The sequence below is a fragment of the Pongo pygmaeus genome, chromosome X (assembly GCF_028885625.2).
Source record: "Pongo pygmaeus isolate AG05252 chromosome X, NHGRI_mPonPyg2-v2.0_pri, whole genome shotgun sequence".
NCBI lineage: Eukaryota > Metazoa > Chordata > Mammalia > Primates > Hominidae > Pongo > Pongo pygmaeus.
Genome location: NC_072396.2, coordinates 49771390 through 49897014, shown reverse-complemented (window position 1 = coordinate 49897014; position 125625 = coordinate 49771390). Strand labels below are relative to the sequence as shown.

The following is a 125625-nucleotide window of genomic DNA, read 5'->3' as shown; positions in this document are numbered from 1 at the left end:
ATATATATATTTTTAATTTTTATTTTTATTTTGACACAGAGTCTCGCTCTGTTGCCCAGGCTGGAGTGCAGTGGCGCAATCTCAGCTCACTGCAACCTCTACCTCCTGGGTTCAAGCAATTCTGCCTCAGCCTCTCGAGTAGCTGGGATTACAGGCATGTGCCACCACACCCGGCATGGGGTTTCACCGTATTGGCCAGGCTGGTCTTGAACTCCTGACCTCAAGTGATCCACCCGCCTCAGCCTCCCAAAGTGTTGGGATTATAGGCGTGAGCCACAGTGCTCAGCCAAAAAATATATTATTTTTAAAAAGTATAGGCAGGCGTGGTGTCTCATGGCTATAATCCCAGCACTTTGGGAGGCTGAGGCGGGCGGATCACAAGGTCAGGAGATCGAGAACATCCTGGCTAACATGGTGAAACCCCGTCTCTACTAAAAAAAAAATTAAAAAAAAATTAGCCGGGCATGGTGGCAGGCGCCTATAGTCCCAGCTACTCGGGAGGCTGAGGCAGGAGAATGGTGTGAACTTGGGAGGCGGAGCTTGCAGTGAGCCAAGATAGCGCCACTGCACTCCAGCCTGGGTGACAGAGAGAGACTCCGTCTCAAAAAAAAAAAAAATTACCACCTCCAAAATATGTATTAGATATCTTATTCTCATCCCCTCAAGAGGTGGAGCCTAATTCCCCTCCTCCTCTTGAATGTGAGTTGGACTTAGAGACTTGCTTCTAATGAAGAGTATAGGCCAAGCGCAGTGGCTCACGCTTATAATCCCAGCACTTTAGGAGTCCGAGGAGGGCAGATCACTTGAGGTCAGGAGTTCAGGACCGGCCTGGCCAACACAGCAAAACCCCATCTCTACTAAAAACACAAAAGTTAGCTAAGCGTGGTGGCACATGCCTGTAGTCCCAGCTACTTGGGAGGCTGAGGCAGGAGAATTGCTTGAACCTGGGAGGCAGAGGTTGCAGTGAGCCAAGATCGCACCACTGCACTCCAGCCTTGGTGACAGAGCGAGACTCTGTCTCAAAAATAAAAAACAAAAAACTGCCGGGTGCAGTGGCTCACACCTGTAATCCCAGCACTTTGGGAGGCCGAGGTGGGCAGATCACAAGGTCAAGAGATCGAGACCATCCTGGCCAACATGGTAAAACCATGTCTCTAAGAAAAATACAAAAATTAGCTGGTGTGGTGGCATGCGCCTGTAGTCCCAGCTACTCGGGAGGCTGAAGCAGGAGAATCAAGCCAGGATGGTCTCGATCTCCTGACTTCGTGATCCACTGGCTTGGACCTCCCAAAGTGCTGGGATTATAGGCGTGAGCCATTGCGCCAGGCCGCCCAGCTAATTTTTGTATTTTTAGTAAAGATGGGGTTTCACCATGTTGGCCAGGCTGGTCTCGAACTCCTTACCTCAGGTGATACACCCACCTCGGCCTCCCAAAGTTCTAGGATTACAGGCGTGAGCCACCATGCCTGGCACTGAATTCCTTCCTTCCTTCCTTCTTTCCTTCCTTCCTTCCTTCCTTCCTTCCTTCCTTCCTTCCTTTCCTTCTTTTTTTTTTCTTTTTTCTTTTTTTTTTTTTGAGACAGTCTCGCTCTGTTGGCCAGGCTGGAGTGCAGTGGCACAATCTCGGCTCACTGCAACCTCCGTCTCCCAGGCTCAAGCAATTCTCCTGCCTCAGCCTCCCGAGTAGCTGGGATTACAGGCGTGTGCAACCACGCCAGCTAATTTTTCTATTTTTTAGTAGAGACGGGGTTTCACCATGTTTGCCATGGTGGTCTCGAACTCCTGACCTCAAGTAATCTGCCCGCCTCGGCCTCCCAAAGTGCTGGGATTACAGGCATGAACCACCGCGCCCAGCCGGGAGCTCTTTGAGACAAACAAACAAAAAAACTGATAAATAGTTCACTGTTATTACATTCTTTTTATTTAAAAAACTATTTTGTTCTACTTATCTTTCACCAAATTTGTCTGGAAACCTGGTGCATGATTTTCTGCTGTTTGTAATTATTGGTTTTCATTTTTTTTTTTTTTTTTTGAGACAGAGTCTCACTGTGTCACCCAGGCTGGAGTGCAATGGCTTGTTCTCGGCTCACTGCAACCTCCACCTCCTGGGTTCAAGTGATTCTCCCACCTCAGCCTCCTGAGTAGCTGGGATTACAGGCACCCACCATCATGCCCTGCTAATTTTTTATATTTTTGTAGAGATGGGGTTTCACCATGGTGGGCAGGCTGGTCTCAAACTCCTGACCCCAGGAGATCCACCTGCCTTGGCCTCCCAAAGTGCTGGGATTACAGGTGTGAGCCACCGCACCCAGCCCAATTTTCAACCAAGATGGAATAATGGGGACAGAATTTGCCCTCCTGCCTGAAACAAATAAAAATCCAGACGAATAAAATGGAAAAACAAATCTCACGATAGTGGACATCAGATTAGCTGAGTGTGGTGGCTAATCTGGAAGCCTCAGCTATTTGGAAGGCTGAGGCGGTAGGATTGCTTGAGCCCAGGAGGTCAAGGCTGCAGTGACACGTGATTGCGCCACTGCACTCCAGCCTGGGCGAGAGTGAGACCCTGTCTCAAAACAACAAAAAAAAGATATTGGACATTAGACAGTGAAGGAAAGTGATCCCTGAGAGATGGGAAACAAACAAGGTAAGCATGATGGTTGCCCAGTTTACTGCCTGGAGATGGAGAAGGCCAATTCAGGATGAACCTTGAAAATACGCTAAGTGAAATTTGCCAGACACAGGACAAATATTGATTCCACTTATATGTGGTATTTAGAATAGGCAAGTTACTAGAGGAAGAAAGTAGAATAGAGGTTACCAGGGCCTTGGGGATGGGGAAAATGGGGAGTTATTGCTTAATGGGTACAGAGTTTCTGTTTGGGATGATGAAAAAGTTCTGGAAATAGACAGTGGCACTGATTACACAACACTGTGAATGTACTTAATGCTCCTGAATTGTACACTTACAGATGGTTAAAACGATAAATTTTATGTCATGCACATTTTACCGCAATTTTAAAAAAGGATAAAGGAGAATATTACAAACAAATTTATGCCCATACTTCTCACAACAAATTCCTTACAAGACACAAAATACCAATGCCCACTCAGGAAGAAATAGATAACTTGACTAGCCCTATATATATTAAATAAATTGAATTTTTAGTAAAACATATTCCCATGAATGAAATTCCAGGCCCAGATGGCTTCCTTGGGGAACTGTACCATATATATATATATGGAAGAAATAATATGAATTCTGCACAAACTCTTCCAGAAAATTTAAGAGGAGATACTTTCCAACTCATTCTATGAAACTAGCATTACTCTGATATAAAACCACAGAAAGTCATTACAAGAAAAGGAAACTATATGTAACTATCCTTCATGAACACAGATGCAAAAGTTCTTAACATTTTAGTAAATCTTGTTTTTTTGCTTTTTTTTTTCTTCTTTTGGAGACAGAGGCTCACTCTGCTGCCCAGGCTGAAGTGCAGTGGTGCAAACTTGGCTCACTGCAACCTCTGCCTCCTGGGTTCTAGTGATTCTCCTGCCTCAGCCTCCCGAGTAGCTGGGATTGCAGGCACGTGCCACCACGCCCAGCTAATTTTTGTATTTTTAGTAGAGACGGGGTTTCACCATGTTGGCCAGGCTGGTCTTGAACTCCTGATCTCAGGTGATCCACCCGCCTCTACCTCCCAAAGTGCTGGGATTACAGGCATAAGCCATGTGCCCAGCCCATTTTAGTAAATCACATCCAACAATATATACAAAAGAAAAACATCAAGATGAATTTGAATTTATTCCAGGAATGCAAGAAAAACCATCTCAAGAGATGCAAAGAAAAGCATTTGACAAAATCCACCATCCATTCCTGATTTAAAAAAAACTCTCGGCCGGGTGCAGTGGCTCACGCCTGTAATCCCTGCACTTTGGGAGGCCAAGGCGGGTGGGTCACCTGAGGTTAGGAGTTTGAGACCAGCCTATCCAACATGATGAAACCCCACCTCTACTAAAAATACAAAAAATTAGCTGGATGTGGTGGCGTGCACCCGTAATCCCAGCTATTTGGGAGGATGAGGCAGGAGGATCACTTGAACCCGGGAGGTGGAGGTTGCAGTGAGCCTAGATCGGACCACTTCACTCCAGCCTGGGCAAGAGGAGCAAAACTCTGTCTCAGAAAAAAAACCAAAAACCAAAAACCAAAAAAACCTCTCAGAAAACTAGAAATGAAAGAAGGTAATATCTCCTCCATATGATAAAGAGCAGCTACAAATAACCTATAGTAACGTCAAACTCAACGGTGAAAGACTGCCTTTCCTCCTAACATAACATTACAAACAGGCCACCATGTCCTTTTTTTTTTTTTTTTTTTTTTGAGACAGAGTCTCACTCTGTGGCCCAGACTGGAGTGCAATGGTGCGATCTCAGCTCACTGCAACCTCTGCCTCCCAGGTTCAAGTGATTCTCCTGCCTCGGCCTCCCAAATAGCTGGGATTACAGGCGCTCATCACCATGCCCGACTAATTTTTGTATTTTCTTAGTAGAGATGGGGTTTCACCATGTTGGCCAGGCTGGTCTCGAACTCCTGACCTCACGTGATCCACCCATCTCAGCTTCCCAAAGTGCTGGGATAACAGGTGTGAGTCACCGTGCCAGGCTCTTTTTTTCTTTTTGAGACAGGGTCTGGCTCTTGGCTCACTGCAACCTCCGTCTTCTGGGCTCAAGCATTCCTCCCACCTAAGCCTCCCGAGTAGCTGGGACTTACAGGCACATGCAACCATGCCTTGCTAATTTTTGTATATTTTGTAGAGATGGGGTTTCACCATGTTGCCCAGGCTGGTTTCTAACTCCTGGCCTCAAGTGATCCACCTGCCTCAGCCTCCCAAAGTGCTGGGATTACTGGCGCGAGCCACCGCGCCCAGCTAATTGTATTTCTATAAACTAGCAATGACCCATAGGAAATTCAAACCTTAAAATAACATGTATGGGCTGGGCATGGTGGCTCACGCCTGTAATCCCAGCATTTTGGGAGGCCCAGGCAAATGGATCACTTGAGGTCGGGAGTTTGAGACCAGCCTGACCAACGTAGTGAAACCCCCATCTCCACTAAAAATGCAAAAATTAGGCCAGGAGCAGTGGCTCACACCTGTAATCCTAACACTTCGGGAGGCCAAGGCGGGTGGATCACCAGAGGTCAGGAGTTCAAGACCAGCCTGGCCAATATGGTGAAACCCCATCTCGCTTGAACCCCGGAGGAAGAGGTTGCAGTAAGCCAAGATGGCATCACTGCACTCCAGCCAAGGCAACAGAACAAAACTCCATCTAAAAAAAAAAAAAAAAAAAAAAAAAAAAAAAGGCCAAGTGCGGTGGCTCATGCCTGTAATCCTAGCACTTTGGGAGGCTGAGGTGGGAGGATCACGAGATCAGGAGTTGGAGACCAGCCTGGTCAATATAGTGAAACCCTGTCTCTACTAAAAATAAAAAATAACTAGCCCGGTATGGTGGTGTGTGCCTGTAGTCCCAGCTATTCGGGAGGCAGAGGTGAGAGAATCTCTTGAACCTGGGAGGCAGAGGTTTCAGTGAGCTGAGATTGTGCCACTGCACTCTAGCCTGGGCAATAGAGGGAGACTCTGTCTCAAAAAGCAAACAAACCAAAAATTAGCCGGGCGTGGGGGCATGAGCCTGTGGTCCCAGCTACTCAGGAGGCTGAGGCAGGAGAATCCCTTGAATGCGGGAGGCAGAGGCTGCAGTGAGCCGAGATGGTGCCACTGTACTCCAGCCTGGGTGAGAGAGTGAGACTCTGTCTCAAAAAATAAAAGAAAATAAAAAAAAGAAAGAAATTAAATAATTCCTAAATGAATAGATACACCATGTTTATGAAACAGGAGACTCAATATTATTAAGATACCAGTTCTCCTGACATTGATCTATAGAATCAATGTAATCCCAGTCAAATCCCAGTGGATGTTTTTGTAGAACTGACAACCTGATTCTTTTTTTTTTTTTTTTTTTCCGAGACGGAGTTTCGCTCTTGTTGCCCAGGCTGGAGTGCAGTGGCGCGATCTCAGCTTACTGCAACCTCCACCTCCTGGGTTCAAGTGATTCTCCTGCCTCAGCCTCCCCAGTAGCTGGGATTACAGGCACCCGCCAGCACGCCCAGCTAATTTTTGTATTTTTAGTAGAGACAGTGTTTCAGTGTGTTGCCCAGGCTAGTCTTGAATTCCTGACCTCGTAATCTGCCCGCCTTGGACTCCCAAAGTGCTGGGATTACAAGTATGAGCCACCGCGCCCTGCTGATGTAAACATTCTATATTGTGATAGGGGTAGGAGCTACTTGAGTGTATTCTTTTTTTTTCTTTTTTTTAGAGAAGGAGTCTCACTCTGTCACCCAGGCTGGAGTGCAGTGGCGCGATCTGGGCTCACTGCAAGCTCCGCCTCCCGGGTTCAGGCCATTCTCCTGCCTCAGCCTCCCAAGTAGCTGGGACTACAGGCACCCGCCACCACGCCCGGCTAATGTTTTGTATTTTTTTAGTAGAGACGGGGTTTCACCATGTTAGCCAGGATGGTCTCGATCTAACCTCGTGATCCGCCAGCCTCGGCCTCCCAAAGTGCTGGGATTACAGACGCGAACCACCATACCCAGCCAAGTGTATTCTTTTATCAGGCTGCTGTGAATTTTGATTTGTGAATTTTACCGCATGTAAATTTTACCTCAAAAACGTCCGTAAACAGGCTGGGCGCGGTGGCTTACGCCTGTAATCCCAGCACTTTGGGAGGCCGAGGCGGGTGGATGACGAGGTCAGGAGATCGAGACCATCCTGGCCAACACAGTGAAACCCCATCTCTACTAAAGAAAAAATACAAAAAATTAGCCGGGTGTGGTGCAGGCGCCTGTAGTCCCAGCTACTCAGGAGACTGAGGCAGGAGAATGGCGTGAACCCAGGAGGCGGAGCTTGCAGTGAGCGGAGATCGCGCCACTGCACTCCAGCCAGCCTGGGCGACAGAGCAAGACTCTGTCTCAAAAAAAAAAAAGAAAAACGCCTGTAAACAATGGGTTGGGTATGCTGGCTCCCACCTGCAATCTGGGCACTTTGGGAGGCTGAGACCGGAGGATTGCTTCAGGCCAGGAGTTGGAGACAACCCTGGGGAACATAGTAAGGTCCCTGTCTCTACTATATATATGTGTGTGTGTATATATATGTATGTGTGTGTGTATATATATATGTGTATATATAGTGTGTGTGTATATATATATATATATATTTTTTTTTTTTTTTGAGAGTCTGGCTCTTGTTGCCCAGGCTGGAGTGCAATGGCGCAATCTTGGCTCACTGCAACCTCTGCCTCCCGGCTTCAAGCGATTCTCCTGCCTCAGCCTCCTGAGTGGCTGGGATTACAGGCGCCTGCCACCATGCCCAGCTAATTTTTGTATTTTAAGTACAAATTAGAGATGGGGTTTCACCATGTTGGCCAGGCTGGTCTTGAACTCTTGACCTCAGGTGATCCGCCCACCTCAGCCTCCCAAAGTGCTGGGATTACAGGTGTGAGCCACCGTGCCCGGCCTACAAATTTTTTTTTTTTTTGAGATGGAGTCTCACTCTGTCGCCCAGGCTGGAGTGCAGTGGTGCGATCTCGGCTCACTGCAACCTCCACCTCCCAAGTGCAAGCGATTCTCCTGCCTCAGCCTCCCAAGTAGCTGGGACTACAGGCGTGTGTCACCACTCCCAGCTAATTTTTTGTATTTTTAGTAGAGACGGGGTTTCACCGTGTTGGCCAGGATGGTCTCGATCTCCTGACTTCGTGATCCGCCCGCCTCAGCCTCCCAAAGTGCTGGGATTACAGGCGTTAGCCACCACCCCCGGCCACAAAAAAAAATATTTTTTAAAAATTAGCCAGGCATGGTGGCATGTACCTGTAGTCCCCACTACATAAGAGGCTGAGGTGGGAGGATCGCTTGAGCCCAAGAGTTTGAGGCTGCGGTCAGCTGTGATCACACCACTGCACTCTAGCCTGGGTGACAAAGTGAGACCCTGTCTTAAAGAAAAAAAAAAAAAAAAGGTCTGGGAGGCTGAAGCACGAGAATTGCTTGAACCCAGGAGGTGGAAGTTGCAGTGAGCTGAGATCGTGCCACACTGCACTCCACCCTGGGTGATAGAGCAAGATGCTGTCTCTAAAAAAAAAAAAAAAAAAAAAAATCTGTAAACAAATATTGTACTCTGGTAAGTAGATTTGCTTTTGTAGTGGTGTGGGTTAGGCAATTCTGAAAATTCCTTTGTGTAATCTAGGTTTGAGGAAACAAGTAATTAGGAATAATGGGAGTTAGATTACTTACTAAAAAGAGTGACAAATATGGATGGGGAAAACAAAAGTTTACCCTGAAGTGTTGAATTGGAATTGGAGGTATCAGGATGATCTCATGGTTTTATATATAGACAGAGAAAGAGAGTTATGTTATAAAGAGAACTAGCGTGCATGTCTGTGTATGTGTCCCCTGTCTGTTCACTGAGAGGGCCTAGAAACAGATATATCTCTAGAAATGAGCAATAAGTGCATCTAGGGTACAGATTTGGTTTCATTTTCATTTTTCTGTTTTTCTTTTCCTTTTTTTTTTTTTTTTTTTTTCGAGACGAAGTCTCGCTCTGTCACCCAGGCTGGAGTGCAGTGGTGCGATCCCAGCTCACTGCAATCTCTGTCCCCCAGATTCAAGCAATTCTTGCGTCTCAGCGTCCCGAGCAGCTGGGTCTACAGGTGTGCGCTACTGAGCCCAACTAATTTTTGTATCTTTAGTAGAGAGGGGGTTTCACCATGTTGCCCTGGCTGGTCTCAAACTCCTGGTCTCAAGTGATCCACCCACCTCGGCCTCCCAAAGTGTTGGGATTACAGGCGTGAGCCACCGCGCCCAGCCGGTTTTTCCATTTTAAATTATGTCTTGAAATAATTTTGGATTAATAGAATAGTTGCAGCTGGCCCGGTGGCTCATGCCTGTAATTCTAGCACTTTGGGAGGCTGAGGCAGGTTGATTGCTTGAGTTCAGGAGTTCGAGACCAGCCTAGGCAATATGGCAAAAACTCATCTCTACAAAACATACAAAAATTAGTTGGGTGTGGTGGTGGGCGCATCTACAAAACATACAAAAATTAGTTGGGCATGGTGGTAGGTGCCTGTGGTCCCAGTTACTCAGGAGGCTGAGGTGGGAGGATCACTTGAGCCCAGGAGGTCGAGGCTGTAATGAGCCGTGTTTGGGCAACTGCAATCTAGCCTGGGAGACTAGAGTTGAGACCCTATCTCCAAAAAAAAAAAAAAAAAAGAAAAAAAAAAGGCTGAAAGGCTGGATGCAGTGGCTCATGCCTGTAATCCCAGCACTTGGGAGACCGAGGCAGGTGGATCACCTGAGGTCGGGAGTTCAAGACCAGCCCGGCCAACGTGACAAAACCTCATCTCTACTAAAAAAAAAAAAAAAAAAAAATTTAAAAATTAGCCAGGCTTGGTGGCAGGCACCTGTAATCCCAACTACTAGGGAGGCTGAGGCAGGAGAATCACTTGAACCCGGGAGGTGGAGGTTGCAGTGAGCCGAGATCATGCTGTTGCACTCCATCCTGGACGACAAGAGCAAAACTCCATCTCAAAAAAAAAAAAAAAAAAAAATAGCCAGGCGTGGTGGCACATGTCTGTAATCCCGCTACTTGGGAGGCTGAGGCAGGAGAATTGTTTGAACCGGGGAGGTGGAGGTTGCAGTGAGAAGAGATCGCACCATTGCACTCCAGCCTGGGCGACGAGAACCAAACTCCATCTCAAAAATAAATTAATTCATTAAAAGGCTGGGCACAGTGGATCACGCTTGTAATCCAAGCACTTTCGGAGGCTGAGGCAGGTGGATCACCTGAGGTCAGGAGTTCGAGACCAGCCTGACCAACATGGTGAAACCCTGTCTCTACTAAAAATACAAAAATTAGCCAGGCATGATGGTGCATGCCTGTAATCCCAGCTATTTGGGAGGCTGAGGCAGGAGAATTGCTTGAACCTGGGAGGCAGAGGTGGCAGTGAGCTGAGATCTCGCCACTGTACTCCAGGCTGGGCAACATGAGCAAAACTGTCTCAAAAAAAAAAAAAAAAGTTGGCCGGGCCTGGTGGCTCATGCCTGTAATCCCAGCACTTTGGGAGACCGAGGTAGGCAGATCACTTGAGGTCAGGAGTTTGAGACCATCGCCTGGCCAACATTGTGAAACCCCATCTCTATTTAAAATACAATAATTAGCCCAACGTGGTGGCGCCTGCCTGTAATGCCAGCTACTCAGGAGACTGATGAAGAAGAATTGTTTGAACCCAGGAGGCGGAGGTTCCAGTGAGCTGAGGTTGCACCACTGCACTCCAGCCTGGGTGACAGAGTGAGACCCTGTCTCAAAAAAAAAAAAGGACACAGGTGGGATCCAGGAAATCCATGCACAGGCTTCTTTATGCTCTGTACCTCCCTTGAGCAAGAGACTGAAATCCGGAGGACCAGGCACAAGCTTCCAAGAGTCGCCCCGTGGAGTCATACAAGACTCACTTAATTTCTCCAGCAATGAGTTGTGACAACATGTGCAAAGTGTTGTCTACTGGGGAAGCTCATTAGAGACTCAGTGGCCAAGGTTTTTTAGTGGGGACTGGTCACATAGGTACTCTCTACCTAGCACATATCAGAATCCTAGACGCTGAGGGAATGCAGGTGTTCCGCATAAACCACATTGTTTCTACAAACAGTTTAGGCACAATGAACCACTCTTATTTTTTGTTTTTTTGTTTTTTGAGACAGAGTCTCACTCTGTCGCCCAGGCTGGAGTACAGTGGCATAATCTCTGCTGACTGCAACGTCCGCCTCCCGGGTTCAAGCAATTCTCCTGCCTCAGCTTCCCCAGTAGCTGGGATTACAGGACACCGCAACGATGCCCAGCTAATTTTTGTATTTTTAGTAGAGACGGGGTTTCACCATGTTGGTCAGGCTGGTCTCAAACCCCTGACCTCAAGTGATCCACCCGCCTCGGCCCCCCAAAGTGCTGGGATTACAGGCGTGAGCCACCACGCGCAGCCACAATGAACAACTCATATCAGTGTAGCGAACTGTTTACTAGCCAAATTTGCAGATGCTAGTCAAGGGCTAACCTTGCAATCAGATCTTTCTAAGGATAATAGTCTCAGTCTCTTCTGTACAAAGACATTTAAGAGAAAGTCGTTCTCCAAAGACATTTAAGAGAAAGTCATTCTCTTTTTTTTTTTTTTTTTTTTTGAGTCAAAGTCTCGCTCTGCCACCCAGGCTGGAGTGCAGTGTTGCAATCTTGGCTCACTACAACCTCCGCCTCCTGGGTTCATGCAATTCTCCTGCCTCAGCCTCCCAAGTAGCTGGGATTACAGGCACCTGCCACCACGCCTGGCTGATTTTTGTATTTTTGGTAGAGACAGGTTTCGCCATGTTGGCCAGGCTGATCTCAAACTCCTGACTGCAAGTGATCTTTGTTTTTTATGATGTTGATGTCTTGATGAGTTCTTTAGCTGGGGTTTGCCTAATAGCTTCTCATGATTCGATTCAGATTATGAATTTTTGGCAGAAATACCACAGAAGTGATTTGTGTCTTTCTCAGTGCATTACGTCGGAAAGCACATAATACCAATTTGTCCCTGTCCTGGTGATGCTAAAGGTGACTTGGTTAAGGTAGTGTTCTCCATTATAAAGTTACCCTAATCCTTGTTATAATTAAAAAGTAAGCATGGGCAACATAGTGAGATCTCGTCTCTACAAAAAATTTAAAAATTAGCCCTGTGGGCCGGGTGTGGTGGCTCACGTATGTAATTCCAGCACTTTGGGAGGCCGAGGCGGGGCAATCACCTGAGGTCAGGTCAGGGGTTCAAGACCAGCCTGACAAACATAGTGAAACCCCATCTCTACTCAAAATAGAAAAAATTAGCTGGGCATGGTGGCAGGCGCCTGTAATCACAGCTACTCAGGAGGCTGAGGCAGGAGAATCACTTGAACCCACCACACCTGGCTAATTTTTGTATTTTTAGTAGAGACTGGGTTTCACCATGTTGGTCAGGCTGGTCTTGAATCCCTGACCTCAGGTGATCCGTCTGCCTTGGCCTCCCAAAGTGCTGGGATTACAGGTGTGAGCCACAGCACCCGGCCTATTTTTTTTTTTTTTTTTTTTAAATAGAGAGTCTCGCTCTGTTGCCCAGGCTGGAGTGCAGTGGCCCGACCTCGGCTCACTGCAACCTCTGCCTTCCAGGTTCAAGCGATTCTCCTTCTTCAGCCTTCCGAGTAGCTGAGATTACAGGTGCCCACCACCATGCCTGGCTAATTTTTGTATTTTTAGTAGAGATGGGGTTTCACCATGTTGGCCAGGCTGGTCTCGAACTTCTGACCTCAATTGATCCACCTGCCTCGGCCTCCCAAACTGCTGGGGTTACAGGCGTGAGCCACTGCGCCTGGCCAATGATACTTGCCTAAAACAATTATTACAATAGTAGTTGCCAAATAGTTATTTTCTAATTCCATCATTCCTTGTACATTTATTAGTTGGCACACCTTCATTTATTTATTTAGATCACTTTGGACTCCTGTATTCTTTTTTAATTCAAATTATTTCAATGTGTGGTTAAAACAAGATGTTCCAGGCTAATCTTGTACCTTCCTTGCCCCAGCCCTGCAATCAGCTATTTCTCTAAGGGGCCCTGGTTCCTGTTAGTGGAAAACGGTAATTAGGCAAGAGAAATCAATTACAGCCAGTGTGACTGATTGGAAAAGAATAAAGATATCCGTATTTTCAGATGATATGATTTGTACCTGGTAAACCCTAGAGAATCAATAATAAAACACTCTAACAATAAAAGTATTCAGTAAAATGGAAGGATATAAAATTAACATAGAGAAATCAATGGCTTTTGTATATATCAACAATAACCAGTGAGAGGATATAAAGACGCATAGTGGCTCACATGTGTAGTCCCAGCTACTTGGGAAGTTGAAATGGGAGGATCGCTTGAGCCCAGGAGTTCACCACTGTAGTGTGTGATGATCATGCCTATAAATAGCCAGTGCAGTCCAGCTGGGGCAACATAGTGAGATCCCGTCTCTACCAAAAAAAAAAAAAAGAGATACAATGATAGAGAAAACCTCATTTACAATAGCATCCATAGCATCAAAGAAAATAATTAGGAAGAAATCTAACAAAAAATGTGAAAAAAATCTATGTGTGGAACACTTTAAAATGCATCTGTCAAAACCCGTTGATCTTTACGATACAAAAAAAGTTTGTTAATGTACGCAAAATTTTTTAAAAAGCAACCAGGAGGTCAGGGGATCCAGTATGGAAGGGAGACTGTGACAACATAATTTATATATTACAAATGTAGGCAAGGGCTGGGCACAGTGGCTCACGCCTGTAATCCCAGCACTTTGGGAGGCTGAGGTGGGCGGATCCCTTGCGGCCAGGAGTCTGAGACCAACCTGGCCAACATGGTGAAACCTGTCTCTACCAAAAATACAAAAATTAGACGGGCATGGTGTCACGTGCCCGTAATCCCAGCAACTCGGGAGGCTGAGGTAGGAGAATCGCTAGAACCTGGGAGGCAGAGGTTGTAGTAAGCCAAGATCGGGCCACTGAACTCCAGAGCGAGACTTCGTCTCAAAAAATCACACACATACAAAAAAAAAAAAACAAAAGTAGGCCTGGTGTGGTGGCTCACGCCTGAAATCTTAGCACTTTGGAAGGCAGATGTGGGTGGATCACTTGAGCCCAGGAGTTTGAGACCAGCCTGGGCAACATAGTAAGACTTGGTTTCTACAAAAAATTAAAAAAAAATTAGCTGGGCATGGTAGCCTGTGCCTGTAGTCCCAGCTACTCGGGAGGCTGAGGTAGGAGGATTGGTTGAGCCCAGAAGGTCGAGGCTGAAGTGAGCCGAGATTGCACCACTGTACTCCAGTCTGGATGACAGAGTGAGACCCTGTCTCAAAAAAAAAAAAAAAAGAAAAGGAAAAGGCCGTGTGTGGTAGCTTAGCTCATGCCTGTAATCCCACCACTTTGGGAGGCCGAGGCGGGTGGATCACCTGAGGTCAGGAGATCGAGACCAGGCTGGCCAACATGGTGAAACCCCGTTTCTACTAAAAATACAAACGTGGTGGTGGGTGCCTGTAATCCCAACTACTCATGAGGCTGAGGCAGGAGAATCGCTTGAGCCCGGGAGGCAGACGTTGTGGTGAACCAAGATCGCACTATTGCACTCCAGCCTGGGCGACAAGAGCAAAACTCCGTCTACCCCCACCCAAAAAAGTTGTTAATATTCCTAATACACAAAGAGGCCAGGTGCGGTTGCGCACACCTGTAACCCCAGCACTTTGAGAGGCAGAGGCGGGAGGATAACTTGAGGTCAGGAGTTTGAGACCAACCTGGCCAACATGGTGAAACCCCGTCTCTACTAAAAATACAAAAATTAGCTGGGCATGATGGTGGGTGCCTGTAGTCCCAACTACTTGGGAGGCTGAGGCAGGAGAATCTCTTGAACCTGGGAGGCAAAGATTGCAGTGAGCTGAGATTGCACCACTGCACTCCAACCTGGGCAACAGAGGAAGACTCCACCTCAAAAGAAAAATAATAATTAAATTAAAAAAAATAAAATAAGAACAGATATTAAAATGGTTCTTGGTGGCCTATGCCTGTAGTCCCAGCTACTTGGGGGGCTGAGGTGGGAGAATTGCTTGAGCCCAGGAAGTCAAGGCAGCAGTGAGCCCTGATTGTGCCACTACACTCCTGTGTGGGCGGTAGAGCAAGACCCTGTCTCAAAATAAAATAACATAAAGTAACATAAAATAAAATAAAATAAAAAGTTCGGGCATGGTGGCTCATGCCTGTAATCCCAGCACTTTGGGAGGCCGAGGCGGGCGGATCGCCTGAGGTCAGGAGTTCAAGACCAGCCTGACCAATGTGGTAAAACCCTGTCTCTACTAAAAATACAAAAATTAGTCGGGCATGGTGGCAGGCGCCTGTAATCCCAGCTACTTGGGAGGCTGAGGCAGGAGAATTGCTTGAACCTGGGGGGCAGAGGTTGCAGTGAGCGCCAATGCACTCCAGCCTGGGCAACAAGAGTGAAACTCCATCTCAAACAACAACAACAACAACAACAACAACAAACAGAAAGAAAAAAGAAAATAAGAAGAAAAAAACTACACTGAGATACCATTTCTTACTCTCAGATGGGTGAGGGCTATAGTGAATTCTAATACTTAATTGAATGAGCCTGGTGTTTCACCACCCTGGTTTTTGTTTTGTTTTAATGTAGCTTTTTCGTTTGATTCACTGTCACTCTTTCCACTCCGCTATTTTTATTGGTGGCTAAGTCCTTTACCTAACGTGACGTGCAGTATCATGATAACAAAATAAGTGTCAAACCTTAAAAAAAAAAAAAAAAAAGGCCAAAGGCTTTACAAGAGGTGGGATTCCCCTTTGGGGTCTCCCGGAGGAGGGCGGGAACAAGACCAGAGCGAAGCTTCCGCTTTCATTTCTATGGTTATTAAGTTACCCATTCTCATTAAAGGAGTACCGCGGAAGGGTGATTTTCTGTCGGCAAAGACTTCCCTAGCGACGAGTCCACCCATGAAACGGGGATGTAATAATGTCGTATCACAATGGGTGGCCTAGAAGAGTCCAAAAGCCAATGAGATGACTTACATTCGGGTAGAACGTTGTATTACAGTTCACCTGACCCGTCGGTTTCGTTCTCTTCTCTGCGTCTCCAAAATGCTGCCCTTCGGAATTAGGTTCTACCCCCTCTATTCCTGGCCAGTGGTTTGGTCCGACCTTAATACTGACAGGCGGCGCGAGCTGCGTCTGCGCAGAAAGCTGGCGGGGGGGTGGGGGGGAGGAACATGGCGCAAGCTCTGTCTGAGGAGGAGTTTCAGCGGATGCAGGTGCCCCTCGCGGTGGGAAAGACCACCCGGCTAGGCGACCGGGGGCGGGGTAGAGAGAGGTCGTGCTATCAGCTCTGAGAAGGGGTTGGTTGGGATGGACCCTGAGTTTACGGAGTGGGTCTGGAGAAGGGAAACTGAGGCTCGGAGTGGTGGGACTATTGGATTCCGAGATACTCTGCGGCTTTGAAGGTTGGACTCTGTTAGCATTGTGGGCTGGGAGAGCGCCCTTAAGTAGGCGGTACCTTATTCAGACCTGGAGGGGAAGAGACTTTTGGGCCCGTGCAGGGGACAGCGTCGGCGGGTGATGATAATGGGCTTTGAGGGAAGGAGATCCTGAGAAGGCGAAACCATTTTGTCTGGAGAGGAAGGAAGCGGGTGTTGGGTCGTTTGCGTCATGGTGGTGGGAGCCCTTGAGAGGGCAGAACCATTAGCAGGTGGGAGGTGGTAAGTTTTGGGGAGATACCACTGTGCCCGGGGATTGGGGAAAGACCCCAGATGTTGTCATTGTTCCTGGGAGGTGGAGATCCTGTGCCATTGGTGGTTGGTAGTGCATCCTAAGAGGGGGCGGCACCATTGGATGATTAGGTGATCCCATTAGGCCTGGGGTGAAGAAGGCCATGAATGGGTAATACCATTAATCCCATTAACTGAGGGGAGGACCAGAGGAGGTAAAAGATTGATACAAGGAGGGAAGATCACTGGGCTTTAGGGAGGTACCCCCACTTGATTCTTTTGGGGGGACTCTGAGATGCAATGAAAGGCCATAGCATTGCAGTATGAATGGGCCCTTGTTGAGAGGGTTCCTCACTGGGGGGGCTCTGAACAGGGTCCTGCATGGGGAGGGGAGGAACTCTGAGGGAGGACAGGTAATCCAATTGGTCCTTGAATGAGGGAAACTGGCTGTCCCTGTGTGAGGGACACTGAGAATGGAAGGGCGAGTTGATTAACCCATGAATGGGGAAGACCACTGTCATCTGAAGGGGATTCTAAGTGAGTAAGAGTCATCCAACTGGCCTACCCAAGGCCTTGTAGAGGCCTACCCTGAAGGGTGTAGGGCCATTCCCATTGGATCATGACTGGGGAGATCTTGAGGGGCGTGGGAATACCCTTGAATGAGGAACATTGATCCCACTGGGCCATGAATGAGGGAGAACTACTGGGCTTTGTTGGGGGGCAAGTCTCAGGGGATACAAAGGATATTCCAATTGGACCAGTACTTGGAGAGACAGATCACTGGGTCCTGGAGAGGACAGGAGTAGGAAAGATTCTGTGAAGGCCAAGCCCTCTGACCTTGAGCAGACTACCAGAGAATAGCAAGTGGAGGCTGGTGGCGTGGGAGGGAGGGAAAAGTCCTGGTAGGGGAAGGAACAGTAAGTTCCTTAATGGGAAGGAACCGGCCTTGCTGGGTAGAACCAGCCTCAGGGTCCTATAGGGCTGGTAGGGAGGAGGATGCTTAATTCTTTTTCTTTTTCTTTTTTTTTTTTTTTTTTTTTTGAGACAGAGCCTCTCTCTGTCACCCAGGCTGTAGTGTGCAGTGGCACAATCTCAGCTCACTGCAACCTCCACTTTCCGGGTTCAAGCGATTCTCCTATCTCAGCTTCCCTAGTAGCTGGGATTACAGGTGCGTACCACCACGCCCAGCTAATTTTTGTATTTTTAGTAGAGATGAGGTTTCACCATGTTGGCCAGGCTGGTCTTGAACTCCTGACCTCAAGTGATCTGCCCACTTCGGCCTCCGAAAGTGTTTGTATTACAGGTGTGAGCCACTGTGCCTGGCACTTTCCCTTAATTCTTTTTTTTTTTTTTTTTTTTTTGAGACAGAGTCTCACTCTGTCACCCAGGCTGGAGTGCTGTGGCACAATCTCGGCTCACTGCAACCTCCGCCTCCCAGGTTCAAGTGCTTCTCCTGCCTCAGCCTCCTGAGTAGCTGGGACTACAAGTGTGCGCCACCACACGTGGCAAATTTTTTATATTTTTAGTGGAGACAGGGTTTCACCATATTGGCCAGGCTGATTTTGAACTCCTTACCTTGTGACCCACCCGCCTTGGCCTCTCAAAGTGCTGGGATGACAGGTGTGAGCCACCGCACCTGGTCCTCCCTTAATTACTGAAGGGGGCCTGGATGTATTTTGAGAGCCTTGGAGGTGGGGGGACCCTGGAAAGCCTCCTGACTCAAAGTTAGGCAGAATACTTGACCCTCTTCCCTTAGGAAAGAGGGAAGAAGACAGGCCATCAGAGGCCCCCAGGTCTGGTCAGAAATATGGACAACACCCCTGACAGTGTGTGTTCAGTGTGTGGAGAGGTCAGCCAGGATGAGGAGGAGGAACTTTATGCTGTGGGTATGGAGAGCCAGGGAACTCACACAAGCAAGACCCTTATTGGGGCAGTGCTCTGGGATGGCCTGAGTGCAGCGTGGATTGTAGTGTGAGATGGAGGGATGAGGCTGGCTGGGGTTATAAGTGGAGCTGGAAAAGGTGAGCCAAGGTCTGAGGGCCTGGAAGGTCACTTTGGGTGTAGCACATACAGGTCTTAAGGAGTAGCTACAGAGGCACATGGAGGGCGTAAGGTCTATGGGGCTTAGGGGCTTGGTTCCCTCATGGTAGGGGTAGGGGCGCTTTCCTGACCAAGTCTTTTCCCTTCCTGCCTCCCCCAAAGGCTCAGCTCCTGGAACTCCGGACAAACAACTACCAGCTTTCAGATGAACTACGCAAGAATGGTGTTGGTGAGCCAGGAGGGCCTTATTAGATGGGGGTGGCTTTGGGGCATGGTGTCCGAGGTTTTCCCTCAGAGGCCTGGCAGGAAGGCCTTTCAGTTTCTTGCCACTGGCTGAGGCTGAGTTTCCCTGCTTTCCCAACACCAGAACTCACCAGTCTTCGACAGAAGGTCGCCTACTTGGATAAGGAGTTCAGCAAAGCTCAGAAGGTACCTCCCTCCACCCACCCATCCACCTACCCATCCACCCTTGCCTCTACCTATCTGACTCATTCATCCCTCCAGTGAGCACCTACAGTGAACCAGACCTAATGTTGCATGCTGTTTTCATGTAGTCATTTAAAGGATTCTCATGGAATTCTCTTTAGTTGCTAATTTTACTTAATCCTGCTTAATTTATTGATTAATTTTAATTTAAATCATTTCTAATTTCAGTTACTCATTCTCATTCACTGACTTTTAATTAAATATTCAAATCTATCAGTAAATCTACCTCGAATCTGCCTCCTATCCTCTACTCACACTCCTGCCTTGTGCTCCTACTTCCCATCTCTATCCTGGTCCAGTTGGGAAAATGAGAGCAAACCCACTTCTCAGATCCTCTAAAGATGAGATAGGATATAACCTATCGTGGCCCCTCAAGACATTCAAGGTCCTCCTTTGTCACTGCTCTGTCCCCATATCTAGCCATACCTAGCACAATGTTAATACATAATATGTGCTCAATAAATATTTGTTGGATGAATGAATACAGTATGCAGAAAATCCGGCAGTCAGGAAGCTGCACTTCTCTTTGGTAGGATGCTGATTCCCCTAAGCTGGCAATGCTCTTGGCTGCCCAGCAGGGGAGCGACAGTTTCCACACTGCGTGGGAGGGACCCACAGAGACGTGTATGGACAAATGTAGCAATGAAGCCACAGTTTCTGAGCCTGGAGATCCAGCCCATAAATGGTTAAATACCAGGGCATCTCCCTACCTCCCCCATCCCCCCACCAGCCTCAAGAGCTTCCAAGAAAGGATGATTTATGTGTGCTGGGGCCCCAGGGCAAGACTTGCATTCATTCACTCACTCACGCACTCATTCCGTCATTCCTTTGGGCTCCAAATTGTCACACATGTTCTGTGGTTGAAGATGCTCCCATCCTGCAACCCCCATCATCCTTGTCCTCCCAAAACGCTTGGCACAATTGTCTCCATATCCTAGTAAGGCAGTCCATCTCTGTTCACTTTAGCTCTCTTCCCACCCACCCCCACTTTAGGCACTGAGCAAGAGCAAGAAAGCTCAGGTAAGGGGGTCCCTTGTGGGTGAGTGTGACTGGGAGATGTCTTGGTGGGCTATTTCTGTATGCTGAGATTTCCTTGTACTGGCCTTTCTTTCTCTGTGTGCCTTTACATCTGCTACTACCTCACTGCCATGTGTTGCTGTATCTGTCCTTGTTTCCCTGTATTTGTCCTAACTCTGTGTCTCTTTCCTTCTCTCTCTTTCCATTCTTTTCTCTGAGTCTCTTTCTGTCTCTGTCTGTCTTCCTGTTCCTGTCTCTCTGACTCGTTTCTCTTCCCAATCTTCTTTGTCTCTCCCCCTCCTGTTCCTGTCTCTGTGATTTCTCTTTTTTCTGCTTTCTCTCTCTAACTCCTTGTTTCTTCCCGATTCCTCTCTCTTCCTAACTCATTTCTTTTCCTGACCCCTCCTTCTCTTCTCCCTGTTCTGTTCTCTCCCTGTTGATTTCTGTTTGTTCTTCTCTCCGTCTTTTTCACTCTCTCCCTCCCAATCCCTCTCCCCCTTTCCCCATCTCTACCTCCTCTCCCCTATCATTATCTTCCTGTCTTTTCCTCCGCTCTCTTCCTCCCTGTATTCCCTTCTCTCTACCTTCCCATGTCTTTATCTTCCTTTCCCTGTCTCTCGTTTTATCCCTCCCCATGTCTCTTTCTCCTATATCACCTCATTCTCTGTACCCTATGTCCCCTCCCACCCATGTCATTTTCTCCCTCTCTCTGTTTCTTTGCCCTACCTCCTATCCTTTTTGCCCGTGCTGGAGTCCTGGCCCTTGTCTGCCACTGCAGGAAGTCGAGGTATTGCTGAGTGAAAACGAGATGCTGCAGGCAAAGCTGCACAGCCAGGAGGAGGACTTCCGTTTGCAGAACAGCACGCTAATGGCCGAGTTCAGCAAGGTGCTTGTGCCTGGGATAGTCAAAGGGGAAATGAGGGATAGGGATCATGTGGGCTGAAACCTAACAGCAGCAGAGAGTGATTGGACAGGGTCTGGCCCTGGAGCACTGTCCGTGGTGCTGAAACAGGTCCTGGATTGCTGCTGGGGGGCAGTAATTTGACAGATGGGGCCACTCACTCTGCTGGGATTAGAAGGCTTTGAGCCCTGAGGTCACCTGGTTCCCGGCCAAGTCACTCCTTTTATTTCAGCTTAAAGTCTCCGTGTGTATAATGTGGGGTTGATGCTGTGGTGCTCCAAGGTGTTGGGGGATTTTAGACAGAGTTCTTATGCTTAATATAGGATGGAAAAGTGTTCGAGCTTCTTCCCTTTTCTCTTTCTTCTCTTCATCTGACATGAGCCTGGCGTTCTACCTCTTCCAGATAATTCATCCTGGAGCTACTAATTCTATAATCTCCATTGATTTTAGTGTCCTGTCTGTTTCTAAATCTACTGAGCAGTTGGAGACATTGTCTTTTGTTCCCTCATCTGTCTTCTGTATCCACAGTTAATAATTGTCTATGTTTTTAGTGTGTTTTAAGGAAAAAAGTCTCATGGCAGCAAATTTTTTTGAGATGGAGTTTCACTCTCGTTGTCCAGGCTGGAGTGCAATGGCGTGATCTTGGCTCACTGCAACCTCTGCCTCCTGGGTTCAAGCGATTCTCCTGCCTCAGCCTCCCGAGTAGCTGGGAGTACAGGCATATGCCACCATGCCTGGCTAATTTTGTATTTTTAGTAGAGATGGGAGAAAATGACATGGGTGGGAGAGGACATTTAGTAGAGAAAATGACCATGTTGGTCAGGCTGGTCTTGAACTCCCGACTTCAGGTGATCCACCTGCCTTGGCCTCCCAAAGAGTTGGGATTAAAGGCGTGAGCCACCGCGCCCGGCCCAAAAATGGTATTTCTAAGGCTTCATCTGAGAATATGGTGCCTATGACCTTAAAAAAACAAAACCGAAAATAACCTTTAAGCAGGTACAATACCAGGAGAGGCAGTTGAGCAAGTAGTAGTTACCAGCAGGGACTCTGGAACCAGAAGGCCTAGATTAAAATCTTGGCTCTACCTTTTACTGACTGTAACCTTGAGGAAGTTACTTAACTTGCCTGGTTCTTGGTTCCCAAATGTTTAAAATGGAAATCATGATAATAACAGTACCTGCCTCTTCACAGGGCTTTTGTGAGGATTAAATGAATAAGTGTATGTAAATCACTTAGAACAGAGCCTTGCACATAGTATCAGGTATGGAAGCATTAGTTATAATATTATCCTTCTATTAACTCATCTTCCCTCTAAAATATTTGACTTTTTAAAAGTTTTATGGCCGGGTGTGGTGGCTCAGGCCTGTAATCCCAGCACTTTGGGAGGCCAAGGCGGGCGGATCATGAGGTCAGGAGATCGAGACCATCCTGGCTAACGTGGTAAAACCCCGTCTCTACTAAAAATACAAAAAATTAGCCAGGTGTGGTGGCACGCGCCTGTAGTCCCAGCTACTCGGGAGGCTGAGGCAGGAGAATCACTTGAACCCCGGAGGCGGAGGTTGTAGTGAGCCGAGATTGCACCACTGCACTCCAGCCTGGGCGACAGAGCAAGATTCTGTCTCAATTAAAAAAAAAAAAGTTTTATATCCACCCTGTGGCCCTGCTTTGCCTTAGCCTCTACCACTTATCATCTGCTGTTTCTACAGCCGCCTCCCTGGTCTCTTCACTTCTAGTTTCTTCTACTTAGTTCACACCACAGAGGCTGTTCTGACCTGCAGATCTTATGACATCACTCCTTTACATAATACATTCCAGTGCCCCGGTCCTGCTCCTAGTTCAGAGCCCCTGGTATTCATATAACTGCTGGCTTCACTGACTGACTCCTCACTGCTTCCTGCCCCCAGCCTCCATGGTATCATGATTCTTGCAGAGTGAGGCAGGGGCAGACATTCTTCCATAAATCCAGCTTGTTTCCCTGCATCTGCCCTGGGCCAGCACTGGGCTAGTCGTAGAGACTTCCTACATAGTCCCCTTCCTCCTCCAACTCCTCCCAGGAACTGGAAGTGCTTGCAGAGAGAGCTACGTTAAACCTGCCACCACCCCTTATTCACCAAGACATTTCAGCTTAATTGTTCCTTCAACAAATAGTTATTGAGTACCCACCACATGCTCTATGTTCTGGAAATACAGTTGTAAGCAGCACAGAATGATCTCCACTCTTGGGTAGCTTACATTCTGGGGGTGGGATGAGGAGAAAGATGATAACAGTAAACAAATAATACTAGTAGTGATAGCTGACATTTATATGGTGCTTACTGTGTGCCAAGTCCTGTTTGAAGTACTCTACATTATTCACTCATTTAATCTTTGAAATAAGCCTATGAGATATTAGTATCCCTATTTGACAGATGAGGAAAACTGAGTTCCAGGTAGATTAAGTAATTTGTCACACAGCTAGTAAATGGCAGAGCAGAAATTCACATTCCAGCAGTCTGGTTTCAGAATCTCTGCTTGTTAAAAAAGAAAATTGTGATTAGTACTAGGTAAGAAAGAAATGAACAGTGCTGTGACAGAGAGTACTGGAATTTTCTGTGTTGAGGGATACTACTTTAAAGGTGACATCTGAGCAGAGCACTGAGGGATGCAAAGAAGCCAGTTAGGTGAAGAACTGGATGAGAGGATTGGTGTTCTGGGTAGAAAATATTGCAAGCAGGCTGGGTGCGGTGGCTCACGCCTGTAATCCCAGCACTTTGGGAGGCCGAGGCGGGTGGATTGCCTGAGGTCAGGAGTTCGAGACCAGCCTGGCCAACATGGCGAAACCCCCTCTCCAATAAGAATACAAAAATTAGCCGGGCATGGTGGCGCATGCCTGTAGTCCCAGCTACTCAGGAGGCTGAGGCAGGAGAATAGCTTGAACCGGGTGGCGGAGGTTGCAGTGAGCTGAAATCGTTCCACTGTACTCCAGGCTGGGTGACAGAGCGAGACTCCATCTCAAAAAAAAAAAAAAAAAAAAAAAAAAGAAAGAAAGAAAATATTGTAGGCAATAAAATAAAAATTCTCTGTAGGCCTCGATATTCTCATCTGAAAATGGGGACAAGGGATTTTCTCAGGACTGCTTTGAGAAGTGTACTTCAGCCAGGAGTTGGGCAGGGGGCTGGCTTAGTTGTATTGGCATTGTATACCTCTCCAAGACTAACGGCTGGCAATGCAGGAGCTGTCATCAGTGTTGGCCCTGGAATGCCTTGCAAGCTCTTTGTGGTGCTTAGGATGAGAGGGAGCTATCTCTGGGCCCAGGATCCAGCCCTCCACCGAAGAGGGGTTGCAGTGAGGCTGTCTGTAGCACTAACAACTTCCAGAGGAGCCTGAGGTCTTGGATTGCATCTCTGAGGTTAGGAGTAGAAAGAGGAAAATGGTTTTTGGTGTCCTCATACTTGGTATGCTCTTGGTATTCTCTGACTCTGCCACTTAAAAGATGTGTGAATTTGAAATTGTTTAACATCTCTGTGCCTCAATGTCCTTATTTGTAAAGTGGGAGGGCACTTATATCATAGGGTCATTATGGGAATTAAGTGAATTGTAAAGTACATGGACAAATGCTATGTAGGTTTCAGCAAATACTGCTCTGATTCTCTGCTTCTCTGCCCCTTCTCTTCCTCTGTTCAGCTCTGCAGCCAGATGGAACAGCTGGAGCAAGAGAACCAGCAACTGAAGGAGGGGGCTGCAGGAGCAGGGGTTGCCCAAGCTGGGCCCCTCGTGGATGGGGAGCTGCTGAGGCTACAGGCTGAAAACACAGCCTTGCAGAAGAATGTGGCAGGTGCATAGAGGCCCTCCTGGGGATGCGGGGACGTTGGGGCTTGAGTAGGGCAAGGAAGGCCGTCATCCTCTCAGGGGAAGGAGAAAGGCTTCAGAAATAGGGTTGGCCCATGCCCTGTGTGGCTTTGGACAAGCCATTTCACCTCTCTGAGCCAAAGCCTTATCATGTACACAGTGCATGTAGTGATGTCTGTCACCCAGAAGACTGTAGTAGAGATAAAAGGTGATATCATTCTGCATTAGTTCAGTATCTGGTACCTAGCAGATGTTACAGATTAGCAGCTTGAATGTCAAAAAGGAGATATTTGCGGCCGGGCACGGTGGCTCACGCCTGTAATCTCAGCACTTTGGGAGGCCGAGGCGGGCAGATCACGAGGTCAGCAGATCAAGACCATCCTGGCTAACATGGTGAAACCCCGTCTCTACTAGAAATACAGAAAATTGGCCGGGCACGGTGGCGGGCGCCTGTAGTCCCAGCTACTCTGGAGGCTGAGGCAGGAGAATGGTGTGAACCTGGGAGGCAGAGCTTGCAGTGAGCCAAGATCACACCACTGCACTCCAGCCTGGGCGACAGAGCGAGACTCCATCTCAAAAAAAAAAAAGGAGATATTTGCTAAGTGAAAAAGTGAATGGAGTGTTGGGAAGATTCTGAGCCCAGATTGTAAGTGGGGTCTGGGATGAAAGCTGAAAGAAAGCTTGATAGAGTGTGGGAGCATATGGTGTGTGGAACTTTGGAGAGCAGCTGGGACTTCTGTGGTGATGGATGCTGGTTCCATGACCAGGAGGGAGACTTAGTAGAATGTGAGTAGGAATTAGGAGGCTCTAGGAGGGATTCAGCTGTAAGTCAGTGGTGGCATATGGTGGGCATGGCCTTCAAGGGCTATGGGTGGGGCTTGAAGGATTGAGAATGGGATTTGTGAAACCAGCTTGGGCTAATTTAATAGTAAACAGAATCTTAGTGGTTGATAGGGCTTAAAATATTTGTGAGAGCCTGGGCACAGTGGCTCATACCTTGATTCCAGCACTCTGGGAGGCCAAGGCAGAAGGACCTCCTGAGGCTAGGAGTTCAAGACCAGCCTAGGCAGCATAGCAGGAACTTGTGTGTACTAAAAATAAAATAATTAGGCCAGGCACGGTGTTTCAAACCTGTAATCCTAGCACTTTGGGAGGCCAAGGTGGGCAGATCGCCTGAGGTCAGGAGTTCAAGACCAGCCTGGCCAACATGGCAAAACCCCATTTCTATTAAAAATACAATAATTAGCCAGGTTTGGTGGCAAATGCCTGTAATTCCAGCTACTTGGGAGGCTGAGGCAGGAGAATCACTTGAATCTAGGAGGCAGAGGTTGCAGTGAGCCGAGATCACACCACTGTACTCCAGCCTGGGTGACAGAGAGAGACTCAGTCTCAAGAAAATAAACAAATAAATAAATAATAAAATGAACTGGGCATGGTGTGCACTTGTAGTCCCAGCTACTTGAGAGGATCGCTTGAGCCCAGGAGTTTGAGGTTGCAGTGAGCTATGATTGCACCACTGCACACCAGCCTAGGCAACAGAGCAAGACTATCTAGGGAAAAAGATTTTTTTAAGACAGAGTCTCGCTCTGTCACCCAGGCTGGAGTGCAATGGCTCGATCGCAGCTCACTGCAACCTCCGCCTCCTGGGTTCAAACGATTCTCCTGCCTCAGCCCCAGGAGTAGCTGGGATTACAAGCGAGTGCGCCACCACGCCCGGCTAATTCTTGTATTTTTAGTAGAGACAGGGTTTCACCATGTTGGTCAGGCTGGTCTTGAACTCCTGACCTCATGATCCACCTGCCTTGGCCTCCCAAAGTGCTGGGATTACAGGCGTGAGCCACCGTGCCCAGCCAGGGAAAAAGATTTTTGGGGGAGGCTGAGGCAGGAGGATTGCTTGAGCTCAGGAGTTCAAGACCAGTCTGGGCAATGTAGCGAGACCTTGTCTCTACAAAAAAATTAAAAAATTAGCCCGGCATGATGGCACACGCCTCTGATCCCAGCTACTTGGGAGAGTGAGGTGGGAGAATCACTTGAGCCCAGGAGGTCAAGGTTGCAGTGAACTGTGATCATTCCACTGCACTCCAGCCTGGGTGACAGAGCAAGTCCCTGTCTCAAAAAAAAAAAAAAAAAAAGTGAGAGGCATGGATAGAGCTGAACTTTCGTCTTTTAGGCATGTGGTCATTTGGCACAGGGACTCTGCCACCAGAGGGGTTGAAGGCCAGTTCTCCCTCTATTCGAGGCATGGCAAGGGACTTCAGAGACTACCTCATCCATCATATATCCCTGTTCTACTCACCAGCCCTGCAGGAGCGCTATGGGAAAGAAGCCGGGAAGTTCTCAGCTGTCAGTGAGGGCCAGGGGGACCCCCCAGGGGGCCCTGCCCCCACCGTCCTGGCCCCCATGCCGTTGGCAGAGGTGGAGCTGAAATGGGAAATGGAGAAAGAGGAGAAGAGATTGCTCTGGGAACAGCTGCAAGACTTAGAGGTGAATCTGAGTCTGTTGGAGCTGGAATGCCAGAAGGCAGGGCAGATGTTCTACCTCTGTCTATAGTCCCACGGAGATGGCTGTGACATCACCATCTTGTGGGCTGATGGGGTGAGGGAGGCAGGAGGGCAGGGGAAGGCTTCTCCTTGTCCTTGCTAACAATAACCCTCCCATCCCTCATCCTTCCCTGCAGAGCTCAAAGCAGGCTGAAACATCCAGGCTGCAAGAGGAACTTGCTAAGGTGCGGCTGCTTGGCTCTTTCCCATTCTGCTCCCAATCTGCTGGATTCTTTCCCATTCCATTCCCAATCCTAGGGCAGAAGGGGCATTGTACCCCATCAAAGCCTAGGTTTCATCATCTGTGAAATGGAGAGACTCACACCTATGTCTCAGAGTTACTTTCAGTATGGAATGAGCTAATGTGGTCCCACTATATCTTGTGCATGATAAGTTTCATCCCATCCATCTCCTCTCAGCTTTGCCCATTCACTCATTCATTCATTCGTGCAAGCATTTACAGACTCCTGGCTCTTATCTTAGGACCTGGAGACCCAGGGGTGCGGCACCCAGTCATGATATCCGGCTTTCCAGGCCTCCCAGCCTAGCCATTCTATAACATGGCCATTGGCCACTATGTTGGGAGCATAAATACTGGGCTTTGGAGCCTGAAGGATCTGGGTGGAGATAATATTCTTGTTGCTGACCTGCTGAGCAACCAAATTACTTAACCTTTCCAAGACTCAGTTTCCCCATTTGTAAAACTGGTACTACTCACTTGTCAGGGCTATTTTGAGGATTCCACAAGACAACATAAGTAAATCCTGGCTTCCAAAAATGACTCAATAAGAAGTATCTATATTTATTAATTTTAGGTTTGTCTTTATATTATTCTCAATGTTATCACTTGTCTGTACCCCTCTCCCCAGCTCTCCGAGAAACTGAAAAAGAAACAAGAAAGGTAAATTTCTTTTTCCCAAGGGTACTGGGGGCCGAGGGGGGAATTAACTTACAGAACTGACCCATTTACATCTGTCCTTCCATGCCCAGTTTTTGCCGTCTGCAGACAGAAAAGGAGACTCTATTTAATGACAGCAGGTAACTGCCAGATTTGCGGGCATTGGTGGACAATTGGGACAGTGCCCAGTGAAGACTACAGGGGCAGAGCTAGGAGACTGGGCCTCAAGCCATGCCCAACACACCCCCTCCCCATCACTCCTAGGAACAAGATTGAGGAATTACAACAACGGAAGGAAGCTGATCACAAAGCCCAGTTGGCTCGAACCCAGAAGCTGCAGCAGGAACTTGAGGCTGCCAATCAGGTGACGGTGGCTGGGTTCTGAGATCCCTGGGGTAGGGGCCAGGATTGGGAGCCTGCAGAGGTCTGAGGTCCATGGAGGCTGGCTGGGGAGTCTGAGATTTCCTGTGTTGGAAATGGGTTCTAGGGCCCCCCAGGAGCTAGGAAAATGGGAACTGGAGAGCCCTAGGAATTGTTATAGGAGTCTTCATGAGTGTAAGATCTCAGGGGGCTAAGGACTTAGGGGGCTGTGTGCTATAAGTTTATGTAAATCTGAAACTCCTGGAGGTTTGAGACCACAGTCTGGATGAATCTGTGGTCACTAGGGCCTAGGACCAGGAATTGGGGTAAGTCTGAACTCCCTGGGTGCTGGGTGACTTTGAAATCTTTAGGGGCTGGGATGTCAATAAATTTGGGACTCCCAAGGTCTGAGGACATGGCTGGGTAGATATACAACTTTCAAAGGTGAGACAGTTGGGGCTGAAGGCTGAGTGCATTTGAGACCCTCAGGATCTGGGCGCTGGCTTGGGCCTAAGACACCTAGGAAGTGGGATCATATGGGCTAGGTAGTCCTGAGATCCTTGAGGGCTGTGAACAAAAAGCTGGTCAGTCTGAGACCCCCAGGGCCTGGAGCAAAAGTTTAGGTGGGTCTGAGGCTCCTGAGGACTTGGGGCTGGATGATTCTGAAGCCTCTGGGTTTCCTTCTAGAAAAGGTGAGTCTGAGGTCCCTTGGAATGGAAGATATGGTGGCTTGTGGTTCTGAAGTCCCTAGAAACTGGGAACATGGGGTCTGAGACAGAAGTCTGGGTAAAGCTGAGACCCCCCAGGAACTGGTGGTTAGCTGGGTCTGAAGATTCCAAGAGACTGGGGAGCAGAGTGACAGGTGAAGGGGTCAGTCTGAGAGTTCACCAGGACCTGGAAACTAGGAGGTTGTGAGTTTGAGACCTCTAGGATCTGGGACTATGAGTTTGGGTGGATCTCACCTGGGAGGTAGGGACGTGGGAGATGAGTGTGTCTGAAACCCCTGGTGGTGGGACTGGGAGGCTGGGAGAAACTGTCATCCTTGGGTGCTGACTACATCTGAGATCTGTGGGGCTGACTGTGTCTGAGAATCCTGGAGCTCCCAAGCTAGAATCTGGGTGAGTATGAGACCTCTTATGGATGGGAGCTGAGTGAGTTTGAACCGTGTAGCAGCTAGGGCCAGGAGCCTAGCTGTGCCTGAGATCTTGGACACTGGGATAGAGGGGCTGACTGTGTCTGAGGCCCCTGAGGGTAGTGACCTGGCATCTGGGTGAACCTGAGATTGCTGCTGGCTGGATAGTCTGAGACCCACAGGTGCTGGGAACATGCTGTTGGGTGGTCCAACAGAGAGTCTGTACGGTTGTATGCACCCCAGGAGAGGCTGAGGTGTAAAATGGGCTCCCCTGGTCTCCACAGAGCTTGGCAGAGCTGAGAGATCAGTGGCAGGGGGAGCGCCTGGAACATGCAGCCGCTTTGCGGGCCCTACAAGATCAGGTATGTTGTATTGGGTGGGCTCAGGGAGCTGAGGTTCAGGATGGGGGCAGCCTGAGTGGGTACCACATAGGCAGGCAAGGTCCCAGGGGTCTTGCTTCCCCCAGGCGTGTGTGTGTGTGTGTGTGTGTGTGTGTGTGTGTGTGTGTGTGTGTGTGTGTGTGTGTGTGTGTGTGTGTGTGTGTGTGTGTGTGTGTGTGTGTGTGTGTGTGTGTGTGTGTGTGTGTGTGTGTCCTTTCTTGGTGGTGTGTGTGTGTGTGTGTGTGTCCTTTCTTTCTTGGTGGTGTGTGTGTGTGTGTGTCCTTTCTTTCTTGGTGGTGTGTGTGTGTGTGTGTGTGTGTGTCCTTTCTTTCTTGGTGGTGTGTGTGTGTGTGTGTGTGTGTGTGTGTGTGTCCTTTCTTTCTTGGTGGTGGGTAGGTCCTGTCCCCCTGTTCTGGACCCACTCTCACCTGCTATGGGCGTGGGGCCAGGTATCCATCCAGAGTGCAGATGCACAGGAGCAAGTGGAAGGGCTTTTGGCTGAGAATAATGCCTTGAGGACTAGCCTGGCTGCCCTGGAGCAGGTAAAGAACACCTGGGGGCCCTTGCTGATCCCTCTCTGGTTCCCCCATCTCCATCTGCTTCTGGTCCACATCAGGGTAGGGTGGTCTGGACCCCATGCTGTTCTCCTGTCTTTGTTTCTGTTGCTCCTTTCGGTTGACGTCCAGCCCTCTTCTCTCTGGCCATCCATCCCTACTTTTTTTTTTTTTTTTAACTTTTAAAAATTTTATTGGGGAGGCTGAGGCAGGAGGATTGCTTGAACCAGGACCCAGGAGGCAGAGGTTGCAGTGAGCCGAGATCGCACCACTGTACTCCAGCCTGGGCGACAGAGCAATACTCTGTCTCAAAAAAAAAAAAAAAAAAAAAAAGGCATGGTGGCTCATGCCTGTAATCCTAGCACTTTGGGAGGCCAAGGTGTGTGGATGGCCTGAGCTCAGGAGTTCAAGACCAGCCTGGGCAACACGGTGAAACCCCATCTCTACTAAAATACAAAAAATTAGCTGGGCGTGGCGGTGTGGCCTGTAATCCCAGCTACTCGGGAGGCTGAGACAGGAGAATCTCTTGAACTCAGGAGCTGGAGGTTGCAGTAAGCCGAGATCGTGCCATTGCACTCCAGCCTGGGCAACAGAGCGAGACTCTGTCTCAAAAAAAAAAAAAAAAAAAAAAAAAAAAAAAGCCGGGCATGGTGGCTCAATTCTGTAATCCTAGCACTTTGGGAGGCCGAGGGGGGCGGATCACCTGAGGTCAGGAGTTCGAGACCAGCCTGACCAACATAGAGAAACCCCGTCGTCTCTACTAAAAACACAAAATTAGCTGGGTGTGGTGGTGGGCACCTGTAATCCAAGCTACTCGGGAGGCTGAGATGGGAGAATTGCTTGAGCCCAGGAGGTGGAGGGTGCGGTGAGCCAAGATTGTGCCATTGCACTCAAGCCTGGGCAACAAGAGTGAAACTCTGTCTCAAAAACAAAACAAAACAAAACAAAAAACAAACTTATTGGCCGGGCGTGATGGCTCACACCTGTAATCCCAGCACTTTGGGAGGCAGAGGTGGGTGGATCACCTGACATCAGGTGTTCGAGACCAGCCTAGCCAACATGGCAAAACCTTGTCTTTACTAAAAATACAAAAATTAGGCCGGGCACAGTGGCTCACGCCTGTAGTCCCAGCACTTTGGAAGGCTGAGACGGGCGGATCACCTGGGGTTCGGAGTTCAAGACCAGCCTGGCCAATATGGTGAAGCCCCGTCTCTACTAAAAATACAAAAAAAATTAGCTGGGCATGGTGGCGCACGCCTGAAATCCCAGCTATTCGGGAGGCTGAGGCAGGAGAATTGCTTGAACCTGGGAGGCGGAGGTTGTAGTGAGCCGAGATCGCGCCACTGCACTCCAGCCTGGGTGACAGAGCAAGACTCCATCTCAAAAAAGAGAAAAAAAAATTATTTTGTAGAGACAGGGTCTCACTATGTTACCCAGACTGGCTTAAACTTCTGGCCTCAAGCTATCTTCCCACCTCGGCCTCCCAAAGTGCTGGGATTATAGGTGTGAGCCACTGTGCTTGGCCTATCTCTGCTTTTCTTTTTTTTTTTTTTTTCGTAGACGGAGTCTCGGTCTTGTCGTCCAGGCTGGAGTGCTATGGCACGATCTCGGCCCACTGCAACCTCCGCCTCCCGGGTTCAAGCGATTCTCCTGCCTCAGCCTCCCAAGTAGCTGGGACTACAGCCGTGTGCCACCATGCCCAGCTAATTTTTGTATTTTTAGTAGAGACGGGGTTTCACCATCTTGGCCAGGCTGGTCTCGAACTCCTGACCTCATGATCCACCCGCCTAGGCCTCCCAAAGTGCTGGGATTACAGGCATGAGCCACCGCGCCCGGCTTCTGCTTTTCTTTCTTTCTAGTTTCTCTCTAGTGAAGTGCATGAAATGTACTAATCTTAAGTGTACACTCAGTGAATCCTCTCTTCCTCTCTCTCTCTCTCCGTCTCTCTCTTTTCTCTCTCTCTCTCTCCCCGCCACCATAGCCACCACCCAGATCAAAGTATAAAGCACTTTTAGTACCCCAGAAGGTCCCCTTTACCCCTTCAAAGTCAGTACTCCCCCAGAAGTAACCATTATTCTGATCTCTAGCAACATAAGATTCATTTCGCTTGTTCTTTAACTTCATATAAATGGAATCAGCTGCTCTTTGTCTCTGACTTCTTTCTGGCAGCACTATGTAAGTTTATCCACGTGCAGCACACGTCTGTTCTCTTATTGTTGTGTGGTATTCCATTGTATGAACCTACCACATTTACCCATTCTCTTCATTGTTTTTCTGTTTGAAATTTCCTCTCTCTTCTGGTTCTCTTCCCACCTGTCCCTGGCCCCTGGGGTCCCTTTCACTCTACTTCTCATCACCACTACTTTCTCCAGATCCAAACAGCAAAGACCCAAGAACTGAATATGCTCCGGGAACAGACCACTGGGCTGGCAGCTGAGTTGCAGCAGCGGCAGGCTGAGTACGAGGACCTTATGGGACAGAAAGATGACCTCAACTCCCAGCTCCAGGTAACACCTTTGGCTCTGGCCTATCGCTTCCTAGTTCCCTAGTAATGGCCCAGTGAAGTCCCCAGTAAGGTAGAGTGGGAAGACTGGAGTCAGGAGGACCTAGGTTCCAGTCTGGCTCCCTAACTTATTAGCACCTGTGTGTTCTGGGACAAGTCATTTCACTTCTCTGAAACTAAGCCTTTCAGTTAGTTAGGATATCAATTCTTTTTCATTTTTTTAATTTTTATTTTATTTTTTTTGAGATGGAGTCTCGCTCTGTCACCCAGTCTGGAGTGCAGTGGCGTGATCTCAGCTCACTGCAAGCTCCGCCTCCCGGGTTCTCGCCATTCTCCTGCCTCAGCCTCCCGAGTAGCTGGGACTACAGGCGCCTGCCACCACGCCCACCTAATTTTTTGTATTTTTAGTAGAGACGGGCTTTCGCCGTGTTAGCCAGGATGGTTTCGATCTCCTGACCTTGTGATCTGCCCGCCTCAGCCTCCCAAAGTGCTGGTTTTTCAGGCGTGAGCCACCATGCCCGGCCTCCTTTTTTTTTTTTTTTTTTTTTTTGAGATGGAGTCTCACTCTGTTGCCCAGGCTGGAGTGCAGTAGTGCGATCTCAGCTCACTGCAACCTCCGCCTCCTGGGTTCAAGCGATTCTCCTGCCTCAGCCTCCCGAGTAACTGGGATTACAGGCGCCTGGCACCACGCCCAGCTAATTTGGTATTTTTAGTAGAGACAGGGTTTCACCATGTTGGTCAGGCTGGTCTCGAACTCCTGACCTCAGGAGATCCACCCGGCTCAGCCTCCCAAGGGATATCCATTCTGATTCCATAATAGAAACCAGAATAATAGTAGATTAAATAAGATACAAATTAAGTTCTCTCTCATTAAAAGTCCAGGTAGGTTGTTCAGGGATGGAATGATGGCTTTCCAGTCATCTGTGACCCAGGTTCTTTCTCCATTGCTGTTCCTCCACCTTCAACACAAGACTTTTATCTTGGCATCCAAGACGGTTGCTGAAGCTCCCCGACCATCATGTTTGTATTCTATCTGGAAGGAAGGAGGAAAGGGGCAGGGAAGAGTGTGCCCCTTTCCTTTAAGAGCATAACCTAAATTACACTCACCACTTCCACATACAGAAATAAATCACATGGCCACACCTAACCATAAGAGAGGAGGGGAAACATCTGCTAGACAGCTGTATGCCCGATGATAAATTTTATTGCTAGGGAAGTAAGGGAGAATGAATACTGGGGAGCAACTAGCAGTCTCTGCTATATTTCTTATCCAGAAATTGAGATCACAATACCAACTTTACCAGGGAGAAGGGAGATGGTCTACCAGATGGTCCTGGGTGACTAGCACCTACTGGATGCTCTTTATCAAACTCTTTCCCTTTGGTGTCTGCATTAGGAGTCATTACGGGCCAATAGTCGGCTGCTGGAACAACTTCAAGAAATAGGGCAGGAGAAGGAGCAGTTGACCCAGGAATTACAGGAGGCTCGGAAGGTAGGGGAACATGAGGGTTGAGGGGAGGGGATGGGGGGTAGGAATTGGCTCAGTCCATGGAGATGGGAGGAGGTGATATAACAAAATATGTGGGGATAGGAGGGAAAGGAAAATTGACTGGTTTGTGGTTGACCAGTTTCTTGGCCAAATCCATGAGAGTGGGAGGGGAAAGAAAGAAAGTGACCAGTTCTATAAGGATAGGTGAGTGCCTTAGCCAGTTCAATGGGGATGGGAGGGTGTGGAGTTTGGCTAGTTCCTTGGGCATGGGAAGAGGGTTGGAGGCCTTTTTTCGATGTTGTGGAAGGAAGTTGACTGCCATCGTCCTGGCCCCCAGAGTGCTGAGAAGCGGAAGGCCATGCTGGATGAGCTAGCAATGGAAACGCTGCAAGAGAAGTCCCAGCACAAGGAAGAGCTGGGAGCAGTTCGTCTACGGCATGAGAAGGAGGTGCTGGGGGTGCGTGCCCGCTATGAGCGTGAGCTCCGAGAGCTGCATGAAGACAAGAAGCGTCAGGAGGAGGAGCTCCGTGGGCAGATCCGGGAGGAGAAGGTGGGTGGGTAGATGACGATGCCCTTCTTCCTCTAAAACCTGGGAACCACAGCGTTGCTGATAGACCAGTGGGTAGCATGCATCAGGTGCCCGCTCCTCTGCCTGCCTGGCCCATGACAGTCTGCCCCATCCCAGGCCCGGACACGGGAGCTGGAGACTCTTCAGCAGACAGTGGAAGAACTTCAAGCTCAGGTACACTCCATGGATGGAGCCAAGGGCTGGTTTGAACGGCGCTTGAAGGAAGCCGAGGTGAGTTGGTGATGCCTGGTGAGGAACAGAGGCTGATTGGGGCCCTCATGTCAAACCATAGAAGCAGGAGTGGTCAGGCCCTGGAACTTCCCGAGATTTTCTGGACTTAGGGATATCCCCACAGTCCCCTGGCTCAATAGTAGCCCTCTGGAGTAGATCAGGGGATGGCCATCAGATAGGACAGACTGTCACGTGTTAAGCCTGCCCTGCCTTTGGGCAAATTTGGAAACGCACCTCTTTCTCCTGAAACTGTACTTCTGTCAGGAAATTAATGAAATACACTGATGTTATTTGAACAAGAACCTGCTGGGTGCGGTGGCTCACGCCTGTAATCCCAGCACTTTGGGAGGCCGAGGTGGGCAGATCACTTGAGGTCAGGAGTTCGAGACCAGCCTGGCCAACATGGTGAAACCCTGTCTCTACTAAAAATACAAAAATTAGCCGGGCGTGGTGGCTGGCGCCTGTAATTCCAGCTACTCAGGAAGCTGAGGCAGAAGAATCACTTGAACCCAGGAGGCAGAGGTTGCAGTGAGCTGAGATCGTGTGCTGCACTCCAGCCTAGGTGATGGAGCGAGACTCTGTCTCGGAAAAAGAACCTTTGTTGCTATTTTCTGGAAATCTCATAATACATTGAAAAGCATTGTTATGTAGCAGTGAAGAGCACAGGCTGGAGCCAGTTGTTTGTCTAGGTTTGAATCCTGGCTGGGCCATTTCCTAGCTGTGTGACCTTGGGCAAGTTATCTGACCTCTCTGTGGCCTGTTTTCATCAATGGTAGAAAGGGGATAACAATAATATCTACCATCTAGGTATTACGGGAGGATTATAGAAAATGAGTTAATATATGTAAAACCCTTAGAACATTCTTGGCATGTAGTAAGCGCTGTGTTATGTTTTGTTAAATAAAATAAAATGTAAATGCAAATCTAAGTCAACCATGTGAATGGTGCAACTTTAGATGTGACACTTCTGCATATTGCCTAAGGGCGTGTGGGGTTCCCTGCAGGAGGGTCATTTCTGCATACCTCTGGGCCCCCATTGCAGTCCCTCATACCCCTAACTGGGCATGATAGCTTCTGGGGGGCTGTGGCCAGACCTGGGACTTGTCTTGTAGGAATCCCTGCAGCAGCAGCAGCAGGAACAAGAGGAAGCCCTCAAGCAGTGTCGGGAGCAGCACGCTGCCGAGCTGAAGGTGCCTCTTGCATGATGGTGTTCCTCTCTCCAGACAGTGACGGGCCCTCCTGGGAGGACAGAGGCTTCCCAAGCCAATGCCTAAGCTGCTTTCTGCTTTGCAGGGCAAGGAGGAGGAGCTACAGGATGTGCGGGATCAGCTCCAGCAGGCCCAGGAGGAGCGGGACTGCCACCTGAAGACCATTAGCAGCCTGAAGCAGGTCAGTGGTCCCTGCACAGCCCCAGACACACCCCTGATCCTCAGTGTGCAGGAGGGGCAGGGAGGGAGCATGCTTCAGGCAGCCCTTCTGGCACCCACCAACCATGCCTGCTTTCTCCCACAGGAGGTGAAGGACACAGTGGATGGGCAGAGGATCCTGGAGAAGAAGGGCAGTGCTGCGGTAAGACGGAGGGGTGCCCAAGGACGGCTCCCTCCTACCTGTAGCCTCCCTCCTATGGGCCCACTGGGTCTCAGTCCTCATCTTACCCCTGTCCCCCACAGCTCAAGGACCTCAAGCGGCAACTGCATTTGGAGCGGAAACGAGCAGATAAGCTGCAGGAGCGGCTGCAGGACATCCTCACTAACAGCAAGAGCCGCTCAGGTGAGGGACTAGGACAGGGAGAGGAGGCTGAGGCATGGGGGAGGCAGGGCCTGGGCCTGCAGGCTGCAGGTTAGTCCTGCATCTTCCTCAGCTGTGCTTTCCTGCTTCTGTTGCTCTGGAACTCCATCTGTCTTTTACCTTTTCTCTGTCTCTCCTCTGATTCTTTCTCTGCATTCTCTCTTTATTTCTATCTTTCTGTCTCGTTTTTGCCGTCTCTTCTCTGTTTCTGTCTCTGCCTCTGTCTCAGTTTGTTCTCTCTCTTTCCTCTATATTTGCCTTTATCTCCTTGCTTTCTTTCTCTAGTTTTCTCCTTTTCTTTTTTTTTTTTTTTTTTTTGAGACAGAGTTTCACTCTTGTTGCCCAGGCTGGAGTGCAATGGTGTGATCTCGGCTCACTGCAACCTCTGCCTCCCAGGTTCAAGCAATTCTCCTGCCTCAGCCTCCTGAATAGCTGGGATTACAGGCATGCACCACCACGCCCAGCTAATTTTGTATTTTTAGTAGAGACGGGGTTTCTCCATGTTGGTCAGGCTGGTCCCGAACTCCTGACCTCAGGTAATCCGCCCGCCTCAGCCTCCCAAAGTGTTGGGATTATAGGCATGAGCCACTGGGCCCGGCCCCCGCCCTTTCTTTTCTCTGTCCCTTTATCTCTTCCCGCCACTCTGTCTCCTCTTCGTCTCTCTTCTGTTTATATCTCTGTCTGTCTCCTCACTGTATATACTACATTACACACTCCCACACCTCACTTGGCGTTTCTAAATCTATTGTATACAATCTCTCATTCTATAAATCTCCATGCTCAAGTACAGGGTCCCTGATATAAAACTCCCTGAGTCTCTGCCCTCCAGAAGCCCCTAGTTGAGCTATGGAGACAGACTTATACACAGTCAGCAACACTGTGGTGTTTTCATTATACAGCTAATCCAATCTGTTATTTCTGCCACTTCAAGCAGAAGACACACACACACACACACACACACACACACACACACACACCCAACTTTAATTGCTTCAGCCTTTTTTTAGACGGGGATGGCCTATAAATACATTTAAGTAAGTAAAATGCAGTGATGGCTCTGGTGCATCTCTTAGATTACAGACTCAGAGAAAACTTGGTCCCTTGTTCCCCCACTCGTGATACCTATGGATCCCCACTCAGTCACCCTACCCTTGCCAGAGATCCTTGAGGGCTTTAAGTGATGTGGCAAAACAGATGTGTATCTCTCACCAAATCAATTTCTCGCTGAGGCACTCGGTCTCCTGAAGTAACCTGTCTTTAAAAAGGAGTTTTGTTTCTGTTTTATCACAGATGAATGTAAGAATCTTGGGAAAGGTGTAATCCCAGCACTTTGGGAGGCCAAGGTGGGTGGATCTCCTGAGGTCAGGAGTTCAAGACCAGCCTGGCCAACACGGTGAAACCCCGTCTCAACTAAAAATACAAAAAAATTCGCTGGATGTGGTGGCGGGCGCCTGTAATCCCAGCTACTTCGGGAGGCTGAGTCAGGAGAATTGCCTGAACCCAGGAGGCAGGGGTTGCAGTGAGCCAAGACTGCGCCATTGCACTCCAGCCTGGGTGACAAGACTGAAACTCTGTCTTAAAAAAAAAAAAGAATCTTGGGAAAAGTTACAATTGTATACCATACATTCAATACATTCACCTTGTCCATTAGATTAAACTGAGATTTAGGTGCGTGGGTAAGAGAGCCTGCTTGCATCTTTTTTTTTTTTTTTTGAGACAGAGTCTCGCTCTGTCGCCCAGGCTGGAGTGCAGTGGCGCGATCTTGGCTCACTGCAACCTCCGCCTCCCGGGTTCACACCATTCTCCTGCCTCAGCCTCCTGAGTAGCTGGGACTACAGGCACCCGCCACCACGCCCACCTCATTTTTTGTATTTTTAGTAGAGACGGGGTTTCACCGTTTTAGCCAGGATGGTCTCGAACTCCTGACCTCGTGATCCGCCTGCCTCGGCCTCCCAAAGTGCTGGGATTACAGGCGTGAGCCACCGCGCCCGGCATCTTTTTTTCTCTCTGTCTCTGTCTCTGCTCTGGCTCATTTCTTTCTCCAGGGTCTCTGTTAGTTTCTGTCATCTGCTCTGGCTTTCCATCTCTGGCATTTTCTTTCTGCAAGAGGATGTGCCCTGTGCCCTCTCTAGCTGTCTTCCTTTCTCTGAACCCTGTGTCCAAGTGTGTCTGCCACTTGAGACCCATGTGTACCCACATCGTTGTCTTTCTCCAACCTCTTCCATTTTCTCCCTCTCATTTTGTATGTGTTTCTCCAGAAAGGCAGTTCTTTCTTTTCTTTTCTTTCTTTCTTTTTTTTTTTTTTGAGACAGAGTCTCACTCTGTCACCCAGGCTGGAGTTCAATGGTGCGATCTCAGCTCACTGTAACCTCCGCCTCCCGGGTTCAAGCGATTCTCCTGCCTCAGCCTCCTGAATCGCTGGAATTACAGGCACACACAACCACACCTGGCTAATTTTTGTATTTTTAGTAGAGACGGGGTTTCTTCCTGTTGGCCAGGCTGTTCTCGAATTCCTGACATCAAGTAATCAGCCCACCTCAGCCTCCCAAAGTGCTGGGATTACAGGTGTGAGCCAGTGCGCCCAGCCTCAGCTCTTTTTTCTGTCTCTGTCTCTCCCTGTCCTCCTGTCTGCTTCTGCCTTTCCCCATGCCCAGGTGTCTCTCTTTCCATGTCTGTTAAATCTATTTCTGCCTCTTCCTGCTGGTTGCTGCCCTGGGACTCAGGGGTATTGGGACTCAAGTTTCTCTTCCCTCCACCGCCCAGGCCTTGAGGAGCTGGTTCTCTCAGAGATGAACTCACCAAGCCGGACCCAGACAGGAGACAGCAGTAGCATCTCCTCCTTCAGCTACCGGGAGATCTTGCGGGAAAAGGAGAGCTCGGCTGTTCCAGCCAGGGTAAGGGGAAAGGAAGAACCTACAGCTCCAGCTTCTCTCAACCCAAAAATCTGAGAACCCCTCCCCTTTTCTCCTCACCTAAATCTATCTCCTACTTTGGGCGCAGCACACATATTTTCTTGTCAACTTTTCCCCAAGCCCACCAACTTGGATTCAGATTGCTACATGCAGGACGGGCCAATCATTCTCTCTCTCTCTCTGACTTTCTGTTTCATCATCTGTGGGCTAATTCCCCCTTCTCTGGTGCCATAAAGTATGTGGCTCATAGTAGGTACACCATCCAAGGAGAAGGTCCCTTTTTCCAACTTGTAATGATCACTAATTATTATTGCCGGCTGTCATGTCAGCCTCCTTACCAGCCACTTTCCTTTGGAAATAACTTTTTTATTGTTCCACAAATAGTTTGTGCGCATTGTAGTACATTTTTTAAAAACCACAAATGAGCAAAGATTTTTTTAAAACCTTAAATGTCTGGCCGGGTGTGGTGGCTCATCCCTATAATCCTAGCACTTTGGGAGGCCAAGGTGGGCGGATCACTTGAGCTCAGGAGTTTAAGACCAGCCTGGGAAACATGGTGAAACTCTGACTCTATTTAAAACAAAAACAAAAACAAAAAAACCTTAAATGTCAAAAAAATAATATTTTCACCATCCAAAAGTCACCATTATAAATTCTTAGTTCAGGGCTGGGCGCGGTGGCTCATGCCTGTAACCCCAGCACTTTGGGAGGCTGAGGTGGGCAGATCACTTGAGGTTAGGAGTTTAAGAACTGGCCTGGCCAACATAGCAAAACCTCGTCTCTACTAAAATACAAAAATTAGCCAGGCGTGGTGGTGCGTGCCTGTAGTCCCAGCTACTTGAAAGGTTGAGGCAAGAGAATCGCTTGAACCTGGGAGGTAGAGGTTGCAATGAGCCGAGATCACACCACTGCACTCTAGCCTGGGCAACAGTGAGACTCCATCTCAAAAAATAAATAAATAAAATAAATTCTTAGTTCATACCCTTCCAGAATTCTCTCTCTTTTTAAAACCTAGATGAGATTAACCTGTTTTTATTCAACTGTTTTCTCTACCTTCCCAATTTGATACATTTTCATGTCATTGACTGAGTGCGGTGGCTCCTGCCTATAATCCCAGTACTTTGGGAGGCCGAGGCGGGCAGATCACTTGAGGTCAGGAGTTCAAGACCAGCCTGGCCAACATGGTGAAACCCCGTCTCTACTAAAAATACAAAAATTAGCTGGGCGTAGTGGCGCGTGCCTGTAATTCCAGCTACTCGGGAGGCTGAGGCAGGAGAATCACTTGATCCCGGGAGTTGGAGGTTGCAGTGAGCCAAGATCTTGCCATTGCACTCCAGCCTGGGCAACAAGAGCGAAATTCTGTCTCAAAAAATAAATAAATAAATAAATAAATAAAATAAATTCATGTTGTCTAATACTTTGACCTTAACCAGATTTCTCTAGTTGGCCCCAGAATGTCCTTTCTTGCTGGTTTTATGAAAACTAGCATTCAGATTCAGAGCACATGTTACATCTGGTTGTTTTATGGCCCTTAAATCTCTTTAGTGCGGTCCCTTTTTTCCTGAGACCAACTTGTTGAAGAGGCCAGCGCTGTCACCCCACAGGAAGTATGCTACCTTTTGGGTTTTTCTGCTGGCTTCCTGGTGGTATGATTTAACATGTCCCTCTCTTCCAGTTTTCCTGTCAGCTGGAAGTTAGATCTCATTTGCTTTGGGATCTTCCTTTAATCCTCTCCACAAGGCTCTGATGTGGTTATTCTCTACCCCCATTTAGGCAGAGGAGAAAACAGTGTCTGAGGGTACCAAGATGGGCCTACAGTCCCAGCTTCAGGGCCCACGTTCTCTCACCCACCTCTGGCCTGGTTCTCCTCCCCAGTCCCTGACACCTGTCTGGGGTTGGTGGTGCTGAGCCCGGGGCTGGCCTCTCCCATTCTCTTTCCTGCAGTCCTTATCCAGCAGCCCTCAAGCCCAGCCCCCTCGGCCAGCAGAGCTGTCAGATGAGGAAGTGGCTGAGCTCTTTCAGCGGCTGGCAGAGACACAGCAGGAGAAATGGATGCTGGAGGAGAAGGTGCTGCCTGCCTGCTCTGCCTGCCCATCCCCACTTGAAGTGCCCTTGGGGGTGTGGGGTCTGCCCGGGCCTGCCTCATGTGTGAACATGTACAGTAGAGGGGTCTCAGGTGGGCTGGGCCATCTTGCAGGTGAAGCACCTGGAGGTGAGCAGTGCTTCCATGGCAGAGGACCTCTGCCGGAAGAGCGCCATCATTGAGACCTACGTCATGGACAGCCGGATCGGTCAGTGTCCCCTCCCCAGCCCTCAGCCCTGGTCCAGCCTTCACCTGGCTCTCCCTCTCCATTCTGTGCTGCGGCTTCTCTCCTCTCCTCTCGGAACTCAGCAAAGCTACTGACAAGACCATGGCCTGTGGAGGGGAGAACAGGAAATCTCTTGATCTCGCCTCCTCCCTCTTCTCTCTTTCTCTGTCATCTCTCCACTCTCCATTGTGTCTCTCTGTCCACTTTCTCCTTTCCTCTCCCTGTGCCTCATCTTCCTCTCCTCTCTCTCTCCCTTCTCTCTTCTCCGTTTCTCTTTTTCACCCCACTCCTTCATCTTGTCTTGCTGTCTATATAGTTTTCCTCCTCTGTATCTTCATTGCTTTTGTTTTCTTTCAAACCTTCTCCTTCACAGATTTTTCTTTATTAATCAGAATCATACTGACCAACATGTGCTGAGGACTTTCTGTGTGTTCTGTGCTTCACATGCAGTCATGTGCATCTTTCCAGTTCCACAAGTTAGTTATCCTCATTTCTCGGGGCCATAGAGCTAGTGAGTGACAGAGCTAGATTTTGTATGTCAAAGCCTCTGTCCTACATGACATGGCTTTTCCTGCTCCCTTCTCCCCTGGTATTCGTCTCCCTCTTTTCTCCTCTGGCTCTGCCTGGCTCTCCTCTGGCTCTGCCGAGGGGGTGGTTTTCAGCCTGGGCCCTTGCAGATGTGTCTGTGGCAGCAGGCCACACAGACCGCAGCGGGCTGGGCAGCGTCCTGAGAGACCTAGTGAAGCCAGGCGACGAGAACCTTCGGGAGATGAACAAGAAGCTGCAGAACATGCTGGAGGAGCAGCTCACCAAGAATATGCACTTGCACAAGGCGAGTGTGGCCTGCCAGCCTACCCATCTGTTCACCCAGCCACCTGCCTACCCAGCCACATAGCCCCTGGGTCATCCGCCAGTCCCCTTGCCCACCCACCCAGCCTGTCCTCCCAGCTATGCTCCTACCCACTCATCAACTACTCCATCATACTCTCATCTTCCACCCTCTCATCAACTTATTATCTATTCGTTCCTTCCATGTATCCGCTCATCCATTTATCTACACATTCACCCAACCATTTGCCCATCTGTCCATCTACCCAATCTACTACTTACTCATCTCATTGTTTACCCCATGTCCTGCTACCCATTTCTTGACATATCATTCTCTTATCTAGTCATCAATTGCCCCTTGTGTTACCTTTCACCCACCCAGTTACCTGCCTGCCCACCTGTTGATCTCCATCTGTCCTCTGGACAATTCATTCGTCCACCAATTTGTCTACCATAGATCCCCCATGCCCATGGGTCCACACACACAGCTTTCTGCCCAACCTGCCACCCAAAGACTTTCCCCATCTCTGAGAGTCAGAAAGGGGTCAGACCCAGCTCCTGCCTTTGAGAAGCAAGCTCACACTTAGTAGAAGAGCAGGTGGCCAGAGTGGTAGTGTATCCTGCAGCAGCACCATGCCACAGGAGGCATCCCACTCCCATTATCTGTAGCTCCCCACCCATCCTCATGACTTTTCTGAGCCCAGCCCACTGTTGGGGGTGCTGTGAGCTTCTCCAAGTACCTTCCCATCCCAGGCCAGACACAGCTGAGCATTGATTAATGAAAGGGTGTGAGGGAAATCACAGATGATACCCTACGTTTGGCAAGGGAGCAGACTGTCCCCTTCTCTGGCCCCTGATGGTTCATTTGTTTCTTAGGATATGGAAGTTCTGTCCCAGGAAATTGTGCGGCTCAGCAAGGAGTGCGTGGGGCCTCCTGACCCAGACCTAGAGCCAGGAGAAACCAGCTAAAGACCTGCAGGCTGCACCCACGTCCTCCCCTTCCTACCCCCTAGGATGCCATTCCCTTGGGCTGTGGTGGAAAAATGAGGGCTGGAGCCAAAATCAAATAGCTTGGGAGACTGGACATTAAAGGGGCTAGAGGCCTGATGGTTAGTGTTAATGATCCTGTCTTAGGGCAGAGGCCACCAGGGAGAGGGGATCCGGAGGGAAGGGGCAGGGATTTCTCCTTCTTCTTGGTCCTGGCTCCCAAGGGCTTCTGTCTTCATCTCTGCATGAGCTCTCCTTCCCAGAGACCAACTCTTTTTTATTTTATTTTATTTTATTTTTTAATTTATGTCTGGAGCCTGGCTACTCTGCATTTGGGATTGGGGATGTTGGGTGGGTGTGTGGTCCATGTTCAGCGTTCTAGCAACACGTGTGTGTGTGTGTAAAGGCTGTGCAGCCAAAATACCATCTGGCCAGACGGGCCCACCCACTGACTGTCTCGTCTCGTTCTTCTCAACCAGGAGGGATGTGCTGGGGGCGGGGAGGTTCACACCATTGGAATAGGGAGGGAGGTCTCTGGCTGCAACGTTACTCTCTTTTCCCCACCCTCATCCAGCCTGTCTCCATTTACTGCTGACCAGCCCCTCAAACTGAGTGGAGCTGAAATACCTGCAGATATGTACATGGGTAGATATGTATGGGATTGTGGGTATAGATAAGTAGACAGACGGGAGGATGGATAAGTGGTTGGATGGACCGATGGATGAATAAGTGGACGGTTGCATGGACTGATGATGGATAGATTGGGAAATAAATGGATGGATGGATAGGTGGTTGGATGAATAAATGGGTAGATAGATTGGTAGGTGGATAGAGGATGGATAGTAGAGATGTAAATGGACAGATGGATAATAGGTCTATGGACAAATGGATGGGTGGATGATTTAGGTAGATAGGTGGATGGATGGGTTTATGGACAGGTTAGGAGTAAATGGACCAATGGTTAGGGGAATGGATGGATGGGTAGATGAGCTAATGAATGGGAAGGGTAAAGAGTGGGAGAAGAAATGACGAGTGGAGCTATGTATGGACAGAGATGGGCAGAGGATGTCACCCTGTGTGTGTTCCGGGTAGGAAGAGATGGGCAGAGGATGGATACATACAGATAGATTGGCACATAGCCAAATGGGGTGAACTTACAAATGGATGAATGAGTGGGTGGGTAGATTAACGACTAAGTGGACAGATGGGTGGGTGGAGGGATGGATAGAGGAATTGGTTGTGTGGGTGGGAGAATGGATGTAGAAATGGACAAATCAGGAGTGTGCCAAATGGGCAATTGGAAGATCACATGGGTGGGTAAATTGGGTGAAAGGCTAGGCCTGGCCCTGCATTACGGTGCCTCTGTCATCACACTCCTTTAATTAAGATTAAGCATCCCTGGTGTGTGCTGTGTCCAGTGCTATCACCTTTCATTCATGTAATGCTCCAAATGACGCTATCAAGTTGGGATAAGTCTCTCTATCTGACAACTGAGGAAACAATGCAAGTCACTTGCTCAAGGATGCAGCAAGTCAGTGGCAAAGCTGGGGTTTGAACCCACCCATGGCCAGCCAGAGGCATTCCATAATTAGTGCTCCTGCCATCCAGAAGCAGAGCCCTCTAGCGGAGGAGGTGATTTGAGGCCACTGGATATGGACAGATAAGAGAGACTACCCCCTCGGAGTGGGGCCTGCCTGAGATGGTAGGGGGGTGGGACCTGGATTGTCCCCCTCTACATTCCCTTTACCCTCATTTCATATATAAAAACAGGAAGTCCCGTGCTCCAGTCCCATAGCTGAAGACTTAGAGCTGGGGCTGTAACCCATGCTGCGCCCCTGAAGGGGGCGGCTTCGGAAGCTTGACCATCTAGAGAAACACTCCCCAGCAATTACCCCCGACTCCTGGCTGTCCTGCCTTTCCACAGTCTGGGGGGCAGGGAGGGGACAGCGCTGCATCATTCCCTGTGGCACTCTGCTCTGGGGCCATTAACAGACGCCTTCCCATCGATCGAATCTGCTAAGTGCTGCTGATTCAGGCGAGTGGGGGTGGGGGCCCCTGGGGGCAGAGCGGGTAGGAGCTGGGCAGGAAGAGAGGGGAGTCCAGGAAGGAGGTGGAGAGAATTGGCAAAGTTCCCTGCCACCCCCATTTTCCAGATGACGCGACTGAGGCCCAACCAGCTTTGTAGGAGGCGGAGTCTCCCCAGGGTCCCTCTCTGGCTGTCCTAGGGGAGGGGGCTCAGGGAGCCACGAGGCCCCTCCCTGCCTCTCTCTCCATCTCCCGGCAAGCTCGGAGGGGCGGGGAGAGAGAGCCAGAGGAGGAGGAGAACTCAGGCAGCTCTGCAGAGGGGGCCAGGAGCTCGGGTGTTTGGTACCCCCAGCCCCACCGCTGTTGCTGCTGCTGCAGCGGGGACACAGGTGAGGACGGCCCGAGAGAGAGGGGGAGGGGGACCACCACCAGCGCTGTCCTGATCCTTCCCTGGTCCAGCCCCCACGCCCCAGCCCATCCTGGGATAGTCCCCAGGGGTCCCACTGGACCTTGCCCTTCCCAGGCCTCCTTCCAGGGACCCCGCGCCCTCCCCCTGCCTATGCCACCTTCTCTCCTACGCCTGGCTGTGGTTGCTTCTCTTCCTCCTGCTGCCGCTGCCGCTACTGCCACTGCCCAGCACACACCACCAGCCCCTCGGGGTGTGGTTTCCCCAGACCTGCCCCCAACGGTGGGACCCAGCCTTCTCCCAGCCTCTCCTGCCAGCTTCCTGCAAAGCCCAGGAGCCCCCCTCCCTGGAGACACACCCAACTCCCTTTCAACACCCCACCCCGCTCTTAATCCCATTTTGGGGGTAACCCCTTCCTCTTATTTAGTCTTCACAGATCCCCTGGGTGCTCTGGGACTGTGCCCAACTTCCTAACATTTGAGTCCCGGCCCCTTGGAATTCCCCAGGCCCCTTTTCCCTCCCTGTAGAACTCCTGAGAGTGTCGACCAGGCTTTCTTGGCCCCTCTAGATACCCACCTCCCCCAGATAACTCTCAGCCTCTCAAAAAATAACCCAGCCCCCTGTCTACCCCTTTAGATAACCCCTTCCCCTCTCCAGCTCTACTAGGAGGCCCTGGCCTCTCCTTTCTTCCCCAGAACTCCTGTAGAGTATAGACACCCCCCCCACCCCGGGCTATTCTTGGCTACTCTAGGCAGTCCCAAGACACCTTTCAGCCTCTTTACAACCTCCTGGATCCACAGCCACCCCTCGAGATGCACCAGCTCCCTTTCCAGATCCATGAGGGGGGTCTAACCCTCTCATGCTTCCCCTAGAAGTCTTGAGGGTGTGGACAACCCCCCTCACCTGTCTCGGCCTCTCTAGAACCCCCACTTCCAGGCACTCTCAGTCTCTTTCAAGCACCTCTGGTCCCATTTCTACCCCTCTGGATGCCCCAGTCTCCTCTCCACCCCCGCAAAGGAGTTCCAGGCTCTTCTGCCTTCCCTGAGACTCTTGAGAGTGTAGAGAACTCCCCACGTGTTTCTTGGCCCCTCTAGACACCCCCAGACACCTCTCAGGCACAGGCTGACTCCTTTAGAATCATCTCAGTCTCTCTAAATCCTCCCTCAGCTCTTTCTTGGCCCCATCCCCACACCCCTTTTCTGCTTTCTCCATGTCCCCAAGGCCCTTCTCAGTCCCTCAGAACATTGCCCAGGCCCCTCCTAGGCTCTGTAAATGTCCCCCAAACTCCTTCCCATCTCTTTAGTTCTTCCTCCTGGTTCCTCTTGGCCTCTCTAGACACCCCCAGTTTCCTTGTTCGGGTGGCTCAAGGTGTCTCCAAGCCCCCACCATCCTGGAGACAGCCACATTCTCCTAAACGCCACCCTCACTAAGTCTCCCTGGGCTTGGGGAGTGGCACGATGGCGGCAGGCCTGGCCACGTGGCTGCCTTTTGCCCGGGCGGCAGCGGTGGGCTGGCTGCCCCTGGCCCAGCAGCCCCTGCCCCCGGCACCGGGGGTGAAGGCATCTCGAGGAGATGAGGTTCTGGTGGTGAACGTGAGCGGACGGCGCTTTGAGACTTGGAAGAATACGCTGGACCGCTACCCAGATACCTTGCTGGGCAGCTCGGAGAAGGAATTCTTCTACGATGCTGACTCAGGCGAGTACTTCTTCGATCGCGACCCTGACATGTTCCGCCACGTGCTGAACTTCTACCGAACGGGGCGGCTGCACTGCCCACGGCAGGAGTGCATCCAGGCCTTTGACGAAGAGCTGGCTTTCTATGGCCTGGTTCCCGAGCTAGTCGGTGATTGCTGCCTTGAAGAGTATCGGGACCGAAAGAAGGAGAATGCCGAGCGCCTGGCAGAGGACGAGGAGGCCGAGCAGGCCGGGGACGGCCCAGCCCTGCCAGCAGGCAGCTCCCTGCGGCAGCGGCTCTGGCGGGCCTTCGAGAATCCACACACAAGCACCTCAGCCCTCGTTTTCTACTATGTGACCGGCTTCTTCATCGCCGTGTCAGTCATCGCCAATGTGGTGGAGACCATCCCATGCCGCGGCTCTGCACGCAGGTCCTCAAGGGAGCAGCCCTGTGGCGAACGCTTCCCACAGGCCTTTTTCTGCATGGACACAGCCTGTGTACTCATATTCACAGGTGAATACCTCCTGCGGCTGTTTGCCGCCCCCAGCCGTTGCCGCTTCCTGCGGAGTGTCATGAGCCTCATCGACGTGGTGGCCATCCTGCCCTACTACATTGGGCTTTTGGTGCCCAAGAACGACGATGTCTCAGGCGCCTTTGTCACCCTGCGTGTGTTCCGGGTGTTTCGCATCTTCAAGTTCTCCAGGCACTCACAGGGCTTGAGGATTCTGGGCTACACACTCAAGAGCTGTGCCTCTGAGCTGGGCTTTCTCCTCTTTTCCCTAACCATGGCCATCATCATCTTTGCCACTGTCATGTTTTATGCCGAGAAAGGCACAAACAAGACCAACTTTACAAGCATCCCTGCGGCCTTCTGGTATACCATTGTCACCATGACCACGCTTGGGTGAGTGCAGACTCTGCGTTGGGGGCTGCCCGATTACACTCACCGTTTCTGTAAAATTAGGAAGTTTAAAGGAATGATCTCTTTCTTTCTTTCTTTCTTTCTTTTTTTTTAAACGGAGTCTTACTCTGTCGCCCAGGCTGGAGTGCAGTGGCAAGATCTCAGCTCACTGCAACCTCTGCTTCCTGGGTTCAAGTGATTCTCCCGCCTCAGACTCCCAAGTAGCTGGGATTCCAGGTACATGCCACCATGCCCAGCTAATTTTTGTATTTTTAGTAGAGACGGGGTTTCACCGTGTTGGCCAGGCTGGTCTCAAACTCCTGACCTCAGGTGATCCGCCTGCCTTGGCCTCCCAAAGTGCTGGGATTACAGGCGTGAGCCACCGCGCCTGGCCTCTTTCTCTTTTTGAGCTTCAGTTTGCTCATCTGTACAAACTGAGGGAGCTGGACTTAATTCTTCAGATCCCTCCAAGCTCTGACAATGCCTTGATTTTCTAGGTCAGGAGACTTGGGTTCAAGGATTGTCTTAGCTGCTCTCTTTCTGTTGATGTCGTTTTCTCATGGCCTCAGTTTTCCCCTCTGTAAAGTGGGAAATGCTGATCCCTTCACCATCTAGAGAGGATTCAATGACATCATAGTTGTGAAAGTTCTCTGAATGTTTCTGGTGCAGGATACATAGGTGTTGGCTTTCTAGCACCTTTTTCTGTTTTGGGGACCCATGTCTCCCAACCTTCTAGAATTGTCTGCTGTGTAGGGCACTACTTCTGTGCCTTTGTGATTCCTTGATGTTTCCCAGAACAAGATGTTTTCAGCATCTTTTTTTTTTTTTGTCGATCCCTGCAGAAGAAACAGAGTTGGGATAAAAGTATCAAATGGAATCATTGAACTCATGAGCTTTCTAAAGATACTGTCTAGGGCAGATGCTGTGATCCTTCTCTAAGTTTCCATCACTGGGATTGGGTATACAGTTGGTGCTCAGTATCTGTTGAAGGAATGACTGAATGAATTGGGTTTGCTCAGTTTCTTCATAGAGGTACAAAAAAAAAGTTGATTTGGGGTTTCTAAAGCGTAGAAACCCCAATTCTGGTTGGAGGTCCAGGATCAGACTGGCAAACAAATACTGAGCGCTGACAGTGGGCTTGAACTGAGTATTTTGATGGCTTTTACTCTATTCAAGTCCTCACAACAACTCTGTGAGGGTGGATGGCTGCCCATGTCTCACAGTTGAGGACACGGTCTGAGATGACACATCACAGAGCCAGCAATGGCCAAGTTGGAAAGACTTTTGAGCAGAGTCCTGAATGCTTAAAATGAGTGAAAATACAGAAATAAGGAACAGCCATCCTAGGGCACAGCCTGAGAAAAGGCTTAGAGGCTGAAGACTGCAGAGGCTGTGTTTCTGTGGAGGAGTTCTGATTGGTTCTGCGATCAGAACAAAAGTATGCAGTGGAATCTTGGGCGAGTCAGTTACAGAATCTCCCTGATCTTCAGGGGAGCTCTCTGTGAACAAGTTAGTAAGGTTGGCTCTGCTCTATCTCTGTGGGAGGTGGGTGGCATGGAGAAAGGCAGGGGGGTTTCAAGGCTCCTCCCTGTTTTGTCATATGTGGACAGTTTTCAAGGATTCCCCTATAGGGGAATGAAAAGGGGTCCTACCTAGAGCAGGTAAGACAGAGGCAGCCAAAACCAACAAAACACTCCTCCCGGGACTTGAAGCCCTTCGGCTGGCCTGTGGTGCTGGGACTCTCTCCCCAGGAAGCTGTGTTCACTGCCTGTGACTTCCTCATGCTCCCCTCTGCTTGGTTTTCATAGATTTCTAGCTGACTCAGGTGGTTAGTATGTAGCTTGGACAGGGGCAGCAGATGGTAGGGGTTGAGGGCCAGGCCCATTTCTCACTTGACCCCCCAACATTTTACAGAGCAAGAAACTGAGGGACTCAGAAGGTTTGAGTGCCTGGCCAGGGTCACAGAGCTAGTCCGGGTTAGATGGGATGGAGTGGGGGACTGAAAGGTAGGTGGGCACTTTTCCTGACCTTGGCTTACCTCCCCTCGCTCCAGCTACGGAGACATGGTGCCCAGCACCATTGCTGGCAAGATTTTTGGGTCCATCTGCTCACTCAGTGGCGTCTTGGTCATTGCCCTGCCTGTGCCAGTCATTGTGTCCAACTTTAGCCGCATCTACCACCAGAACCAGCGTGCTGACAAGCGCCGAGCACAGCAGGTAACCGCACTTTCCATCCGAGCACCTCCTACTCCCCACACCCCAAGCCAGTCTACTTTGGGGCTTACCCACCTGACCTTTTATCTCCTCTCTCTGCAGAAGGTGCGCTTGGCAAGGATCCGATTGGCAAAGAGTGGTACCACCAATGCCTTCCTGCAGTACAAGCAGAATGGGGGCCTTGAGGTGGGTCAGGGCCTGGATAGGGTTGGGGTGAGCCATAACAGGGGGAGGAAGGTGCTACCCTTATCGCTCTGCTCCATCCACTCCAGGACAGCGGCAGTGGCGAGGAACAGGCTCTTTGTGTCAGAAACCGTTCTGCTTTTGAACAGCAACATCACCACTTGCTGCACTGTCTAGAGAAGACAACGGTGAGGCCTAATGTGAGGTGATATAGCAGAATAGAGGGGGTCCCTCTGTGGCCATGCCAGCTCTCTCCCTTGGATGGGAGGCTCACTACAAATTGTGGAAATCACACAGAGCTTCCTGGAAGAGGCTACAGGAGAGCCAAGCCTTGAAGAATGGGCAAGGGAAGGGAAGAGGGAGCAATTTCCAGAAAGGAGAAAACAGCCTGAGCAAAGGCTTGAGGGTGGGATCAGCTCCCATGGGATGCCCCGTGACCCTGCCTCCCTTCTGCCCATAGTGCCATGAGTTCACAGACGAGCTCACCTTCAGCGAAGCCCTGGGAGCCGTCTCGCCAGGTGGCCGCACCAGCCGCAGCACCTCTGTGTCTTCCCAGCCAGTGGGACCCGGAAGCCTGCTGTCTTCTTGCTGCCCTCGCAGGGCCAAGCGCCGCGCCATCCGCCTTGCCAACTCCACTGCCTCAGTCAGCCGTGGCAGCATGCAGGAGCTGGACATGCTGGCAGGGCTGCGCAGGAGCCATGCCCCTCAGAGGTAAGCAGCCCTCCTACCTGCTAGCCACACCTGGGGAAGCTCAGAGCTTAGACCAGCAGCTCTGAGATTTCATAACTCCAGGCCTAGCAAGTCAAGCTCGAACCCAAACCCCTCCATGCTGGAAGCTTGGGCTTATCTTGTCTGGAACTCATTCTTCATCCATTCTTTTTTTTTTTTGAGACGGAGTCTCACTGTCACCCAGGCTAGAGTGCAATGGCGGGATCTCAGCTCGCTGCAGCCTCCACCTCCTGGGTTCAAGCGATTCTGCCTCAGCCTCACAAGTAGCTGGTATTACAGGCACACTCCACCACGCCCAGCTAATTGTTGTATTTTTAGTAGAGATGAGGTTTTGCCATGTTACCCAGGCTAGTCTCGAACTCCTGACCTCAAGTGATCCACCTGCCTCAGCCTCCCAGAGTGCTGGGATTACAGACATGAGCCACCTCGCCTGGCCTCTTCATCCATTCTTTCACCAAATATTTATTGAGCACCTACTGTGTGGCAGGCACAGTTGTTGGCAACTTGGATGTGGCAGTGAATGAACAGACAGAAGCCCCTGTATCCCAGTCCTCTGGAACTTCTATTCTAGTGGGATAAGACAATTAATAAACAAATACACAGATTATATAGCGTATCAAACAGCTGTAAACACCAAGGAGAAAAGTCAGTCAGGGATGGGGGCTAGAAAGCATAGAGCAGGCCAGGCGCAGTGGCTCATGCCTATTATCCCACCACTTTGGGAGGCCGAAGTGAGCGGATAACAGGTCAGGAGTTTGAGACCAGTGTGGCTAACGTGGTGAAACCCTGTTTCTATTAAAAATACAAAAAACTAGCTGGGTGTGGTGGCGCACACCTGTAATCCCAGCTACTTGGGAGACTGAGGCAGGAGAATCGCCTAAACCCGGGAGGTGGAGGTTCCAGTGAACTGAGATCACATCATTGCACTCTAGCTTGGGCAACAAGAGCGAAACCCTGTCTTAAAAAAAAAAAAGCATACAGCAGGGTGGTGATGCAGTTTGTTTTTTTTTAGACAGAGTCTTGTTGCTAGGCTGCAGTGCAGTGGCGCGATCTTGGCCCACTGCAACCTCCGCCTCCCGAGTTCAAGCGATTCTCCTGCCTCAGCCTCCCAAGTAGCTGGGACTACAGGCACGTGCCACCATACCCGGCTAATTTTTGTATTTTTAGTAGAGACGGGGTTTCACCATGTTGGCCAGGATGGTATCGATCTCCTGACCTCATGATCCACCTGCCTCAGCCTCCCAAAGTGCTGGGATTACAGGCATGAGCCACCGCACCCGGCTGCATTTTTTTTTTTTTTTTTGAGACGAAGTTTTGCTCTTGTTGCCCAGGCTAGAGTGCAGTGGTGCGATCTCGGCTCACTGCAACCTCTGCCTCCCTGGTTCAGATGATTCTCCTGCCTCAGTCTCCTGAGTGGCTGGGATTACAGGTGCCCGCCACCATACCCAACTAGTTTTTTATATTTTTATTTTTTTATGTTTATTTTTATTTATTTATTTATTTATTTATTTATTTATTTATTTTTGAGACAGTCCTGCTCTGTCGCCCAGACTGGAGTGCGGTGGTGCGATCTTGGCTCACTGCAACCTCCGCCTCCTGGGTTCAAGCAATTCTCTGCCTTAGCCTCCCAAGTAGCTGGGACTACAGGTGCACGCCACCACGCCCAGCTAATTTTTGTATTTTTAGTAGAGACGGGGTTTCGCCATGTTGGCCAGGATGGTCTCAATCTCTTGACCTTGTGATCTGCCCACTTTGACCTCCCAAAGTGCTGGGATTACAGGCATGAGCCACCGCACCTGGCCAATTTTTTTTTATTTTTAGTAGAGATGGGGTTTTACCATGTTGGCCAGGCTGGCCTCAAACTCCTGACCTTCAGGTGGTCCACCTGCCTCAGCCTCCCAGAGTGCTGGGATTACAGGCATGAGCCACCACTCTTGGCTGGTGATGCAGTTTTAATAGTGTGGTCAGAGAAGGCTTTACTGAGGTGACAACTGAGCCAAGACCTGAAGGAGGCAAAGGAGTGGGCCATGCAGATAACTAGAGGAAGAGCTTTCTAAGTAGAGTGAACAGCCTGTGCAAAGGCCTTGAGGCAGATGTGGGTCCACATTAGAGACATAGCAAGGAAGTTATCATGGGTGGAGGAGAGTGAGCTGGGGGAGAATGGTAAGAGGCAAACTCAGAAAGGAGTGAGGGTCCCACCTTAGATCCTACTATGGACAGTTTGTAAGGACTTGGACACTGTTAGGAGTAACCATGAGCGATAACATTTTCATATGTATGCTCATTGTGTCCCAGACACTGCTCTGAGCACTTCGTATCATTTTTAATCTCATTTAATCTCCACAGCAACCCTAGGAGGTGGGAGATAGTGTTCGTCCCATGCTACAGATGAGAGAAGAGAGAGGTTTGGAGTGGTTAAAGTAGGACCAGGATTTGAACCCAGGACTATCTGACTCCAGAGTCCTCACTCTTTACCACCATAATTGGGGATGCAGGAGAAGAACTTAAGTACTTAGCACAGTGCCAGGGACCCAGTAGGTGCTCAATAAATACCATGATTGCTATGGCAAGTATTAATTTTTTTTTTTTTTTTTTGAGACGGAGTCTCACTCTATCGCCCAGAGTGGAGTGCAGTGGCGCAATCTCAGCTCACTGCAAGCTCCGCCTCCTGGGTTCATGCCATTCTCCTGCCTCAGCCTCCCGAGTAGCTGGAACTACAGGTGCCCGCCACCACGCCTGGCTAATTTTTTGTATTTTTAGTAGAGATGGGGTTTCACCGTGTTAGCCGGGATGGTCTCAATCTCCTGATCTCGTGATCCACCTGCCTCGGCCTCCCAAAGTGCTGGGATTACAGGCATGAGCCACGGCACCCGTCTGATAACTTTTGTTGTTGTTGTTGTTGAGACAGAGTCTCATTCCGTCACCCAGGCTGGAGTGCAGTGGTGCAATCTCAGCTCACTGCAACCTCTGCCTCCCGGGTTCAAGCAATTCTCCCGCCTCAGCTTCCTGAGTAGCTGGGATTACAGGCATGTGCCACCATGCCCAGCTAATTTTTTGTATTTAGTAGAGATGGGGTTTCATCATGTTGGACAGGCTGGTCTTGAACTCTTGACCTCAGATGATCCACTCACCTCAGCCTCCCAAAGTGCTGGGATTACAGGCATGAGCCACCGCATCCGGCCTAAGATAACTTTTTAAGAGCCTTCCATCTTCACCCTTGTCCACAGCCGCTCCAGCCTCAATGCCAAGCCCCATGACAGCCTTGACCTGAACTGCGACAGCCGGGACTTCGTTGCTGCCATTATCAGTATCCCTACCCCTCCTGCCAACACCCCAGATGAGAGCCAACCTTCCTCCCCTGGCGGCGGCGGCAGGGCTGGCAGCACCCTCAGGAACTCCAGCCTGGGTACCCCTTGCCTCTTCCCCGAGACTGTCAAGATCTCGTCCCTGTGACGGGTAGGCCTGCCGATTCAGAGGGTCCTCTTCATTTTTGGGAACTCCTTTCCAAAGCCATATTTTTGGGAGGCAGAGAGGGGCAGGCTTGGGCACCCCTTCTGCCCCCGCCACTGAGAACTATGCAATGGAGTTTCATGAAATGGTCCACATAGTGGGGAAGTAGCCAGGAAATGGGAAACTTCCTCCCACCCCAGACATTTTTCCTGGTGGGAGCTGAAGCACTGGGCTTCCACAGGCCACTGGCCTCCTTGCCCCAGCACACTGGGACTGGCCCCACTCTCCCAGCTGGACTCCTGCATGCTCCTCCCCTTGGGCTCTCAGATGAAGGTAAAGCTTTGATCCAACATCTGAGCTCTAGCCTAAGAAGGAGAGTTGAGATTTCCTCCTCCCTCTGGCTGGGATATGGAGCTTTGGAGGTTCAGAGAAGAGAACCCTCACCTCTGATCTGGCCTCTACGTGAGGTCCTCACCTCCATCTGGCCCAACAATTCCCAGATTCTGAAGCTTGGAATGCAAACACAGGCTTCATGGGCTGTGGCCTCTGCAGCGACCTGCCATCCCCAGGCCTTGCCTAAGAGGTCAGGCTGCCTCTCCCAACACACACTCAGATAGCACAAATTCTACCATCCCTTTCCCTGGCTGCTGGAAATGGACCCCGCAACCCTGTCCTCTGCTGGGCCCCCAGCAAACTCTAGCAATAGCAGCTGCTGCCGTGTCATTATGCAAAGCCTCTGACCAGTTTGCTGCAGCATTTACATCTGCCCTAATCAGAGGGGCCACCTCTAACTACTCTTCCTCCTCTCTTCTCCTCTGGTTTGCCTCCTTCCTGGGTTGGGCTGGAGTCTGGACTGGCTGAGATAAGAGCCTGGCAACCAGCAAGAGCTGGGCTGTATTTGGAGATCATGGGCTGATTCCATGTTCTTGGGCAAGAGTCCAGAAGCATCAGGGGCTCCGGCCTGGGATGTTTCTGAACTTTGGGAGTTATAGGGGACAGGAGGAACTTCTCCTCCTCCACTTCCCCTACAATTCCTTTTCACATATTCCTTTCTTCCCCCTCTTGGGTCACCTTCCAGAACTCTGCTCTCAGGCTGAAATCTGGCATCATCTCAGGTTCCCTGTCCCCAGCACTGTCCCCATGGAGCTGGCAGCTGACAAAGATGTAGTTTCCATCAGTCAATAAAACCTGAGAGGAGAGATGAGGACTGAGAGTATCTCCTGGCTCTGTGGGTTTGGGGGCTAGGTTGGGCTTGGGGGTTGAAAACACTCTGATTTCAATCCCTTTTGGCTAGGAGAAGGGCTGGTATGGGTCAAGGTATGGGAGATGGATGGTTGGTGATGTATTCTGGAAGATAGGGATCCAGGAGAAATGAAAGAGTGTGGTTTGAGGAGTTCATCTACAGCCACTGAGACAGGCCAGGGGGTCCTGAGACATTCCTCCTTGGATATCATCTGCGCCAGCTTCCTGATTCACAGATCAGGAAACTGAGACCCAGAGAAACACATAGTTAGTTAGAGGAGGCTTAAACCCAGGCTTCCTGACAGCAAACAACCCTGAATTTAACCCTAATAAGAGCATCACTTGGTTTGGTGAATTTCCCTTCCTTGTGGACGCCCCCTACATTCTCTCTTCTGGGCTACTGGCTACACTAGGCTAGTGTGTGGCTGAGTTCTATAGAGCACTGAGCAGACAGACCATGGATTCAGGTTGATCTGGGTTCCAATCCCTGGATGAGAGAATCATTTACCTTCTCTTGCCTCAGGTTGCTAGTCTGTGAAATAGGGATAATTCACTTAGTCACCAAATATTTATTAACTTCCATCATGTGCCAGCTGTAGGGATACAAAGGTGGGCAAAGTAGACATTGTCTCTGATGTATAGTTGAGCATGGAAGGCAGACAAGTAATTACAACATGGTGTGGCAGAATTAAGATCCATGGGTTATAGAAGCATGCCGATGGCAGGAGAACTTAACCTGGCCAACACACAGGGAATGAGTTGGAGTTAGCCAGGCAGCAAATGAAAGGATGCAATGTTCTGGGCAGAGGGAACAGCATGTGCAATGACCTGGAGGTTAGAGAGTGAGCTCAGGCCTTTGGGGAACTGAAAGTAGTTCAGTCCAGCTGGGGAGGAGAGTGTGAGGCTGTGAGGAGAGGAAGGATGGAGAGGTAGGCTAGACAACAAAACGCTTGGAAGCTGTGATGCGAATTTTGAACTTCATCCTAAAGATAGTGGGGACCTCTAAAGACTTTTAAACAGAAAAGTCATGATGAAGTTTGTGTTTCAGAATGATCATTCTGGCTGTGGAGAGTGGATGTAGAGAAACAGTACTGGAAGGAAGAAAAGTAGGGAGGAGGCTTTTATAATAGTCCAGGTGGTAGGGGACAGTGGCTTGGACCAGAGTAGTGGCAGTAGAATTGGAGAGTCTAGAAATTTGGGAGGCAGAATTGGCAGGACTTGGGATTGACAGGCATGTGGGAGTTGAGGAAGAGGGAGCAGTCAAGGTTGGACTCCCAGTTTCTGGCTTGGACAACGGCTGGATGGGAGTGCTATTCCCTGGTAAAGGGAACATCAAAGCTGTTAGCACTCAGTGCTAGGTACATAGTAAGTACTTGGTGAAGGGTAGCCATCATTGCTATCGTGAGTTCAGTTTTAGATGTGTAGTGAGTGAAATATATGGGGCTGGAGTGAGATGATCATGAGAAGATTCAATGTGATAATGTGTATAGGCATTTGGCACAGAGCCCTGAACACAACAGGCCCGGTAAATGTGAAAGTCCCCTCCCATTAAGTCTCATAAGCAGAAAACACTACTTAGAGCCCATTTATTACTTACACCTTTCAGGGAAGAATTTCAACTAGGGTTAGTATCTGAAGGGAGGCAAGGCTATACTCAAAACAGCTTTCCCATGGTCTCTTTCAGTCAACCTGTTGTATGGTTTGTCTCCTAAGACTGGAAGTGAACTCCAAATACCTTCTTGGTTCATCAGCTCATCTGAACCTCATAACCATTCCCTGAGGTAGTCTGGGCAGGCATTATCATTCCTGTTTTACACATGGGTAATCTCAAAAGCGACACAATGACTTGCTCAAGGTCATACAGTTGGTAATGGTCCATCTGTGCCTGGAACTGAGGTCTTTCTGGCTCCAAAGCCTGGGATCCTTCCACTGCACCACCATGCAGACTACTTTATTGAACACTTCCTATGTGCTGGGCACAGCACCAGGCCCTTCACAAGCATTAATCTCTGATCCTCAGATTGGAATTATCATTGCCAATTTATAGAATAGAAATTGAGGATGGGTGCTCACTTCGCACCACATTTACTAAAATTAGAACGATACAGAGAAGATTAGCATGGCACTATGCAAAAGGATGACACGCAAATACGTGAAGCGTTCTATAAAAAAGTAAACAACAACAAAAATTGAGGACGGGGTGGGTTTTAAATGACTGACAAAGATCACTCAGACAGGAAGGGCAGAGCTAGGATTAGCGTGTACCTCTCCAGCTACTCAATAGCAGGGATTCTGCCAACCCCATTTCGAGACGCTGACTGGTGACAGAGCTTTCATAAACCTCGATCGACCCAAGCAAACTCAGTTTTAGAAAAAGGCTGGGCTTGGCCAGGCGCGGTGACTAACGCCTGTAATCCCAGCACTCTGGGAAGCCGAGGCGGGAGGATCGCTTGAGCCCAGGAGCTGGAGATCAGCCTGGGCAACATAGTGAGACTTCGTCCCTACAAAAAAGTGAAAAAAAAAATTAGCCGGTCATAGTGGTGCGCGTCTGTGGTCCCAGCTATTCGGGAGGCTGAGGCGGGAGGATCGCTTGAACCTGGGAGTTGGAGTTTGCAGTGAGCTATGATCGCGCCACTGCATTCCAACCTGGGCGACAGAGTGAGACCCCTGTCTCAATTGGGGGGGGGGGGGGAAAGGCTGGGCCGCGCCTGCGCACTAGCCATAGGGGCCGGGAGGTCAACGCGAGGCCGAGAGTGCTGTGGTGCCAGAGAAGGCGTGTCTGTTTCCCAAACAACCACTGTCCCCACGGTGCCTGTCTGTCCCAACGTTGGTCGGTATGCCGCGAGTGACGGCGTGTCTTAACCAATCACAGCAGAACTCAGGCTGTTGCCGGGGCGAAGCGGTGTCCGCCTCCCCCGGAAGGGTATTTGCAGGTGGGTGGGACCGGAAGTGACGCTACAGGGGAATGCTATGCTCCGGGAGTGTTGATGTTTTCCAGTCATTCCGGCTGACAGCGTTTAAGTTGGAAGCCTGGAGGGGAGGTATTTTTCCTATCGTACGTGGGACAGGCCACGCTGTCCGTCCGCAGTACCGAGGCCTGCGAGTCAGAGCTTCGGGGAGAAAAGTGAAGAGCAAGACGGGACCGACGGGGAGAAAGGCTGGGAACCAGGGTGTCGACTTTGACTGAAATTTGAGACGGAGGGCACCGGAGGGCGATCACTCGCCTGTGATTGGCCCGTGGGCGTCGTCGAGGACCCACGCAGCTGCTCAATTGGTTGGTGTTTGCAATTGTTGTGGCGGCGGCGGCGATTTTGCCCACGTACTTCCGAGCAAGGGGCGGGGCTGTGCCCTGGCGCGCGTGCGCAGCGCTCCGGGGCCCCACCCGGTAGTGCAAGAACCTGCGAGGGGGCGGAGCGAAGAGGTGCTTGTTTTGGTTCTGTTTCCTTTGAAGCAGAAGGCCGGAACAAGCGTAGCAATAAACTTGCTGGACTTGGAGAGAAGGCTAAGACAAACTCGCCGCACTGCCTTCATCTTGGACTTTACATCCGGGTTCTCCTCCCGGCGTGACCCGCGCGCCGCCGCCGCCTCCGCCGCCGAGGGTTCTCGAACCGGTGCCGCGATCCCTTTATCCGGGTCTCGCCGTTCCCGTCGTGCCTCGCGCACTACACTAGCCCCCTCATCCGGGTTCTCTCCCGGCGTGCCCCGCGCCGGGTTTGTTGGGGGGTACTCGGCAGTGCAGCCATGACTATACTCCCCAAAAAGAAGCCGCCGCCTCCCGACGCCGACCCCGCCAACGAGCCGCCGCCGCCCGGGCCGCTGCCCCCGGCGCCGCGGCGCGGCGGGGGTGTGGGCGTGGGCGGCGGCGGCACGGGCGTGGGCGGCGGCGATCGCGACCGTGACTCCGGCGTCGTGGGGGCCCGTCCGCGAGCTTCGCCACCGCCTCAAGGCCCGCTACCAGGACCGCCGGGCGCTCTTCATCGCTGGGCGCTGGCCGTGCCGCCTGGTGCAGTGGCGGGTCCCCGGCCCCAACAGGCTTCTCCACCTCCTTGCGGGGGCCCAGGTGGTCCCGGCGGCGGTCCCGGCGACGCGCTGGGCGCAGCGGCGGCGGGTGTGGGTGCCGCGGGCGTGGTGGTGGGTGTGGGTGGTGCCGTAGGCGTGGGCGGCTGCTGCTCCGGGCCTGGGCACAGCAAGCGGCGACGTCAAGCTCCTGGGGTTGGCGCGGTTGGCGGGGGCAGTCCCGAGCGTGAGGAGGTCGGCGCAGGCTACAACAGTGAGGACGAGTATGAGGCGGCTGCAGCACGCATCGAGGCTATGGACCCTGCCACTGTCGAGCAGGTAAGAGCTGTGGGGTGAGGGGTGAGCGGCCACGGCAGATGGGACCCCCAGACTGTGAAGGGACTCAAGGAAGGCTGTTTGAGATCGCCCCAAGGGATCTAGGCGTTTTCACTGGGCCTGACAGTCTTCTCTGGCGGTAGGGGTGTGAGACACCTTCTTTCCTCCTTTCCAGGGATTTGGGGCTAGAAGCATACGATAAGGTGGCAGACTTAAAGATCCGAGGCCTCTTTTAGGGTCTATAGTCGTCATTCCAGTCCCTGGGACCTCATCTTATAGGGCCAATAGGTGGGAATTCTCTAAGAGACACAGGATCGCGCCCCTCTTGAGCAGGAGTCTCAGGTCTCCCAAGAGACCTAGGTATGTGTTCAGTGGCTTAAGAGCTCTTTTCCTCTGGGATAGAAGTTTGAGATTCCCCTTCCAGGAAAGTCAAATAAGGTGGAGACCTCGGAGATCGGTGCTGAACATCCCCAAGGAGCCTAAGCCCTTTCAAGAGTCTGAGACACTCTGCATATAGGACAGTCCTCTCCCGCTTCGCTGGGTAACACTGCACAGGACCACTGAATAGCCAGACCTGAGACCTCAAGTGTCCTAAGTCTGTCTTCAGGGGCCTGAGAGTCCTGCTTCTAGAATCAAGGTCCTGACACACACACACACACGCCCCCTTTAAGGATAGGGATCTTCTAAGCTTTTTCCAGGGATGTAAGACTTTTCACAGGGAGATATGATTCCCTTGCCCTTGGGGACAGGGACCAAAACCAACACCCAATGACCAGCAGCTTTACTTGAGTACAAGAGACTCATCTCCTTTCTGAGTGACAAAGGTCTGCATTTCCTATCAGTGGCCTGAGACCTACCTCTTGGGAGACAAGGGCCTGAACCTCTTCAGGATCTTAACCTTCTTGTAAGAAGAGATGGGCCCTCAGCACCCCCACCGGGGGCCTGAACCTTTCTTCAGGAAAATGAGACTCACAGCGTTGGATCCTAGGGCCGAAGATCCACCTGCTTATGGACTGAGGTTTTTAGAGACCGAGTCTGAGGACTCCTCAGGGGCCTAGTGTCCCGCTGCAAAGGTCTCAGACAAGGTGAAGTCTTTAGGAGATCCTTCTTCTCAAGACTGGTGTCTGAGTGGTTTTGGGGGTCTGAGACTCCCCACCCCACGAGCATATGTGACCCTTTTACCCCAATTATAAGGGACTGAAACATACCTTGGGGATACAGTATCCCATTTTCCCCTCTGTAACAGGGGTTTGAGGCCCTCCCACCTTGGGCCTAAGCTTTTTGTCAGGGACATACGACACATGCCTTGGGAACTTGAGCCTGAGGCTACTCCTCAGGGGACATGGGCAACATGGGATCCCAGAGATGATGTCTGGGGCCTCCCTACAGATCTTTGCCTACTTTTAAGGGCCTGAGACCCACTCTGCCAAGGACACTTGAGCTTTCTTTCAGGGACAGGAGACTCATACATACCTTGGTGACTTGTGTGTCTAGAGGTAAGGTCTGAGCTTCCTCCTCAAGGAACTTAAGGTGTACACCTGAGAAACAGGAGGACTCCTCCCCCCAGACCTGAGCCCTGAGACCCTTCCCTTGGGGCATGGATAAAGGATCCCTGTGGAACAGGGTCCTGAGTCTACCTCCAAGGGTTTGAATCCTACCTCAGGTGTGCGAAGGCCTGTTCCCCACCTTAGGACCTGATTTCTGAACCTGCCCTGAGGGTACTGTCACCTCACCTCAGACAACTTACATACACCCTAGTCTTAGGGGTCATTTAGGGACATAAGATTTCCTGCCTCGGGGACTTGGGCCTTAGACTCCCAACTCCTTTTGGGGACATGAATAGGGTAGGATTCTGAGGAAAAGAGTCTGGGCCCGAGCTTTCTCTCTGGGACAAGATACCATTTGCCTTAGGGACTGGGGACCTGGCTCCCACTTGGGCATGAGGGTCTCCTCCTACCATACCAGGCAATCCTTTCTGTCCAGGGAGAGGAACGTGAGGTCATCCTCTCCCGTTGGACAGAAGGACCTGGATGCTCTTCAGAGTCATATGAACCCCTTATCCTGAGCTCCCTCGTGGCCAGGGCCAAGAAGGTCCTCCTGCTTTCTATGAGAAGATTGTCAGGTCCTGGGGACATGGAGTCTGGAGCCTCCCTTCTGAAACCAGGAGCGATTCCGAGTCTCTCCCTGACCTAGCTATGCTTGCTTCTCACCTCTAGGTCATATAATAAGGTTTGAACTGCTTTTGACAAGCTTTTTTCTTCCCAGGGACAGGAAAGGGGTTTGGGACATCGCCACTCTGGGGAAATTCTCCTCCCACATTCCTTTTCCCCTTGGCTCAGGTAAATCTTTCTGTACTTCACAGGGGCCCCAAGCCTTGTCTTGAGCTCCTTGTTCTTGGTCCCTTCCTCCCATCATTAATTCTGGCACAATAAGCCATTTGTACTCAAGGGTCAGGATCAGTTATTTCTTCTCTCCCTGGTTGGGTAGTTTCTTTCCTCCTCTAGAAGCAGGGAGCCATACATCACTGGTCCTAGGGACAGAGGAAAAACATCCTATGCAGCCATGATAACTCAAAAACACCTCCTTACTTCCCTCCCTTGCGATACATCCCTGGTCCCAGGGACAGAGAGAAAGAACATCCTATGCTGCCATGGTAACTCAAAAACACCTCCTTATGCCCCTTGCAGTCCCTCCCTTATACTTGTCCCCATGGGACATGTCCCCAAGAGCATGGGAGTAAGCCGGGCATAGTGGTGCGTGCCTGTAGTCCCAGCTACTCGGGAGGCTGAGGTGGGAGGATCACTTGAGCCCTGCAGTTCAAGACCTGCTTAGCAACATAGCGAGACTTCATCTTTATTAATAAAAAAAAAAAAAGAATATGAAAATCAAGTTCTGTGGGTTCATGAAACCTGCCCTTCCCAATGACAGGAGAGGCTTTCTGTCCCCACACTTCTTAGGACAAAGAAGGTGATCCTCTTCTCCCTGCCTCACCTGGTCCAACTTGAGAGCTTTTGGGGATGAGAAGAGGGAAGATTCCTCCTGCCACCCCAGTCTTGGTCCTAAACTGTCAGTAGGGGTGGTTGTAGCCTGGAGGTCAGTTGGATCCTTTGGGAAGAGAGGTGGCGTTGAGAGGGAGTCTGGATGGCTATTCTGGGGTTCTGACTACTTGGGCTTCCTCTTTGTCCTGATTCTCTTGTATCCCTACTTCCTTTAGGAGTCTTTTTGGCACTCTGGGGTCCAGGTGCTGGGTGGGTGGTGATGTCAGGGGTTCCCAGGCGTGGCTGTCTTGCTGAGAGTCTGCTCTATGAAAAGGTTGGCCTGTAAGCATTCTGAGTTTGGAGACCCCACAGAGCTCTTTGAGAAGGGGCATGTGAACTGAGGTGGTGGAAAAAGCTGGGCGTGGCACCGTAGTTGGTGCCTGGGTTCCAACTCTGGGTCTTTCAGGGCTTTGCTGGATGAACCAGGGTAGGTTCTACCTATGCTCTCTGGGCCTCAGTTTCCTCACTAGCCAGGCAAAATGCTGGTGAGGTGTTGTTTAGCTTTTGGATTTTAGGGAACTCAGTCCAAAGCTCTCTGGACCTGGAGGTGGCAAAGAATGGTGGATGTCTTTTGAGGAGGAACTGGGTTTCTCCCCTCTCTTCCTGGCTCCTCTGTTGCCTCTCAGCCATCCAAGCTTGGTGGGCGGGACAAGCAGCCTGTTTTGTGTGAGGCTCAGGGTTGATGAACAGCCATTTTTTGTGGGCAGTCATGTTGTAATGAACAAGCTCAATGGGATTTCCTGTCAGGAGGCCTGTTGGATAGTGGTGTAGAGAGGTAGAGTTGTGTGTGGAGTTTGAGTTTTGGAGCAAGGCAAGCTTTGAGCCATCATCCCTCAATTCTCTCATCACCTTCCAGACCTCAGCATCTCCTCCTTACCTGCTTTATAGCTTTAGGCAAACTATTTCCCCCCTCAGCTGCCCATTTTGCAAAAGTTTGTCCATGCCCAGTTGTATCTGACCTTGCTCACCTTGGACCTTGGCTGGTTCTTCCTCTTGCCCAGAATGGGCAGTTTGCCCCAGGGTCATCTTGGTTCTTCCTAGGAGCCTTTGTCCACTCCTAGTAACCTATCTTTGGTAGCAAAGGCCCTTCATTTGGCATCTAGGAACCTGCTGATTTCTTGGGCTCTTCTTACCCCAACTGGAATTGGGTAGCTAGCTGGTGGGGAAGCAGGAAGGGATCTCTGCCCAGGCAACGTGGATTTGAGTCCTGTTTTTGCAGTAAGCTTTTGTGTGGTCTTCAGGCAGTTCCCTTTTCTGGTTCTTGGTTTCTCCCTCCATGAAATGGGTAGTGGTCAGGAGGGAGGTTGGACTTATTGCTCTGAAGCAAGTTATAGTCTCTTCCCTGCTCCCACTCCCCTCACCTTTCATGAAAGTTTTAAGTGGGAACCCTTGGCCTTTGGGGATTGTGCTAGGACATTTCAAGCAGTGTTCAACATCCTTCTTGGCTGGTGCTGAGCCCTTGGGTGTGTTTCTTTTGACAACTTTAATGAGATGTAATTCATGTACCATACTATTCACCTATTTGAAGTGTACAGTTCAGTGGCTTTTAGTATATTCACAGAGGTGTGCGTCCATCACATCACTACAGTCAATTTTAGAACATTTTCATCACCTTAAAGAGAAATCCAGCACTCTTTAGCTATGATCCCCCAATTTCCTCATCTCTTTCCAGCCTCTGGCAACCACTAATCTACTTTCTGGCTTGATTGATTTGTCTGTTCTGGATGTTTCATGTAAATGGAATAATAGAATATGCAGTTGTTTGTTACTTGGCTTTTTTCACTTAGCATAATATGTTCAAGGCTTATCCATGTTGTAGCATGTATCAGTACTTCATTCCTTTTTGTTACTGAATAACAGGACCTTGGGTTTTTTTGTTTTTTGTTTTTTGTTTTTGTTTTTGTTTTTTTTTAAGGTGGAGTCTCGCTCTGCTGCCCAGGCTGGAGTGCAGTGGTGCAATCTCGGGTCGCTGCAACCTCCGGCTTCCGGGTTCAAGTGATTCTCCTGCCTCAGCCTCCCGAGTAGCTGGGGCTACAGGCGTCTGCCACCACGCCCAGCTAATTTTTGTATATTTAATAGAGATGGGGTTTCACCATGTTGGCAAAGCTGATCTCCTGAACTCCTGACCTCAGGTGATCCGCCTGCCTTGGCCTCCCAAAGTGCTGGGATTACAGGTGTGAGTCACCGCACCCTGCCGATCTTAGAGGTTTTTAATCCCCCTGCCCTCAGTGGCCTAGCCAAATGTTGGGGCCTTGCTCTTCTCCCCTTCTGCCCTGGAGGGCTTGTATTGGTCCTTAGAGAGTAGTGTGTCTATGTTTCTCGTTGGATGGGTTGCCTTGCCTGTGTTTTTTTTGTTTTTTTTTTTTTTGTTTTTTTTTTGAGATGGAGTCTCACTCTGTCCCCCAGGCTGGAGTGTAGTGGCGCGATCTTGGCTCACTGCAAACCTCCGCCTCCCAGGTTCACACCATTCTCCTGCCTCAGCCTCCCGAGTAGCTGGAACTACAGGTGCCTACCACCTCGCTCGGCTAATATTTTTGTATTTTTAGTAGAGACGGGGATTCACCGTGTTAGCCAGGATGATCTCGATCTCCTGACTTCGTGATCCGCCCACCTCGGCCTCCCAAAGTGCTGGGATTACAGGTGTGAGCCACCGCGCCCGGCCCCCTGTGTTTTGTCCATGGAACCAGGCTAGTGTTCCTGGGTGCTTTGCTGGAGGGGGTGGTCTTGGCACCAGGGCTGCTGGGACAGAGCTGTGAGTCACAGAATGCTAAACACCTCTTGGCCATGGGCTCTGGGAAGACATCTGTCCATGAACTGCCACTGCTGCTGCCATCTTTTGCCCCCCCACCCCCCCGCCCCCCACTTCAGTGGCAGCTCATCCATCCATAGGCAGGGTCAGTAGTTTCCCAGGCTGAGAAGGGAGATTCCAGGCCCCTGCTGCCTTAATTCTAACCTCCCACCCTGGAGGATGGTAGGCAGGTGGACCTTGCAGAGTGGGATCCATGCCATATTGTCTCACACCTGTGAGGCACTAGGGAACAGACACCAAGGAGTGCTACCAAGGGGGGTGTGTTAGTTTCCTGTGGCTGTCGTGACAAATGTTACCACAGACTGGGTGGTTTAAAACAACAGAAATTGGCCGGGTGCAGTGGCTCACCCCTGTAATCCCAGCACTTTGGGAGGCCGAGGCGGGTGGATCACGAGGTCAGGAGTTCAAGACCAGCCTGGCCAAGATAGTGAAACCCCATCTCTACTAAAAATACAAAAATTAGCTGGGTGTGGTGGCGGGTGCCTGTAATCCCAGCTACTCGGGAGGCTGAGGCAGAGAATTGCTTGAACCCAGGAGACGGATTGGAGGTTGCAGTGAGGTGGAGGTTGCAGTAAGCTGAGATTGCGCCACTACTCCAGCCTGGGCAACAGAGCGAGACTCCATCTCAAAAAAAAAAAAAAAAAAGTTTATTCTCTCACAGTTCTGGAGGCCAGAAGTCCACAATCAGTTTCACTGCATCCAAATCAAAGTGTTGGCAGGGCCACACTCCTTCTGGAAGCTCTCAGGGAGAATTTAGACCTTTTCTAGCCTCTCATGGCTGCCAACATTCCTTGGTTTATGGCTGCATCATTCTAATCTCTGCCTCCATCTTCACCATCGCTTTCTCTGTATATGTGGTTTCCTTTTCTGTCTGTATCAAATTTCCCTCTGTCTCTCTTTTATAAGGACACTTGTGATTGCATTTAGGTCCTACCTGATACTCCAAGATAACCCCCCATCTCCAGATTTAATAATGTAAGTTAATTACATCTGCAAACACTTTTTTTCTTTTCTTTTTTTTTGAGATGGAATCTCGCTCTGTCACCCAGGCGCAGTCTCGGCTCACTGCAACCTCCGCCTCCCGGGTTCAAGCTATTCTCCTGCCTCACCCTCTTGAGTAGCTGGGATTACAGGCTCCCACTACCATGCCTGGCTAATTTTTGTATTTTTAGTAGAGATGGGGTTTTGCCATGTTGGCCAGGCTGGTTTCAAACTCCTGACCTCAGGTGATCCACCCGCCTCGGCCTCCCAAAGTGCTGGGATTACAGGCATGAGCCACTGTGCCCAGGCTTTCTTTTCGGATAGCGCTGGCCTCTGTCACCCAGGCTGGAGTGCAGTGGCGTAATCTTGGCTCATTGCACCCTCCACTTCCTGGACTCAAGTGATCCTCCAGCCTCAGCCTCCCTAGTAGCTGGGACCACAGGTGCAAGCCACCATGCTTGGTTAATTTTTGGTGTTTATTTGTTTGTTTTTGAGACGGAGTCTCGCTGTGTCACCCAGGCTGGAGTGCAGTGGTGCAATCTCGGCTCACTGCAACCTTCGCCTCACAGGTTCCAGCGATTCTCCTGCCTCGGCCTCCTGAGTAGTTGGGATTACAGGCGCCTGCTACCATGACCAGCTAATTTTTGTATTTTTAGTAGAGATAGGGTTTCACCATGTTGTCCAGGCTGGTCTCGAACTCCTGACCTCAGGTGATCCACCCGCCTCGGCCTCCCAGAGTGCTGCGATTACAGGCGTGAATCACCGTGCCTGGCCTGTATTTTTTGTAGAGTTGAGATTTTACCATGTTGCCCAGGCTAGTCTTGAACTCTTGAGCTCAAAGCGATCTGCCTGCCTTAGCCTCCCAAAGTGCTGGGATTGCAGGCATGAGCCACGACTCCTGGCCCTACCTTTTTCATTATAAGGTAACATTTACAAGTTCCAGGGGGGTTAGGGTTTGATATCTTTGCGTGGCTATTAATCAGCCTACTAGAGAGACTTTTTTCCCTCCTGGGGAAGGGAAGGGAATGGAACTCATTAAGTGGTCTCTTACTGGGCAAAGCCCTGTAATATTTGAGTCTGCCCAGCATCCCTATTATTGGGAAGCTTGGTATCCCCATTCACAGATTGGAAAACTGTGGCTCAGAGCAGTTCATCATCACATGGCTGCTAATTGGTGGAGCTAGATTGGAACCTAAGTCAGTTGGGTTCCACAGCCTGCTCCAACTTCACTTGGGCCTTTAGACCACTAGGTTACAGAATCTTGCCTCAGCTCCTGGGATCCTCTGGTGTTAGGGAGCTTTACTCAGCCTTTTTGTGGAGGCTCAAAGATACGGAGGGATTTTCCCACAGGCTCAGCAATGAGTTTGCAAGGTTCACAGCCTCCTCAGGCGAGGGCATTGTTGGAGCTTAAACTTATCTATGGCTGAGCTATCGCCTACCCCCCCCCCCCACTAGCCCTTCCTGAGCAACATTTTCTCCCCAAAAGGAGAAAGAGAAGGGCCAGAGCCCAAACTCTTCAGGCTGCTGATGACAAAGCTGGTAGGTGGCTAGCAGTCCAGCCTCTAGATCCAAGCCTGGATGCCAGTTTGACTGCCCCAGGACCCAAACCCTGCAGTGCAAGGGGCCTATTCAGGTCTCTTTCATGTTTAGAGACAAACCAGGATATTCTGTGGATGGGCTGCAAGGTATGTCCTCAATGCTGTGGCTCATGGGGGCCTTCCCCGTTGCCTCTACACTAGGCTTTGCTGGTATCCAAACTCCAGCTCCTTTCTCTTTCTGCCTTTGTTTTTTTGTTTTTTGTTTTGTTTTGTTTTGTTTTTTTTTGAGACATAGTCTTGCTCTGTTGCCCAGGCTGGCTGGGGTGCAATGGTGCCATCTCGGCTCACTGCAACCTCCACCTCCCGAGTTCAAGCGATTCTCCTGCCTCACCCTCCCAAGTAACTGGGATTGCAGGCACACGCCACCATGCCCTGCTAATTTTTTGTATTTTCAGTAGAGACAAGGCTTCGCCATGTCGGCCAGGCTGGTCTTAAACTCCTAACCTCAGGTGATCCTTCCGCCTTGGCCTCCCAAAGTGCTGGGATTACAGGCGTGAGCCACCGTGTCTGGCCTCCTTTCTGCCTTTGTAAAGTGAGGGTAATGTTTCCTGCCACCTGGGCTGTGGTCAGGACAATTAAATGAGGTCACCCTTCGCATCTGGCATGGGGCAGGTATTCAGTTAATATGAGTTCATCTTTCTTCCTGGCCCTCCCTGCTTACCTGCCTACTACTACCCAGAACTTTAGCTCTATTGAATTCATTGCTGGGCTCCAGGCATTCCTGGTACTTCGTGGCAGAAGTGACTTCATTTCTCATCCAGTTAACAAGCATTTTTGGAGGTCTTGGTGTTTTAATCCTTTGGTCAGGTGGCACCTCCTTTCAGGTGCTAGCCTTAATGACTGTGTTTTTTTTTTTTTTTCTTGAGACAGAGTTTTGCTCTTATTGCCCAGGCTGGAGTGCAATGGTGCGATCTCAGCTCACCGCAACCTCCACCTCCCGGGTTCAAGCGATTCTCCTGCCTCAGCCTCCTGAGTAGCTGGGATTACAGGCATGCACCACCACGCCCAGCTAATTTTGTATTTTTCAGTAGAGACGGGGTTTCTCCATGTTGGTCAGGCTGGTCTCAAACTCCCGACCTCAGGTGATCCGCCCACCTCAGCCTCCCAAAGTTCTGGGATTACAGGTGTGAACCACCGCGCCTGGCCCAATGACTGTGTTTCTTTTCTTTTCTTCTTTTTTTTGAGAGTCTCACTCTGTCGCCTAGGCTAGAGTGCAGTGGTGTGATCCCGGCTCACTGCAACCTCTGCCTCCCAGGTTCAAGCGATTCTTCTCCCTCAGCCTCTTGATTTAGCTGGGATTACAGGCGTGCACCACCATGCTCAGCTAATTTTGTTTGTATTTTTTAGTAGAAACGAGGTTTCACCATGTTGGCCAGGCTGGTCTTGAACTCTTGATCTCAAGTGATCCACCTGCCTCGGCCTCCCAAAGTGCTGGGATTACAGGCAAGAGCCACCGCGCCCAGCCTCTTTCTGTTTCATAACACCTGGCATTTACATTTTTCACAGCCTTGTTCATACCTTGTGGTGGTTACCTGTTTCCCTGCCCCTCTGCTAAGTAGTTTGTGAGCTTATCAAGAGTGGAGACTAAGTCTAATTCATTTCACTGTCCTCACTGCCCAGCCCAGTATCTTACTTAGTAACTACCTGGTAAGTCTTTCTTGAATGGATAAGTAGGAACCCCTCTCCTGTTTGATCTCCTTTTCTCCTCTCTTTTTCCCCTCTCTCCAAAGCCAGGAAGTCGCTGCGTTCCCTTCTTTTTAAGAACCCATTGTTGTGTCAGGTTTGGGACTATAGTTGTGGTTGCACCATCCCTGCTGGAGACCCCTGGCTGGGGCAGGCCCATGACTCTGGGAGATGGCTGACCCTGTGTGGCCAGGATGGGCTTGGGCGTAACTGGCTGGAGTGTGTTAATCCACAGGCTTGGGGGCAAGGAGGGGCACCTGGACCACTGGAATGTTGTTCACAAACAGGAGTCCTTGTGCTGCGCATGGAAGCTCATTAAGGGCTTCCAGGTGTCTTTGCCATCTCTAGAAATCCAGCCACATCTTCCTGCGGTGTGGGCCCTGATGATGGGGCTGGCTGGGTATTCCCTTGTCACCTCTTCCTCCCCTCCTGTCCTGCTACTCACCTAGGACTTTCTGGGGGTCTCTCAGTTGTACATAATCTCTGTGCTGATCTCTTCTCCTTCTGTGATTGGCGACAACTTCCCCCAGTATATGGTATGTTATTTACAAAGCTTCTTTAGGTCCTGAAACTCCTCTGAACCTCTGGACAGCTCTGTCCGGTAGATCAACATATCCCCCATTCCATGGGAAACTGAGACTGATACCGGACAGCAAGTGTGTGGCAAAGCTGGGGTTGGAACCCAGAGCTCTTGCCTTCCAAACCTTGTGCTTACAACTTGGTCAGAGATGCTTCTCCTCTGGCTTTCTTAGGGGATGGGTTCCACCCCTTGCCTGAGCTGGGGAAAAATGGCCTTACAGATAGGTGGGCCCCTATGTCTGGTCTCTAATACCCCAGATCCTATAAATCCCTGGGCAGGCCTGTGTCCACAAGGAGCAGGCTTGGGATCCTGTAGTTTGCAGCCCTGTTGCTGGGTCAGGCTGGCTGCTTCTGGTAGCCAGCAGAGGGCGTGAGGGGCCCAGGAAAGGTCTGCTGCTTCTGGTTGGTTTTGTTTTGAAATGAAAGTTATGTTTTAAGAGGTTATGTGGTCATTATTTTTTTTAGTAAAAAAATACGCATTTGTACAGGTTCATTTAAGTTGAACCTTCGTGGTGCCAGGTGTGCTTTGGAATTTAGGAAAAATACAGAATTTATAAAACTTAGTGTATACTTTGTATTACATAACACCTCCAGCAGGGTCTGAGGCAGCACCTCATAATCAAACACCTGAATGTTTTCTGCATTGAAATATTTGAATATTCACCCCAAGTGGGATAAATAGATTCTTGTCAGTTCTGGTCAGGTTATGATGCCAAATGAATTAGATAAAGACTTTTGGGCTGGGCGCAGTGGCTCATGCCTGTAATCCCAGCACTTTGTGAGGCCGAGGCAGGCAGATCACGAGGTCAGGAGATCGAGACCATCCTGGCTAACATGGTGAAACCCCGTCTCTACTAAAAATACAAAAAATTAACCAGGCATGATGGCGGGCACCTGTAGTCCCAGCTACTCGGGAGGCTGAGGCAGGAGAATGGCGTGAACTCGGGAGGCTGAGATTGCAGTGAGCCGAGATAGCGCCACTGCACTCTGGCCTGGGCGAAAGAGCGAGACTCTGTCTCAAAAAAAAAAAAAAAAAAAAAAAGACTTGATTTTCAAAGCTTTTTGGGTTTAGTATAACTTTATAAAAGGGAAAGTGCAATAAAATCACTGATAACACCAGGACTTAGGGATAATATTTTGCTGTCTAGCCTTCCCAATTTTGTGTACGTGTGTTTGTATACATACATATGTATATGTGTGTAGATATCTATCTGTTAAATGTGTTGAGTCACAGATGAGAGCATTGTTTGCACACTTTTGCCTTCTAGAGTATATCTCTTTTTTTTTTTTTTTTTTTTTGAGACGGTGTTTCGCTCTTGTTGCCCAGGCTGGAGCACAATGGCGTCATCTCAACTCACCGCAACCTCTTGCCTCCCGGGTTCAAACGATTCTCCTGCCTAAGCCTCCCGAGTAGCTGGGATTACAGGCATGCACCACCATGCCCGACTACTTTTGTATTTTTATTAGAGACGGGGTTTCTCCATGTTGGTCAGGCTGGTCTCGAACTCCCGACCTCAGGTGATCCACCCACCTTGGCCTCCCAAAGTGCTGGGATTACAGGCATGAGCCACCACGCCCGGCCTATAGCATATCTTGGAATCCTCTAGCCCTTTGTCAGGTTCAGGATCTAGGCTCTTGCTAGTTACCCCCTCTTCACCACCTTTCCTAGATGAAACTCCTTGAGGTAGAGCCACATTCTCCACCCACACACTTGCTGGGTCTGAGTCTCTGGCTGCCTAGGGCAGTGTGGCTCCCTGGGCCAGGCCCTGCAAGGTCAACAGAAGTCATAAGGCATATGGGGCCACTGTTCTCAGGGCACCTAGGACCCTTTTGGAAGTAAGTCTTAGTTTCACTCAGCAACTAATTCCCTAAAAGAGTCTCCTACTTCACATGCATGGAGTGGTCAAACAGGGCTGAGAACTTTACCTTGGCCAGCGTCCTCTCTGTCAATGATCTAGGTCTCTCGGGAGCTTGAGGTTGGGGCCCTGGGGAGGGAGTACAAGTTTTCCCTGTTGCTGACCCCCACCTCTTCCCTCCAGCAGGAGCATTGGTTTGAAAAGGCCCTACGAGACAAGAAGGGCTTCATCATCAAGCAGATGAAGGAGGATGGTGCCTGTCTCTTCCGGGCTGTAGGTGAGTCTCTGCCTTAGTCCTTAAGGGCCTAGGGCTGCCCCTAAGCTGTGTCCCAGTTATCAGGAATAGCCCCTGAGACAGGGTTGAGGCAGAGTTAGCTAATCTTTTAGGGACTCTAGGCTCCAGCCTCAAGTTGGTATCTGACCTCTAGCCGTGGGTCTTGAGACGTTGTAGTGGTGCAAGATTAATATGAATAATAACAGCAAGAAGAGTGATAAAGAAAATAATATCCTTTGGGACACATTGTTCTGTCAGGGGCTACAGGAAACCTCTTTGATTCCCCTCTAAGCTAGGTGAGTTTAGGGACTATTGTTGCTTCCATTTGTCAGATGAGAAAAGTGGCTCAGAGATGGTGGGTGACTTGTCTGGAGTAAAATAATAAGTGGTAGAGTTCTGGAGTAAAATAATAAGTGGTAGAGTTAGGATTCAGTGTCTGGGTTAGATTAGTCTGAGGCCCATGCTCTTAACCATAGCACACTGCTGCCACCCTGGGCTGTATGACCCCTAGGTTTATACCCAGATCCCATCTCTGGTGTGTTGCAGGTCTCTGTTCCTCAGTCTGTGTGTATGGGGGCTATCAGACTAGATCTTTACAAATTTCTTATATCATAGAATTTTTTTTTCAACTTATATAAAAGTAGAGAGAATGATGAACCCTCATGTACCCATCATCCAGCTTCAAAATAGTCAATATGTGGCCAGCCTTGTTTCATCACTATCCCGCCCACTCTTTCTCACTCCCCTGAAAGAAGAATATTTTTAAAGCAAAACCCCGACATTGGATCATTTCATTCGTAAATATTTCTGTATGTTTCTCTGACAGATACAGACTTTCTTCTTTTTAACATAATTAAAATGCCATTACTGCACCTAACAGAATTAATAATGCCTTAATACCATCTGTTATCCAGTCTGAGTTAGATCTTTGAGGCCATTTTGGCTCTGAGTCTGTGACCCAACAAGTAGTTGTGAGGTCCTGTGCTAGAGTGAAGGGGAAGCTGGGAATGTGACCTGATCCTCCCTCTGGTGCTCTGATATCTACCAAGGAAAAGTGCCCTCTGATAGGAGCTTTGAGCTGGGAGTCAGAAGACCTACCTTCTAGTTCTGGCCCTGACTCATAACTGCTGTGACACTTGGCCTTGGTCTTTCCGTCTGTGAAATGGTGTTGATTCTCAATGCCTCTTTGAGTTCTTTCTTGGTCTGCTATTCTCTCCGTCTGTGGGTACCCCCCATGTCTACTGGTGGGCTGGAGTGTTTTAGGCTCCATCCCTGGCTGCACAACTGATTCTTGGTATGACCTTAGGCAAGCAGCTCTTCTTTCCTGAGGCTGTTTCCTCATCTGTAAAATGGGGCTAAAAGATCCTAATGCTGTAACAATTTAATGAAGTTGCTTTGGCAAATGCCTTTAGTGCCTGACACATATAGTAGACCCTCATGGAACAGTAGCATTTGTAAAACCCAGATGCCATTTTCACTGGTGCCTCAGAGTCACATGTGTTTGTTGAAAGGGTGGAGTGAATGGTCTCCTCTCTATTCTGCCAAGCAGAAGAGGCTCAGGCAATGGGCTCTATTGGATGGGAAAAAAACTTACCCCTCCTACCCCTCTGGCTCAAGTTTGTGTTTTCCCTGGGATGTTTCCCAGAGGAAGAGCTGGGTTTCGGGGCATCTTGGACAAAAGAAAGGCAAAGAAAGAGTAGGTGGGGGCCTGTTAGGTGCTAGGCCCTGTGTTGAGACCTCAGGCTGGATGTGGGGTAAGCAGGGCTTCTGGTGGAGTTAGGATTAGAAAATGCAGCGGGCATCTGAGTCTTGGGCAGTCATTGAGGGTAAGCCTCGGGGCTGGCTAGTGAGGACCTGGCTTGTGTAGTAACTCATATCAAGAGCAGTGTGTGTGTGTGTATGTATGTATGTATCTAGCTAGCTGTTCTCCCCAAATACCCCCGACCCTTGGGGTTAGCTAGTGAGGACCTGGCTTGTTGTAGTAACTCGTATCAAGAGCAGTGTGTGTGCGTGCGTGCGTGCGTGCGTGCGTGCGTGTGTATCTAGCTGTTCTCCCCAAATACCCCCGACCCTTCCTCCCACTGGGGCTTTCAGTAAAGGGCCTCTACTTAGAGGAAGAGCTGACCAGGGCACGTTGAAGGCCTTTCCTTATCGGCACTATGGCTACACATTTCCCCTGACTGGGCTGCCTTTAGCTTTTCTCTGTAAAACCTCAGAAGTCCTGTGGCCTCTCCCCCGAAGTACATGGCCCTTGGTCTCTAGACCTTATCTGGAGGTTTCCTTGGTGCAAAGTGCATAATACATGTGCCTGCGAAGGGGACTTTGTCCCTGGGTTTCTTGCTGCCCCTCTGTCTCCAGCCTCGCCTTGATGGGGACAGATGGCAGTCAGCTTAGACTATAGTGTGAAGCCCTACAGGCTGACTTCCTGCCATGTGTTGAATAGTGGAAGGAACATGGAGCAGAGAGTTGGAGTTGGGGGGGGGGCGGGGTGCAAACATAGAGGTCACTGTTTCCTTGACGCCTGCTGTGTGCTAGGCATTCAGCTGGGTGCTTCAGGCTCACTGCAAAACTTGGATCGTTATCCCATGAGACAGGTGAAAAGATTGAAGCATAGAAAGGGAAATGACATGCTCAGGGCCATTAGCCAGAGCTGGCCTGGGAAGTTCCCAGAGGTGTCCAAAGGACACACATTCTTTTTTTTTTTTTTTTTTTGAGTTGGAGTCTCCCTCTGTCGCCCAGGCTGGAGTGTGCAGTGGCGTGATCTTGGCTCACTGCAACCTCTGCCTCCCGGGTTCAAGCGATTCTTCTGCCTCAGCCTCCTGAGTAGCTAGGATTACAGGCGTGCACCACCACACCTGGTTAATTTTTGTGTTTTTAGCAGAGACGGGGTTTCACCATGTTGGTCAGGCTGGTCTCAAACTCCTGACTTCGTGATCCACCCGCTTTGGCCTCCCAAAGTGTTGGGATTATAGGCATGAGCCACCACACCCGGCCAGGACACATTCTTTTTATGATCCTAGGATCCTTAGCTTCTTAGCTTGGTTGTCAACTGGCTGGATGACCTTGGCTGTGTTCCTTGACTTCTCGGGACCTTACCTCCTCCAAGTAGGAGCACGTGGACCTCTGTTGTTGGGAGTCTTGAGGCAGGTGGCTTTCTGCCTTCTGTTCCCCTGGATTATCTTCCTATAGGGTCCTACCATTTGCTTTAGAGACTTCTGAGAATTGCCTACTCTCCAGGTAGCTGCCTGCCTGCCATTGGTTCCCCTGAGTTAAGCAATATCCATTGCTTGCGCTCAGTTCTCTCCCACCTCCTCTTATTGGGGATTGATGAGCATCAGTGAAGGCTTGGGTGGAGTGGAGGTGGGAACCTGAGCCTCAGAGGTATCCTGTGGCCCACCCTGTCCCTGTTATGCTCAGATAACCTCCTCCTGGAAACATGACTCTGCATCTCTCCCTTGCTCCCTCCCTCCATGTGGCTTTGACTCAGCAGAAACCTCTAACCCTGACCAGGGTCCTGGTGCTAGCTTCTGTGGGCAGAGTGGAGGCCACATGGTTGTTTCTACATGGGCCATGGGGGAGTGGCAAGGGCTGTGCATGTTACCACGATGAGGCCCAGAAACATTAGCTAGGCCCACTCTTCTGGGCCTTTTGATCTTGGAACATGAACCATCAGCACTAGGAGGGATGGATCTGAGATCAATTTTGATTGTTTTATAAATGGGGAAACTGAGGCCTCAAGAGACAGCCAAGACCCTACCCTATCTAGGTCATACAACCAGTGTCAGAACATTGGTATTTGAGGTTGAACCAGGCCACAGAAAGAAGTTTCCCATGGGCCATTTCCTGTACACCAGCTTCCTTCAGCCTCTCTCTCCCCTGTATCCTTCAAGTTTCTCATCCTTGCAGTGGGAATCTTTGAGCAGAGGAGCACACATCTCAGGAACCAGACTATCCAGGGGGATGAGTTCTGTCTCTCCCACTGAGTGTATGCTAGTTGGGGTAGTTGGGACCACAGACCAGGTCACACCACAGCTGCTTGACAGGCAAGTGAGACCTTTGTCCTGGCTCATCTCCTCAGGAGATTGGTTCTCAGTGGGGCCAGGGTTCCCACTGGACCAGGAAGGTAGTGGGGAGCAGACCAAGTCCCTGTCTCCCTCTGCAGCTGTGTGTACGCACGTTTGTGTGGTTTGTTTTTAGGTTCCCTGTAGACACCTAGCTTCCTTTTTTGCCCTTAGTGGAACTTGCTATGGCTCTTCTGGGAGGCAGGCAGCTACCTGGGGAGTAAGTAGGCAGTTCTCAGATGTCTCTAAAGCAAATGGTAGAACCCTATAGGAAGATAATCCAGGCTCTCATGTCTTGCTTCTTAACATAAATCTGGGTATATTATTGGTTACATTACATTAGTTACATAAGGACTTCCCCCGGGCAACAGAGGAGAGAGGTTGAGGCTAGTCTGTTAGAGCTCTTGGTTATTTCCCCTGCCCTCCACCTACCCTGCCAGAGGCCAGGAAGGAGGTTGGAGGAGTAGGGGGTCCCTTAGTTTATACAGCCTCACATCTTCAGTCTTTTCTGAAGTGGCAAGGGCATCTACTCATTGAATGTGATAGTTCTCTGTTGTGGGATTTGTTGGGTGAGCATTTGGCCTCAGGGAGCATCTTTGGCAGGCTCTGCTGTATGTGTATACACATGTGCATTTCTATACTGGTGTCTCTGTGTGTCCAGAAAAAGGAAAGAAGTGGGGTGTGTATGGGGAAGGTAAGGTTCATATTGGCCTTTGTGGCCCTAGGGAGAGATACAGCCCCTGATATCTATAATCTCTGCCCTCTCCCATGCCTTTCCTGGGTTCTAGCTGATTCCTGCTTGTGCTGGTGTGGAAACTGAGGCACACAAGATCAGGTCCTGCCCCAGGGAGTAAGGTGACTAAGATGGTGGCTAGATTGGGGTGAGGGTGGTAATATCAGCTGGGGCCAGCAGTTACCCTTTGAGAGCCTGGCCTCCCCTTCACCCCCCTAAATCTGTGATCCCAGGCAAGCTTTGCCACATTTCTGTGTCTCCTGAGTAAGTAAGAGTGTTTTGGTAAGGATAGAATGAGTTGGAGTGTGAAAAGTCTTTGGTGTGGGACCAATTGTAGTATTGTACTGAAAATTTCTGAGCCCTGTTGGAGATGGGAACAGAGGTAGAATGGTGGGGGACCCCCTTCCAGCTGGCCTCTGGGAGGGGAGAACAGGTGCAGATTGCCCACAAGTGCAGCGTCAGCAAGAGGAGGAGTTTCAGTTTCTATCAAAACAAGTTCTCTGAATTCCCCTACCTCTGCAGGTCATCCCCCCAACCTCAGACCCCTCCACAGGGAAGTCAAGCCTGGCCCCCAGCCCTGTGTGCCAGCCTTCTGGGAAGAGGTGGGCTTTCTGGAGGACAGAGGTGGAGCTAGGAAAGTCAGAAAAACGAATTCTTTTTTTTTTTTTTTTTTTTTTGAGACAGAGTTTCACTCTTGTTGCCGGCTGTAGTGCAGTGGTGTGATCTTGGCTCATTGCAACCTCCACCTCCCGGGTTCAAGCGATTCTTCTGCCTCAACCTCCCAAATAGCTGGAATTACAGGCGTCCACCACCCCGCCTGGCTAATTTTTTGTATTTTTAGTAGAGATGGGGTTTCACCATGTTGGCTAGGCTGGTCTCGAACTCCTGACCTCAGGTGATCCACCTGCGTCGGCCTCCCAAATTGCTGGGATTACAGGCATGAGCCACCACACCTGGCTAAAAATGAATTCTTGTTGAGTACTTCCTATGTGTTTAGCTCTGTGCTTAGATGCTTTTTCTGCCTTATATTATTGAAGAAATCCTTCTATTCTCCCTTGTTGGGGTGGTACTATTGCTGTTTTCCTTGGTTTGGAGATGTATATTTTCTTCCACATTAATGATTCCAAACTTAGGGTATACCTTATAATCAGTGTGGTGTGTTTCCCTCCTCAAAAGCTGTGATTAGGTACATGTTAACCATATCACCTATCAGTGCCATCATAGGATTGAGGAGAGAAGGTGGTATTTTACGTTTTACAGATAAGTAAAGAAGTGTCATAACTCGTCCATACTTTAGGACCCTGTTTTATGAAGCCTGTATTGTTAATTTGATATTAATTTAACTGCTGAAGTTTTGTTAGAACTAAGGGCCTAGAGGTAGACTTCTGGACCTTTGGTTTCACTAAAGGTAGAGAGCCAGGAGAGGACATGCATCCTAGGTCTGCATTTGGGGCTCTCCTCTGGCTGAGGAATTGCAACAGAAATGAGGAAGGGCTTCATGAGTGGTTATGGCAACATTCTGGCTGACTCGTGGGTAACTAGCATATGAAGGAATGATTGTCGTCATGACAAATTGTGTTCCTGTTTCTTGACCACCTACTATGCCTTAGGTGCTTGGCAAACCTCCTGTGTAGTTTTGACAACACCCAGCAGATGGAAGAGGAGTTACTGTCTCCACCTTATGCATGAGGACATTTCAGCTTAGAGAGGTTAAAGGCCTTATCCATTGCTACACAGCTAGGAGGCAGCAGAGCCTTTTTGCCAGGCAAAGGGGTCAGTGGCAGAGAAATGGGACCCTCAGGGGGTTTTCCCCCAGATCCCTTCCCTGTTCCACAGTCTCCTCTCTTTCCGCCATTTTCCTGCATCTGGCATCTAGCTCTTGAAGATAGAACTCCCAGGCCTGGAAATGACAGTTGACCTTTCCATATGAGATGGGCTTTCTCCAGCACCTCAGCCTATCTCTCTGAGCCTGGCCAATCAACCCCTATTTAACCCCTTCACTCTCATCTTTGTTCCTGTTTACTGCAGCTGCCAACAGCACTGCCTCCCAGTACCCCAAGCTCTGCCTACAGAAATAGCTCTTCAAGTAGCTCACTGTGCGGACTCTGTGGTCCTGGCTTCTAAGAAAGGCAGCAGCAGGGGGCCCCCAGCCTGTGTGCAGGACATGTGACTTGCTGGAAATGCCGCTGGGGAGGGCGGGGGAGAGTGTGGCCGCAGAACCCACATCCTTGTTTACATTGGTGAAGGGGCTACCCCCTTCCCGCCTTCACAACCTCCGCACCCCCCACACCCCCTTACCCTTCAGGTCTCTTTACCTCCAAGAGGACTGGAGACAAACATGGGCCCTATTTTCTATCTCAGAGTAGCCTTTCTCACAGAACCCTCCAGGGTAGGAAGGGGAAGGCAGGGAAGGCTTTCTTCTGACAGTTCTTCAGAGAGGTAGACTGACAGGGAAGAACTCAGGAGTGTTCTGTGTGACCTGACCCATCCCTGTGCCCCAGGGAGATCCCATCAGAGCAGTGGTCCTCTGGGGAAACAAAGGGAAATTCCCAAAACCAGTGGAAATCAGACTTGCATGATCTTCAGGCCCACTTTAATTTCACAGGGAGAAGAGCTCCCTGGCTTACCCAGCCTATCCGTTTGCTCAGTAAACTTTTCCTGATTTCCTTTACCGTATTGGGCCCTGAGCTGGGGGTGGACTTTGGTGTGAACTGCCCTTTGCCTTCTGTGGGAGCCCAGTGTGGTCGGGCAGAAGTCTATGCACACCTTTGATAAATCTGGTGATAGAGGTGTCCTGGGTAGTGGGGAACTGTATTAAAGAACATGTTGGGCCAGGCGCGGTGGCTCACACCTGTAATCCAGGCACTTTGGGAGTCTGAGGCGAGAGGATCGCTTGAGCCCAGGAGGTCAAGGCTGCAGTGAACTATGATCGCGCCACTGCACTCCAGCCTGGGCAACAGAGCGAGACCTTGTCTCAAATAAATAAATAAATAAATAAATAAATAAAGAACACATTGGTGTTTGAGAAGTAGGCAGCTGACGAGGATGGAAGGAGCGTCCTGAAGAGAAGGAACGGCATGTGTGAAGATCCTCAAGCGAAGCAGAGGGAGTGTGTTTCCTTCTCGCCTTAGTTTGACCAAATCTCACGACGCCTGGACTATTCGGGCCACAGGCTGCCCATCCTGAGTTAAGCTAAAGTTAGTTGCATGTGTGTCTTATCTCTTTTACTAGACTGTGTGCTCCCCGAAGGTAGGGGCAGGATTTTACTCACCTCTGTCACCTTCACAGTACCCCACATTCAGGCCTCCCTATGGAGGAAGGAATTCTGATTTACTCTGTGGCTACTCTGTCCCAAGCCCAGTGGTAGTTATTTTATACCCATTATCTCATTTAATCCCCACAAAAGGCCTGCCATGTGGTTATCCCTCTCTTTTTTTTGTTGTTGTTTTTTTGTTTTTTTGAGACAGAGTCTCACTCTGTCGCCCAGGCTGGAGTGCAGTGGCATGATCTTGGCTCACTGCAACCTCTGCCTCCTGGGTTCAAGCGATTCTCCTGCTTCAGCCTCCTGAGTAGCCGAGATTACAGGCGCCCGCCACCATGCCCGGCTAATTTTTTATTTTTGGTAGAGACGGGGTTTCACCATGTTGGCCAGGCTGGTCTCGAACTCCTGACCTCAAGTGATCTGCCCGCCTTGGCCTCCCAAAGTGCTGGGATTACAGGTGTGAGCCTCCACCCCTGGCCTGTTATCCCTTTCTTTCCCATTTTACAGATGAGGTATATGAGGCTCAGAACACTTGGGTCACTTGCCTCTGGTCACTCAACTCTCCAGTATCTGGCAGAACTGGGCTTGGAGCCCATTTTTTTTTTCTTTCCTTTTTTTTGTCTTTGTTCCCTTTTTTTTTCAACCTACAAAGGCCATGTTGACTCGTGGGAGTCAGGAAAACTGAATTCAGAGTTGACTCTGTCACAAAGTGACTCTTTGTGACCTTGGACAAACCACAAACTCCCCCTGAACCTCTGTTTCCTCATGTGGAAAGTGAAGAGGGGGTGTGGGAATCAATAGGGTTTGAGGCCAACCTGTGGAACTTAGAATGTTGTTGATTTCTCTGAGTGGCCACGTGTACCCTAGACAAAGTCATCTGCCCAAGAGGCCTGTGGCTGTGTTCCTCTCACCTGCACTCTCTTGTTCTTCAAGTCTGGCCCTGCCTGCCTTATTTTTCCATGACCCCGTTCTAGCCTTACAAGGGCAAGAACTCTCCAGGCCTTGGGGTAGAAAAGGGAATTTCCCTGGTCCCCCAGTTCCTCCTCCCCAAAGGATGTTCTGTGATTCAGAGCTCTTCTCTGGCATCTCTGACCCTAGCTGCTGCTTTCTTCTGCCCCCACAGCTGACCAGGTGTATGGAGACCAGGACATGCATGAGGTTGTGCGAAAGCATTGCATGGACTATCTGGTGAGAAAATAGGGGAGGCCTTTGGGGGAGGGGCAGGGTGGGAGGATTTCTTCTCCACACAGACCTTAACCTTCCAATCTATTCTGCAGATGAAGAATGCCGACTACTTCTCCAACTATGTCACAGAGGACTTTACCACCTACATTAACAGGAAGCGGAAAAACAATTGCCATGGCAACCACATTGAGATGCAGGCCATGGCAGAGATGTACAACCGTCCTGTGGAGGTGTACCAGTACAGCACAGGTACTTCTGCAGTGGGTAGGTGAGGGAAAGATGGCGCCTCGTTCGAGCCTGCCCAACCTGGCCTGCTGTGGATGCTCCCTCCTTCTCTTTCTCTGCAGAACCCATCAACACATTCCATGGGATACATCAAAACGAGGATGAACCCATTCGTGTTAGCTACCATCGGAATATCCACTATAATTCAGTGGTGAATCCTAACAAGGCCACCATTGGTGTGGGGCTGGGCCTGCCATCATTCAAACCAGGGGTGAGTGAGTCCCTGTGCCCAGAATGGCTGCTGAATATAGAGGTCAGAAACCTCTGTTGGAGTCTGTTTTGCCCCTAACTCACAAAAATATCCTGTCGCCTCTCTCCCCTGAGGTCTCACCCTTATAAAAAAAAAAAAATAGGGAGTTACTTAAGGTGATCTATCACGGCTTGTTCTTTGGTCTTGGTTTGCCTGTCTGAGTTGGCTTACCTATCTTTTGTGCCCGTTGAGGGCTGGCATTTTAGGATGTGGAATCCTATTTGGGAGCAGTGAGCCAGGGCTTGCTCTGGGCATCTTGGCATGGATCTTTCTCCCGGGATCATAGTGGTTACAGACAGCCATGGTCACAGAGACATGGGGTACAGGCCTGGCCCCACCACTCACTGGCTGTGTGATCTAGGCAGATTCTGTAAGTATTCCAGGCTGGCAGCTTGGCTGATACAGAAAGCACCTCCCACTGGGCCTGGGTCCTAGTAGGTGTTCAGAAGGTGGCAGTGCATTTTCCCAGCACATACTGATAGATTCTCATTCATTTCTCTCTCTCTCTCTCATAGTCATCTGCTGAGGATTTTGGTATCTTCTATTCAGGTTTCACTTCTACAAACACAAAGTACTCCTGCTTCATTTTCGGAAACACATAGCCTAACACCAACACACCCTCCAACATAGGGTTCTTTTTTGTTTTGTTTTTAAATAAACTTAATTTTAGAGCAGCTTTAGATTTACAGAATTACTGCAAAGAGGCTGGGCACGGTGGCCCACACCTGTAATCCCAGCATTTTGGGAAGCCGAGGCTGGCAGATCACCTGAGGTCAGGGGTTCAAGACCAGCCTGGCTAACATGATGAAACCCTGTCTCTACTAAAAATACAAAAATTAGCTGGGCGTGGCAGTGGGTGCCTGTAATCTCAGCTACTCGGGAGGCTGAGGCAGGAGAATCACTTGAACCTGGGAGGCGGAGGTTGCAGTGAGCCAAGATTGTGCCACTGCACTCCAGCTTGGGCGACAGAATGAGACTCTGTCTCAAAAAAAAAAAGTTGCAAATATATTACAGAGTTCCCATATGCCTCACTATGATTAATGTATTAACATAGTACATTTGTCATAGTTATGAACCAATATCGACATATTATTAACTGAAGACCATACTTGACTCAGATTACCTCAGTTTTTCCCTCATGACCTTTATCTGTTCCAGGATCCCATCCAGGATGCCATATTATATTTAGTTGTTGTGTCCCCTTTATCTCCTCTTGGCTGTGACAGTTTCTCAGAATTTTCTTGTTTTTGTTTTCGATCTGTTTACTGACTCTCGTTTTGCCTTTTCTAGAATGTCATATAATTGGAAATGTACAGTATGTAGCTTTTTCAGACTGGCTTTTTTCACTTAACACTATGCATTTAAGATTCATCTGTGACTTGTCCTGGTTTAATGGCTCATTTTCTTTTTTGGTGGGCAGGTGGAGAGACAAGGTCTCGCTCTGTCACCCAGGCTGGAGTGCAGTGGGGCAATCTAGGCTCATTGTAGCTAGCCTCACTTCCCAGGCTCAAGCAAGCCTCTCACCTCAGCCTTCCCGAGTAGCTGGGAGACTGCAGGTGCTCGCCATCATGCCTGGCCAGTGTTTTTAAAAAATTTTTTGTAAAAAAATGAAAAAATTTTTTTTTTTGTAGAGACAAGGTCTCACTATATTGCCGAGGCTGACCTTGAACTCTTGGGCTCAAGTGATCCTTGCACCTTGGCCTCCCAAAGTGCTAGAATTACAGGCATGAGCCACTGCACCTAGCTTCCTCTTTTTCTTTCTTCAAAAATATGAATGTTCTGGCCAGGTGCGGTGGCTCACGCCTGTAATCCCAACACTGGGAAGCTGAGGTGGGAGGATCTGAGGTCAGGAGTTCGAGACCAGCCTGGCCAACATGGTGAAACCCTGTTTCTACTAAAAATACAAAAAAAATTAGCCGGGTGTGGTGGCACACACCTGTAATCCAAGCTACTTGGGAGGCTGAGGCAGGAGAATTGCTTGAACCTAGGAGGCGGAGGTTGCAGTGAGCTGAGATTTCACCCCTGCACTCCAGCCTGGATGACGGAGCGAGACTCTGTCTGAAAGAAAAAATAAAAATGAATGTTTTAAGTTTTTGTATTTAATAGACTTAATTGTTTAGAGCAGTTTTAGATTTACAGAACAACTGAGGAGATAATACAGAATTCCCACATATCCTTCTTTTCCCAAACACAGTTCTGCTATTATTATTATTATTATTATTTTATTATTATCTTTTTTTTGAGACGAAGTTTCTCTCTCGTCACCTAGGCTGGAGTGCAATGGTGCAATCTTGGCTCACTGCAACCTCTGCCTCCCGGGTTCAAGCAATTCTCTTGCCTCAGCCTCCCGAGTAGCTGGGATTACAGGCACCCGCCACCACGCCCAGCTAATTTTTGTGTTTTTAGTAGAGATGGGGTTTCACCATGTTGAAGGCTGGTCTCGATCTCCTGACCTCAGGTGATCGCCCATCTCGGCCTCCCAAAATGCTGGGATTACAGGCGTGGGCCAACGCGCCTGGCCCAGTTCTGCTATTATTAACAGCTCAGATGATTATGGTACATTTGTTACAATGTGCGAACCAATATTAAAACTTTTTTTTTTTTTTTTTTTTTAAGACAGAGTTTCTCTCTGTTGCCCAGGCTGGAGTGCCATGAGGTGATCTCGGCTCACTGCAACCTCCGCCTTCTGGGTTCAAGTGATTTTTCTGCCTCAGCCTCCCGAGTAGCTGGGATTACAGGTGCCCACCACTACACCTGGCTAATTTTTCTATTTTTGGTAGAGACGAGGTTTCACCACATTGGCCAGGCTGGTCTCAAACTCCTGACCTCAGGTGATCCACCCGCCTCGGCCTCCCAAAGTGCTGGGATTACAGGCGTGAGCCACCATGCCTGGCCTAATACGTTACTATTAAATGATGTCTGCATGTCTCCTTAGGCCCCTTTATCTTTGATAGTTTCTTAGTTTTGTTTTGATGACCTTGACAGTTTTAAGGAGTACTGATCAAATATTTTGTAGGAAATGTCTCTTTTGGACTTTTTCTCATGTTTAAACTAGGGTTGTGGGTCTTAGGGAGGAAGATCACAGAGGTAAAGCGCCATTCTCATTACATCATTTCAAGAGTTTATACTATGAGTGTCATTTATGCCTGTTGGTGTTACCCTTGATCAACTGGCAGAAGTAGTGTTTGTTAGGTTTCTCCACCCAAGGTTACTCTTTCCCACCTTTTCCATACTGTACTGTGTGGAAGGAAGTCACTATGTGCAGCCCACACCTAAGAAATCGTTATGCCCCATCCCCTTGAGAGTAGAGTATCTACATAGATTATTTGGAATTGTTCAAGGAGGATCTGTGTCTCGTCCTTAACTCATCCTTAATTTATTAATTTTTCCAGTTATTTATTTACATCAATATGGTCTTTTTTTTTTTTTTTTTGAGAGGGAGTTTCACTCTTGTTGCCCAGGCTGGAGTGCAAGGGCGCCATCTCAGCTCACTGCAACCTCTGCCTCCCAGGTTCAAGCGATTCTCCTGCCTCAGCCTCCCGAGTAGCTGGGATTACAGGCATGCGCCACCACACCCGGCTAATTTTTGTGTTGTTTAGTAGAGATGGGGTTTCACCATGTTGGGCAGGCTGAAGTCTCGAACTCCTGACCTCAGGTGATCCACCCTCCTCGGTCTCCCAAAGTGCGGGGATTACAGGTGTGAGCTACCACGCCCAGCTGAATCAGCCATTTCTTTAGAGAGTCCTGGAATGTATTGGAGACTGTTAACAGAAATCAAGACCTAGGTGTTGAATGTGCTCTTCAGTATCAGGTTGTCCATGCTTCTAGGCCCTCTCAGCTGATAGAGCAAGGAGCTACATGTATGTATAGTGGCCTTTGTACACATATCTATAAATATTTCTACCTGTAACCATCTGTATTTATATTAAACATGAATCCTTACTGATGTCTCCAACTCAGATCCATGATCACATGCTTCATTCTAGCCTTCTCCCCTTGTTCATCTGCAAATTTCCACTCCAACAGTAGATATGCCATCAGATGTATATGCACTGGTTCCTACTGTCCATTTATGTAACTGCTCACTTCCATATACACAGGTAGCAGAATCACACTTGTTCACCCGTACTCCCGTGGGAAACAACTTTATCACTATAGCACAATGCTACATATAGTTCTTTTTTGCCTTTGGTGTTACAGACTCCATTCATTTTGAAAGTGACTTACTTGTACCGCCACCCCCTTCAAATGAGGGTGTTTATTTTATTTTATTTTTTTTTTATTATTTTTTTTGGAGACAGAGTCTTGCTCTGTCTCCCAGGCTGGAGTGCAGTGGCGTGATCTCGGCTCACAGCAAGCTCCGCCTCCCGGGTTCATGCCATTCTCCTGCCTCAGCCTCCCGAGAAGCTGGGAGTACAGGCGCCTGCCACCACACCCTGCTAATTTTTTGTATTTTTAGTAGAGACGGGGTTTCACCGTGTTAGCCAGGATGGTCTCAATCTCCTGACCTCATGATCCGCCTGCCTCGGCCTCCCAAAGTGCTGGGATTACAGGCGTGAGCCACCGCACCCGGCCAAGGTTGTTTCATATGTTTGTAATACATTTGTATTATTTTGTCACATTTTTGCATTCTATGCTGGGATCTCAGATCTCCTAATTTTTTATTTATTTATTTTTGAGACAGAGTCTCACTGTCGCCTAGGCTGGAGTGCAGTGGTGCGATGATCTCAGCTCACCGCAACCTCTGCCTCCTGAGTTCAAGCAATTCTCGTGCCTCAGCCTCCCGAGTAGCTGGAATTACAGGCATGCACTACCACACCTGGCTAATTTTTGTATTTTTAGTGGAGACGGGGTTTCACCATGTTGCCCAGGCTGGTCTCGAACCCTGACTTCAGGTGATTTGCCCGCCTCGGCCTCCCAAAGTACTGGGATTACAGGCGTGAGCCACCGCGCTGGCCATAGATCTCCTAATTTTTATTTTATTTTATTTTTTATTTTTGAGACAGTGTCTTGCTCTGTCACCCAGGCTGGAGTACAGTGGTGCGATCTCGGCTCACTGCAACATCAGCCTCCGTTGTTCAAGTGCTTCTCTTGCCTCTGCCTCCTGAGTAGCTGGGATTACAGGCACGCGCCACCATGCCCAGCTAATTTTTTGTATTTTTAGTAGAGACAGGTTTCATCATATCGGCCAGGCTGGTCTCGAACTCCTGACCTCAGGAGATCCACCCGCCTTGGCCTCCCAAAGTGCTGGGATTACAGGCATGAGCCACCGTGCCCAGCCTTCCTGATTTTTTTTTAAATAGCATATATTAAGGTCCACTCTTTGTGTTGTACATTCTATGGGTTTTGACAAATGTATAATGTCATGTATCTACTATTACAGTATTATTCAGAATAGTTTGAGCACCCTTAAAATTCCTCATACTCCATATGCTTACCCCTCTCTTCCTCCCTCTTCCTGCAAACACTAATCTATTGTCTTTGTGGTTTGCCTTTTTCAGAATGTCATATAATTGTAATCATACAGTATGTAGCCTTTTCATACTGCTTTTTTTTTTCTTTTTTTTTTGAGACAGTGTATCACTGTTGCCCAGGCTGGAGTGCAGTGGCACAATATCACTGCAGCCTTGACCTCCTGGGTTTAAGCAATCCTCCCACCTCAGCCTCCCAAGTAGCTGGGACCAAAGGCACACACCACCATGCCTGGCTAACTTTTAAAATATTTTTATTTTGTAGAGACAGGGTCTCACTGTGTTGCTCAGGCCGATCTCAAATTCCTGGGGACAAGTGATCCTCCCGCCTTGGCCTCTCAAAGTGCTGGTATTGCAGGGGTGAGCCACCTGCAGGCAATTTGCTTTTTTTCCCCCTGAATTTAAAATGGTCAACGTGACAGACTGCTTCTTTTCACTTAGCAGTATGCATTAAGGTTTCTCCATGTTTTTTCATGGCTTGTTAGCTGGTTTCTTTCTTATCACTTAATGTTCCTTTTATGGAGGTACCAGTTTAATTATTCACCTATTAAAAGACATTCTTGGTTGCTTCCAGTTTTTGATTATTATGAATAAAGCTTCTGTAATGTGCATGCAGGTTTTTTTGTGGACCTAAGTTTTTAGATCAGTTGTATACATACCTGGGAGCAAGATTGCTGGATTGCGTTGTAAGATTATGTTTTGATTTATGAGGAACTGAGAAACTGTCTTCCAAAGTGGCTGTATTATTTGCATGCCCACCATAATGATTTGGAAGTTCCTGTTGCTCAGCATTACCAGCAATTGATACTGTCATTGTGTTGGATTTTAGCCATTCTCTTAGGTGTGTAGTGGTATCTCATTATTTTAACTTGGAATTGCCTATTGGCAAATGCTGTTGAGCATCTTTTCATATGCTTATTTGCCATCTGTATAGCTTCTTTGGTGAATTGTGTTTGTGACTTCCTGACATACAATTCCTAAAATCCTTAGAATCTCCAAAGTGATGCCTTTTTGTATGCTAATGAGGTGACTGATGGCTGGCAGCCTCTAGGTAGCTTCAGGATGGGGGCTGGTGACCTGAAAGACCAAGGCAGGATTAGAGGTTTGCAACTTTAAGCCCATCCCCCAGCCTTTGGGGAGGGGAGAGAGGCTGAAGATTAGCTTGATCACCAGTGTCCAATGGCATAATCAATAATGCCTGCAGAAAGAAGCTTCCAAAGAATCCCAAAAGGATTGGGTTCTGGGAGCTTCTGGGTAGTTGAATACATGGAATTTTCTAGAGGGTGGCACCCCAGGGAGGGCATGGAAGCTCCACATCCCTTCCCCCATATCTCACTCTGTGCATCTCATCTGTATCCTTTGTAATTTTCTCTATAATAAACTGGCAGACGTGTTTCCTGGGTTTTGTGAGCTGCTCTAGCAAGTTAGTTGAACCCCCAAAAAAGTATTGTGGGAATCCCAATTTATAGCTGGTCAGTCAGAAATTCTGGAGGCCCAGACTTTCGACTGGTGTTCGAAGGGGGTTGGGGGGAGTCTTGTGGGACTGAGCCCTCAACCTGTGGGATCCCAGGCTGTCTCTGGGTATTGAATTGCATTGGAGGACGGACACCAGGTGTCCGCTGCTTGCTGTGTGGGAAAACACCCTCCCCCTAGCCCGCACACTTGGTCACAGAAGTCTCCTGTGTTGATTGTTGTTGAGTGAGTGAGTAGAAAAAACACTTGGAGTGTGTTTAACACTGCCAGAGTGGTTAGATTTTTTGACTATTTTTTTAATTGGCTTGTTCTAACATAGTTTTACGAATTGTGTTAAACTATTCACAGTAAAAAATTACATTTTATCTGAATGCAAGGTCTGCAGGAAAAAGAAAAGAATACATTTTACATGATTACTTAGCATATATGCATTTGTGTGTGATGTGTATATGTGCATTAAAATAATGTTAACTAAAGCTTCATGAAACAACATTTGCACTTATTCCCTGGGATATATTCTGATATTTTCTATTTTTAAAAAATGCTGTTGGATCTCAGCCTGAAAAACAGTACTCTTATGTAGTGTCCTGTAACTCATAGCACCCCACACCATGTTGATACTGCCCCCTTATTCCCTCACACACCCACTACTTCCCCCAACCCCTCACATGCTTGAATACTCCCTCCACCCTGTGCACACAGAGCTAATTTTTGTATGTGTCTCATCTGCTCACATGTGTGAGAAAGTCCTCAGCATTATGAAACAGTCATCACTGGATGGGGCTTCTTTAAATTAAGGCCCAGGGCCAGGCGCAGTGGCTCACGCCTATAATCCCAGCACTTTGGGAGGCCGAGTCAGGTGGATCACCTGAGGTCAGGAGTTCAAGACCAGCCTGGCCAACATGGTAAAACCCCATTTCTACTACAAATACAAAAAAATTAGCCGGGGGTGGTGGCGCTCACCTGTAATCCCAGCTACTTGGGAGGCTGAGGTTGGAGAATCACTTGAACCTGGGAGGCGGAGGTTGCAGTGAGCCGAGATTACGCCACCGCACTCCAGCCTGGGCGACAGAGCGATACTTCGTCTCAGAAAAAAAAAAAAAAAAAAAGTCCCAGGTTGGAAGGCACCTGACTGCTCCAGTCTCAGTGCCTCAGTTGAGGTGGTTTGGGGGTTGGAATCAGGTCTTACAAGCATAGAAGTTTGGAATGACAGGTCCCACATCCCAAGCCTGCTTTCCCCTGGTCCCCAATCAAGAGGTAGTCTGCGGAGTGTTGTTCTGTGGGAGTGCCTGCTTTCCTGTCTCCTTTTTTTTTCTGGGGCCTGTGGGCCTACCTCGCTGAGCCTGTTCTGGCTCTTGGGCAGGTTCAGTGTGTTATTGCACATCCCTGTTCCTCTCCCTCCTTGCAGTTTGCAGAGCAGTCTCTGATGAAGAATGCCATAAAAACATCGGAGGAGTCATGGATCGAACAGCAGATGCTAGAAGACAAGAAACGGGCCACGGACTGGGAGGCCACAAATGAGGCCATCGAGGAGCAGGTGGCTCGGGAATCCTACCTGCAGTGGTTGCGGGATCAGGAGAAACAAGCTCGCCAGGTCCGAGGCCCCAGCCAGGTGGGTCATGGACTCTGTCACAGGCTTGGCCAAAAACTCATTACTTCTCATGCTTTGCCCTCAAGCGAGCAGAAAAAAAATAAGCAGTTTTGACATCTGGGAGGGAAGGAAGCATCCAGCACCATCTGTAACTCATCTTGGTCTTAGTTTTGGCATTGTACCTTGGAACTTTAAATACTTGTGCAGAACAGGCACTTAAGGAGTGAGAGGAGGGCAGCTATGCCGCTGGTGACACAAGGGAATAATGGATAGCTTCAGAGACACAAGCTTTTGTTGACTGCCCTTGTGTGCCAGGTCTCTACTGAGAATGTAACATCAGATCTGGACTACTCTGCCCTCAACGATCTCGTCTGTTGGCGGAGACAACTCATTGGTGGGGTCCTTGACCCTGGCTGGGAAATCAGTGGAGGTGGGGGCTCCGGTTAGTCTTCACAGAGGAAGGTTGAATTGTTAGGGGAGTGGGGCGGGGCGGGGCAGACAAGCATCTGAGGAATTGTAAAATCACAAGGAGTTTGGAGTGATTGTAGATGTTGGCTGGCAGGAGCTGAGTTGTGTTTTTTTGGAGACAGAGTCTTGCTCTGTCGCCCAGGCTGGAGTGCAGTGGCGCAGTCTCGGCTCACTGCAAGCTCCGCCTCCCAGGTTGACGCCATTCTCCTGCCTCAGCCTCCCGAGTAGCTGGGACTACAGGCGCCCGCCACCACACTCGGCTAATTTTTTGTATTTTTAGTAGAGACAGGGTTTCACCGTGTTAGCCAGGATGGTCTCCATCTTCTGACCTCGTGATCCGACCACCTTGGCCTCCCAAAGTGCTGGGATTACAGGCGTGAGCCACCGCACCCGGCTGAAGGAGCTGAGTTTTATTCCACAAATACCTACTACCAGTCTGTGGCAGGCCCTGTTTTCAGTATATGGGGATACATAGGTGAGCCCAGCAGATCAAGATCCCCGTCCTTGTGATGCTCACAGTTTTGCAGAGTGAAATAAAATAATAAATATAATGAATAAATTAGTTGGGAAGTGCTGTGGATGGAAAGTGTAGAGCCAGGATAAAGGGGCTGAGCAGGAATGTGCGTTCACAGTATGAAATAGCGCAGTCAGGGTAGGCCTCAGAGCAGGTGAGATTTGAGCCTTGCAGAAGGTGAGAGTTAGCTGAGCGCACATGGAGGGGAGGACAGCAGGCCCACACACCTGGTACAACTCAGGCACAGCCCAGAGGGAGGCCGGTGTATCCGAACAGAATGTAGTAGTAGATGAAGTCAGAGAGGTTGTGAGTCCGATTGGGTAGGGCTTGTGGGCTGTGGCGAGGATTTTGGCATTTGCTCTGAGAGAGGCAGAAACCATGGGAGGATTGTGAGCAGAGGACGGACAGCATGTGGTTGGGGATTTAATAAGATTGCCTTGCCTGCTAGTCATCCAGTGGAGTCTGGTGAGTGAGGGCAGAAGCAGGGGCCAGTGAGGAGGAGGCTACTGCAGTAGGCCAGGTGACTGGTGGCCTGTGCTGGCAGTGGAGGTGGTGAGAAGGGGTTTGATTTGGGATCTATTTTCAAGATAGAGGTAATGACTTCCTGTCAGATTGGCTGTAGGGGTGTGAGAGAAAGGGTAAGGAGCTCCACCTCTGTCCTGTGAGGAGCCTTGTGGTCCACCGTGTGGGGATGATGTTGACCTATGTAGAAGCTGTATCATAGCCAAAGTCCTGGGAAGGGAGCCAGCATTCAGAGATGGGTCACAGGAAGGTCATGGCTGCTGGTGGTCCTTAACGCATTTTCCTTCCCCACTGCAGCCCCGGAAAGCCAGCGCCACATGCAGTTCGGCCACAGCAGCAGCCTCCAGTGGCCTGGAGGAGTGGACTAGCCGGTCTCCGCGGCAGCGGAGTTCAGCCTCGTCACCTGAGCACCCTGAGCTGCATGCTGAATTGGGCATGAAGCCCCCTTCCCCAGGCACTGTTTTAGCTCTTGCCAAACCTCCTTCGCCCTGTGCGCCAGGTCAGTGACTTGCCCACAGGGAATGTGCTGGGAATTAGCAGGCACTGCCTGGGTCTTGGGTCCTGGATCCTGGGTCCCTACCTTTGACTGTCCGTCTGCTTCAGGTACAAGCAGTCAGTTCTCGGCAGGGGCCGACCGGGCAACTTCCCCCCTTGTGTCCCTCTACCCTGCTTTGGAGTGCCGGGCCCTCATTCAGCAGATGTCCCCCTCTGCCTTTGGTAAGCCTCCTTTGTCTGGGGGGATGGAGGCTGCTAGGAGCTGGGAGAGACTGGAAGAAGTGGCAAGTCCTGAGAGGGGGTTTCTGGAGCCTCTGGCCATCTCCCCAAGAAAAGGGAGAGGCACTGGAGGGGATTTTTCAGATCCAAGGAATTTGCCCCAGAAGGGTCTGGGGTCTAAGTGGGGTTTCACAGGCCTTAGCAGATCCTTCTGTTTTGAGAAAGGAGTGAGGAGGGGCCCTATGGGATTTCTCCAGAGCCCCAGATGTCGGCACAGGGTGGGGAGAAGGCAGGCTGAGAGCACTCCATCATCCTTTTCCTCTTCCTCTCGCCCAGCAGGTCTGAATGACTGGGATGATGATGAGATCCTAGCGTCGGTGCTGGCAGTGTCCCAACAGGAATACCTAGACAGTATGAAGAAAAACAAAGTGCACAGAGACCCGCCCCCAGACAAGAGTTGATGGAGACCCAGGGATTGGACACCATCTCCCAACCCCAGTACTCCTGCTCTCCGGTGCCACCTCACCTTCTTTGGCTTCTTCCCTCTTGCCTCCTTCTGTTCTTTCTGCTCTCCCCTCTTTTCCCTCCTCCTCACTTCCCTCTGGCTAGCCCACCCCTGCGCTCTCTCTCATTGCCGCTGCCACTATCACCTGTCTCTCTGCCAGCTGACGTGCCCTGTTGCCCCCCCACCCCCACCCCGCACAGAACCATCCCTGCATTCCACAGGGGACTCGGGCAAGGGTGCCGAAGATAGACAAGAGGCACACAGAGACAGACCAACTGGCAGCCAGGCAGCCCCAGAGGAGAGAGACATTCAGACAGAGGAAAGTCTCCCTGCCCCCATTCCTTCCAAGATGAGAAAAACTTGCCACCCTCCCCCCCCGACACTGATGCCAGGGAGGTGGGAGGAAGAAGTGGGAAATTTCCCTTCCCAGTACCCCAAGAACGTCTGAGCCTTCAATGTTGAATTTTTTCTTTATTAAAATGTACTTTTATCTTATAAAATCAACTAATCAAAAATGATATAGACGACAGCACTGGCTCTGTGAAGGTGGCATCTTTCTGGGCAGGCAGGCCATGGGGCATGGAGGAGGGCGCAAAGATATGGGTTGCTGTCTTCTGGCCTCCAGCTGCATGGAGGCCGGCCCAGGGTCTAGGGTGTGCACTGGGCAAGGGCAGGGCGGCAGGTGTCAGGCCGGCTTGGACAATGAAACCCTGACCTTGCTGCATTCCTTTTGCTTCCACCACCACTAGCCTCTTTGGAATCTTGGGGTGGGGGTCATCTTTGGGGATTATGGCTGCCACCCGGGATTTAAGTGTAGGGAGTGTGGGAGCAGCCTTGGCAGATGGGGCACCCGTGCCCTGCAGGTGTTGACAAGATCCGCCATCTGTAATGTCCTTGGCACAATAAAACCAAATGTCAGTTTCCCTGAGCGGCTCTGTTCTTTGTGGGGCAGGGGTTGGGTGGGCCTCTGGGCAGAGGATGCAATGGCACGGACCTTGGCTTGACCTCAGAGGTGTGAATGCTCTCCGGCAGGGTCTGTCTGGGGGCCTGGAGTTTGTATTTGATTTGCTGCTTATTAAACCTCCTTCTGGACCTATTACCACTGGAAAAGCTGCGTCTTTGCCTGCTGACCCCACCCCTGCCTACCCTGTTTCCTGGGGGGGGTGATGGTAGCAGAGGACTGTGAGCTTGAACTTCTTGCCTCAATTCCAGCTTCTCCGCCTGCCTCTCACCATGAATGCTGCTATTTCCTTATCATGATCTGATGAAGAAAAGCCTTGGAAAAGTGCAACTGATACTTTGTAGCAACATGAGTTTAGTGGAAGTAACCAGAGGGGCCTCACCCACTAGGTTTTAGAAGATGAAGGATGGCTAAACCCTTTTCTGTTCTTGTCCCCCAGGCTGACACCTCTTTCCCTGCCCTCCCTAGGGGTAAATCCAAGGTAAAGAAGGCTGGCTGGCCCCCAGGTTTTCTCAAGTAGCATTTTCACAATGCCATGATAATGGAGACCCCCTGACAGGATGTGTGTCTGGTTCTGCAGTTGAGGGCATGGCTAGCTGAGTGGCTGTCTGCGTAGTGTGTCTGGAACCCAATGGCCAAGCATCTATTTGTTGTAGAGTTGCTTTGAAACCTTCCTGGCCCTGGTCAATTGCTTCTCTGTTTCAAGTGTCTCATCTGTACAAGAGGTGATTAGGCTGGGTGCAGTGACTCACACCTATAAACGCAGCACTTTGGGAGGCTGAGGTGGGTGAATCACCTGAGATCAGAAGTTCGAGACCAGCCTGGCCAACATGGAGAAACCCCATCTCTACTAAAAATACAAAAATTAGCCGTGCATGGTTGTACGTGCCTGAAATCCCAGCTACTTGGGAGGCTGAGGCATGAGAATCGCTTGAACCCAGGAGGTGGAGGTTGCGGTGAGCTGAGATTGCGCCACCACACTCCAGCCTGGGCGACAGAGCGAGACTCCGTCTTAAAAAAAAAAAAAAAAAGTGATATCTACTCCCTCATGCTTCTGCTGTGATCATCTAGAGGGAATATGTATGATCAAAGTAACGTACTACTGGGCACAGTGCCTGGCACATTGAGAGAGCACAAATGTTAGTAGTAGTCTTTGTAGAAGTTTCTGCACCATTTGGCCCCTGCCAATCTCTTGCTGCTCTGTCCAGTGTTCTTGGCCTTTGCCTGCAATTTGCCCTCCCCTGTCCTGAGCCACCAACCTTCTTTGTCTTTCAAGACAGAGGGTCACCTGCTGAGAAGCCCATTCACATTCTCACTTCTATCTAAAAGTCTCCCCAGTAACTGTACTACAGATAAACTTCATGGCACAGGTTTGATGCCTGACTTAACCTGTACATCTCTGATACCAACATCCCCACCAAGGCCTGGCAGGCTTATAGCAAACCACCCCCTAATAATGTTGGGTAAACAAAGGAGAGTACATGTGTGCTTTTTTGGTGTTGTCTGTGTGTGTGTGACTGTGGTGAGTCCAAGTCTTCATGTGTAGCTCACAGTGTCCCCAGTTGTGTGTGTGATGAAGGGCTTGTTTCCAGGTGTGTCAGATGGTGACTGAGTGTGGGACTCTTATCTCTGACAGTTTGTGTCTAAATCCAAGATGCGTGCATGCCTGCGTGGGTCTGTCTGTGACAGTGCATCTGTGGTTTCTGTCTGATGGGGTGGATGTCCGTTTGTGTTCCTGCAACAGATTCTGGGTAGCTATTTCTGGACAGTTTGTTCCATTGATAAACTGCATGTGTCATGGTGTATGTGTGTCTGTGTCTGAACAGGTCTATCCATGTCTGTTTTTGTGACACTGCCACAAAATGTGACTCTATCACATCAGTACATGTCTGCCTTCAGAGCAGTGCATGTGTGTCCCTGGAGCATCTGTGCATCTTCCTGTGACAGACTCTGCGGCTCTCATTTCTGGGACAGTACAAGTCTTGCTGTGACAGTGCATGTCTGATGGTGACAGTGTGTTTGTGACAAGTTCTGCCAGTGTGTTTGACGGGACATTTCTGTGTCATCACATGGCAAATGTAGGTCTGCGTGAGTGCCTTTCTGTAACAGTGTATCTCTGGGTGTCATTCTAGGACATAACTATTTTTCTGACAGTGTGCCTGCCTGCCTGAAAGTGTATGTCAGTCTCTGGCTGCGTGTGTATCTAGGTCGTTTCTGTGAATGTGTCTGACAGTATGTGTTTGTGTATATGTTGGCATTCATGTGTCTTTGGAGTACATTTTTCTTCCTGGGGTGTGGCGCCTTTTCTGGCTGTTTTTCACAAATTTGTGTCAGAGTTGCCACTTCTCTAGCCGCCTCTATCAAGTCTCTCAGTCCTTGCCTCTCTCAACTCCAAGTGCAGCCTCATGCCACCACCACTCTGGGCTCACCCCCATCCCCCAAGAACCACCCCCTGCTGTTCTAGATTCTCGACCTGCTGACTGGGCCCAGGGCTCAAGGTTAAAAGCTCCAATAAACACCAGGCAATGCTGCCTTTGACCAATGCACACCCGTGGCGTTGATGGTAGGGGTTCCCCCTCCCTGGCTACCACATATTTCCAGGGCCCTGGCCTCAGCTTTCCAGTGAAGGCCGCCAGTCGCCTGGAGGACTCCGGTGAAGGAGTCCGACAAGCACCTTTCGAGACGGGGTCTCGGATAGCTACAGGCACGAATTCTTAGAAGCCCGGCCTGGCGCTATCTCTGCTAATATCCAGGCAGCTGCGGCAAACCAACTTCCCAGGAAAGGATACTGCGCAGTTATTTTTTAAGTGTAAATACACACACACACACACCGCCACCACTACCAACAACAACCCCGCGCAACAACCAAAACAAGCGCGGTGCTGCAAAGGGATTCCCAGAACCGGTTTCCTCTTGGTGTGAGCCCCACCTCAAGCCCCCTCATTTACATGCAGGCCCCGCCTCCTCGGAAGAACCGAGCGTGTATTTGCATAAGGGGGCCCTTGAAACGATGAGGGTGGTATGCAAATAAGAACTGGCTCCGATTGGCTGTGGTACAGCAGGTGCCGCGTCCGGATTGATCAAAGCCAGGTGGGCGGGGCTGTCGCCCAGGGTGACTCTCCCGGGAGGCGCGTGCCCAGGCTCAGTAGCATTGGGGCTGGCGCGCGCGGCTAATCTTAACGCTGCGCCTTCTGCGGGCGCTTCCGGGCCACCAGTTTCTCTGCCTTCCACCCTGGCGCCCCCCAGCCCTGGCTCCCCAGCTGCGCTGCCCCGGGCGTCCACGCCCTGCGGGCTTAGCGGGTTCAGTGGGCTCAACCTGCGCAGCGCCACCTCCATGTTGACCAAGCCTCTACAGGGGCCTCCTGTGCCCGCCGTGACCCCCACGCCGCCGCCAGGTGAGTACATCCTCCCCTACTGCAACCAGACGGGGTGGGCTGGAATGATGGGTTGCAGCGCGGGGGGAGGGAGTCGTGGCTGGGCTCAGCACGCCGCCACCCTGACTTCCTCGCCTCCGCCTGCGTAGGAGGCAAGGATCGGGAAGCGTTCGAGGCCGAGTATCGACTCGGCCCCCTCCTGGGTAAGGGGGGCTTTGGCACCGTCTTCGCAGGACACCGCCTCACAGATCGACTCCAGGTATCCGTCACAATGGTCTTGGGAGGGTCAGGTGCGTGTGGCGGGGGCGGGGGTCCTGGCCCTGGAATGCTGGTTGACCGAGGAGTGAGCCTGCAGAGTGTGTAGAGGACCAGGTGTGTGTGTGTGTGTCCGAGGAGTGAGCCTGCAGTGTGTGTAGAGGGCCAGGTGTGTGTGCGTGCGCGTGTGTGTGTCGGTCTAGGAGGTTATGGGGGGGGCAGGGGGCTTCAGATTCCAGAGGTCCTCAACCCCGGGGTCCAGGCTGTGTATGTGTGGGAAAGCGGGGACCTAGATGTGAGATTTGTGCGACTTTTGGAGGTAGGTGTCCAGTGTGGAGTCATGCGGACCAGGACCCTGGTACAGAGTTGGGGTGTCGTAGAGCTCAATAGGAAGATTGTGGGCCTGGGGTATCAGGAAATCTAGAACTCAGGACTTGGAGTGATGAGTCCTGATGCCTGAGAACGGAGAGCCCAGGGCTAAGGAAGATGGGAGAGATAAACTTGGTTCCGAGGACCTGGAGGGCAGGGGAGACGCCCTGGTATGCGTTCTGTGGGGTGCTGTGGTTGGGGACCAGAAAGACTAGAGTGCTGGTAGATGGAGGAATACTGGAGGTAGGCAGAAGGTCTAGACTGGGAGGGGCCTGGGGATCACCTGCTGGCCTCCTTATCACGGCCCTCCTCTCTAGGTGGCCATCAAAGTGATTCCCCGTAATCGTGTGCTGGGCTGGTCCCCCTTGGTGAGTACCTTCGGAGCCCTTCCTGACCTACCTACTCCATCACTGATGAATTCACCTCCTTGCTTTTCCAGGGGATGTATGACTCCCTGGGCCCTGTAACAGTGAGAATACTGCCAGCCCATTTATACTCCCTTGGGGTGACATACAGTTCTGATTCACCCCAATTCCCCTAGAGCCCTGGATTCTCCCCTCCAACAAACCTTTCCCATCCTCCCTCCAAACACTGCTGGGGGACTGCCCGCAGGGCATGCTGGTGGTGAACAAGGGGCAGAGGTCACTGGTTGCCATGGTGACGGTGGCTGCTTCTGTCTTGCCGTTATAACGCTAACGGACATCAGGGCGGGTCTGGGCAAGTTGTAGAGTTGGGAGCGCCCCCTGGCGGGCTCTAGGGGAAACTGCGCCTGCGCAGTCCGTGGGACTCAAAGGGAGAGGGTGCGCCTGCGCAATGTCGGAATTTTTGCATCTCGGTGAGAAAACGTCTGCTGCTGTGCAAGTCAGCAGCCTGGCCAGGAGAGGGCTCTACCTCAGCCCAGAAGGTTGCTGCTCGAAGTGTACCTGCGCAGGGCTTGGGGAGGCAGTGGGGGGCGGATTTTGTGGCTAGTAGCGTTTATACTTTTTTTTTTTTGGAGACACAGTCTCCCTCTGTTGCCCAGGCTGGAGTGAGGTGACGCGATCTCGGCTCACTGCAACCTCTGTCTCCTCGGTTCAAGCGATTCTCCTGCCTCAGGCTCCTGAGTAGCTGGAATTACAGGCACCCACTGCCACACCTGGCTAATTTTTATATTTTTAGTAGAGACTGTGTTTCACCATGTTGGCCAGGCTGGTCTCGAACTCCTGACCTAGTGATCTGCCCGCCTTGGGCCTCCCAAAGTGCTGGGATTACAGGCGTGAGCCACCGCGCCCGGCCTCTAATTTTGTATTTTTAGTAGAGACGGGGTTTCTCCATGTTGGTCAGGCTGGTCTCGAACTCCCGACCTCAGGTGATCTGCCCGTCTCGGCTTCCCAAAGTGCTGGGATTACGGGCATGAGCCACTGCGCAGGGCCACATTTAGGCTTTTTATTGGCTGGTTCTAGGTGCTTGGTGATGCCGACAAAACACATGATAATACTAAGTCCTTTTGTGCTAGGTCCTTTGCAATAAATCACTCAGCTGTTTAACAAATTAGGTATATTGACCATCTACTATATGACAGACATAATTCTACACACTCAGCAAAGTATTACATAAGTATTGAGAGCTCATTTTGTGCTAGGTCCGTTTTTACTAATTGTTTTCACCTGTTTAACAAATATTTATTCAGCCCTACTCTGTTAGCAGCCACTGTTTTAGTGCTTCATATACGTCTGTGAACAAAACAAACCATTACACAATAACAGTGTTTATCGAGTGCTAACTGCTTGTCAGAGCCCATGCTATTAAGTGCTGTCATCTGTTTAACATTATTGATCACCTACTGTGTAAGGTACTATTCTAATCTGGGATATGTCAGGGAACAAAACAAAACACCACATAATGGTGGTGCTGCTTCTGCTGAAAGCCTTCAGTTAATAACCAGATTTTTCTTTCTATTTTTGCTTGTTTGTTTTGAGACAGCTGGAGTGCAGTGGTGTGATCTCCACTGCAACCTCTGCCTTCTTGGCTCAAGCGACCCTCCCACCTCAGCCTCCCAAGTAGCTGGGACTACAGGTGCATGCCACCAAGCCTGGCTAATTTTTGTGTTTTTGTAGAGACGGGGTCTTGCCATTTTGCCCAGGCTGATCTTGAACTCTTGGGCTCAAGCAATCCACCCACATCAGCCTCCTAAAGTGCTGGGATAACAGGGATGAGCCACTGTGCCCGGCCGAACTTCTTTCGTTTATTCAAATGTTTATTGATCTACTACATGTGAGATTTGTGCAGGCTCTTTGCTGGTTTCACCCTCTCAATCGCTGTGTGAGTTTGTGTCTTTAGGGAAAGTGAGGCCCAGGAAGGGAAGTGAGTTGCTCAACGACACACTGTCAGGAAAAGGGGCCCTGAGTTGAGCTTATGTAAAAAGCCTCAGAGCTGTTGCCTTGACATCTGTCTTTTTTCTCTCCCTGCTTCCTACCCCACCTGTGCCCCCAGTCGGACTCAGTCACATGCCCACTCGAAGTGGCACTGCTATGGAAAGTGGGTGCAGGCGGTGGGCACCCTGGCGTGATCCGCCTGCTTGACTGGTTTGAGACACAGGAGGGCTTCATGCTGGTCCTCGAGCGGCCTTTGCCCGCCCAGGATCTCTTTGACTATATCACAGAGAAGGGCCCGCTGGGTGAAGGCCCAAGCCGCTGCTTCTTTGGCCAAGTAGTGGCAGCCATCCAGCACTGCCATTCCCGTGGAGTTGTCCATCGTGACATCAAGGATGAGAACATCCTGATAGACCTACGCCGTGGCTGTGCCAAACTCATTGATTTTGGTTCTGGTGCCCTGCTTCATGATGAACCTTACACTGACTTTGATGGTAAGGCTTCTCTAAATCTCCCTAGAGGTATTGTTTTTACTTGATGGCCTTGTGACCTTTGGCCACCAGTGGTGGGGTGTCCTGTAATCCTTGACCCATACTGCATTATATAAGATTATCGATTGCTAATACTGGGGATTCTCAGCCTTGCCCTCTGATAAAGTCCATCTTTTAACGGTGTGCTAACCTTATTCTGGGCTCCTATTCTGGTGAGGGGATCCTGTTACCATCCTGAGTATTCTTTCTCTGGTAAGGGGATCCTGTTACTTCTCAGTGCTTTTATTCTGTTGAGGGGACTCTGTTATTTTAGCTGCTCTTTATCTAGTGATGGGACTCTGCTTTTATCTTGAGTGTCCTTAATTGTGGTGAGGCCATCCTTCCTGGGGAGTTTGGGGTTGGAGAAGCGCATCATGAGATTGAGTGGTCTAACCCCTGGCTTGTGTGCAGGGACAAGGGTGTACAGCCCCCCGGAGTGGATCTCTCGACACCAGTACCATGCACTCCCTGCCACTGTCTGGTCACTGGGCATCCTCCTCTATGACATGGTGTGTGGGGACATTCCGTTCGAGAGGGACCAGGAGATTCTGGAAGCTGAGCTCCACTTCCCTGCCCATGTCTCCCCAGGTGAGGCCTCACTGACCCCAGCCCAGAAAAAGGACTCCATCCCTCTCAGGGACCAGTACCCCCTACTGACTGCTAATCTTCCCTCTCTGCTTCTTGGCCCACAGACTGCTGTGCCCTAATCCGCCGGTGCCTGGCCCCCAAACCTTCTTCCCGACCCTCACTGGAAGAGATCCTGCTGGACCCCTGGATGCAAACACCAGCCGAGGATGCACCCCTCAACCCCTCCAAAGGAGGCCCCGCCCCTTTGGCCTGGTCCTTGCTACCCTAAGCCTGGCCTGGCCCCCAATGGTCGGAAGAGCCATCCCATGGCCATGTAACAGGGATAGATGGACATTTGTTGACTTGGTTTTACAGGTCATTACCGGTCATTAAAGTCCAGTATTACTAAGGTAAGGGATTGAGGATCAGGGGTTAGAAGACATAAACCAAGTCTGCCCAGTTCCCTTCCCAATCCTACAAAGGAGCCTTCCTCCCAGAACCTGTGGTCCCTGATTCTGGAGGGGGAGCTTCTTGCTTCTCATTTTGCTAAGGAAGTTTATTTTGGTGAAGTTGTTCCCATTCTGAGCCCCGGGACTCTTATTCTGATGATGTGTCACCCCTACATTGGCAACTCCTACTACCACCACACAAACTTAGTTCATATGCTCTTACTTGGGCAAGGGTGCTTTCCTTCCAATAATACCCCAGTAGCTTTTATTTTAGTAAAGGGACCCTTTCCCCTAGCCTAGGGTCCCATATTGGGTCAAGCTGCTTACCTGCCTCAGCCCAGGATTCTTTATTCTGGGGGAGGTAATGCCCTGTTGTTACCCCAAGGCTTTTTTTTTTTTTTTTTTTTTTTTTTTTTGGGTGAGGGGACCCTACTCTGTTATCCCAAGTGCTCTTATTCTGGTGAGAAGAACCTTACTTCCATAATTTGGGAAGGAATGGAAGATGGACACCACCGGACACCACCAGACACTAGGATGGGATGGATGGTTTTTTGGGGGATGGGCTAGGGGAAATAAGGCTTGCTGTTTGTTCTCCGGGGGCGCCCCCTCCAACTTTTGCAGATTCTTGCAACCTCCTCCTGAGCCGGGATTGTCCAATTGCTAAAATGTAAATAATCACGTATTGTGGGGAGGGGAGTTCCAAGTGTGCCCTCCTCTCTTCTCCTCCTGCCTGGATTATTTAAAAAGCCATGTGTGGAAACCCACTATTTAATAAAAGTAATAGAATCAGAAGTGGCTGGCCATTTGTAGGTGTGAGGCTTTTATGGAGCATCTACTGTACACTGAGACAGTCAGTCCCTCTGCTTTGTCCTCAGGAAGCCACAGTCTTACGTTGCATCCTGAAGAGCTTTAAGGATTCTTGAAGCTCCACCACAAAAAAAAAAATCTTGATTCCCCCTGCCCCTGATCTTATGCAGTGCCCAGTATGTGCAGAAGGGTTCTCTGTTGGAGATACTGTGCATATTGAAGGTGTTTAGGGCACATCCCCAATCAAGATGGCCATCTCAGAAGCAGAAAAACTACCTTCCCTGGCACCCCAGGGGAATGAAGAAGCCCCTTCCCTGTTGGAGAAGAAAAGCCCTATCAGGGTACTGGCCAGGGCGGGGCTGGGGTTGGGGGCTGACTGGAATCTGTCCAGGGTGTAGTCATCTGCTTTGCTCTTAACTTTAGCCTCTCCCCTATCTTTACCCTTACATACCCATCCCTCTAATTTCTCCTTCAACACTTGACTTACTTGGTCTGCCCTATTCCATGTTGGTTCCGACCTCAGCTGTCCCCTCTCTTGCCCTGCTTATTTGTCTCGGTTCAGTGCAACCTCCGCCTTCCGGGTTCCAGCGGTTCTCCTGCCTCAGCCTCCAGAGTAGCTGGGTACAGGTGCATACCACTAAGCCTGGGTAATTTTTTTTTTTTTTTTTTCAATTTGAGACGGGGTTTTGTCATTTTGCCTAGGCTGGAACTCCTGAGTTCAGGTGATCCGCCCGGCTCAGCCTTCCAAAGTGCTGGGATTACAGGCGTGAGCCACCGTCTCTGGCCCGGACTCTTGCCCTGCTTCCAAATGCTGGCTAACCTGTGAGCCTTTCGCCTGTCCCCTTTGCCATCCTCAGTGGTGACTCACTTGTCTTCCCTTCTGTGCGTCAACTTTCCTTTGCATTTTCACTTGTTTATCCTCAGCTGCTCTGCTTTTATCTGCTAGCTCACATTCCTGACTCGCACCTGATGCCAGTACGCCCTCAACCGACCCCGCCAGGTCAGTTTATTCGTCCCCAGATACCCGTGTGCTCTCCAGGGGGCGGGGCCTCGCTGGAAGACGGGAAAGCGGAACTTCAGTCCAACCATGAAGCACCTGGTAGTTTTCTGATACGGAAAGGGCGGTGCCTTATGGAGAAGCTGCCAATAAAGAGCCGAGATGAAAGGGGTGGCTGAACCAACGAGGCTAGGAGACTGGATCGGGGGGTGATCTGGAAGCGCGATCGGTGAAGCGGACAAACGGCAGGACAAGGCGGGTCTAGTGACAGGAATGGGCCGATGAAGCTCTGTAGGGACGGTGGGTAGGCCGATCGGGCCGTGTCCCCGGCCTCCCGATCTAACGGAATTTGGAAATCCCGGAGCTATTCATACATTGAGCTTTTAGGAGCGGAGGAGAAAAGCCACCACCCTGACGATCCCGGCTCTCGCCCCACCTTCACCCAAGTGGCCCGGCAGCGGAAGTGACGAACACGGAAGTGGTTTTCTGTTGCCGAGGGGACGGGCCGGGCAGATGCCAACATGGCAGCGGTTGGGGCTGGTGGTTCCACCGCGGCGCCCGGGCCAGGGGCGGTTTCCGCGGGTGCATTGGAGCCGGGGACCGCCAGTGCGGGTGAGACAGTCTGTGCCCGAGCAGTCGCATGGGAGGCGGAGTCGGGATCGCTGGGAGTCGGGAATGTTCCTCACTAAAGTGAGAGGGAGCATCCCGTGTGGACCGACGTGTGTGTGTGTGTGTGTGTCTGTGTGTGCACATTGTCAGTGTGTTGGGGGCGGTGAAGAGAACATTCAGAGAGTGACTGTGGGATCCTTCCGCATATGGAGAGTAGAGACCATTGTAAGTGTGGTGGGTAATTCTTTTTGGGAAAGCTAAGGCCACCGAAACCATTCTGAATATGTGGAGTCCTTCCGTGTGGAAGAGACCATTCTGCGGGTGTGGGAGTTCCTCACTGAAGACTATTCTGAGGATGGTGGTTCCTTCCTTATAAAGGGAGAGAGACTATTGTGAGTTAGGGTGGGGCGAGTCCTTTATGTGACTAGAGAGGGTCCATTTTGAGGATGGGGGTGTCCTTCATTATGTTCGGAGGAGACCGTTCTGGGGGCTCCCTTCCTAATGGAGGTAGAGTTCATTGTACATTCGGGTGGGAGGGCTCATCGTTATATGGTGGAGAAAGAACGTTCTGAGAGTGCCGGGTCCTTCCTTATAACAGAGAGAGCTCATTGTGAGTGTGGGTAGAGCAAGGAAAAATTCATTAGCTAGAGGGTCGGTGTGCAGTGGTGGGAGGGCAGACCATGTGGAATGCAGGGAAATATTTCCTCATCTGGTTGAGGGAGCCAGACCTTTCTTGGTGGGATAACCATTCCTGATACAGGATTCAGTCCCTGGGAGCATGTGGGAATCATTTCTTGTATTTAGTAGACTATTCTGGTTCGAGAAGAACCAGTTGTCACAGGCGTGAGGGGTTGGAGAGACCATTCTGGGTATGAGGAGGATCATTCCATATGGGATGTAGGCCATTCTCAGTGTGACGGAATCGAATCATTTCTTAGATGGGAGAAAGACCGTTCTTAGGGGGTGAACATACCTCATACAGTGGCCTCATTCCCTGCATTGATGTATTATTCTTTACATGAGACAGTCCCTCATTAAACAGGAGCATCATTTCATATAAATTCTCAGTTTGCTCATCCATAAATGGGAATCCTCGCAGTTCTTTTGGAGATGACAGTGATATGAGTCTATTGAGGTAATCCATAGAAATCCCTTAACCCAGTGATAGGCATACAGTAAACATTCAATAAACGTGGAGAATGTAGTTGTCGGTATTCTGTCTGGGGAAGAGTTGTTTCTCACTTGGGAGGAAGCCGAGGCACGTGGCCAGGGTTTGCCTCAGCCATTACCTGACACCTCGGTAAGGATTCCAGGTATGGACTGGACAGGGTGGGGCCCATTTCTCCCTTCTGGCTCTTCCTGCTCGTGGCTGAGGCAGTAAGCCAGTAGGAGTCAGCCCCTTATTGGGTGAGGGCAGGCAGGCTGAGGGAGCAAGTAGCCGTGGCTAGGAGGCTCCTGGGTGAGAAAGAAAGGGGGTGGGTGGTGGTGTGGCTATGCCCCAGCGGCTTCTGACCCCGTCCTTCCCCCTTGCCCCTTCCGTTCCCCACAGCTCACAGGCGCCTGAAGTACATATCCCTAGCTGTGCTGGTGGTCCAGAATGCCTCCCTCATCCTCAGCATCCGCTACGCCCGCACGTTGCCAGGGGACCGCTTCTTTGCCACCACTGCTGTGGTCATGGCGGAAGTGCTCAAAGGTCTCACCTGCCTGCTGCTGCTCTTCGCACAGAAGAGGGGTACGAGCCAGGGACGGGGCTGCACTGGGGTCGGTGGGTGAGACTCCACATGTATGTGTGTGTGTTCACACAGACGGTTTGCTTCAGGAGTGTCTCCAAATCTCAACCTACCTGGGGCGCCACTCCAGCTATGCGTAGCGGCATCTTACACTTTTCTAGCCCTAACAGCCGGGGAGCCGGCCTGTGTGGGCTGTAGGAGTGAGATTGTCTATGCTTATAAAGTAGCAGGGGTCTCTCACATGTGATTTAGCTTCATATTATGGAGAATTCCGAATACATGCAAAATCAGAGAGAATAATCAAATAGTAAAATATCCATGTACCCATCCCCCAGAGTCAGCAATTAGCAACTCATGGCCGCTTTAAACAACATCAGTGATTGTTCACTCACTGCCAATCTATATGTCTACCTACGTCCTTATCCCCTTATTATTTTTAAGTAAATCCCACACAAAGTAATATTGTATGGAAGTAAATTCCCCCGAATTATCTTGAATAAATGTAGCTGGGATTACAGGCACATGCCACCACGCCCGGCTAATTTTTTTTGTATTTTTAGTAGAGATGGGGTTTCACCATGTTAGCCAGGATGGTCTTGATCTCCTGACCTCGTGATCCGCCCACCTTGGCCTCCCAAAGTGCTGGGATTACAGGCGTGAGCCGCCACGCTGGCCTTGTTTGGTATCTTCTAAATCTGTTAATCTGTAGGGGTTTTTTGGTCTTTGCAATTAATTTGTTGGAGAAAACAGGTCATTTGTCTTGTAGACTTTGGGTAGTCTGGATTTTGCTGACTGCCTCCCTGAGGCAAATATTCTCAAAAATTTAACAAGTATTCTGTCTTCTACATCTCTTGTAAATTAGGAGTTGGGTTTATCTACTAATTTCAACATCTCCCTGAAGGCCTTCTACTTTGAAGTGTTGCCCAATTGTTTCTCTAAAAAGGTCTTGCATAAGTTAAAGGGATGGAGATGAATTATGCACCTTTGCCCTTTGTTTACATTGAAGAGAACATTCTCACCCACCTGTTAACTCCAGGTTAACAAGAGACCTGCTCTTACCTTTGTTAACTCTGTGAACAGTGTAGGTGTGAACACTGCCTCAGGCCGTGGGGGTAGATGGGTTAGCAATGCAGAGGAGCAGCTTGTCCTCATTGCTGATGGAAGATGGAAATAACAGATAGCCACAGACTTAATCACAGGCCTTCATCTCTTAGCCACAATTTCAGCACCCCTCCCTCCCCCGCCCGGAATTTTTTTCCCCTGAATTCGAGTTTGGAGACCAGGAGTGGACAGGGTTTGGTGAATGAACATCAGTAGGAGTTCCTGGGACAACCTTGTTCAGTGTTTGAAGAAGTTTTGCCTGTGGAGTGACACCCAGCTGTGACTTAAAAGATGAACTGCTGGCTGGGCGTGGTTGCTCACGTCTGTAATTCCAGCACTTTGGGAGGCCGAGAGGCAGGTGGATCACGAGGTCAGGAGTTAGAGACCAGCCTGGCCAAGAAGTGAAACCCCGTCTCTACTAAAAATACAAAAATTATCCAGGCGCGGTGGCGGGTGCCTGTAATCCCAGCTACTTGGGAGGCTGAGGCAGGAGAATTGCTTGAACCTGGGAGGCAGAGGTTGCAGTGAGCCAAGATCACGCCACTGCACTCCAGCCTGGGTGACAGAGCAAGACTCCTCACCCACCCACCCCGCCCCGCCAAAAAAAAAGATGAACTGCCAAAAAGTGGGGCGAGCTTTGCAAAGGCCTTGTTACATAGGAAATGATTCTCATGTTTTTTGTTTGTTTGTTTTGAAACGGAGTTTTGCCCTTGTTGCCTAAGCTGGAGTGCAATGGCACGATCTTGGCTCACTACAACCTCCGCCTCCTGGGTTCAAAAGATTCTCCTGCCTCAGCCTCCTGAGTAGCTGGGATTATAGGCACCCGCCACCACACCCGGCTAATTTTTGTATTTTTAGTAGAGACGGGGTTTCACCACGTTGGCCAGCCTGGTCTCGAACTCCTGACCTCAGGTGATCCACCTGCCTTAACCTCCCAAAGTGTTGGGATTACAGGCATGAGCCACTGTGCCCAGCCCGATTATCATGTTTTCACTGGAGCAGATCCCAAGCGGACTTCTGCTTAATGGTCAAGCCTGCATTCATCCATGTGGCAGAGGCAACTCTGTGTCTAGGGCTGACAGAAAGATGCAACAAGGGGGAGATGGTCCCTGCCCTCAGACGGCACATGGGTCAGTGAGGAGCTAGGATAAGTCTAAAAGTCTAGACTATGCCTGGTGTGGTGGCTCACATCTGTAATCCCAGAACTTTGGGAGGCCGAGGTAGGCGGATCACGAGGTCAGGAGATCAAGACCATTGTGGCTAACACGGTGAAGCCCCGTCTCTACTAAAGATACAAAAAATTAGCTGGGAGTGGTGGCACGCGCCTGTAGTCCCAGCTACTTGGGAGGCTGAGGCAGGAGAATCGCTTGAACCTGGGAGGTGGAGGTTGCAGTGAGCCGAGATGGTGCCGCTGTGCTAAAAAAAAAAAAAAAAAAAGTCTAGACTAAACTCTTCTGTGTGGGAGACAGCCCTCCACCCCAGCTCCTAGGGCTTCTATTTCATAAGCTCCAAGTTAATGATGGTTATTTCTTTTTTTTTCTTTTTTTTTTTTTTTTTTTTTGAGATGGAGTCTCACTCTGTTGCCCAGGCTGGAGTGCAATGGCATGGTCTCAGCTTACTGCAACCTCCGCCTCCCAGGTTCAAGCAATTCTCCTGCCTCAGCCTCCCAAGTAGCTGGGATTACAGTCGCGTGCCACCACACCTGGCTAATTTTTGTATTTTTAGTAGAGATGGGGTTTCAGTGTTGTTGGCCCAGCTGGTCTTGAACTCCTGACCTCGTGAGCCACCTTGGCCTCCCAAAGTGCTGGGATTACAGGCGTGAGCCATGGCACCTGGCCTGATGATGGTTATTTCACTGTACACAAATGTATTGAGTATTGAGTGCTTTCCCTGAATGGGGCTCTCTGCCGGGGAGGTAGGCTCTAACATGAGTGACATGCTCTGTGATTAGCAGACACGGATGGCTGATTCTTTTGCTGCCATTAAACTGAGTCTTAGAAAAGCTTGCTGGAAACATGGTTGTACTCTAGGGAAAACCGAGATCACATACTTCATTCCAGCCCCCCGGGATTGGACAGCAGGGTGGATGGGGGAGTCACAGGAGCAAGGCCTGTTCCCAGCCTTCAGGGGTTCCCCATGTATGGCTGTCAGTGCTAAGAAGGGCTCTCCTCCTCCCACCTAGGTAACGTGAAGCACCTGGTTCTCTTCCTCCATGAGGCCGTCCTGGTGCAGTATGTGGACACACTCAAGCTCGCAGTGCCCTCTCTCATCTACACCTTGCAGAATAACCTCCAGTATGTTGCCATCTCTAACCTACCAGCTGCCACTTTCCAGGTGAGCCCCAAGCCCAGCATGGCCCCAGAGGAACTAACTGGGTTGGGGACTGGAGTATGGGAATAGCGTGTTGGGGGGTTGTTGCAGAGGACAGGGTCTATGTCACCTTCAGAATGTCCTTGGAACTCCTTCAACCTCCCTTTTCTCGTCTGTGAAAATTGGGGGTGGAAATAGTAATGCCTGTTCACTGAGATGCTAGGATACTTAAAAGAAATAATACCTGTGAAGAGCCCTTGATTGGCGACAGATAAGCTTTAGGCTATTTGTGGGCAGCTTTGTGAAATGGTTAAAGAGCCTGGATCCTGGGGCCAGGCTGTCTGTCTGGGTTCAAATCTCAGCTCTGCTACCTTCCAACTGTGTGATTTTGGGGCATGTCACCTAACCTCTCTGTGCCTTAGTTTTCTCACCTTTAAATTGGGGCTTAGAGTGGTGCTCACTTCAGAATGGTGTTGTGAGAATTAAATGAATGAATTCACGTGCAGTGCCTAGAACCACACTAATACATTGTAAGCACTATGTAAGTATTTGCTGACATTGTTGTGGCTATTGATTCATTTGTATCAAGTCCCTCATCACAAAGATATTTCCATACCTCAGCCATCTTTTATAGATGATGATGCCAGGGCTCAGACAGGGCAAGTGCTTTGTCCCCAGTCACACAGCCAGGAAATGGGATTGGGATGTGGACTTCTTGGCACAGCCATCCTTTTGTGCACTTGCTGGGAGAGACCTCAGAACTGTTTTGCTGCAGCTCAGCCAGTGGCCAGTGGCTGGCTCCTTTTGCTGTTTTTGTTGTCATAACCCCCACCCTGTCCCTCCGTTGTGCCTGGGGGCCCACAGTGGGTGCTGCCCCCCAGGTGCACCTGTTGGGGGCCAGGGTCAGCCCTCAGTGCCTTCCACGTGCCACTCGCAGGTGACATACCAGCTGAAGATCCTGACCACAGCGCTGTTCTCCGTGCTCATGCTGAATCGCAGCCTTTCCCGGCTGCAGTGGGCCTCCCTGCTGCTCCTCTTCACTGGCGTCGCCATTGTCCAGGCACAGCAAGCTGGTGGGGGAGGCCCACGGCCACTGGATCAGAACCCTGGGGCAGGCCTGGCAGCCGTCGTGGCTTCCTGTCTCTCCTCCGGCTTCGCAGGTGTCTACTTTGAGAAGATCCTCAAAGGCAGCTCAGGCTCCGTGTGGCTGCGCAACCTACAACTGGGCCTCTTTGGCACAGCACTGGGCCTGGTGGGGCTCTGGTGGGCTGAGGGTACCGCCGTGGCCACCCGTGGTTTCTTTTTTGGGTACACACCTGCTGTCTGGGGCGTGGTGCTCAACCAGGCCTTCGGCGGGCTACTGGTGGCTGTGGTTGTCAAGTACGCTGACAATATCCTCAAGGGCTTTGCCACCTCCCTGTCCATTGTGCTGTCCACTGTTGCCTCCATTCGCCTCTTTGGCTTCCACGTGGACCCATTATTTGCCCTTGGCGCTGGACTCGTCATTGGTGCTGTCTACCTCTACAGCCTTCCCCGAGGTGCAGCCAAAGCCATAGCCTCTGCCTCTGCCTCCGCCTCCGGGCCCTGCGTTCACCAGCAGCCTCCCGGGCAGCCACCGCCACCGCAGCTGTCTTCCCACCGTGGAGACCTCATCACGGAGCCCTTTCTGCCAAAGTCAGTGCTGGTGAAGTGAGGGCTGGTAGCAATGGGGGGACACAAGGGAGGGGGACTGGGGTGGAGGGTGTTGGGCATCTGCAGGACCCAAGTCGCCGCCCTCCGGGGCCTGGCTCCTCTGGGTTTGGGAGATGGTCTTTTCTCCCAGGTCACTGAGACTTCTGGAGGGGTGTGGGACTAGAGCTGGGTGTCACGTGAACCCTTCCTGGTAGGCTGACCCCCTTCCCCTGGAGGGGGTTTTAGAGCTGCCGCCTCTGCTCCCTCTAACCTCTTTGGAGGCAGGGTTGGGGGTATTGTCATTCAAGGCCTTTTTTTTGTCTGCCCCCTCCCCGACCCTGTGCCCTCTTCTGGAGGTGTCTCGTCTGGGAGAGTCCCTCCCAGCAGTCCCTCCACCTCCATAAGGACACACTGGACAAAACTCCCGCAGCTCTTCAGGAATGACCGATGCCTACCTGTGGGGTTCAGTTGCCTATAGTTTGAGGCCTTCTCTCCTCCCTTACCACCGCTCTGGATCATGTTACCAGTTCCGTCTTTTGTGTGGCCTTGGGCCAGCTTCCTTGACACCTTGAAGATGGGCTTCTTGTGAGTCCCCAGGGAGAAAGGGACAAAAGCTAAGATTTTTGCATCAGCCCTTCTGGCAGAAAGTGTGGTAGGGGCCATTTGTTTTTTTTAGTGGACTTGGGATTTGTGGTGTAATCATATCATTAATGATCCAGGGTGTGGGAAAAATGGAGGTCCTTGAAGTGGCTGAATCTCATTGTATTTAAGACACTGTCAGTTGCCAGATGTAGGGTTATTTTTGGAGACGTCTAGGAGAGGAAAAATAAAGCTGCCAATCATACTCTTGATATCCGTCTGGCTGTGTGAGGCACCCCTACCTCATGGGGGTGTCTTGGGATTGATGAACTGTGGAACCTGCCTCCTGCGCTCCCCAAAGCTTATTAACCCCTTAACTGTATTGGGGCGGGGTGTGTGTGTGCATGGAAGATGCCTGGGCTGTCTTTGCTATATGTAAATAGAGCCATTGGATCTTTATTTTTGATTAATTTGTTCTGATTTTTTGGTTTGTTTTTTAAGGAACTGTAATGAACAAATGTCAGGATATCCAATGCCAAATAAAGATGTTGTATTTATTTAGTCCACGTGTAGCTTTCTGACCAGGTGGGCACCATTACTAACCCCAGGACTACCAGCTTCACCACTGCCGCCCTCACTTGCTCAGGAAACCCGCCTGCCGGCCTAGCCCAGCTTTGTGTTTTTCTTTCCTCCCCATTCCTACCACAGGTTGCTCACCAAGGTGAAGGGTTCCTAGCCGCTGGGATTGAAGACATTGGCCTGGCCTCGTTCTCTCTTCTTGCCCTGGCCCAGCTGGGACCAAACTCTGATCAGTATTAGGGGTAGGGTGAGGTAGACACTGGACTCCCTGTCCCCACTACCCCCACCCCACACAGGGCCGACATGACTAAGCTCTCTCATGACCCACCTCAGCTCAGCCCTCCAGCCTCTGCCAGCTCCACACTATCTCTTAGCTGAGTTTTTGCAAATAAAATGTGTTGTGCATCTTGCTGACTTGGGTTGGGCAGCCTCAAAGGAAGCACTCAGGTATGGTGGGCAGGATCACCAGAAAGCTTTTATTTTAACCCAGGGCCAGGGAGGCCGAAGCTTCAATCCTGCTGCTTGGTTCGGGAGGCCTCTGCATTGGCCCGGAGCACAGCCCCTGGGGATGGATACGGCCGCTGCTGGAAGAGGGGCCCAGCTGCTGTGGTGTCAGCGCCAGTCTTGGCCTCATTCCGCTTGGGGAGTCCTGTTGACCACGTGCCCCTGCCGGTGAAAGAGTCAGGGGATGGAGATGGGTGATGTGGCGGACACAGCCCACCTGGTCCCAATGAGGAATGGAGGAAAGAGGCTGGAGGATGGTGTCCACGTACTGAGTCAAGAGGAGTTGTCACTTACCGGGGGGCGTCTGAGTATGAGCTAGGGTCCATGGGGTCTAACTCTTCATCCTTTCGGCTTACTGCTGTGGAAGTGGCAGGGCAAAGTCTTCAATAGAGGCACCAGGAGCCCCTGATCACTGAGCCCCACCCCACAAGAAGAAATGAAGCCCCTGGCTGCCATGTACCATAGCACCCTCCTCTAGGCCCCAGGTCCAGGCATCTTTTTGAGGGAAGGCTTCCTCACGCAGTGCGCCCTGCACCTTGCTGGTCTCACAGAGCCCCATTCTGCCCAGCTTACCCTTCTTGCTCTTGGGGTAGGGAGCCAGCTCCTCCCGGCGATGGTGGCGCCGTTCTTTGCCCTCTTCCCGGTCTGCCTTGTCATACCCGCGGTCCCGATCCCGTTCCCTGTCTCGCTCTCTCTCTCTGTCTACCTTGTCATAGCCACGCTCTCGATCCCTGTCAGACTTGTCGTGGCCCCGGTCTGACTTGTCGTGGCCCCTGTCTGGTTTCTCATGGCTGCGGTCCGACTTGTCATGGCCCCTGTCCGACTTGTCATGGCTCCGGTCCAACTTTTCTTCAGCATCTGGGGACACAAGTCTTGAAGTGACCCCTTGCCACCCCAGGACCCAGCAGCCTCTGCCTTCAACAATCTCCCTTGCCTGAGGCGGGGCCCGCCTGGTCTCACCTGTCCCTCTGATCCACTATCATTCTACTTGGCCTCTCTGTGAGAACTGCTAAGATCACTCAAGGCACCTTGTACCTGCCAACTCACCTGCATTACTGCTTCTGAGCTTCTTGGCCGATTTGGTAACCACAGAGTTGGGGTCATGTGGGGAGAGCCAGGATACGAGGTCTGTGTCTGCATTCCAGTAGTAAGGGAGCCCGCTGTGGGGCCGCAGGAAAGAAGTGTCAGCACAGATGTCCTTGCCTTGGATCCTCAACTCTTGTCTCCCCATTCTCTGCCTATACTTGCCCCATGTCAGGACCCCACAGGCAGGATCCCCAGAATCTCTTCTCCTGAAGAGAAAACACTGTCAGCTGGGCGTGGTGGCTCATGCCTATAATCCCAGCACTTTGAGAGGCCGAGGCAGGTGGATCACCTGAGGTCAGAAGTTCGGGACCAGCCTGACCAATATGATGAAACCCCATCTCTACAAAAAATACAAAAATTAGCCGGGTGTGGTGGTGTGCACCTGTAATCCCAGCTACTTGGGAGGCTGAGACAGGACAATCACCTGAACCCGGGAGGCGGAGGTTGCAGTGAGCCGAGATCACACCATTACACTCCAGCCTAGGCAACAAGAGTGAAACTCCGTCTCAAAAGAGAGAAAAGACAGTCTTCCAACCCCAGAGGAGCCAGGCCCCAGTGGGCAGCAACTTGAGTCCTGCAGATACCTAACACCAACACCCTCCACCCCAGGCTCCCTCCCTTGTGTCCCCCTAAACCTCACAACCAAGGTCAGCACAGGAAGGGTGAAGTCAGAAGTTAGCCCCCCCTCACCCAGGCTCACCAGGAAGGGTCGAACACCTTGTACCAGCTTGGTGGTAGGCCCTCCAACCTGGTGGCCTCGTAGTCCACAGGATCATCGTCATAGTCCTCGGCAATGATCTCTTCCTCTGGTTCTGGCAGAACAAGGTGGGGACGAGGAGAGCAGATAAGGACCAGGGGACCTCATCCTACATGTAGAGCCTAGAGACACGCACTCACATTCACACAAGCCACACGTAAAAGACACGTGTGTGTGTGTGCCAGGGAGCATATGAAGTATCTTTCACATTCCAAATCCAACTCTCTGTATTAGGAGATTTACAAAAAAAGGTCACCTAAATCCATTTCTGGGTTCAGATGATGAGTTCTACTGTTAGCCAAAGCTATCTGGTTTCAGAGTTGATAGGGATTCATCAAAAAATTTACTCATCTTGGCCAGGTGTGGTGGCTCATGCCTGTAATCCCAGCACTTTAGGAGGCCAAGGTGGGTGGATCACGAGGTCAGGAGTTCAAGACCAGCCTGGCCAAGATGGTGAAAACCCGTCTATGAGACTAGCCCGGTCAACATAGTGAGACCCCCTGTCTCTACAAAAAAATACAAAAAAAAAAAAAAAAAATTAGCTGGGCACAGTGGCACACGTCTGTCGTCCCAACTACTCAGGAGGCTGAGGCAGGAGGCTCATTTGAGCCCAGGACTTTGAGCTTGCAGTGAGCTATTATCATGCCACTGCACTCCAGCCTGGGCAAGAGTGAGACCCTATTTCTAAACAAATAATAAATAATATATATACCATAGGCACAGGTCACTCAATAGGCTTAAAAGAAAATCTAGCCTGGCCAACATGGTGAAACCCCATCTCTACTAAAAAATGCAAAAATTAGCCAGGCACAGTGGAGCACGCCTGTGGTCCTAGCTACTCGGGAGGCTGAGGCAGAAGAATCGCTTGAACCCGGGAGGCGGAGGTTGCAGTGGGCCAAGATCGCGCCACTGCACTCCAGCCTAGGTGACGGAGCGAGACTGTCTCAAAAAAAAAAAAAAAAAAAAAAAGTAAATCAATGATCATTGCCAGTTTTATTTTATTTTATTTTTTTGAGATGGAGTCTCGCTCTTTCGCCCAGGCTGGAGTGCAGTGGCGTGATCTCAGCTCGCTGCAAGCTCTGCCTTCCGGGTTCACACCATTCTCCTGCCTCAGCCTCCCGAGTAGCTGGGACTATAGGCACCTGGCACCATGCCCAGCTAATTTTTTTGTATTTTTATTAGAGATGGGGTTTCACCCTGTTAGCCAGGATGGTCTCGGATCTCCTGACCTTGTGATCCATCCACCTCCGCCTCCCAAAGCGCTGAAATTACAGGCGTGAGCCACCCTGCCAGGCCTGGGATCATTGACAATTTTATTAACCACAAGGTCTATACCTTGCACACACAGTAGGCTTGTAATAGATGTCAGTTATCAATAAGGAGAAGATGTATTTTCCAGTGCCTGGCACACTATAGCCCCAAATAGATGCCAGTTTTTAGTATTACTGACAATAAGGTGTGATTTGCAGCCAGAGCACAGTAGGCCTAAATGATAGATCCTCACTGCAACTACACTTGGCACACAGGAGACAGCAGTAGAGGTTAGCAGTACTTCCTATTAGATACTATGTCATCACCCCCATAGAGTAATCCATGGATTTAACCTGGCATACAGTAGGCCCCAAATAGGCATTAGGTGGTCAGTATTATTTTCTGTTTTTTTTTGGATTTTTTTGAGACAGGGTCTCCATGTGTCGGCCAGGCTGGAGTGCAGTGGCACAATCTCGGCTCACTGCACCCTCGACATCCCAGGCTCAAGCGATCCTCTCACCTCAGCCTCCCAAGTAGCTGGGACTACAGGCATGCACCACAACACACGGCTAATTTTTGTATTTTTTGTAGAGACGGAGTTTCGCCATGTTGCTCAGGCTAATCTCTTAATCCCTAAACTCAAGCAATCTACCTGCCTCAGCCTCCTAAAGTGCTGGGAATACCGGCTTGAGCCGCCACGCCCAGCCAGTCAGTATTGTTAAGAATGAAATATCAGCCGGGCACAGTGGCTTATGCCTGTAATCCCAACCCTTTGGAAAGCCAAGGGTGGGGGGGTGGATCACCTGAGGTCAGGAGTTAGAGGCCAGCCTAGCCAACATGGTGAAACCCGTCTCTACTAAAAATACAAAAATCAGCCAGGTGTGGTAGCACGTGCCTGTAATCCCAGCTACTTGGGAGGCTGAGGCAGGAAAATCGCTTGAACCCGGGAGGCAGAGGTTGCAGTGAGACGAGATCACGCCACAGCACTCCAGCCTGGGCGACAGAGCGAGACTCTGTCTCAAAAAAAAAAAAAAAAAAAAAAAAATCGCCGGGTGTGGTGGGGCGGGGCGTGCCTGTAGTCCCAACTACTCGGGAGACTAAGGCAGGAGAATCGCTTCAACCCAGAAGGAGGAGGTTTTAGTGAGCCGAGATCGCGCCACTGCACTCCAGCCTGGGTGCACAATGAGACTCTGCCTCAAAAAAAAAAAAGAAAGAATGAAATATCTATTCCCCCAAACCCCTCCACTTGACACGCGGTAGGGATGGATGTCAGGAATCCATACTATTAACAACGAAAAATGCCTGCCACCCCATTGCTTGGTGCACAGTTGGCCCATGCTAGGTATCAAGCGTCAGTATCAACAACAAAAGTGCCTGTCGAGGCTGGCACGTGTTAGGACCATCTGCTTTTAGCCGTCTCACCAGGCTCCAGATGTTTGAGGATGCCTCTCTTGGCCAAGCGGGTCTGCAGCGCAACGGGCAGCGGCATAGCTGATAGCAGACAGACCTAGGGACAGATGAACAAACTGACAAGCAGCTCAGATAAAGATTCATATCTGGATCCCGTAACCAAGCGCCTCCCGTAAACATGTACTCATCTGACTCCCATCTACTCAAATGAACCAGTAGCTGGGTGGACAGAACATACGCACTAAAAGATGTAAGAGGTAGGTGGCAATATCATCGTAACTCCCACCAACCCTACTGTCCCCGAAACCAGGTGCTCCAGGGCCCTGTTCCTCTCCCAGGCCCAGGCTCCGCCCACCGCCTAAAAAGCCCGGCCCCTCCGCACTTCAGAAATGGGCTCATCCAGCGTCCCCCAATGACTGCCGGGTGGGAGAAACCAAAGCGCTGGGATGGGGGAGCAGAGGGCAGCACTTCCTCCAGCTCCGAAAGAGTGCACCCACCCCAACGTTACCAATACACTCGTGCAGGTAGTGGAAGGCTGTCACACCGGCCGTCTCTCTCGTGTCGCCGCTACGATACCTGGGCCCACACGACTCTCTTCCCAAAACACAGAATGAGACCTTCTCTCAATGAGGCCTTCACTCCCCGAGCCTGAAAGTAACTGGACTACGCTCAGGAGGCAATGAACAAATGGCAGAAACTCGATTAGCCAATGAGAGTGCGTCCTTGGCGTGACATGCGGTATAGCGACCCAATCGCTGCCCGGTAATAGGCGGAAAGCTCCGACGCCGGTGTGCGTCTACGCTGGGGGCGTGGCCTGACTGCGCGGCCAGACGCCAGCGCCATGGAGGAGTACGCTCGGGAGCCTTGGTACGGCGATGGGCACTGGCATCCGGACTGTTGCTGCGACGCCAAGGCTAGCCGTGGGGGTCGGGCGGGGGAGGCATCGGCCGCACAGAGCCATGTACCAGACTCGGGGGACTCTTAACGTATCTCCCGCTACCCCCACTCGGTTCCTGTCACTCGGGCTCCATTATGAGGGGCCACAACCGTCTCCCCTCAGAAGGTGCGGCGAAGGCCGAACCACGCCATGTTTCACCTGACTTCGTAATCTCCTAGTCCCTGTTAACGAAAAAAGACACGCTGGACGATCCATCCCGGCTAGGGGTGGTACGGTGTTGACCGGAAATCCCCAGAGTTGCCGCGGGTGGTTTTTCCCAGGTCGCCTTTGTCAGTGGGGGCGGGGCACGGATGAGCCTGTTGAGGGCCGGCGGGGACGGTGGATGCTTCCCGCGGTCGCTCTTGGTTTTTCCCAGTTGTGCCTGATTGAAAAGGGGCGGGGCATGGTTGGACGGGCTCACCGTCGGAGAAGGGGTGCGACGCGGTCCTGCTTTGCTGACAGTCTGTCTTGGCTAGTTAACACGCCTATGTCGCTTATTGAAACGTCAACTGCGTGTGCCAATTCATTTAATCTTTGATCACAGTAAAACGGCTGATTCTTTGGTTGGTAGACAGGGCGAAGACTAATATTTCTCCCCCTTTGCCCCATTTCTCGCTTTAATGGGGGGGTGTGTGGAAAAAGCGTGACAGAACTAGCTCCTTATTATCTGAAGTGTTTGTTCCTACTTAGGAACTTCCCATTCTGGTGACTTGGTTTCTCCCAGTTAGAAAAGAGTTCGTGTGACAGGACCTGGGGGAGGGCTCACATTAACCCCGTCCTTCCCTTCCTGCTTGCAGCCCATGGCGAATTGTGGATGATTGCGGTGGAGCCTTCACTATGGGTGTCATCGGTGGCGGAGTCTTCCAGGCCATCAAGGGTTTCCGCAATGCCCCTGTTGTGAGTCCAGGCCTTCCCTGGGTTGGTGTGGGGTCAGCTGTCTTGCCCACAAGGGAGGCTGCTCTGAAAACTGCTTGGAGCTGCCAGTCACGTGCACTTATTCATTCTGGTGCCCACTCACCTACTATGTGCCGAGCCTGGCTCCTGTATCTGGGATTTTGTAGGGATTGCAAACACGGCCTCTGTCTTCCACCCTCCACCCCACTCAGCTGGAGCTCCTCTGTGGAAATGCTGTGTCGTTCAAAGAGTCATCACCAAATTTTAAATGTATGTGCAAAGCCAGACAGATTTTTTTTTTTTTGAGACAGAGTCTTGCTCTGTTGCCCAGGCTAGAGTGCAGTGGCACGATCTCGGCTCAGTGCAACCTCTGCCTCCTGGGTTCAGGCAATTCTCCTGTCTCAGCCTCCCAAGTAGCTGGGACTACAGGCATGTGTCACCAGACCTGGCGAATTTTTGTATTTTTAGTAGAAATGGGGTTTCACTATGTTGGCCAGGCTGGCCTCGAACTCTGGACCTCAGGTGATCCACCTACCTCGGCCTCCCAAAGTGCTGGGATTACAGGCGTGTGCCATTGTGCCTGGCCAGGTTTTTTTTGTTGTTGTGTTTTTTTGTTTTTTGTTTTTTTTTGAGACAGCATCTTGCCCTGTCACCCAGGCTGGCGTGCAGTGGCCTGATCATAGGTCACTACAGCCTCCGCCTCCCAGGCTCAAGTGATCCTCCCACCTCAGCCTCCCAAGTAGCTGGGACCACAGGACTGCGCCACTATGCCCAGCTAATTATTTATGTATTTATTTATTTATTTATTTGTAGAGACGTGTTTCAACGTGTTGCTTAGGCTGGTCTCTAATTCCTGAACTCAAGTGATCCACCCACCTCAGCTTCCCAAAGTGCTGGGATTACAGGTGTGAGCCACTGCGCCAGGACCAGACACATTTTACCTAGAGGCAGATTCTGGCTCAGAAACCTGGATAGAGGAAAATGACGGGAATTTAATTGGCAGAGGGAAGACAGCCTTAAAGTTGAGAGAATTCTTTTAACATAATTCTTTTTCTCTGACCACCTCCCCTCCCAGAAGATCGCAAATGCCGTGACTTTAAATGCCATCTATTAGCCAAGGTCCCTGCAATTTATATATGTAGCCCCGTCCCTCCCCTAGACTCCTGGAACTCTCCTCCCTGGATCTTTGCCCAAGTTTGTCATCATCAAGGTCTCAGCACAGATTCCCCCTCCTTCAAGAGGCCTTTCCTGACCCCTCAGCCCCAGTCATATTTCTTCATGGCATTTCCTCTACAGTGGAGATTGCTGTCTGAAGCTCCGTTGTTTATCTACCCTTGCTCAAGATCTGTGTCTCCCATCGTTAATGTGAGCTCTGAGAGGGCAGGGAGCAGATCTACCTTGTTCATGGCTGTATCCCTGCATATGGCATGGTGCTTGGCACATATAGTAGGTACTTGTTAATCATTCACTGAATGAATGAATGAACAAATGTATGAATGAATTAGCACTTCTCAACCTAGCTCTGAGAACACCCATGTTGGGGCGCTCTCCAAGCCACTAGTTCTTGGCCACTTCTCCACATCTCTACCGCTGATACCTCTAACAGGTCTCCCATCTTCTTCCCTCTCTTAAAAGTTGGAAACCTGTCTGCCAGTGGCTTCAGCCCTGCCCTAACGCCCTTCCTTCCTTTCCCCAGGGAATTCGGCACCGGTTGAGAGGTAGTGCCAACGCTGTGAGGATCCGAGCCCCCCAGATTGGAGGTGAGGGGCTTGGGGAGATAGATATAGGAGATGTCTTGGCAAAGGTGGGAGTGGTTGATCCTTTGGGTCTAGGCTGCAAGTTGGGGGTTCAGATTCTAGCCCCTGCTGGAGACTTTCCAGGGGGGTGATATTTCCCAACAATTGAATATGGAGGGGAAGAAAGTGGGTTCTGGAGTTTAAATCTAGGTCCTGACTGTTCCCTGCCATGTGACCTTGGGCTAGTGGCTTAACCTCTCTGAACCTCACTTGTACCGTGGGGGTGGTGATAACAGTAACCACTTCATCGGTAGTTTTGTAGTTTATGTAATTTACATACTACTAAGTGCTGGTTGCTATGCTAAACACTTTAATAACATTAACTAATTTAAAATTGCAGAAGTCAAATAACACAGTACCTCGAACAGGTCCTGGCACACAGTAAGCCCTCAGTAAACATTTTAACTATCATATTAACTGGGTTTCCTAACCTATTTCCTTCTCACTGAAACCCAAATCAGAATTCCAACTCTGTGTGGTGATTATGAAGCTCAAAGTTGCTCTGTTAAAAGCCATATGAAGATAAATCTGCTTGTAAACATTTGTCAGCTCCCCATAAAGGTGAAGGGAATGTTGATGGTGATTACAGATGGCTTGAAGTGGGAGCTACCACAGGATGGGGACAGATAGGAAATACTCTGCCCCACAGGATGGGGACAGATAGGCTATCTGCCTTTGTGTCTGGGTTTTTCTCCCTGTTCTTGGCCAAAGCATTCAGGCCTTGGAAGTTCCCTGAGATGTGAATTCTCAGGATTTCCCAGGAACTAATTAGGCCTCGGTTCCACTACAGGTAGCTTCGCAGTGTGGGGGGGCCTGTTCTCCACCATCGACTGTGGCCTGGTGCGGCTTCGGGGCAAGGAGGATCCCTGGAACTCTATCACCAGTGGAGCATTGACCGGGGCTGTGCTGGCTGCCCGCAGTGAGTGACCCCTGGCCCTGGCCCTGGCCCCAGCCCCTTCCACCCTGTTCTGCCTGCCCTCACCTCTGTTTCTCTGCCTCCAACTCCCCCAGGTGGCCCACTGGCCATGGTGGGCTCAGCGATGATGGGGGGCATCCTGTTGGCCCTCATTGAGGGCGTTGGCATCCTCCTCACTCGCTACACGGCCCAGCAGTTCCGAAATGGTGAGTAACTGGTGGTCGGGGGAGTGGGAGATGCTCCACCTGGCCTCTTCTACTCATCCTTACCCAAGTCTCCCTTCTCCAGCACCCCCATTCCTGGAGGACCCCAGCCAGCTGCCCCCTAAGGACGGCACCCCGGCCCCAGGCTACCCCAGCTATCAGCAGTACCACTGAGGAAGCCACTGCCACCATGGGAGCTACTTCTCGGTTCCCTCCCCGATGATCTACCTCGAAGGGAGGGCTGGCTCCCAGTTAGCCCTGGGACCCTCCAGAGAGGGCTTCTACTCTGCTCCCTAGTCCCAGGGTGGGGGTGGGGCACCCCAGCTGCCCTGACAGATGGGTCCCCTTTTTCTCTCTCAGGGCACCCCAGCCCCACACTCACATGTACGAAGTTCTCACCCCAGCTCCTTTGTGTGGCACCCTGATGAGTATTTAAAGCCTGTTTTGAAATGCCTATGTGTGGACTCCTTGAACTGCCTATGGGACCCCTCCTTAGGACAAGGGGCAGAGCCTGCTTCAGGGACTCGGAAGCCCTAGGACTTGGAGGCCCACAGCAAGTGGGCTCTAGTAAATGTCTGTGGGATGGATGAGCAGGAAGGGAGAATGAAGGTGAATTAGGGACATGAATTCATGTCCCTAATTCACATCTTAAGGTTGTCTGGGGCCTGGTGATGGGTCCTAGCTGTCAGAGGAACAAGCTTGAGAAAGAAGTGAATAAACACCAGGATTGCTGGGGGCGGGGGTGGTTCTGGACGTTGCACCCCTGACCCCATCCCCCCACACACACCCCAATACCCCTGACTCCTGGTCCACAAGCCCCCGTCACCGAGGCTGGGAAATGTGGCCTCACAGGAGTCCCTTCTTTCTGGACACTCAGCACGGCATTTGTGAAGGTGATTCCCCTCCCTCCATGTGGCCTCGGTGGATCTGGGATGGAAGAAGGGGGCCAGGAGACCTAGCTCCCTCAAAGAAGGTGCCCTGGATCAGCCTCCCCTTCTGTCACAGAGCTGCTTTTCTGCTCTCCTCTGCTCAGTGTGGTCAAGTGTTTTTATTTGTTGTTTTGAGACGGAGTCTTGCTCTGTTGCCCAGGCTGGAGTGCAGTGGTGTGATCTCGGCTCACCGCAACCTCCACCTCCCAGGTTCAAGTGATCTCCTGCTTCAGCCTCCCAAGTAGCTGAGATTATAGGCGCCCACCACCATGTCCGGCTAATTTTTGTATTTTTAGTAGAGATGAGGTTTCACCATGTTGGCCAGGCTGGTTTCGAACTCCTGACCTCAAGTGATCCGCCCACCTTGGCCTCTCAAAATGCTAGGATTACAGGCGTGAGCCACCACGCCCGGCCAGGTCAAGTGTTTTTAAAGGGTAACCACAAAATAACCAGAAATGAGTTTTCATTTTGGGATGGGGGAGCTAGGAGATTTTTCTGGGTGGACATGCCCCCGCCCCCAAGCTGTGACTTCTGCGAAAACCTCTACCTGGG

General features: G+C 50.4%; 7 protein-coding genes and 1 non-coding gene across 28 annotated transcripts; 7 read left to right on the top strand and 1 right to left on the bottom strand.

The window, feature by feature from the left end:
- The first annotated feature begins 15862 nt into the window (after positions 1-15862).
- GRIPAP1 (GRIP1 associated protein 1) lies at positions 15863-44593 on the top strand. 5 transcript variants are annotated; one of them, XM_054471570.1, is made up of 26 exons: positions 15863-15940; positions 18596-18662; positions 18801-18862; positions 19913-19939; positions 20715-20822; positions 24501-24651; positions 26965-27149; positions 27343-27390; positions 28075-28106; positions 28196-28243; positions 28368-28467; positions 29880-29957; positions 30425-30517; positions 32902-33036; positions 34429-34524; positions 34859-35071; positions 35207-35320; positions 36433-36510; positions 36614-36709; positions 36833-36889; positions 36991-37090; positions 39872-40002; positions 41965-42087; positions 42218-42311; positions 43007-43161; positions 44034-44593. In XM_054471570.1, the coding sequence occupies exons 1-26, from the start codon at positions 15899-15901 to the stop codon at positions 44124-44126; spliced, it is 2526 nt and encodes an 841-aa protein (XP_054327545.1). In that variant the 5' UTR covers positions 15863-15898; the 3' UTR covers positions 44127-44593. The 5 variants fall into 5 exon arrangements, with proteins under 5 accessions (XP_054327545.1, XP_054327547.1, XP_054327546.1 ...); XM_063660492.1 differs by having other exon boundaries at positions 15873-15940; positions 43025-43161; XM_063660493.1 differs by lacking the exon at positions 15863-15940 and adding an exon at positions 16013-16129.
- Positions 44594-46337: 1744 nt separating this feature from the next.
- On the top strand, positions 46338-56907 carry KCND1 (potassium voltage-gated channel subfamily D member 1). The gene is made up of 8 exons (XM_054473148.2): positions 46338-46558; positions 47911-49153; positions 51204-51366; positions 51466-51549; positions 51636-51734; positions 52007-52257; positions 55503-55731; positions 56804-56907. The coding sequence occupies exons 2-7, from the start codon at positions 48033-48035 to the stop codon at positions 55726-55728; spliced, it is 1944 nt and encodes a 647-aa protein (XP_054329123.1). The 5' UTR covers positions 46338-46558; positions 47911-48032; the 3' UTR covers positions 55729-55731; positions 56804-56907.
- Positions 56908-59032: 2125 nt separating this feature from the next.
- Positions 59033-59139, top strand: LOC129025499 (U6 spliceosomal RNA). The gene has a single exon (XR_008497255.1). It is a non-coding gene; the product is annotated as a U6 spliceosomal RNA (small nuclear RNA).
- A 779-nt stretch (positions 59140-59918) lies between these two features.
- On the top strand, positions 59919-96074 carry OTUD5 (OTU deubiquitinase 5). 3 transcript variants are annotated; one of them, XM_054471855.2, is made up of 10 exons: positions 59919-61302; positions 74027-74120; positions 83297-83361; positions 83451-83607; positions 83706-83854; positions 92246-92449; positions 94230-94431; positions 94536-94649; positions 94983-95144; positions 95373-96074. In XM_054471855.2, exons 1-9 carry the CDS (start codon positions 60709-60711, stop codon positions 95105-95107), a joined length of 1704 nt encoding a protein of 567 aa, XP_054327830.1. In that variant the 5' UTR covers positions 59919-60708; the 3' UTR covers positions 95108-95144; positions 95373-96074. The 3 variants fall into 3 exon arrangements, with proteins under 3 accessions (XP_054327830.1, XP_054327832.1, XP_054327831.1); XM_054471857.2 differs by having other exon boundaries at positions 59920-61302; positions 94986-95144; XM_054471856.2 differs by having other exon boundaries at positions 59920-61302; positions 94986-96074.
- Positions 96075-99226: 3152 nt separating this feature from the next.
- On the top strand, positions 99227-104799 carry PIM2 (Pim-2 proto-oncogene, serine/threonine kinase). Its single transcript, XM_054471499.2, has 6 exons — positions 99227-99507; positions 99636-99745; positions 100428-100478; positions 102583-102955; positions 103403-103579; positions 103684-104799. Exons 1-6 carry the CDS (start codon positions 99447-99449, stop codon positions 103845-103847), a joined length of 936 nt encoding a protein of 311 aa, XP_054327474.1. The 5' UTR covers positions 99227-99446; the 3' UTR covers positions 103848-104799.
- A 1445-nt stretch (positions 104800-106244) lies between these two features.
- Positions 106245-114801, top strand: SLC35A2 (solute carrier family 35 member A2). Of its 6 annotated transcripts, none has more exons than XM_054471484.2 (5): positions 106245-106423; positions 107970-108152; positions 111434-111585; positions 112499-113235; positions 114520-114801. In XM_054471484.2, exons 1-5 carry the CDS (start codon positions 106333-106335, stop codon positions 114545-114547), a joined length of 1191 nt encoding a protein of 396 aa, XP_054327459.1. In that variant the 5' UTR covers positions 106245-106332; the 3' UTR covers positions 114548-114801. The 6 variants fall into 6 exon arrangements, with proteins under 6 accessions (XP_054327459.1, XP_054327464.1, XP_063516540.1 ...); XM_054471489.2 differs by lacking the exon at positions 114520-114801 and adding an exon at positions 107650-107733 and having other exon boundaries at positions 112499-114372; XM_054471486.2 differs by having other exon boundaries at positions 106407-106501.
- Positions 114802-114840: 39 nt separating this feature from the next.
- Positions 114841-120059, bottom strand: PQBP1 (polyglutamine binding protein 1). 8 transcript variants are annotated; one of them, XM_054471493.2, is made up of 7 exons: positions 119896-120059; positions 119411-119495; positions 116681-116792; positions 115942-116054; positions 115468-115752; positions 115189-115252; positions 114841-115056 (listed from the first exon to the last, which is right to left on the bottom strand). In XM_054471493.2, the coding sequence occupies exons 2-7, from the start codon at positions 119475-119477 to the stop codon at positions 114900-114902; spliced, it is 798 nt and encodes a 265-aa protein (XP_054327468.1). In that variant the 5' UTR covers positions 119478-119495; positions 119896-120059; the 3' UTR covers positions 114841-114899. The 8 variants fall into 8 exon arrangements, with proteins under 8 accessions (XP_054327468.1, XP_063516542.1, XP_054327465.1 ...); XM_063660472.1 differs by having other exon boundaries at positions 115189-115249; positions 119896-120058; XM_054471490.2 differs by having other exon boundaries at positions 119907-120053.
- Positions 120060-120145: 86 nt separating this feature from the next.
- Positions 120146-124598, top strand: TIMM17B (translocase of inner mitochondrial membrane 17B). 3 transcript variants are annotated; one of them, XM_054471498.2, is made up of 7 exons: positions 120146-120265; positions 121133-121232; positions 122526-122675; positions 122926-122989; positions 123816-123944; positions 124037-124147; positions 124230-124598. In XM_054471498.2, the coding sequence occupies exons 1-7, from the start codon at positions 120240-120242 to the stop codon at positions 124316-124318; spliced, it is 669 nt and encodes a 222-aa protein (XP_054327473.1). In that variant the 5' UTR covers positions 120146-120239; the 3' UTR covers positions 124319-124598. The 3 variants fall into 3 exon arrangements, with proteins under 3 accessions (XP_054327473.1, XP_054327472.1, XP_054327471.1); XM_054471497.2 differs by lacking the exon at positions 122526-122675; XM_054471496.2 differs by lacking the exon at positions 122526-122675 and having other exon boundaries at positions 120225-120461.
- The last annotated feature ends 1027 nt before the right edge of the window (positions 124599-125625 follow it).

Excerpts from the sequence above, each read along its gene's own strand:
- GRIPAP1 (XM_054471570.1), top strand. The coding sequence starts at position 15,899 with ATGGCGCAAGCTCTGTCTGAGGAGGAGTTTCAGCGGATGCAG. Across the intron at positions 19,940-20,714 it reads GCAAGAGCAAGAAAGCTCAG|GAAGTCGAGGTATTGCTGAG; the intron begins GTAAGGGGGTCC and ends CTGCCACTGCAG. Across the intron at positions 27,150-27,342 it reads AACAGCTGCAAGACTTAGAG|AGCTCAAAGCAGGCTGAAAC; the intron begins GTGAATCTGAGT and ends CCTTCCCTGCAG.
- PQBP1 (XM_054471493.2), bottom strand. The coding sequence starts at position 119,477 with ATGCCGCTGCCCGTTGCGCTGCAGACCCGCTTGGCCAAGAGAGGCATC. Across the intron at positions 116,055-116,680 it reads AAGGTGTTCGACCCTTCCTG|CGGGCTCCCTTACTACTGGA; the intron begins GTGAGCCTGGGT and ends GCGGCCCCACAG. Across the intron at positions 115,753-115,941 it reads GCTCAGAAGCAGTAATGCAG|ATGCTGAAGAAAAGTTGGAC; the intron begins GTGAGTTGGCAG and ends TTGTGTCCCCAG.
- OTUD5 (XM_054471855.2), top strand. The coding sequence starts at position 60,709 with ATGACTATACTCCCCAAAAAGAAGCCGCCGCCTCCCGACGCCGACCCC. Across the intron at positions 83,608-83,705 it reads GGTGTACCAGTACAGCACAG|AACCCATCAACACATTCCAT; the intron begins GTACTTCTGCAG and ends CTTTCTCTGCAG. Across the intron at positions 92,450-94,229 it reads AGGTCCGAGGCCCCAGCCAG|CCCCGGAAAGCCAGCGCCAC; the intron begins GTGGGTCATGGA and ends TCCCCACTGCAG.
- PIM2 (XM_054471499.2), top strand. The coding sequence starts at position 99,447 with ATGTTGACCAAGCCTCTACAGGGGCCTCCTGTGCCCGCCGTGACCCCC. Across the intron at positions 100,479-102,582 it reads TGCTGGGCTGGTCCCCCTTG|TCGGACTCAGTCACATGCCC; the intron begins GTGAGTACCTTC and ends CTGTGCCCCCAG. Across the intron at positions 103,580-103,683 it reads CCCTGCCCATGTCTCCCCAG|ACTGCTGTGCCCTAATCCGC; the intron begins GTGAGGCCTCAC and ends CTTGGCCCACAG.
- SLC35A2 (XM_054471489.2), top strand. The coding sequence starts at position 106,333 with ATGGCAGCGGTTGGGGCTGGTGGTTCCACCGCGGCGCCCGGGCCAGGG. Across the intron at positions 107,734-107,969 it reads CACCTCGGTAAGGATTCCAG|CTCACAGGCGCCTGAAGTAC; the intron begins GTATGGACTGGA and ends CGTTCCCCACAG. Across the intron at positions 108,153-111,433 it reads GCTCTTCGCACAGAAGAGGG|GTAACGTGAAGCACCTGGTT; the intron begins GTACGAGCCAGG and ends CCTCCCACCTAG.
- TIMM17B (XM_054471496.2), top strand. The coding sequence starts at position 120,274 with ATGGGCACTGGCATCCGGACTGTTGCTGCGACGCCAAGGCTAGCCGTG. Across the intron at positions 120,462-121,132 it reads CAACCGTCTCCCCTCAGAAG|CCCATGGCGAATTGTGGATG; the intron begins GTGCGGCGAAGG and ends TCCTGCTTGCAG. Across the intron at positions 121,233-122,925 it reads GTTTCCGCAATGCCCCTGTT|GGAATTCGGCACCGGTTGAG; the intron begins GTGAGTCCAGGC and ends TCCTTTCCCCAG.
- KCND1 (XM_054473148.2), top strand. The coding sequence starts at position 48,033 with ATGGCGGCAGGCCTGGCCACGTGGCTGCCTTTTGCCCGGGCGGCAGCG. Across the intron at positions 51,367-51,465 it reads ACAAGCGCCGAGCACAGCAG|AAGGTGCGCTTGGCAAGGAT; the intron begins GTAACCGCACTT and ends CTCTCTCTGCAG. Across the intron at positions 51,735-52,006 it reads ACTGTCTAGAGAAGACAACG|TGCCATGAGTTCACAGACGA; the intron begins GTGAGGCCTAAT and ends TTCTGCCCATAG.